We start from the raw sequence: 144,179 nt of genomic DNA, 5'->3' as shown, positions 1-144,179 counted from the left end.
TTAATCACGAAATAAGTCAGACTGCGGTATAACAGTATTTTCATGGGTCAAAACTCGTAGGAAAAAAAAAGACCAGTTTCATCAGGGATTTCATTGTCCACTCACATTAATTTAAAAACACAGCGGCAGCCAGAGTACTTCCAAAATTTTAGTTTAGGTGTGATATTTTTGTTTTCAAATGTGATTTCTGCTCTATAGAGAAGTTATGCTATTCTATTTTAAAATATTAAGATATAAAATTTCATCCTACTCCAGTTTAATAAATAACTGGGCAAAAAGTAGCTCAGTGTTAAGGGTCTGACAAGGAATGCGTTCGGGAAGACGGCCACCTAACCATCCAGAGACTTGTTTTCCATGGTATCCCGAAATGATTCATAACAAACGCTGGGATGGTTTCATTGAACAAGACATTGTTGATTTGCTTCTTCAGCCTGAGCTACTATGGCTGTCGTAGTAATGTTTTCTCAACGTGCGACTGAGCAGCATATAGACAGAGAATCAGGGGGTCGCATCGCTGCTTAACTGCGTTACAATTTTTTGCCTTCTAATTTCCACGTTTCCCCACATGTAAACAGATTTTTGATGATAGCGTTTTCAGTACAATCAATAGACTGCAGCATCTGTAGATTAATATTTTACAAACTTTACTCTATCTCATTTTGTGGATGAAATAAATGAAAAACCTAACTGACAGACGTTTACTGAAGTGCGACTCCTCTTTTTGGCAGAAAAAGACTGTGTGCTGCAACTGAAATATTGTGCAATCGACTGCATTGAAGTCCATTAAACCAATGGAAGAGTATCCTGATAGATATCGTTAGTACCAAGGTGAAGTTTTAAATATCGTTCCTCCCTCTGTTTGCGAGCAAATATCGAGCTTCCTTTGCTGAAATAAGGCAACTATCTTAATGAAACTTGTTTGAAGCTGAGAGACTCTTCATTAATATTAAGTGGAGAGAATTTCAGCGCACTTCTCTGCTGTCCCCTGTGTACACAATGAACGGAGAATTATAACATGCAGTCAGCAGTGCCAGCAAACACGATACAGATGTGCTTGATAAAGCTTGGTTCTTTTGACGTAACGTTTACATGAATAGTAAAAGAAATCTCCAAAATAATAAATGTTTACGAACAGAAAGTAGCGCTCTGCAGTATTTCATTCAAGGAGTTCTGAGAATACAGAAACCATTGAGACATCAAAAAAGAAAATCATACACTAAATTTTAAATCAATAAACTTTACCTTGGGAAGCACCTTTTCCGAAAAAAGGAAGAATAGCCTGTCTCCCTTCCCTCGGAACAGTTTGTGCATCTCCGCGAAGCAGACCTTACCTGTAAAACAATACAAGACCAATATTGAATGTTAAGGATGTAAAATTTCTTGATTCAAAATAATCAATCTCATTTCACCAGTGACACAATTAAATTTAGGTAATAAAATTAACGTCTATTGTTCTAAGTAACTCCTGATAAATGATTACGGAATGAAAATTGATAATAGTCCTGCTCATTCTGTTGTAATGTAAAAGGTTAATAATGCAGAGTTTCAAGCAAGTCAGAGCAGTTAGAACAAGCTGTTGTTGTCAGTCACGGAGTAGGAAAATCCACGAACTGAGCATAGTGTGCTGCGCATGTTGCCAACATAAAACCGGGACATTCCTATACCTGCGTCTACATAACTGTTCTGCAATTCACGAGTAAGTGGCAGAGAGTGTTTCATCGAATCACCTTCAAACTATTTTTCTACCGTCTCGAACAACGTGCAGGAAACTGAACACTTAAAGCTATCCATGCGACCTCTGATTTGTCTTATTTTATTACGATGATTATTTGTCCCTATGTAGGTGGGGTGGTATTCAACAAAATACTTTGCATTGGAAGAAGAAGTGGGAGATTGAAATTTGGTGAAAAGATCCAGCCACAACGGAAAACCCCCTTTATTTTAATCATCGGCATCCCACCTAGGCTATCGCATCCCTGACACTCTTACCCCTATTACCGTTAATTCAGAACGAGCTACTCTGTTTTGAGCTTTTCTGGATGACATCCGTCAGTCTTACGTGATAGGGATTCCATGCTGCACAGCAGTACCCTACCAGAGGATGGACCAGAGTAGCGTAGGCAGTCTCTTTAGTCGACCTGTTGCATCTTCTAAATGTGCTGCCAATAAAACACCGTCATTGGTTCGCTTTCCCCACAACATGACCTTTGCTATCTTTGAACTTAAGTTATACGTAATTGTAATCCCTAAATACGTAATTGAATTCACAGTGTTTAAATTTGTGTAATTTATCGTACAAACGAAATTTAGCGGCTTCGTTTGGTTCTCATGTGGGTGATTTCACACTTTTCATTATTTAGAGTCAATTGCCTTTTGTCCTTTCATCCGTGCCTCCGGGTTGTGTGACGTCTCGTGAAACACGCTCATGGCTGCTGACAGAAGTCACTCATTCTTATCTATGTTTGCCACTCGAGACAAATTGCACGACAGAATGCTCCAGGGATCTGAAATATTTATTAGCGGGTCTATATGGATCCTACGCATGCCACACAACAAAACCACTTTAAAAAAAAATGTTCGACAGCATCACTTTAAACAGCGAAACAGGGTGAAGCTTCTCACTCACTTCCTAGCAATCCAACGACTTCCAGAATGATTCCGAAATATTACGACTGTTAACAGTTCGTCAACTGCCTCTTATCGTATTCATGATACAAGCGCTAGGCAATTTCGACAGTGTTGTAGTGTGCTAAGACGCACACGTATTTTAGAAAGTATTTATCTGCTGATAGTATTTATACATTCATTTATACAGATCTAAAGTATTCAGAATATGCATTCTCTACGACAAGGAACTAGAAGTACACATGGTTCAAATGGCTCTGAGCACTATGGGACTCAACTACTGTGGTCATAAGCCCCCTAGAACTTAGAACTACTTAAACCTAACTAACCTAAGGACAGCACACAACACCCAGCCATCACGAGGCAGAGAAAATCCCTGACCCCGCCGGGAATCAAACCCGGGAACCCGAGCGTGGGAAGCGAGAACGCTACCGCACGACCACGAGATGCGGGCGAAGTACACATGTAGCAACTTATCGTAGAGAATTAATGTTTCAATTTCCGTACGAATGAACGAATAATGAAAATATGGTACCACAATTAAGAAAAAAACTCCCCAGAAATATTTCAGAGTGGAATAAATCGATAACTTTCTGCATGTAATTGCTACTAATTCGTTACTTTTCGGCCAACTTCCACACACTCCTGCCAGGAAGCCTTTAAAAGGAGATGTCACAAAATGATCAAAGACAGTACAACTCCTAAAAATGATGGTAACTTTCCTTTCGTTTCCTTATGAAAAAGAAAATGCAATGCATGGCCTGTAACTCCCGACGCAAAGAAGCGAAATGCCTCAGCATTTGTCTGTTCAAATCATTAAACATAGTTTATTTCACATATCGAATGAAAATTATTAAGGTTCCCATGGAATACGTGTACAGTACCTACGGTACTGTTGAATGTGGTTTACCTGTAGTGGTAACTTACTGATATTCATGGTCGTCGGAGCACTAATGGACAAATCTTACGCCACACCACAGTCAGTGATTTTTTTATCAATGTATTTTGGAGACAAAAATTCCTCTTGGCACATGCGAATGCTCACCGCATACAGTTTTTTACTCTATACTGACAAAATAGGCCTAACATTAAATGCTGAGCCTAGGTAGTCTCAGGACGCATGAAATGCTTAAGAAAAATACACAGTTAAGCTAATGACTTTATGATTTGGCAATAACTTTCTTCTCTAAGAAGTTCGATGCCAATGAGTTGATAAATTTCCAGAATCGGAATAAACTTACCTGAACTGCCTTATTCACTAACTGTGTACGCATGTTGCGATCGGTATTACAGGAGAGAAGGGGAAAATGGAAATCTCATATACATTACTTCAGGTAACTGTCTGAAATTTATTCTCAAGATCGTTAAGATACCAGCCTCAACAAAGTTATTTTAATATTGTGAGTCCCACATTTGATGTATGGGGCTCAGTCACGTAAAGGACGCATGAGTACTTTAGTTAATTGGCAATTTTCAATTACGACACTGAACAACTCACGCACCCACATTTGTACGTGGCATATTATGCTCCGTCAGAGTTAAGTGTATATTTGGAAGAAATTATTCCTCACACATGTGAGACACACAAGCAGCCACAGCTGTCGGCCTAGTCTGTTGACTTCTGAATAAAATAATACGACCAACTTTTGAAGTGGTATAATCGTTCTCAGAACTTGTATCAATTTGTTTCGATCTAGTAATTCCCAAAAAAACTAGCCATTCACTAAACCAATAGGAATATGCTGGCATAGTTAGACCTCAGAATTGGACCCGTGAATTACAGGTATTGTCTTATTGGAATAAAATTTTTAATGGAACTGTTCCGCAAGTTCGGCCGAGGTCTGCCAGCATTAGATGTCTCCCTCGTTCTGCCAACGGCCTTGTCAAAACGGCCAAGTAGTGGAGAGACATTCTGGGCACTTTCTCCTTTGCAGTGGGAAAGTGACCCTTAAAGGCGAAAGGCATGAGAATGCGGAAGGCAATGGAAACCAGCACATTGACGAGACATATTGTGTATCCATAAGATATGTGGCTGCCAACTGCGAAAGCATCATATTCTCTCCGTTGGCAAAAGATTTCGGATTAGTCCCCCATTCGGATCTCCGGAAGGGGACTCCCATAGGGGAGATAACAGTGAAAAAGAGATGGTATAAGCAATGAATGGCTAACTTCCTCCTAGTGGTAAAAGTATTAAAATGGTAGGGACGTTAGAAAATCTGAAAAGGGGAGTGTGAAGGGTCATTCTAGATGTATTGGGGATCAGTGAGGTAAAATGGAAAGAAGATAAGGTTTTCCAGTAAGACGAATATCGGGTAACATCAACAGCAGCAGGAGGTGATAGTATGGGAGTAGGAGTCATGATGAATAGGATGGCAGCGCAGAGTGTGTGCTACTGTGACCAGTTTTGTAACAGGGTTATTGTCATCACCTTCGACAGCAAACTACCGCCGACAACAATAGTTGCAGTACAAATTCCGACGGACAAGCAGAATATGAAGAGATAGCGAAAGTATACGAGGATGTTTTAAAGATAACTTAGAATGTAAAGCGAGATGAAAAACTAACAATCATGCGGGAATGGAATGCGGTTTTAGGGGAAGGACCACAAAGGGCTACAGAAGACTACGAAATTGGTGGTACGACCTAGAGAGGAGAAAAACTGAGTTATGCAATAAATTTCACCTAGTAACAGTGTATTTCTGTTAACCAATCACCTGTGGAAGAGGTATACTTTTGGAAACGCCCGGAGACACGAGAAAATCTCAGCTTTATTACACTGATCACACAGAGATTGCGAAATCAGATACTGAGTAGTGAGGAATACCCAGGAGCAGATTCACTCTCAAATCCCATTGCAATAATGACAAATAGCAGACTGAAGTTTAAGAGAATAGTCAGGGAGCATCTGTGTGAAAGGAAGTGAGATACTTTACGAATAAATTTCAGGGGGATGCGATGGGGAGTTTCACTTGTAAGTATTAAGAGATCAGAATTGTGAAGAAATAAACTTGGAACGATCACACAGATAATTTTGCGGGGAAAACAAACCAAAAACTGTGATTCATTGGCAGGATACTTATAAATTGCAAGAGGTAAGCTGAAGAGACTGCCTACGCTTCACTCGTCAGTGCTCTTCTGCATTATTGCTGTGCAGTGTGGAATCCGCATCACGTAGGATTGATGGAGGACATCGGCAAAGTTCAAATTAGGTCATCTCGTTTTGTATTATCGTAAAATAGGGGAGAGTGTGGCAAGGTTATGATACGCCAATTGGTGTGGCAATAGTTAAGGAAAAGGCGTTTTACGTTGTGGCAGGACCTTCTCATGAAATTTCAATCAACAAATTTCTTCTCTGAATGCGAAAATATTTCGTTGGCGCCCACCTGCATTCAAAGAAATTAACATCATATAAAATAAGAGAAATAAGAGCTCATACGGGAAGATTTAAGTGTTAATTTTTCCCGCCCGCAGTTCGAGAGTGGAACGGTAGAGAGATAGCTTGAAAGTGGTTCGACAAACTCTCTGCCAGGCACTTAATTGTGAACTGCAGGGTAAACATGTAAATGTAGGTGCAAAACTGCGAAGAAACCTTGAGTAGCGGACGAAACATTTGAAGTGTGCCATGAAAAAAGGAAGCACAAATTTAATAACTTAAGAATGAAGGCAGAAAGGAATTAATGACATTAGCTACCACTGGGAAATGATTTAAATAAATGGAGAAAGTTGAAAATTTGTACCAGACCGGGATTCGAGCCTGTGTCTCCTGATTACTAGTGGTCAGAGCATCTGCCTAGTTAGCAGAAGATGCAGGCTCGAATTGTGGTCGGCAAAAGTTTTCAAATTTCCCCATTGATTTATATTTTCACTGGCAGCTAATGTCATTATTTCCTTTTTGTCTTCATTCATAGTGGCTGCAGGATGAAAATGGTGTCTGTTCTTTCGGACATGTCCGAAAGCACCACATATGTAATTCTGAATGAAGTAAATATGAAGCGCAGGGCAGCGTTGAAAGACTCAGCATCAAATAAGACACATGGATTAGATAACATTTCATCGGAATTTCTGAAATAACAGGAGGAAGTGGCAACCAAACCTCTGTTTAACTTCGTGTGTAAAATGTATGAGACTGTCGACGTACCATCAAACCTGGATAAATATTATCCACTCAATTCTATAGACAGCAAGTGCAGGAATGTGTGAACACTATCACACGCTCATAGATCCAGCTTTCCTGACAAGAGTAATATACAGAAGAATGGAAAAGAAAACTGTGGGTCTGTTAGATAACGATCAGTTTGGCATTAGGAAACTTAAAAGCAACAGAAAGGCAGCCCTGACGTTGCACGTGCCAAGGATAGCAAAGAAAAATGCAGACATGTTAGTAGCATTTTATGACCTAGAAAAAGCGATCAACAACGTAAAATGTTGCAATTTATTCGACATTCTGAAAAAATAGGCGTAAGCTGGAGGGAAAAATGAGTAATAGACAAAATATGCAACAACGAAAATGGAACAATAAGATCAGGAGTCCCAGATCGAAGAGCTGGGATTAAAAATGGAGTCACAAGTGGATGTTGTCTTTCACATCTTCTGTTCAATCTATACATCGAAGAAACAATGACGGAATTGGAAGACGGGTTCAAGAATAGGATTAATATTCAGAGTTAAAGGATATCAATGGAAATATAAGTTGTTGGTGTTCCTATGCTAACTGAAGATGAAGAAGAAAAATTATACGGTGAATTTTTCGCGGTCTGCAGCAGAGTGTGTGCTGATATGAAACTTCATGGCATATTATAACTGTGTGCAAGATTTGGAGTCGATGCGGAACTATGCATTTTTCGGGCAGTTGCTCACTAACTGAGGTACCCAAGCACAATTATCGACCCACCCTCATAGCTTTACTTTCGCCAGTATCTCATCTCCTCCGTCGTGCTTGGATGGCTCAATTGATGAGTATGTGCCTGCGAAAGACAGCGATCGTAGGTTCGAATCTTGGTACGGCCCACAGTTTTAATCCATCGGCAAGTTTCAAGAATTACCGAATCTGTTGAATGGAATGAACAATCTAATCAGTACAAATTATAAACTGAGAGTAAACTCAAAAAGAGAAAAGTAATGGGAAGTAGCAGAAAAAAGAAGTAGGAGAAAATCTGACACGAAAATTAGTGGTTACCAGGGTTAGGATTTTTAGGTGGAAATTTCGGATGAAAGAAGGAAGGTGAAAGGTGCTCAAATAAAGTAAACAAGGGAAAAGCGGTTCTGATTTATTTAGATAATTCAACTATTTCTCTTTCCTCTATTCTAATTTATTTAATTACGAACAAGTACATCAAATTATCATTCATCAAAAGAAGGAAAAAATATGAAGCTCTTGTAATTCAAGACATTAAGCGTCTCTACATTTTTAAAAGGAAACTTGTTTTATTAGAAGATAGAATGTCTTTGTGGACACTAAAGCTTCCTCCAACATCCACAGAAACCAGTGGGAGAACCTTGTGTTCACTCACAATAGGAGCTCTACAGATCTGGCGAATTCCTCAATGTCTGTATTCTTCTGAAGACTAGACTCAAGTTTGTCTTTAGCAAAGCAATCCAGCTGCCCCATCACGGAAGTAAAAATATCCCATTCTTTTCATTTTCCAGACGTTTTTCTTCTAATCATTTAAGAGTTGCACTCAGTTGCTTGTAACTAAGGACACAATATAGTTCCGTCTGAAAATTATGTATTTTCTCCGGTAACAGAAGGTGCTATGCGCTGGAAACTGCACCTGCGGAGGGTGGATTCAAAGAATGCACAAACACTCTCATTTTCTCAAAATTTTAACACAACATAGCAGCACACTCAATCCAAGATCCCAACGAGTGATGACAAGAAAATATCGAAGAGTCAGGCCAGTGGTTCCTTGTAGGCAACAACATGACTCGGGGCTTTCAGTAGAATCTTCCTCATGGCAGGGATGAATTGATTTGCGATGTTATTTGCTTTACTTATGGATTCACAAACCCTGCGAAGGGCATGAACCAAGCCTGTCACATGCTTAAACTTAGAAAATATAGGTATTAATTGGTTAACAGCTGAAACCATGTATGGAGCCTGGTCCGTAAGCACAGGAAGAAATCTTTCAAACTCGGTATCAGTAGACCAGAAGTCCATAATTGATTGCATTACTGAAGTGGTACTCACTTTCTACAACTCACAGATTTTTAACAACTAAGGCAAAAACCAAAATGTTCAAAAATATAGTTCTACTGAGTCTATTATTTCATCCACAATGATTCCCACATCGCAGTCAGACACTTTCTGCTCGATTCCTTGAATGGTTTCCTAATGAACAGACTCCATGTAGTTTTTTCTTAAAGTACTCTCATCGGGCATTGACATCTTTGTGTATTTTTCAAGAAATCCCTTGAAGGTTGGGTGGTTCACTTTACTGAGTGGAATTCCTGCTTCTGAAAGAGCTGCACACAGATTCCTTCAAAGTTTGGATTTTTGAAGAACTTTGTTGAAACGCATTTCCTAATAGCAGTTGCCATGATTTGTTTGCTTGAAGAGCCTTATTCACTTGATGCTTATACCTGGAAATGTGTTGTCTGATGCGACGTTGATTTTGTTTTTCATCTAACAAAATCCCTGAATCGCAAATAGTACATCGCATAACAGTTCCAATAGTGTCTGTGAAATCTTGTTTGAATTCTGAGCCAGAACAATAAATAGGGCCACTGGGCACCTTCATCGTGGTAAAATTTAGTAGAACACTCGTTTAGTAATGCAACAATGAGCTAACGCCAATTCACTGCTACCTCAATACGACTGTCACACAACACACTTCCGCCCACTCGTTCACTTCCTGCCCACACTCTCTTTTATACACCGCGACAGTTCTCTTTCATGCTGGAACTGCAGTCTAAGCGATTTCTAGCAGCTTTGAGCAAAACCAAATCTCAATTCTAAGAACTGAGTGGGTGCAGTTACTGCCGTCTATGCGTGACCAGCCTCTGCCTCCACGCGAACAGAAGACGTCATTCACAATAATAAACACACAGTCACGAACAGCAGGCTACTTAATCTAGTATGATAGAATCATTGATTGTCAACTGTATTATTGCGGACTAATTAATAGCGGTAAGGTGAGAGAAAGAGGTCTTATCGATCACACAATTAAAAGAAAATTGGGGAAAAGAGGGGATTATGGGCATGGTTGCCAGGAAAAGGGACAAAGATCCAAAAAAGGGAGAAAGTTACGTGAAAAAATGCGTCTTTTAGCAACTACGAACAAAATTTCACGCTGTGTTGTCCTTACGAACAGCTCTATTTTAGCATAAGAAAAAAGGTGCGCACCTAAAAATACTGACCCTGATGATAACGGTATTATTTTGTCTTGGAAGCAAAATTACCCATGGCGGACGAAACAATGTGGACGTAAATGGTAGACCGCCACAGTCAAGCAGGGCATACCTGGCCAAAAGAAGTCTGCTAGTATTATAGGCCTTAGTCTGTGGGAGAAATTTCTGAGAACTTTACCCTGAAACACAGCAATGCTTGGTAGTGAATCATGGAATGTGGGAAAACCGGACGAAATATAATCGAAACATTTGTGATGTGGTGCTACAGAAGAATGTTGAAAATTAGGTGGGCTGGAAAGGTAAGGAATGTGTAGGTTCTCTGCAGAATTGGCGAAGGAAGGGTCATATGGAAAAAACAATGGCAAGATGAAGGGACGGAATGATAAAATGAGAGAATAACCACCATTTTCTGGGAGGGTGCTATAGAGGATAAAAGGTGTAAGGGAAGACTGAGATTGGAATGCATCCGACAAATCATAGAGGACGTAGGAGTGAAGTGGTTGGCGCAAATGGGGGGAATTTGTAGATGGCCGTATCAAACTAATCGATAGAGAGAGAGAGAGAGAGAGAGAGAGAGAGAGAGAGAGAGAGACCGACCTCGCTAGAGTCCACCTCTGTCGACAGGGCTCAGCACGGACTCGAAACATTTAATCGATCGTCACCGCACGCGTATATACCGTTTTCTTATTCGCATGTTTTTTATTTGGATCCACGGATATTAAAAACGTTGTAAACTACATTAACCTCCTCGATACGCCGGAGCTCTGAGGCTAGGTTTGCACTTTTCCAGGATTTTTAATTGATGGTGCGTCAATTACGGCTATCAGAATTGCGGTTAGTATTCGACAGAGGAACTGGGCAAATAGTTTTGAGATAAAGGTAGGAAAAATGTTTAACATACTAATTTTAGGTTTTAAAGTTAAGCAGAGTAAACTGCGGCAGGAATTTACCAGCACTATATGCCTAATGAATGTCGCTGTAATGCAGCGCTATCGCTTGCCTACGATCGGCAGCGTGAATGAGCTTGTTCGGCTCATTTAAGCTGTACAGATGCGATCAACGCGTTGTTTCAGTATCTGCTGGTGAATATTTAGAATTCGTCCTTGCCTCTGGCCTCGATCGAATGTTGTGCCGGTTATTGTATGCCGCTGCCAGCAAGCCTACTGTCCACATTCAGACAAACGTTATGTGTGGTAACTTCAGGACTGGTCTTTTGGCGCTCTGTGCGTACGTTTCAACTTCAATATTTAGAAAGGAATTTGTAGCAAGTTATTTGGGAAAGGGTATAAAAAGCGTTGTGTTTGATATTCCTGCATTCAGCCCCTGCCGACATAAATTAACGATATAGTAAGAGAGGCATCAACCTGCAGACGGATTCGGTTCAGCGTACTACGTGAGCTTGAGATTGCGATATTCTTTTTTGGCCTCTCTTTTAGTAAACAGTTTCGTAGTGTGAGACAAGCGTCTTCTGTAGGGAGTATCCATATTTAACACATGTATTGAGAGGACTCCAGCCCACGCAAAACACACAACTCTTTTCTCCCTATAGTACGACAGATACTCTATTTATTCACTTAGTTTCATAGGAAACATAGTTATTCTCCTATGTTCAACGGTCATGATGGGACAAAATAGGAGTTTAACGTCATAATCATCCACTCTCTATTCAGTAACTGAATACTGAAACATTACGCCTGCTGTACGCTTATTTTCGTTGCATATAAAGTCATCTTATTGACAGCTCATCCTTCTGCCTTACACATTCTACGGAATTTTATCAAAAATTTTCCGATATTGTCAGAGCATTGTCGGATAGATGCAGATAATGGAGTGAATAAATTACCACAGGTGAGGCCCGGTTAAAACAGCATTTCAGTAATTTACGTTCTTCTGGAAAGAATTTTCAGCATAATTATGTTTTCCGTAGCATGCCGCCTGATTCTAGAGGTAGCATAGCATTGTGATTCAAGCCATTCCTACTGGCATTTCAGTAATTTACGTTCTTCTGGGAAGGATTTTCAGCATAATTATGTACTTCCGTAGCGTGCCGCCTGATTCTGGGGCTAGCATAGCATTGTGATTCAGGCCATTCCGACTGGTTCCACTGACCTTGTACCCGTCTGCATAACATATTTCACTAAACACATACAGCTGTTTAAGAATTTCGATTGCGAGAATGATACTTCAATGTTTCATTAAATTAGAGGGGACAGTCTTTAATCTGAGTTTTGTTTTTAAAAATATTAAAGCTTTTATACACTCTTAATCCATACGTGTATGAGTTTACTTTAGTTTTGTTTCGTTTGTTATTTTCTTGTTTGGCGATCAGAGATGCATGGAAGTAAGTTTCTCCTAGTTCGTGACGTATAAAGATGGTGATCTGTGCTGGAGTCTACAAATTTCTATACAGTATACCGACTCTCATTTCTTGAATATTACATAATTGGTAGTTAACATTGTAGACGGACATAAATGACTGCTAGTTCGCTGTAAAATAGCAGTTCCAACAAATAATATGTATGTACAACAGTTCATTATGTGATGTACAGACTACGCCTTCACAGGGTAATTACACTTTTCCTTCTACAACACTGTTTATGTTACATTCTGCCTCTGTTTAAGAATACTGCTAGATAAACAGCGTCTGCTGCAGTTTCCTTTAAGCTTTGCAACACAAACTCCAGCAGTTTGCGCTCTCTTTGTATTACTTTCTACAGAGAATCGAACCGCTAATCAGTCCAGCTTTCCTTCAGACGCAAATGCTCTCTAACTATTTCAGTCTGCTTCACTTCAAATTGTCAGTTTCTCTTGGTGTAGTACAGGAAGTACGAATCATATATACAGGGTGTCCAACAAAAGATGTTTCACTTTAATAACTCGAACAATGATAACAAAAAGCGTCAATTTTTAAAGCACATAAACGGTAACGACATTTCTGGTGATATTTTACTGTTGAAGATATTAAGAATATCCTCCGCCGGCCGGAGTGGCCGTGGGGTTCTAGGCGCTACAGTCTGGAACCGCCAGACCGCTACGGTCGCAGATTCGAATCCTGCCTCGGGCATGGATGTGTGTGATGTCCTTAGGTTAGTTAGGTTTAAGTAGTTCTATGTTCTAGGGGACTGATGTTGAGCCTCATAGTGCTCAGAGCCATTTGAACCAATATCCTCCATCGGCAGGAGTACAGAGCACACAACGCTACGGAATAGAGTGACAGAGATGTATTATTGATGCCATCGGAATGGATTCATAGGCTATCACAATCACTTCTCTCATTTCATCCAGCATGTGTGGTTTTGTGGCGTAGACTATGTCCTTCAGAGTTTCCCACATAAACAAGTCTACCGGCGTTAGATCGGGAGGTCTCGGTAGAAACTCAACACTTCCCTGGCAGCCCACCCACCTCAACAAATGTTTCATACAGGATTTCGTTCCGACAAAATTGTACGGTACTTTACACATGTCACTGTTCCTTAAAAAGGAAACGGCTCTACAATTCCTCCGACATAAATATCACACCGCACAAATAAGGAAACGTAATAGCTTGTTCATCCGTAACATAGGGATTATTTCCTGCCCGGTACCTACAGATATGGCGATTGATGTTTCCGTTGAATATAAACGTCACCTCATTAGACCAAGCAGTGAATCAGCCAGCTGTTCACCGTCTTAAACTCATTCACAAAATCAGAGGTGTCCATTAGGAGTACCCTCATTCATCGCGTGAAGCAATGTGGGAATGTTGAGTCTCAACTTTCCTTGCTTTAAAATGCGAACACTTGATTTGGTGACACGTGACTCACGCGCAGCTTGCCGTATGGACTTCTTTGGGAATCTTGTGAAAGCTTATACCACTGCGTTTACCCTCCCTCCACTCTCCCCCCCCACCCCCACCTTCTTTCGTCCGCTGCGGACACACCATTCCTCCTTCAGATCACGCACACTTCTTTCCCTCTCACATTTGTCGCGTACATTCGTTGCTGTTACACGTGACGGTGCTGCACTATTAAACTCTGCCTGTCAGCACTTCTTTCTTGTTTCCACCTACATATACATCTACATGGAAAGTCTACAAATCACATTTAAGTGTATGGCAGAGGGTTCATCGAACCACCTTCACAGTTGTCTATTATTCCAATCTCGTACAGCGCGCGGAATGAACGGACTACTATATCTTTCCGTACGAGCTCTGATTTCCCTTATGTTATCGTGGTGATCGTTTCTCCCTGTGTAGGTCGGCGTCAGCAAAATATTTTCACATTCGGAGAAGAAAGTTGGTGATTGGAATTTCGTGAGAAGATTTCTCCGCAACGAAAAACGCCTTTGTTTTAATTATGTCCATCCCAAACCCTGTATCCAGTGACACTCTCTGCCCTATTTCGCGATAATACAAAACGTGTTGCCCATCTTTAAGTTTTTCGATTTAATCTGTCAATCCACATTTACAGTAACATTTTCAAATCCACTTCTTCGCTCCAACCATAAGTTTCCACCCGTTTTGTTACTTACTTGTGTAGTTACTGGAAACCGAAAATAAAGTAAAGAAGAACAAATTAGTGCCTTTACACACTAACCATGAGAGTGCCATTTAATCGTGATTGAATCAGATTCTCATTAACCCTAGGTTGTGAAACTCTCTTAAGATTTACGACTGCAGTTGGTAGCAATTCACTGTTATCGTCAATCTATTGTTGTCAGTATAGGGAGTAAAACGGAACATTCTGTACTTATTTTGTGTATACCTTAAAAACTTTAAAAAAACTAGTGAATAAACTGTTATGACTTTCTTTTAATAAAATGTTGTGAAGTAAAATTTACATTGGTATAGGAACAATGAAATCTCTTCAGTTCGGTGTACGAGGTGTGGCTATAAAATAAGGGGACTGATGCTGTCACAAATTACGCATGCGCCAAAGATGAACGACCAATAGCTATGAAGCCTGAAGCCTATTATCAGTCGAATCCGGCATTTCTGGTATCTGTAGATAAATCAGTGCGGCCGTGGCCTTCGTTTGTGTAGGAGCTGCTGTTTTTTTGCCGAAACAGTGGTATGTGGAATAAAAAGTAACGTGAAGTTCACATGAAATACGGGAAAATGGCTACTGAAAGCCATTTTTTACCAAAAGAAGTGTATGACGAAGACTCGTTATGACTTGCATAAGTTTTTCTGTGGTTCAAGCACTTCCTAAATGGCCGAGAAGAAGTTCAAGGTGACTCGAATCTGCGACGCCCTACAACATCAAAATCGGATGAAAATATTGAAAAAGTAGGTGATATGATTCGATCTAACTATTGGGTATTCTACCGATTCCTGAAAAATGCGTAAGGCATAAAATATTTATAATGGGTCTTTGAATACCACCGAATATGATCCTGAAAGACTAATAAAATGTGACGAATCTGGATTTTTCAATTACGATGCAGAAAAAAGTGCTAATCTATTCAAACGAAGGACCCATCTTCACCGAGAGCGAAAAAAACCTGATTGAGGAAATCAAGATGCAAATCGATGATGATTGTTTTTATCCATATTAAGGAAACTGTGTATCTTCACTGGCTTTTTATAAGTTAAACTATTAATCAGCAATACAACCTTGAAGACTTGCTCAACTCCGCGAGAAAGCAAGAAATAAACGACCCGAACTGTGGAAGAATAAGTCGGCTTCTGTATGAAGACAACGCACCGGCTCACACTGCGTTGTCTGTTAAGAGATTTCTAGCGAATTACAGCATCCCAGTGTTATACCACCCACGTTATTCGCCTGACCTAGCACCATGTGACTTATTTGTTCCCCAAGGTCAAATTTGCTTAAAAACGAACAAGATGTAACTACTTTGGCTTCCGCGGACGGTGTCGTGAAGATTAAAATTCTTCTGGTTGTTGTACCGTGTCATTGTATAAAATACTTTAATTAAGAGCTCTAAAACCACGATTCGACCGTATTACGACGACCTTCCTCAGGGCAAGACTTGGTTCGGTGGAGGAAAGGTTCATCTACTTATTGCAGACGATAGGTGTCCATATGTTATATCTGTAAAATTTAGTTGGTCCTAGAATATAATAGGCTCGTCATGATGAAAGGAGAGAGGGTAGGAATGAAGCTATTCCTGGGCTTCCCGTCTTGTCAGTGATTGGAGACAGTCTCATCCAGCGCCTGGCTTCTGGCGAGCAGCTCCGTACTCACAAAGTAGTTTATATAGTCCTGTAGTGTTTAGTTTGTTGATTGCGTCCTTGGTGGAACCTATCATGTTGTAGATCCTGGCTGCTGCGGAAAATCAGCTTGAAACCTCGTCGGCGAAGGGCGTTGCCTGGCCGTTCATTGACGCCTTTCACATATGGAGAGCGCAGGAGAGAAAACTTCTCTTCCTTGCTCTACTCTCGTTTTTTATTTCGGTTGGCCTTGGTCGCCACTGTTATAATTTTATTGTAATAACCATCACCTGTAACGTGTGGTGTAACTCTCTCAATTCTTCTTTGTTGTGGGTGTAGCGCCACCGTGAATGTGGGCAGCCTATCATGTTCTAGGAAGCCCGTGTGCTGGCGAAAGAGTCGTGGACGCGCCGACGTAAAATTCGGCAGGCGATTGAAATCATTAAGCATCGCCGCGCGGGGTAGCCGCGTGGCCTCGGGCGCCTTGCCACGGTTCACGCGGCTTCTCCCGTCGGAGGTTCGAATCCGCCCTCGGGCATGGGTGTGTGTGTTTGTTGTCCTTAGCTTAAGTTACTTTAAGTTAGATTAAGCAGTGTGTAAGGGACCGATGACCTCAGCAGTTTGTCCAATAGGAACTTACCACAAATAAAAAATAAGAAAATATTAAGCATCCGGAAAATATCAAATAAAGAGGAAGGTTTCAAAAAATCCACTGTCCTGGCTGCCGGCTATCCTTATCCAAAGGACCGCGAGCGGTCGCGGGGACGAAGCCTCACGTCACCGACGCGACGACCTAAAGAAACAGCTACAGGGGAACTGTCAGCTCTTTTCCATGCACACCAGTAAGAAAATGCGCCCAGAAGAAGCCAGGCGCTGATTTGCAGACTGTCGCCAATCACTGACAAGCTGTTTAGCCCACGAATAGCTACTTTCCCAACCTCTTCCCTTTCGTCATAACTAGCCTATTTTATTCCAGGGTCAATTAAATTTCACAAATATGTTGCATTGACGCCTACCGCCTGCAATAAATAGAGCAACGTTTCCTTCACCAAACCCAGGTTGGCCATTGTAATACTGTCGAAACCTTGGTTTTAGAGTTTTTGATCAAAGTATCTTATGCAATGATGCGGTACAACACTCAGAAGAATTTTAACCACTAGAGACCAGATTTTCAGTTCGTCGAAGCAGTGAAAGAGAAAGTGGTACGTGTTCTCAAGGGGCTCACAGAGGATGACTTGCAGCACTGTTTCAACGGAAAATTCGCACACATTTTTGTAGGGATAGAGGGCGGCACTGGACGAGGAGGGAGATGGCGATAAGGATATATGTATCTTTGAAATGTAATCTTTTACAGCCAAATCTTGTACACTTCTTTGTAGGATACGCTATATGTATAACATGTACAGATTGGCATAAAATTTACATATTGCAGATAATGTGAGTAATGAGAAGAGAAAGAAGAAAAATAAAATATAAACAGAAAGAAAAATTCCGCCTCAGCATCTGCATAAAAACAAGAAATTAATTATGTTTATGGTTTGGAAGTGTTAATTACAGCTTGATGACCAATTTTATACAGCTAATCAACCAACGAAGTACCGTAGAAATAGCCCGGTTATTACGGAGCTAGCAACATTTACATAATACGCAACCATCAATAAATGGAGGCGTGCTGTTGACATATGAATAACGCTTCGGTCTGCAGTATGAGGTTCGCCTAGATCATTTTCATTGGCGGGGAAAGCGCGGCTTGTTAAGGAAGGCACTAGCACGCTACGGCAGAAGGGAAACCTGTGTATCGCCCGCTCTGTTATGAGCCGCCCAACCGCTCGCTCGTCTTTGAGCGCAGCCTGTTACAAGCTGCGAGAGGACTCTATCCTGTTGCCGGGATTAAATGCGGAGAGGAGACAACGGGGCGCGCGTGGATGCTGCGATGAACAGCGGCAGACAGGCAGGCCGGCAGCCGGTGGAATCGGTGAAACGCTAGGGGGGCTGGAGCGGGCGGTAGCAGAGCTCCCTCGGTTCTGCCCGCAGGGAGCCGCCTAAGCGGCAGGATGGGTGTGTCGCGCAGTGCTGTGCTGTTCCGTGACTATATTGTGCGCGATTGCAGCCGCCGAACGCTGGCGGAAGCGGCACTGCGGTCGCGGTGTTCTGCGCTCCACTGCTGGTGGATGTCATCGTAGCGCCGTCGCTTTGGGGAACAAAACCACAACGCGGTGCGTAGGTCAGCGCAGCGGACGCGTGTCGGAAGTCGCCGCTCGTTACAATCGATAACAAAGTTCCGCAGCCAGACAATGTTTTGTTCATTATTAACTGTCACTGCCGGTTGCGGCGACGGCTCTCTGTCATCAAGCAATAAATTTTGTTGGCTGTTGGCATGGGAACTGCGTTGCGTGGCATAATTAAAGTGCAGCTTCTCACAGAGGTCCAGTGTGGGCTGTAATTATCGTATGGTAGTGAAACTCGGTAGATATTCTAATGCGATAATGTGGAACTGATTTACTCTGGAGAAAAAAAAAGTTTCAGTTGTGGCTGTCAGGTGAAAATGTGGCTCTGTGAATGAGAAAAAGATGTGCAGAAATGTCCCCATATCTAGTGGATTAGGAATGGGACATGGGCTGGAAAGGTCAAACAAGCGACAAAGCACCAGTTTGCTTTTGTTCTACAATATTACTTTTATTGCTAACCGGTTTTCGGCTTACAAGGCCATCTTCAGACATGTCTGAAGATGGCGTTGTAAGCCGAAAACCGGTTAGCAATAAAAGTAATATTGTAGAACAAAAGCAAACTGGTGCTTTTCATTTATTATTATAATGTTGTTCTAACAAGAACCGACGGAAGATTCTGTTAATAAGTGACAAAGCCACTATGATGATTATATTATTAAGTGGCAGTTACACAATTTGTTCAAAATGAGCACTGGAGACATCGACCAGATGCTGTACAGTGCTAGATTTGCACCTGGTGGCCAAAATTCGAACTATTTCTTAGCAGCTAAATCAATTCCACATTAACACATTAGCATATCTACCAAGTTTAGCTGTCGTAAGATAACTGCAGCCCATACTGGACCTCCATGGCAGTTGCAACTTAATTACAACTACCCGCTACTTCACTCATTCCCGCGCGAAGCAGCGCACGTTTTGAGACGCCATGTCAGGGATTGCACGGCCCCTCCTGCTGGGGGTTCGAGTCCTCCCACGGGCATAGGTGTGTCTGTTGCTCTTAGTGTAAGTTAGTTTAAGTAGTGTGTAAGTCTAGGGACCGATGACCTCAGCAGTTTGGTCCCTTAGGAATTCACACACATTTGACATATGACTTCACTCATTCATTTATTGACTTATTTCAGCATAGTGAGAAAGCCACTGCTGATTTTGTTATTAACTGTCGCCGGCACAATTTGTTCAATATGAGCACTAGAGACGTCTACCAGATGCTGTACAGCACCAGATTTGCACCAGGTGACCAAAATTCGAACTATTTTCTGCCAGGCTACATCAATTCCTTATTAACGCATTGGCATATCTACCAAGTTTCGCTGCTGTAAGATAATTACAGCCCGTACTGGATCTCCATGAGTAGTTGCATCTTAATTATAACTACCCGCTACTTCATTCATTCATGTATTCACTTATTTCACCTACTTCGTCTACTAAATTATTCCACTTGGAATCACAGCCTCTTACTTTAGTAAGTCACCATCACAATATGTGCAGAACATGAACAGTGTGTAATAATAATTACACATTTTATTATTGTTTGCCCTACTGAAGACCACGTGGAAAATCTTACGTCTTCTTCCCTTTTATCTTTCATTCGTTCCAGTAGATGATTATTCTTTTCCCCCTTTCTTCAGTCCATATCGTTTCTGTCTTTTTCCTTCTTTTCTCCTGGAACAATTTTTAGTGCTGCTAAGAACTTTGCTACAGCTCCTATTTCTTCCCTCATTATTTCCAATTTTATCAGGTCTGCTTTCATTTCTTTGATCCATGTAATTGATGTTCTTCTGTCAAAAATGTAAACACACTTTTTATCCTCTGTTCATCTGGCCGTTTTGGTTTTCCACAGACTACAACTCCTCTCTTCCTAATATCGCCAGTTATTGTATGAATTTCTTCAAAAATTTCGTTATTACTTATTACTTTCCATTCCCCCCTCACATATTTTCTTTCCTTATTTCCTATTTCACTTAATCGTTTAGTTGTATGTAATTCTGAAGTAGAAACACATTCTGATTTAATAACAGTTTTGTTGTGCCAGAGTCGGCCGGAGTGGCCGTGCGGTTCTAGACGTTACAGTCTGGAACCGAGCGACCGCTACGGTCGCAGGTTCGAATCCTGCCTCGGGCAGGGATGTGTGTGATGTCCTTAGGTTAGTTAGGTTTAATTAGTTTTAAGTTCTAGGCGACTGATGACCTCAGAAGTTAAGTCGCATAGTGCTCAGAGCCATTTGAACCATTTTCTGTAGTGCCAGAGATTTGCATTTATGGAGATAGATACTTCGTTATACAGGGTTCTTGTTAGGTGAAAAACCACTTCCATTTTCCATGTCCTTGGAATGTTAGCTTTTTGTCCAAAGAATTTTGTTAGATTATTTCATCTAGGTACTTATTTTGTAGTCTTTCTTGTTCTTCCATTATCAGTTTCTATGCATTTCTGTGCCTCCTTTGCATCTGTCATATATTCTGCCTTTTTTTTATCGAGAAAATATACATAGACCTGCTTTTCAAGGTTTCTCTTGTAGGATATTTATCTGCATTGTTGCATGATCTACAGATTCAGCTAGTATGGCAAGATCGTCTGCAAAAGCTAACCAGTCAGATTATCACGTTTCTCCCATTGGTGACTTTTTTCCTTCTTCGTCTCTGCTTTTCCTCTATTTCCTGTTTACATTTTCTAGTATACTTTGGTGTACAACTGAGGAGCAGTGGGGACAATTCATACTGTCTTATTAATAAAATAATAATAATAATAATAATAATAATAACATAAAATCGCAAAAATTATAGGACTACAAGACGTCTGGAGGAAACCAATCATAGCTGTCCTGTCAAAAACAGACGTTAACATGTACATCGGGATCTCATTCGTAGACGCTACAAACAAAATATTATCTAATGTCATACTAAATAGAACAGAATTCCAACTAGAACAAAAATTCAGAAAAGGAAGATCCCGTCCAGAACAAATCCTAAACTTCAAAAATATCAAAGGCTACCAATAACGAAGAGCAAAATCATATGGTATCTCTTTATCTGACATTCAAAAAGCATAAGATCCTATATGCAGCCTAAATGCTGTGCTTCACCAACCATCCAACCATGTCCCAACTGTAAGGCTGGAGATAAGATAAAGGAAAATAATAACAGAAACCATAGGCCCCAAATTCCTGAAGAGCAACCTAACCCACATCAGATGCGAAACTCTTGACTAAAGAACTCATAGACATTGTGAGGGCACAGCCTCTCAGAATAAACCTAACAAAGAAAATATTTTGATTACTTCCACAACAAACAGATGAAAAATTAAAAGAACTCCAAACTATAGAAAATATACAGTCTGATATAACTACAAAAATATAATCAAAGAAAAGAAAGAGATGTTTGAAGCCAAAACCAAAACCATCGACGGAGTCAAATCTCAAGAGAAGTAAGAAAAGAACAAAATGAAACAATACTGGGCTAAAAGAAAGGCGCAGGACATCAAGAAATAATGTAACTAACGTATCTCAAAGTCGAATGAAAACAAAATAAAAATAATAATAATAATAATATGTTGTTTCGTCGTGGTATCGGTATTGTACACCTAGCTTCTGCAGACATCTCATTCGTACTAGGAAATGGCGAGACCATTGCAATCAAACAGACGTAAGATTTCCTGTAAACGAGCCATGCGGTGTAGCCGCACGATCTGAGACGTCTTGTCGCGGTCCGCGCGGCCTCCCCCGTCTGAGGTTCGAGTCCTCCCTCGGGCATGGGTGTGTGTTGTCCTTAGTTTGATTAAGTAGTATGTAAGCTTAGGGACCGATGACCTCAGCAGTTTGGTCCCATAATACCTTACCACAAATTTCCAATTTCGTGTAAACGACACTCCAGAGGTTCTGCACTTTTAATACACGTTGTGAAGAAACCAACAACAGCTGTGATAAGATGTATTTATTTACGGTCAAAGAGTTTCGGCGGTGTGCAAAACCGTTATGTTACGTATACCATTACGTCAGGCTACAGGAAGTTGATCTGATGTGATGGTATCCACACGATGACGATGGTCGCATGACCGAAATTCTTTGTCCGTTAATAAACACACATTACAGGAGCCTTTGGTGGTTTCATAATGCCGTTCTTTAAAACAGAGACTTATAGGAATCTTTTTCCAGCGCAGGCTATTCATTTATCTGTATACATAAGAGGCAATGCCCCGACTGACTGGGTCATCACTCCCCAGCCAAAACCACTAAGGATAGAAATCTGAAATTTGGCGAGGGTGTGCATCTTATACTGTAGGAATCGTTTAAGAAGTGATGTTTCGAAATTTCACTGCTAAGGGGGTGAAACACGGGATGAGAAGCTTTTTGAAAATACGTAGCTATAAAGGGAATTTTAAAGCTAGAACTACGGAAAGTGGTATTTGTTTTCATCAGTACAAACACATACAACAATATACGTATATCAGGATTTACGGAGGTTCAGTCACCAAGGGGTAAAATAGTGTGTGAAATTTTTTTGAAAATAAATCATAGTTAAAGAACCTCTAAAGCGTTTTTAAAGCTACATCTATGATGATTGGTATCTGGCTTCTCGGGTGGAGATAAAAAATAACACTTTTCAGAGCTTTTTGGAAATTGAGCCCCTTAAGGGAGGGAAATAGGGGAGGAAAGTCTTAGGAAATTATTTTGTTATGTAAGCATTTTCGAAATTAATGCCATGAAAATTTGTGTTTAGCTTCTATGTTACACATGAACACAATACGTGTTTCACTGTTTCTGAAATAAAACAGAGGATAAAATTTTTTTACAAAATATTACGTTACATTAATAAAAATTTTAAAACTAAGTCTATGAAAACTGGTAGTTTACGTCTCGGTTAGATATAAAGGGATATGTGTGAAGGGATGAATGATTCTATGGAGATATCACGACAAAAACGGAAAAAAGCATGATCGATAAAAAACTTGGAATGCAGCTATTTCTTGGACAGAAGTACATTCGGAAAAGACCACGCTTTTACGTTCTCAGCCACAGTGAAAAGCTTAGAATATGTTTCAATTTGTGAACAACATAAAAAGACGATTATAAGAAAAAAGTCTTTGCAAATCATACAGTCTATGTGAGAGAATAAACCCTTTACTTCAATATTTTACTATTAACTTGTTTGGCCCCTTGGGCACTATCAAGGTACATCACAATGTGGTCGTGGTGAATGAAACTTTTCCATTTCTACTGGTTGGTAAGGGGAAGATTTACTAACAGCTTTCACATCAGGTCATGGAAGATTTAATAATAAATACTGTTAAGCTTACTGTATGTTATACACATCGCGTCCCTGTGGGGATAAGACTTTCACACAGCTAAGGTTATCTCCATTGATGCTTAGAATGTAACATATTGTAAACATAACAAGTTTTATGATACAGTTTGGTAACGCTCAAGAGGATGATTGTAGGCAAATGCTAAATTGAAACGTCACTTAAATTCTTTTCATACCATCTAACTTGAATTTCGTGCTGTCACCCGCAGTTATTAGTAAGATAGTTTTGTACTTCGTGTTTGTCCCCATTCAGTGGTACCCAATTACATTAAACTATAAATTTTTCCAGTAAGCACCTACATTTTGTGCTCTCAAATTTGCTCTGTTAGTTCATTTTCAAGTTCGGCGATCATTTCTTATATTTTATAGACCTTAGTAAGGAGTATATTTTCTATATTTAGTAAGTTTTTCCCGTCCTTGCTTTGTGTAACTAGAACATGTGATGCAGGAAATTCGTTACTCGAGCACAGATTTAAAATTCAACTGTCTGACTTTTCTTTTCATTGGAGTGTATGTGTGAGCCTTTCTCGTGTGTGTGTGTGTGTGTGTGTGTGTGTGTGTGTGTGTGTGTGTGTTCTACTTTTCATTTCGTTTCAGTTTTAAGAGCGTGTAGCTCTGTTCATTCCACGTGGGGTAATTTCACCGTGTGTGATTTCAATACCATCTTGAATAAATTTTATTCTTATTCCGCGTGATGTTTTATTGCTATTTGTATCTATTCGATTTACATTTGTGTTGATAATGTTTTGCCAAGACTTCATAATTTTGCTTTGTTCATGAATATTCACGGCATTTGCGAGTGTTTCACGCCAGCGTAGCTTATTTTGATGTGCAAGGTAATGCAGCTAAATTTTTTTGGCGGTGAGAGTTCCTTAGTATTCTTATTCACAATAATTCAGTCATAGATACCAACCTCTGAACCTCTGACTTACTATGATGGGAAAAATTCTTTTTATCCCTATTCTCGTGTGTGAGTTGTGTAAGTTTGTGTCAACATTTCCCACGCGCCCTAAATATTACCTTCTGATTTATCACCGCAAAGTACCACAGCACAACATAAGCGAGCTAATCAAGTACGTAAAAGGCAACGACAGATCATAGTTTAGAATTTTTGTGAATTTTTATTATGATGTTTTATTTTAATAAACTATGTTAAACTGTGATGAATATTTCTCAGACAAACCCGTCCCCTTTTGCATGATTACTTTTAATGCATCCCACTGGCGTTTCTGAAGTGTAAAAGGCAGGCCGCATTTTGGAATATGATTATCTTATTCTTTTTGTTGAGGCTTAGGCTTCTACCTGCTCTGAATTATTTGATTTAGTGGATGTACTTAAATTGTTTCCATATGCTCGTTCCACATATTCACTTGGATCTTTTTATTAATATTAAGACGTTATGTATACTTACCAATTCCATGATTAATTCAGTTCTTATAATAAATCTGCCCAATTTTAATTAAATTGGATGGTGGCCTAGAAAAATTTTGTGATACACGAAACTTACTGTAGGAAGTTCCACACTGGTTAACTTCTCCTATTTGCCTCTGAAAATCACTCTCCAGATAACCATTAACCCATTAATAAGCATTTAAAGTAACGAAATAACGCGTTTATTTCAAAGTTAGAAAATACAGCCCAGGCATGAAAATGAATTCCTGTAAACTTTTTAGAGCGTTAGAAAAGGCTATCTAAAACAGACTGATATTATCAAAGAACACACAGACAAATTTATGTTACAAATTGCCCTCGAAAAACTGCAATACACATGTTAAAATCTCACTGTCGAAAAACTGTCCGCAAAATGCGGTCAAAGCGATAGAGTCCCTTACGTCCAAGTAACTAGGCTAGTCTGATGATCCTACAGGGGAATACAAATAACACTGGCTTTTTGGCCTTTGGCCCACAGAAAATCAAATATCCTACAGAAAACTCACAATAACTACGACAAAAAATTTCTCTCCACACACACACTAAGGTCAGGCACTACAACTCAGTTAACGAAATAGAACTCCTGTATGCCATCGAAAGAATCACGCTTCACACAAAATGCAACATGGGAAACGTCGTGAAAGAGAAACGCGAAACTGAACCTAAACGGATAGGAAAAGGGCTATAGCTAAAACCATGTAGTACACGCTCAAAAAAAAAAAAAAAAAAAAAAAAAAAAAAAAAAAAAAATTTGTCAATGTGTTCACAGAATAACAACTACAAGACTTATCCACAAAAATTTAATTACAGAGACTTCTAAAAGTTTTAGCCTGGATGCAACAAATCGAAAAGAACTAGAAAGTGACCAGATAAATTCATCTGAAGTCTTAGACAAAAACTCATGCGCACTGAAAAATGAAAGTGCTGTCGGAGAACGAATCTGAGACCAAAAGAAAATGGACTGAAGAAAGATAAAAATATGAGGCACATAGCTTTGCGTGATCAATTTGCACATGATAATAATTATTTTTTTCATTTATACAGAATGAGTGAACATATATTGATTGAATAGATCCTGAAATACTTTTGAAAAAAATAAGTCATCTTGATGCTTGACTCAAGAGTACAAGAACGATTTATAAAGGAACAAGAAAACAAGACATGACAGGCAGGCATAATTTCAGAATACAAGTGTAGCTGAATGTTTATGTTACACAGCAGCAAGCGAATACCGTTATCGCTTTCGAATGTATACATTCTTCTACATCGTTTCATCAAAATACGTGGACGATGATCGAAAGACAAGTTGCTTAAAGGTAAACAAAAATTAGAAGTTTCAGATGTGCATCAATTAAGATAGCGCTACAAGCGCTTGTTAGAGCGTAATTAATTTCAAACAACTACCACGGACATGTGTGCTTATCTTTTTTACCCCAACAAATAAGGCTTACGTTGTTATTACATTTACGTTCACTTCGATTTCATTGCTAATCATATTCCCCGGGAAACAAAACAGAAAGATCTGAACACAGATTCATATAACATGAAAACAGAGTACTCCACATGAACGTTGAAGATGTTGCAATGTAATGACACAACAAAAAGCTATGGAATTCGAGGGAAAGGGAGGCGGTTTATTACTGTGAAGTTAATTTTAGATGGGTCAATTTATATTAAGCCTAGGACATTGGAATTAAAAAAGTCACATCAAGGCATTTACTGATCTCTTAATAATAATAATAATAATAATAATAATAATAATAATAATAATAATAATAACACACATAAGTGCAAATAGAACCCGAAGTAACACACATGTTAGATATAGAAGAAAAATTTCAGCTGACATATATAGAATACAAAGATACAAATACAGACATTAGACCATTCTTGCATAGACCGCCAAATAACCCACAAGTCGAAACAACAATAAAAACTATCAACACAATCGTTGTTGTTGTTGTGGTCTTCAGTCCTGAGACTGGTTTGATGCAGCTCTCCCATTTCATCTTCATCTACATCCTCTTCCATTTCCATAATATTGTCCTCAAGTACATCGCCCTTGTATAGACCCTCTATATACTCCTTCCACCTTTCTGCTTTCCCTTCTTTGCTTAGAACTGGGTTGCCATCTGAGCTCTTGATATTCATACAAGTCGTTCTCTTATCTCCAAAGGTCTCTTTAATTTTCCTGTAGGCGGTATCTATCTTCCCCTAGTGAGATAGGCCTCTACATCCTTACATTTGTCCTCTAGCCATCCCTGCTTAGCCATTTTGCACATCAAGACAATCATACACAACAAAATAAATGAAAACACAACTATTGAAGAGTTACAACTACTGGTTTATATAGGAGCACTCACTACACTAAATATACACAATAGGCAGAGATCAGAACCAACCAACACACAGAAGAAACCCACAAAACCAGCATGGCAACACAGGGTACAGATCAGAATAGAAAAACTGAGAAAAGACCTCGGACAACTAACACAATTTATAAGAAATGAAATGTCAGAAATAAAACGAAAAATGTTAGGTAAAATCTCACAACAAGAAGCGATAGAGCAATTAGATGAGAAGAAGCAGAAATTGCAAGCATTGGTCAAACGACTTAGAAGATACAAAAAAAGTGAAAATACAAGGAAACATAACTAAACATTCAACACAAACCAAAAGAAATATTACCACACAATCGATAACACACACATTAAAATAGACAATCCACCAAACATAACAGGCATGGAACACTTCTGGAGCAACATATGGTCAAACCCAGTACAACATAACAGGCATGCACGGTGGATGCAAGCAGAGACAGATACATACAAGATGATACCACTAATGCCTGAAGTGATAATTATGCAACATGGAGTCACCCAAGCAATTAATTCTACTCACAATTGGAAAGCCCCTGGAAAAGATAAAATAGCAAATTTCTGGCTAAAGAAGTTCTCCTCAACGCATTCACATCTAACTAAATTATTTAACAGTTACATTGTAGACCCATACACATTGCCTGATACACTTACACATGGAATAACTTATCTGAAACCTAAAGATCAAGCAGACACAGAAAACTCAGCTAAATATCGCCCCATAACATGCCTACCAACAATACGCAAAATATTAACTTCAGTCATTAGACAGAAATTAATGACACATACAACACAGAACAAAATTATAAATGAAGAACAAAAAGGCTGTTGCAAAGGAGCATGAGGATGTAAAGAGCAACTGATAATAGATGCAGAGGTGACATATCAAGCTAAAACTAAACAAAGGTCGCTACACTATGCATACATTGATTACCAAAAAGCTTTTGATAGTGTACCCCACTCATGGTTACTACAAACATTGGAAATATACCAATTTGATCCTAAATTGATACAGTTCCTAAACATAGTAATCAAAAATTGGAAAACCACACTTAATATCCAAACAAATTCAAATAATATCACATCACAGCCAATACAGATTAAGCGTGGAATATACCAATGAGACTCATTAAGTCCTTTCTGATTCTGCCTTGCTCTGAACCCACTATCCAACATGCTAAATAATACAAATTATGGATACAATATTACTGGAACATACCCACACAAAATCACACATTTGTTATACATGGATGATCTAAAACTACTGGCAGCAACAAATCAACAACTCAACCAATTACTAAAGATATCAGAAGTATTCAGCAATGATATAAATATGGCTTTTGGAACAGACAAATGTAAAAAAATAGCATACTCAAGGGAAACCACACTAAACAGGAAGATTACATATTGGATAACCACAGCGACTGCATAGAAGCGATGGAAAAAACAGATGCCTATAAATATCTAGGATACAGACAAAATATAGGAATAGATAATGCAAATATTAAAGAAGAACTAATAGAAAAATATAGACAAAGACCAACAAAAATACTGAAAACAGAATTCACAGCAAGAAACAAGACAAAAGCTATAAATACTTATGCTATACCAATATTGACCTACTCATTTGGAGTAGTGAAATGGAGCAACACAGACCTAGAAGCACTCAATACACTTACACGATCACAATGCAACAAATATAGAATACATCACATACATTCAGCAACTGAAAGATTCACATTAAGCAGAAAGGAAGGAGGAATGGGATTTATCGACATAAAAAACCTACATTATGGACAGGTAGACAATTTAAGAAAATTCTTTTTAGAACGAGCAGAAACTAGCAAAATACACAAAGCAATCACTCATATAAATACATCGGCTACACCATTGCAATTTCATAACCACTTCTACAACCCTTTAGATCACATAACATCAACAGATACGAAGAAAGTAAATTGGAAAAAGAAAACACTACATGGCAAGCACCCCTATCATCTAACACAGCCACATCGATCAAGACGCATCCAACACATGGCTAAGAAAAGGCAATATATATAGTGAGACAGAAGGATTCATGATTGCAATACAGGATCAAACGATAAACACCAGATATTACAGCAAGCATATTATTAAAGATCCCAATACCACAACAGATAAATGCCGACTTTGCAAACAACAAATAGAAACAGTAGAACACATCACAAGCGGATGTACAATACTAGCAAATACGGAATACCCCAGAAGACATGACAATGTAGCAACAATAATACATCAAACGCTTGCCTTACAACATAAACTATTAAAACAACACGTTCCCACATACAAGTATGCACCACAAAATGTACTGGAGAACGATGAATACAAATTATATTGGAACAGATCCATTATAACAGATAAAACAACACCACATAACAAACCTGACATCATACTCGCCAATAAAAAGAAGAAATTAACACAACTAATCGAAATATCCATACCCAATACAACAAATATACAGAACAAAACAGGAGAAAAAATTGAACAATACATCCAACTGTCTGAGGAAGACAAGGACATGGGCATCAGGATAAAGTTGACATTTTACCAATTATACTATCAACTGTAGGAGTCGTACCACACAATATCCACCAGTACATCAACGCAATACAGCCACATCGAAACATATATATACAACAACAGAAATCTAAAATTATTGATACATGTTCAATTACCCGAAAGTTCCTAAATGCGATGTAACATATACCGTACAGTTAAAAGGAAGTCACGCTTGATCAAGGTCCGCGTCACTTTCCATTTTGAAGCAGACAAAACGTCTGAGAAAGGAAAGAAATAATAATGATAATGATAATAATAATAATAATAATAATTCAATTATGGCAGCTTATGTCGACTTTTAAACAAAACATTCTTACGAGAACTTAATATCGTTATCTAAGCATACAGACACACTACTGAATTGGGGGCATATCTCAACGGTAGGCAGTAAAATACAGCAATACGTCAACACAGTGGAATATGCCATCAGAATACCAGTTATCTGTGACGCATGTGCAGTGGAGCTATTCGTATGATTGGTGCACCGTTAAAACACGGCGCGGCGTTAGCAGACGGCGTCGTAAAATTCTGGCCCAACTTCATCTCGCTGAAACGCTTGTGTAAGTGCACGTAGCCGATATCGGCAACACTCCGGTCCACATGTGCAGAACCAGCGAGGGCAGAAAATATATTAAAATGGCGTAAGTGACTAATGGCGTGTTATAAAGCAAATAACAAATGCCGCCGTAACCGACCCCATACTTTAAAGCGGGGAAACTTCCCCGACTACAGTTAAGATATAAAGGAAAACTTGTACTCTAATGAACCAGGAGATAAAAATTTTGTCAGCAAGGGTTGTACAGGAAATATTTTACAAGAGTATTACTTAATAAAATACTGCATATCAGATGACTGAAAAAAGTCACGAAGATAGTTATCCCATTCGAAGAGGTGCTTTGTATGACACTAAAACGAAGCTAGATGCGGTTCGCGGTGAGAGCATAGACAAAGTACCTGAGACAGGTGTTAAATCAAATGGGGAACACGTTGTGAGGTTGCCGGTTCTCAGCATGGGATGAGAATCGTTCCAAAGAGCTAGTGTCGTAACATGTTGGAGATTATACAAGAATTATGGTCTCCGGTCAGCAATGTATACTGTAGACAAAGGTCATCAAAATCGGAGGAAAAAACCTAACCCCTTACGCAAGCCGTCTGAGAGGAAAACAACAAGTGTTAGACGGAACTATGTCACGTCGACCCCTCAGAGCCTTAGGCGATCAAGGGCTAATGATTTGAATGTGGTGACTATAAGGTCAAGTATCTACCACGGCTGTCCAGACACAAATGCGCTGCACAGTCTTCAACAGCCCATCACCAACTCGTACCGATTTTTGTCAAAGTGGCACAGAGTTTTCATTTATCCTCAGGCAACTTATCTTTCGTCCATCATCGACGTCTTTTGATAAAAACATGTAACCTCTCTGAAGATGAATGTATAAATTCGAAAACGATAACGGTGTTCGCTTGCTGCTGTGTACTGTCATCATTCTGCTACACTTTTATTCTGAAACTATGCCTGTCTGTCGTGTCTTGTTTTCTTGTTCACAGACAGAGTGAGAGAGCGAGAGAGAAAAATAATTTGTAATATATGCCATTAGGTTCCTTGAATTATTTTCTTTAGGTCGATATTTACATTCTAATTCTTAGTACAGTACACGAAGAACTTGCTTGCTGTTAGTAGTTTTACAAATGCAAGCACAGTCAACGGATAACAGAAGCGAAACTCTCTAGAGCAAGAAATGCAAACTTTTTTCAGTTCAATCGATGCTAGCGCTCTACCATGTAGTAACAGAACAATCACATTCATTATATAAATTGAACACTTGCTATTTTTAATGCTGTTACTTCCGTATTTCCAAGTCACTAAACGTGGCGGTGGTTTTTCTAATACGAATGGGAAAATGTAATTAGAGTAATACCACGTCTCTTCTTAATGACAACATACACATATGTTATAAAAGTTTGTGTGTGTGTGTGTGTGTGTGTGTGTGTGTGTGTGTTCCAAATCTCCTACACATCGTACTTTACTGTCAGGTAATAGTTTTTGTTGGGGTAAGAAACACATACCATCAAAGGGGTCGGGTGGAGGTGAAAAGAAAGCGTAGCCCACAACGCCTAAAATACTGGTTATATTCACTCAGTATTTGACAATGAGTGCGCTTAGCGACATTCAATAAACTTTACATAAAGTTTCAAAGCCTTACGAAATCTTTTCTCGCTGACAACCGTTACAAAGTATTGAAAGGAAGCTTGGTTATCGCATACTACTTTCCACTGTTCATGCAGTAAAAGTACCGCATGAGGCATGACGTTATAATTTATTACTTCTGTTTTACTAACTGCACTCGCGACACATGCGTATATAGCACTGAATATAACTGCAGAGCTATATCATTGTACCAAATGTGGTTCAGGAGATATGACATCATGAACAGCGAGATACGTCAAAAGCTGATACATAGTGCATGAACTTTAAATTTGTTATTTCGTTGTTACCAATTACAGCCCCAACATATATTGTGGATAGTATTCACACATGCCACTGAATGTAATTATAAAATTTTAACATTGTAAGACATAGTTCCGGAGATATGACGTCTTAAATATTAAAGACAAGGCCAAACGAACAAGCACAGACGCTACGTCATACAGGGACGGACGCACAACTGTAAACCCCAGGGTAACGCTGAGATTCACTGCTGGAATAATAATAGAAAACGAACTTCTCAGACAGTTTTTGACCACCCTATTGTATACACACGCATACACACACACACACACACACACACACGCACACACACACACACACACACACACACACACACACACACGTGAAAATTCTCTTTGCGAGCTGTCGTCTAGCTCGTTCACTTGTAATTTATGTGCATATCTTCAACTACAGCTAAAACCTGTCCCCATTTATGGTTAGCCCGCATCTCGTGGTCGTGCGGTAGCGTTCTCGCTTCCCACGCCCGGGTTCCCGGGTTCGATTGCCGGCGGGGTCAGGGACTTTCTCTGCCTCGTGATGGCTGGGTGTTGTGTGATGTCCCTAGGTTAGTTAGGTTTAAGTAGTTCTAAGTTCTAGGGGACTGATGGCCATAGATGTTAAGTCCCATAGTGCTCAGAGCCATTTGAACCATTTATGGTTAATTTTGGCTAGCACTGCTGTATCATAAGTAAACCATTTTGTACTAATTTTCTCTCCTTGATAAATAATAACAGACCTTCACGCATGCTAATTCCGAATGAAGCTGCTACAATTTATAGCGCCTCCATAAACTACTAAATACGACCTCATTTGTATTTTGAACGTGGTTCTCCATTCCATATAATGTGTCTTTTGGTAACTTGTATATATATGCCAACCTCTTGACGGCACTTGAGTTGGGAAGTAGCAGAAAATTTGTGTGAGTTTCGTGACTGGTACAAGATCAATTTTTCTCGGTACACTTAATGAACAACATAAGCTCGACAATAGAATAATCTCAGAATAAGAACAAACTGGTCAGTAATCAACTGATTAAAGCGTATTTAACAGGTGGATGAGCTAAGGTATACATGTTGTGATGTGGAAACGATCTGTATGGCTGGAACTGAGGAATACACTTCGTACGCCGCGATCGTATTGTAGACACTTTTGTTGTTCGAGGACGGTAGGTTACAACAATTTTATGCTGCCATGATCTGATCTGATGGAACATGTTATAAAATTCTCATGTTACGTTACATGAAGTCAATGCATAAAAGGCATTTTACTTGATTTTACGTAACATGGCAGTTTCATAACAAGTTCAATAAGATCAGATGATGGAGAATTAAAACAGTTGAAACAGGTCACCTTGGGACAATGAAAGTCTGTACTGTGATCGCGGGGACAAAGTGTGTTCTTCGTTTCCATTGGATTAAGTCAGAAGTTTCTAGTCATGAAATGTGAACGAAAAATATTCTGGAGTCTTCCAAAGCAGCAAACAGGCACAGAAGCATAGGTAATTGAAGCTGTTATTCTATGCGACCGCGCTTGAGTACCACTAACTTTAACTGATTAAAGACAAGTTCTAAATCTAACCTACAGCTTAAACCCCCTTTATACCAACTCCATTGAAAACATCACATCTGTTTACCTTCCACAACGCAATAGCCGAGTGACTATGTTCCACTAGTCGAAAAACCTTTTTTCTCTCGACGATAGAAAGCTGACCAGTCAGTGAGGACTGTCATTCCACAGGGTCTTGCTTTACATTCACTGTAAAACAATTCGGAATCGTAATGTCATCCGCCGTAATCTAATCCCACATTCATGTTATTAACACCGTTACACTGTGCGCGATTTATTACCCTCATGCGGTTCATGTACCGCCATTATATTTAAACAAGGCGTTCCATCCATATTTAATCCCTGTTTATTCGGAACTGTATTCACAGTAGGAATGTATGGTTTCTTCCACTTATGAAGTCGTCAACTTGGATGCAACTCGTAAATATCAAATAAAACGTCGTATGTCAAACACACAGAGAATTATAGGAAAAAACAATGGCACTTTCATTTGAGTATAGGTTTTTTTCATTCTCGGGTTAGTTCGCGTTTTTACAGAAAGAGGCAAATACTGGCCATAACAGTACGGAAGTTGCTCAGTATCAGGACCACCACTTTTTAAGGTGGTTATTATCGGCTTCCCCATTCCTCATGGACCTTAACCAACACATGGGCCGGAATACGAGCACATGCATCAACAACCCGCTCCCAAAAGTGTGCAAGATTTGCAGTCTGCAGCGCATATACAACATGTCCCTCTGACGGGATTCTAGCGGATTTCCGTCCGGCGAACGTAGCGGCGACACCTTCAGACACTTACGACCCATCCACATCCATGCAACAAGGATATCCTGGTATGGCCGGACAGAAATTGTCTATCAACCGCAGACAGTGGAGTGCTGTTACTGAAGAAGAGTCCACGATACGAGAACGCTGTTTTCCAAACCAAGCTACCATTTTCGATGTCCCAACTACCTTACATGGATACATCTAGTGATGACTGATTCTACTTACTTGCCTCTCCCTTCACACAGAAATTAACTTAAACAGTGCGTCATAGAGAAGTAAACGGGTTTCGACCAGCTAGCGCGTCAGGCATTTGTATTGTTATTGGCGAGATATTGAAACACTTGCATTTTGTAAGGGTGCCATTGATCCTCATTTGAGATATACTGCTGTCCTCAGTTTCCTGCGAAATAAGCCGAGTACTGCATTCTAGATTGAGCGATGGCAAACAGAAACTGATGTCAGTCCATCCGAAGTCACTTTCGATCGCTCAGCTTTCGGTTAGTCGGTGACAGAGAGAATTTTATCGCATGTCGCAAGAGGTTTCACCACTGTCGAGTGGGCAGTGGATGGCCTATCTAGCTAGCATTAGTTGAAATCCACTGCGCTAACACGTGAGCTGCTCTCTTCTGATATCAAGACGATGTAAATGCGTTCGACTTTCGTTAACAGGTTTGACTTATAAGGAATAAGCAACAGTCATGGCTCGAGAATGAAAAAGGTATACGCAAATGAGAGGTATCGTTTGTCTGTCGTTTAATTTTCCATCAGTCTGTTACGTCATATGAGCCTCTTTACGTCTGAAAATTGCAAGTTGCAACCAAAATGGTGGACTCCAAAATGGCATCCATATTGTATAGACTCGTCTCATACCACTTTAATAAAGTACTGCTTATCGATCAGAACCGTTCTGTATACAGAAAACCAACTGAAACGGACTGGCATCTGCACGCTTTCAGCCATCGCCGCCTGGCGCAAAAGTGTACTTTCCTAAGCTCCTTGGTTCATCGAGCGAAACCGTGACAGTGAAACCTTGCCACAAGAACTAATCCACCTACGAAAAGTCTTCCAGCACAATAGTTACAATTACAAACAATTTCAATAAATAATTCACAAGCGAGGAACAGAGCAAATAGCCTGCGCCTTAACGGTTGTGTTGTTCAGGAACAGGGCAGGTTAGCAGGCTCATGAAGAGACGTAGTGTCGAGCTAATTTTCACGCCTCCAGCTAAAATACTACAACTTGGGCGTGTGAAAGGCAATGTAGGCGTCATAATTCGCAGCGTTTACGAAACACAGTGTGAGTACGAAGAGTATTACGTCGCGCAGAACGCGAGCTAACCTGAACAATATCAGATTGAACGTGAAAAGTGTCCATGTTTACAAATCCTGGAGAACTTGGCGGTAGTTAACATGCATCGAGAAACGAACTTAAAAATCATTCATCCGCACTCCTGAATTCTCGGAAGCTACCGGTTTCTGGGAAGCTATACAGATCAAAATATCTGACTGCACCATTAATAAAGACAAGGGTTAGCAGTTAAGCACAGCGTGGAACTTACGAGGTTAGAGGTTAGAGCAGACGTACGACGGAAACACTGCATTCTGCAGCAGTGGACTGAGCACCAGGGATGTCACAATAAATGGTTCACATGGCTCTGAGGACTATGGGACTTAACTTCTGAGGTCATCACTCCCCTAGAACTTAGAAGTACTTAAAACTAACTAACCTAAGGACATCACACACATCCATGCTCGTGGCAGGATTGGAACCTGCGACCGTAGCGGTCACGCGGTTCCAGACTGTGGCGCCTAGAACCGCTCCGCCACCACGGCCGGCAGTGATGTCACAGCCAGAATCACAGTTACAGAACGACGAGGGCTGCAACCTCACGCGAGTAGCAAATGAGCGAGATAAGCCGCAGAGCTCTATTCAGAGCTAAAACTTGTGGTCAACATTGCCACCGGCGATCGGCTTCATCTATAAAAGCCTCATACGACTGGTACTGGAAAACGTAAGATCAGAGTTTAACCTCCCGTCGACAGCGCGCTCATAGGCGTAGCACAAGCTCGGATTACGAAAGGATGTGGAAGGAAATCGATCGTGCCATTTTCAATGGAATCATCCCGGCGTTTGCTTGGAGCAATTGAAGCAATCCGCGGAAAACCTGAATCTGGAAGGATGAGCAGGGATCTGAATCGTAGTCCCCCCCCCCCCCCCCCCGAATGCTACTAGAGTACGCCGCAGATGTATTGGGAAACGCCGTTGATACCCATATCATTATTAATGTTCCCTGATATTACCCAACACAACAACTTTACATTTTTGCTATTGCACAGACACTTCGAGAAACTTTGAAGGACACAGCAAGCTCGTTCTCTGCCAAGAACGAGGGAGTCATCAATGATAACATCCTCGCCCTAGGTCGTCAACTCGACTGGCGGCGTGTAATCCGCTTATCAAGACAATACCCACTGAGACAGCCTGTGGACATACCGGTCATCTATGATACTTGACCCAAGTCATGAAGAAGACAAAGACAACCAATGAGTTAAGGCAAAAACCGCTCTTACATTTCGATTGCAGGCGAGACGCACAGTTTCGACGCTTCACCAGAACAAGGAAAACAGTGCGCTCTACAAGAAAAGAGGGAGTGACTGCTTCATGATGTGAGCTACTACAGTAGTGTCTGAGGAGCATCCGGCCTGAAAACTCCTATATTTATAAACTAGTAGAGCAACAGGAAGCCCGGAAAGAATTCGTTCAACTCCATTCCTATTTTAAAAGAATTAGCATATTCTTTATAAACGACTCTTACAGAAGATTGTCTGCAGCCGGTAATCTCGCTATAACATAATACACCACCGGAAAAAAATTAGTACACTTGGAAAGAAAAGGTTAATTTTGATCCGATGAAGGAATATGCCACCTGGGAATAGTAAATGTACTAATAATGGTTCAAAATCGCCTGCCAACAGACAGCGTAGTGCCATACCTCCGAGACCACCGACTGTGTCTACCCTTCAATAGGTAGTTCTCACAACCAGAAGGCTCAGTGAGATGCAAACGTGCGAAGCAAGTAGGAAACCATGTCACGGTGTTGCACTCGTGCTTCCAACAACCAAATGACTGAGTTCGAAAGGGGTCGAATTGTGGCCTTCCGGGTGGCGGAATGGTCCTTTCGGTAAGCTGGCATACAATTTGGACGTGCTGCGTTGGTTGTGCAACGATGCTGGTCTCGGTGGTCACGTCAACATTCTCACATCTGTAGAGAAGTTGTGGACGTCCGCGTAGCAGGATCGTCGCACTGTACGGGCCGCAATGGGAGATTGTACAGCAGTACAGCACAGACAAGAGGATTTGTGAACCCAGACATCTCGCCTTGAACTGTTGTGAACCGGTTATCAGCAGTGAGACACGTAGGTCTCTAGCCCGTTATCCACTCACGCCACATCAGCGTGCACGGCTCAACTGGTGCCGAGGATGACTTGGAATATGGAATGTCGCGCCGTGGTCTTCAGCGATGAAAGAAGATACTGCCTGCACGAAAGTGTTGTTCGTTTGCTTATATAGAGTTGATGTGGTGAGGACTGTCTCGTAGAGTGGATTCGTCTAAGACACACTGATCCGACCACAGACTTTATGTTCTGGGATGCGATAAGCTACAACTCTCGTTCACCTTTAGTGCCTCTGGTGGGGACATTAACTGGCCCTCAGTACGTCCAGAATGTTGTTAGAACTGTTCTTTTGCCGTTCGTTCAAACAGGAAGGTGACGTGTTATTTCAATAGGAAAATGCTCGTCCTCACATTACTCGTTAAATTCAACGTGCCCTGCAAAACGAACAGCAATTTCCCCAGCCATCCGGGCTTCTCTCCAATCGAGCCCGTGTGGAATATGATGGGCCAAGAAGTAGCTCGTCCGTCTCGTCAACCAACAACTCTTACAGAACTACGTCAACAGGTGGAGCTGGCGTGGCGTAACATGTCCCACGACAGTGTTCGCCACCTGTGCGACAGACTGGATGCCTGAATCAGGGACTGCATTGATTGCCGCCCGTGGGGGTTTCAGCATGGGTCGATACCTGGTACCCCAGAACCGCTTGTGCTATTGATCTGAAAATGTAATCATTTCGTATATTCCATATGCACTGTTGCATCAATAAATCTTGAGTGAACTGGAAACCTCTAAAATAATGTGCGAACTTTCTTACAGCAGTGTATGTAAGTGCCATGCTGCTCACCTCTTGCGGAAATTCTTGTGAGTCAAATTGTCTCACTATCACTACTACTTGTTGGCAGAATCCTGTGAAAATTTTTACGGTATGGCGCGAAAGCTACAGCTGATCCGACCCAATTTTGTTTTGAAAGTTGCGTTAAACTGCGGCAGTTCCTCTTTCCTCCATTCCAGTTCTTTGACAGACAAATCAAAATAAGAGCTGACAATGATCTTCTCGAAACGAGGTGGCAAAATCGCAGTTGGAAGAGCGCTCATTTATGACTGACCCATTGACGTGTTCATTTCGCAGTGTGGGTGGCTCTACCACTCATACTCTCCTCACCCAAGGAACTGTCTGCTAAGCAACGTCCATGTAGCTGAAAAAAAAAATCGCTCGGGTCCACGTTAAAGGCCGTCATCCAAAGGAGACTCCGCTGTGTCAGCTACCGAGCTCGGTTTCGAGGACGCCTGGCCACGTGACGCTCTCTAGCTAAACAGAATTACTCCTCTCCTCCGTCATTCGTTTTCTCCCGGCACAGCCCAAATTGCATTCCGTGGTAAGTTATCAGCGCTCGCACGACGGTTCATGATGTAAATTAAACGATAGCACAAAGCGCAGTGTTGATGCCGTCTACAGTGCCTAATACACGATTACCAGACATTATTGGTTACATGATATCTTAATTTGCTACCTATCTAACTGTTACAGCTATGTCACTTCAGTTTATTCATTTCGTGTCTCAGACTCAACGCTATGTTCGTACCACAATACATCTTCCTTGAGATACAATATTTTTCAAATATGAAGTTGACTGCATAAAGAGCAGTTGATGAATAGAGTGATGTCACTGTGTTTAATATTTGTCTCGGAACCGTTGGTGACTCTAAATGGAATACCGACTCCCGTATTTACCATCCATGTGCAGACCAGTTTCGCCCACATGTAAGATTGTCAGACATGTGTAGAGTATTCTCGAAATTTTTACTGCGACACATATACGACGTCTCTTTGAATTCGACTTCCTCCAGTTGTTCGCTGGTGAGATCAATTGACTAGAAGTGTTCGTGTATTCGGTATATTAACGTCACTCATCTATGAGAAGGACCCCAAAAAGTGTAAATTTACCACCTTCCTGATAGGTCGCTTTCTTGTCCGCCTATTGTTCAGTAAAATTTGCTTGTTGATTTTAAACTAACTTCCCGCTGAACTAAAGTTTTGAAAGTTTCAACATAGATCAGAACTGAGTGACAATGCAACATTAAGTCGCTGTCTTATCTAGCGTGTGGCGGAGGGTACTTTGGGTACGATTCTCATTTTTGCTTTTTCCTGTTCCAGTTGCGAATAGTTCGCAGCAAGAACAACTGCTGGCAAGCCTCCATGTGAGTTCGAATTTCTCTAATTTTTACCTTTACGGCCCTTTCGCAAGTTAGAGAAGGAATACTTTGTTTCGATCACATGTAGGAACTGAAATAAATCTGAAATTTACAGCATGTCTGTTGTAATCTAGTCAAAATATTCGAAACTGATTGAAAAAATTCACACACGCAAGACTAGGAAGCAGAATGTAATTATTAAAATAAAATAATGTTTTCGTGTACTAAGTTTTTATAAAAACTACGAAGTATAGAGTAATTTCTCCTAGCCCCATAAAGATTCGTAAGTTCATTCAGATAGTCCTGAAAATTTGTCGTTGTGATAGATGCTACAATACTCGTGAGATTTAAAACGAAAAACGTGGGGCGCCTACAGTATATAACTGATACGTGAATAATTCAACTCGTTACTATTACACTACTTACTAATTGAAGCACGAATACTTCCCATATTACTATCATCTACTACAACCACGCCACCTTTTTCGTTTTAAATATAACAAGTATTTTCTTAGCTATTGAAAACTCGGGATCAAAAATTTTGAGTGCCATCTATACGAGTTTAGGAGTATGTATGGTGCTAGGAGTAACTATTTAATATCTTTTAAGTTCGACTTCAAAACGTGGTTCGTTAAAAATCTATTTTTAATTCAAATGGTTGAAATGGCTCTGAGCACTATGGGACTTAACATCTGAGGTCATCAGTCCCCTAGAACTTAGAACTAATTAAACCTAACTAACCTAAGGACATCACACACATTCATGCCCGAGGCAGGTTTCGGACCAGCGACCGTAGCGGTCGCGCGGTTCCAAACTGAAGCGCCTCAAACCGCTTGGCCACACCGGCCGGCTTTAATGAAGTAATTGCTGATCGTTCTGGTAAATAGGAAGAGGGTCAGAAGCACTAGTCCTATATATATTCATCACCTAATAGTTATTAGATAAATTTCATTCCAATTGGAACTTACGTCCGTCATCAACATCAGTATGAGATGTGCGCCCCAGATCCCCCCTGCTCGCCACTGCTAACTCTTGCACTCCCACCACGCACAGCTGCACTCTCGTATTCGTTGTGGTTTGGAAGCAACAACCTCCAAATGTCAGCTTGAAGACACTCCTGCCAAGCCTAAAACACATCCTGTGTCAAACTATGTAGTGTGATGTTTGGAGATCTTGATATTTGGAGACTGGTGCGAAACTGTTTATATTTGATGAAGGACTTCAGTTTCGAATATAGAAATTTAGTAATGGAGCTGAACTGAGCTGTAATAGGTACAGATGTACTACCTAAACGACATACAAAAATTTGTGTCAGGCAGGCACTTGAAACCAGATTTCCCGCTTATCGCGAGCTGTCGCCTATTATAGCTAAGTTGAATTTCAGGAATAAATTTGGTATGAAAGTATTCACCGTCCTGTCGCATCCCAGACATGATGTATTAGTGACAACTCAGGCACTGGGCAGAGTGGTCATGGAACTTTAGGTTCCTCAAGCTTAAATTCTTCATTTTTGTGGCCATATTGTCTGTAGTTGCCTAACAGTTCTGGGGGATTACTACTAAAAAATGTGTGTTCTTCTCACCAGACGGGTTTGCTCTATTGAGGTAAAGCATCGTGAGTGGGCTGTAATTAATGATATTGAGAATTTTGTTTCTCAGGTCAAAACATCCTTCGTTAAGGTTTTTTATTGTCGATAATTTCTGCTTGGTTTATCACCAGAATCAGAAAATGCCGTCTGCTAGCAAGTCTTTGGTTTCTGTCGTCATTATACACTGTTTCTTGTAGACTGTTTTTTGCTGGATTGCAGAACTATGATTTATGTACGTTTTATACAGCGCACTTTGTCATACACCAGTATTTACTGTTTATTTGTATACTTCTAAGTGTATCTTGTTTTGTAATTTGCCAATAATGCCACTAGTTTCACATCGACCAACACTTTCTTTCTTAGGTAATTATACACCTGTTATTATATTCAGTTGCACTGTTGTGTATTAATACATTGAATAAGAGTAATTAAGGAATAGTGATGGAGTGCTCTTTTGTAATGAATAGATGGGAGAGACAGAAGCAAAGATGATTGGATATAAGTGCATAGTAGTATGATGGAGAGTGAGATGGAGGGTACGGTGAATTGCGAAAGGTGTGGCGGAGTGGGGGGTGGGGGGGAGGGCAGGGTGTTGGTGGGAAAACGTGATGGATGGGAAGGACGCTTCTCTTTTCCATTTGACTTTTTTCAATCATTTTATACAGCGTCTGGTTCCATTACTTGTTTAGTTTTCAAGCAACTGTTTATTTTGTGTTAATGGTTTGTTGATGTGGAAAGATTTTTTGGGAAGGGAGGATGTTGTGACTTGGCAAGACAGCCGAGCCACTATGAGATAGCCGAAAGGCACGCGTTTAAGCTCACGCAGGCTGGCGTGAGGTCTGGAACAGGTAAAGTAATTGAGACTAGCAAATAAAGTACGAAGCTGCTGGAATACTTAACTTTAATCCATAAGTGGTGAACATAGCTCTTGACTGTACATGCATCACAAGATAAATAGCAAATGATAATGGCACCTTGCTAGGTCGTAGCAAGTGACGTAGCTGAAGGCTATGCTAACTATCGTCTCGGCAAATGAGAGCGCAAATTGTCAGTGAACCATCGCTAGCAAAGTCGGCTGTACCACTGGGGCGAATGCTAGGAAGTGTCTCTAAACCTGCCGTGTGGCGGCGCTCGATCTGCAATCACTGACAGTGGCGACACGCGGGTCCGACGTATACTAACGGACCGCGGCCGATTTAAAGGCTACCACCTAGCAAGTGTGGTGTCTGGCGGTGACACCACAGAGGACGTTTTTACCGATTCTTGTGACGTTGATATGTTTTACAATACTACTCGGTCTGTGGTATAATTAAAAACAAAGGAAAAGGTATAAGTTGAAGACAAACTACGGCAATGCTAGCAACCCTACAAAGCACAATACAAACTTACAAGGATAGAAATAGTAAGCAGTGGTGTTCGAGAAAGTAAAGGGAAAAAAATTTATAGTTCTGCAAAGCAGTGAAAAATTATACTACAAGTATCAGTGTTTAATGAACAAAGAAACGAAAGACGTGGTATCAGAGGCCGTTTCCTGATGTAGGCAACAAACCAAGCAAACACTACCATAAGTAAAAACTAACAAATTTGTACGAACTGTGTTTCCATCTTAAGACCAAAAAAATGGTAAATATCTTTAATTACTTACCACTGATGATGCTTTACCTCAATAAAGAGAAACGCGCATAGTGAGAAAAACACGCTATTTCTTGTAGTTTTAAAGACGGAACAAAAATACCCTAGAATATTCATCAAGCTGTTTAGGATTTGAACTTCAGTGTGCCATTATCCTATTGGAACATACATACTGATACCTCAGTCATGAATGCTATAACAACAGGGCCTACCATTCTTGCCACATACTAGGGAGAATATGTCCGTCATTCAACAGTTTCCAAATAAGTGTATGTGTCATATACAGTAGCTCCCTCCACCATGGTCCCATGAGTTGAGCGTGGGGCTTGATAATCGTTGAAATCCTTCATCATGTCGTCGAATGTTGCTGTGACTGCCACATACAGACGCTGAACACCACAGAATGCCACTTAGTATCACATTTGACTCTGTTACTACACTGTGCACGTCTCTACTGCCTGTAGGATGGTGGTAGTAGTAAACGATGCAGTGCATTTGGAGATCTCAATACAGTTTGTAGTAACCTGTTCCCAACAGCATGTGGTGGCACACAGCCTGTAATCTCTTCCTGAATTCATGTTCGCCAGCACCAGTCGGATAATGTTACCGCCGTCTTGTGGTGCAGTTCTTCTGAAAGGAACAGAGACTGCCCTTCTTGAGACGCTATTATTCCACTCGTCACGACACGTTGAGCATTGCTGCTGTCACAGCACTATAGTCAATTGTCCGTGCAATCCGTCGGTAAGATACTCCCACGTTCCACTTGCAAAGAATGAGTCTAGAATTCTCCAAATGATGGCTATGCTGCATGTGCCCGTCCACTGGGTATCCTATATTGCGATTCCCAAGCTCAAGTAAAGCTAGATACACAGCTGTAATGTACCATTCTTCATTTGTACGATTGGCTTTTTATTGTGCTTAAAATAAGCTTCTGTAAGGATGGAATACAAAGGTCGGAAATCCAGAAGTAAGAGTTGGTTCAAATGGCTCTGAGCACTATGGGACTCAACTGCTGTGGTCATCAGTCCCCTAGAACTTAGAACTACTTAAACCTAACTAACCTAAGGACATCAAACACATCCATGCCCGAGGCAGGATTCGAACCTGCGACCGTAGCAGTCGCACGGTTCCGGACTGCGCGCCTAGAACCGCGAGACCACCGCGGCCGGCAAGTAAGAGTTCGCTAGCCTTCGGTCAAGGTGTTCGTGGCGTAACAGATATTGCCTGGCAGTGTAACTAAGTTTATCGGGTGGTACACTACTTGTGGTCGGCGTATAAGATGTGTGGAAGTCACTTAAGGATGACAAAGTTTTGACGACAAGGTCGGCAATGCAGTGACAGTGTAACTGAAAATTATGAACAAGGCAGGCATTGATGAAATAAGGTTACCCTGTTTAAAATCGGAACAAGCATCACTTTGAATAAAATCTTCTCGGTTTTCAAGCCACGTCATTTCGAATGAAACACTCGAGCTTTCTGTTCCTATCTTCTCCATCGCTGTGGGGAGTAAAACCCACTGACGGCCGGGGTTGCTAGAGTTTTCCGCTTAAACAGCTACGATTTCAACATATGTGACGAATCTGAGATGGCCACGTGAGCAATCAGAGAGGGCCGAAACGAAGCGCGCGCGGCAGGCGAGTTGGGCAGCTCATAGCAGCTTATGGTTGCCATGGGATTGGAGCCCATGATGAAATACGGGCCTCGCAACGAAAGTGTGACGTCATTCTAGTCGGCTGGTAGGCCACACATCCTGAGCGCTCCGTTCCATGCGAAATCAATATGTAAATGAAAACTTACCCACTAAAGGTCTTAACTTTGTGCTGGGCTATCGAGAGTTTGCATTCATTTAAACATGCAGTCAGAAATCGTCGATCATGTCTGAAAAAGTTCTCTCTCTCCGCCGACGACAGCTGCTGCCACTCGTAAGACCTTTAGTGTCACGTGCTGTGACGTACGTCTTGTCTTTGTTGTGGGCCTCCACGCGAGTGGCCGGTGCGACGTTTGCAGCTGCAACAGTCACCTCCCTACAAGCGTCAAGCATTCGTATTCGCTTTCTTTCTATATCGAAAGCCTGCACTCACGCCCTGTTAAGCGTGCAACACCGGTCTCTGTCAAAATTGTTACTGTTTATTCTAATCTCTGGGACCTCCTTTATAAGGGAATGTCAACGTGTTAACGCAGGAGCAGAGACTCTTTCATTTTCAAATAGTATTTTGTGTCCGTTGTCCATGCAGTGCTCAATCATGGACGACTTGTCAAGCTCCCTTTGTTTAATGCGTCGCTTGTGTTCTGTAAAACGCTCCGCAACTGTGCGAATTTTTTGAGTGCATTTTCAAGAGACACCATACACACCGCGAACAAGAAAATCTATGTCGTCTTTAAACGGACGCAGCATATCTCGTATCTTCGAGGCGCGCCGGGATACTAGTCTCAGTACATGTCTCCGCAGCACATGTCCTAACTTGCTGCTCGTTGCGCCACAGTATGACAGGAAAGAAGCCAATCTGGCCTCTTCCGCCGATTAAAAAGGCGTCCTTCGTCGGTAGAGCGTGGAAGATTTCTCAGTGTTTCCCTCGCTATAACCATCCTCTCTGAAAACATATCTCAAATGATGTAATTCAGACTGTAGGTGGTCTTTGTCAGCAATAATCTTCGTTCTGTGTACTAACGTGTTCAGGGCCACTGCATATCGGAAGAAAGCAAAGTAGGGTTGATGGTGGTAGGAAGGCAGAAACGACCTCTCGTGAAACTTGATGGCACTCATTTACGCAAAGAGCCGGATCTGCTGTAATATGCCCGACTCACCTCCCGCGCACACGTCCCCTCTGATTGGCGTCATATGCTGCAGTATCGCCTGTGTAAGCGGATAATAGTGCCAGCTTCTAGTGTCAGTGGTTTTTTACTCCCGATGGCGATGGAGACAGCCGTCGCTGTCTTGAGTGTTTATTTGAAGAAACGGTGCTTGAAAAATGAGAATATCATATTCAGACAAACCGGCGCGAAAGACTCAGGGGAAACAAACGCATCTTTTCTAACTGAAATAATATTCTATAACGAAATGATTGTGATATACATTAGTTTCTTTATTTGTTCAGTAAGAGGGTTGGACCATTTATTAACATTTCGCATTTAGTTACGCCTTCTGGAAGCATTGTAATGATTTTGGGAATAAAAGGTGCGTCAGTAAAATTAAATGGTTTGTTAAATTGGAATATATGAGAACGCAACCCATAAGTACTGTTTGTAAAACAATGAACTGAGGATTAATCATAATAATTCTATGTTAAAACTCTGTAAATTACAACAATTAATATTACATTTGCCACTCATTAGTTTCCGTGTTCTTCGCTTTGGCTTCACCGTTGCGAGGCACATGTCTGTCAAGTATTAGCTCTTAGGTACAACTCGCTGTGAGAAGCTCCAAGATAGCAAAGAACTGAAGATATGATGAATGCCTTCACAAACAAGATGCTGTAATGATAATGTTCTAGCGATGGACAGCAAAGTGAAGAACGTCTTAAATAAAAGATGCATACAACTAAAACTCTGATTTTCTCTACTATAATAAGAATACGATACCTTGGTGTTTTTTAAGTCCCACGAACATTTTTGCGGGACCGATAGAAGAAGAAGAAGAAGAAGAAGAAGAAGAAGAAGAGATTTAAAAGTAGAATTTAATATTGCAGCTAAATCAGATGGACACACCAATTTAAAACAACTGAGTCTGCGAACATTTCAATATTAATAACTCATTTTTTTGAAAAAAAGGAAAATAAATAGATTCAGATAAGTGTTTTGTGAAATTATATATCTGAAAGTAAAAAATTAAATATGTTAGGGAAATGTTTGATGTGCTTCTGGATGGTGCTGGAAGTCACGTACAGCAGATAGGCTGTGTCAAATGTCTCTATCTAATTTTACTTCTCCCTCTTAGACAAATTCTTTCACGAAAACTTTAGCCATTTCTTTCACTTCTTTTAATTTAAAAGTTCTGTTCAGTAAACTCGAAATATCATCTATGTAAATGTCGATCAGCATTCTGTTATCAATAAGACATAGAGGAGAAGCTTCAGCTTATGGTGAAATTTGAAAATTAATTTATTGTTTCAAAAAGAAAAAAATGCCATAATTTTAATACTAATGCACTTTGTTATGTGCATATCTAGTAGCAGTTATTCGTGCAGTATTTCAGTTTTCTAACAAATTACTAGATAAATTTTATTTACATGCCCTGCATACTTTCAAGTAATTAAACCATGATTTCTATCACAAGACCTCACGCTGGTGAATTTTCTCACTCTTCATTTTGCTACAAAAATGCTGCCAAAATCCATTGTGTGATTTATAAGTAGTTTTGTTTCGCTGCACTCAAAACATTTGACCAAAAATGATACTCACCATGCACCACGCATTAGATTAATACAGGCGTGATTGTAGCTGGAAAGTATTGGCAAACTGTAGTTTGTACGTAAAATTTCTTATGCACCTGTAACTACAAAATTTATTATGCAGCTATAACTACGTATGTTCAGATAACACTCAACATAATAGTGTATGCCTTTTAGGATTCCGTGTCTGAGTCATACTTGCAATTATTCCCTTTCCCTTTCAAGCATGTTTTAGAACTGTTATAGCGTAAAATTTCTTTCTTGCGTAGCCGAGGGCTTTTGAATTATTTTCCTATGGTTCTCTTATTAAATCGCATATTTTTTCATCTAGCAGATTCCCTCCCATTAAATAACTTCGTGTTTTTTTCTAATACGATAAACACCGTACAGAGTGATCAGTGACACATATGCCTGGGACGAAGGGAAGCACTGGGCTTTGTAGGAGATAGATGAATTGTTATGTGACTGAGGGTGGTTGAAAATTTTTAGTACTTGTGGTAAATGGAAAATTGATATACAGGGTGAGTCACCTAATATTACCGCTGGATATATTTCGTAAACCACATCAAATACTCACGAATCGATTCCACAGACCGAACGTGAGGTGAGGGGCTAGTGTAATTGGTTAATACGAACCATAAAAAAATGCACGGAAGTATGTTTTTTAACACAAACCTACGTTTTTTTTAATGGAACCCCGTTAGTTTTGTTAGCACATCTGAACATATAAACAAATACCTAATCAGTACCGTTCGTTGCATTGTAAAATGTTAATTACTTCCGGAGATATTGAAACCTAAAGTTGACGCTTGAGTACCTCTCCTCCGCTGTTCGATCGTGTGTATCGGAGAGCACCGAATTACGTAGGGATCCAAAGGGAACGGTGATGAACCTTAAGTACAGAAGAGACTGGAACAGTACATTACGTCCACAAGCTAATACCTTTTTATGAACCTTAGGTACAGAAGAGACTGGAACAGTACATTACGTCCACAAGGTAACACCTTTTTATTGGTCTTTTTCAATGACGCACGTGTACATTACCATGAGGGGTGAGGTACACGTTCGACGGGCGTTTCATAGGACGTGGAGGACGCATAAATTGGCCAGCCCGTTCTCCTGATCTTACACCTCTGGACTTCTTTATGTGGGGTAGGTTAAAGGAGAATGTGTACCGTGATGTGCCTACAACCCCAGAGGATATGAAACAACGTATTGTGGCAGCCTGCGGCGACATTACACCAGATGTACTGCGGCGTGTACGACATTCATTACGCCAGAGATTGCAATTGTGTGCAGCAAATGATGGCCACCACATTGAAGATCTATTGGCCTGAAATGTCAGGACACACTCTATTCCACTCCGTAATTGAAAACGGAAACCACGTGTGTACGTGTACCTCACCCCTCATGGTAATGTACATGGGCGTCAGTGAAAAGGACCAATAAAAATGTGTTAGCATGTGGACGCAATGTGCTGTTCCAGTCTCTTCTGTACCTAAGGTCCATCACCGTTCCCTTTGGATCCCTACGTAATTCGGTGCTCTCCGATACACACGATCGAACAGCGGAGGAGTGGTACTCAAGCGTCAACTTTAGGTTACAATATCTCCGGATGTAATTAACATTTTACAATGCAACGAACGGCACTGATTAGGTATTTGTTTGTATGTTCAGATGTGCTAACAAAACTAACGGGGTTCCATTAAAAAAAAGTAGGTTTGTGTTAAAAAACATACTTCCGTGCATTTTTTTATGGTTCGTATTAACCAATTACACTAGCCCCTCACCTCACGTTCGGTCTGTGGAATCGATTCGTGAGTATTTGATGTGGTTTACGAAATATATCCAGCGGTAACGTTAGGTGACTCACCCTATATAACAATAAGCAAGAACGCTATTACCACACTGCACCACAATTAAATTACTAATCCACGCTTGTAATTCCAGCCACCCACTTTGTTTGGTGTGGATGTTAAATGATCTTCTCGCCTTACAAGAGTAAATTTAACATATCAACAGTCGTAACAGACATCAAACGACTACACTGCCACCACAGCGCAGAGTTTGCTCTATACGACCAGTATTGTCCTACTGAAAGCGCTCTATTACCCCTTACGTTAAAAAAAAAGCCTTACATTATAAGTGTCACTAAGACTACGTGAAACAAGGCAATATGCCACTTGAACTATTTACATATTGTTCGCTTTCTATAGAGTTCGGACCATACGTACTTTACACTGACGAAGACAAGAAAAAGCCTCTCTAGACAAATTGTCTGAATGTATGGCTTTGTTGTCCAATCATGTGCTGAACTGTTCGAACAGTATTTCCAGATCATTGTTCCTACCATACAAATAAATGATTGTATGGATAGCCAGTGGATACTCAATGCAGGTAGACGACATGTGCGGACTTACTTAAAGTTACCCGGAAGCATCGTATGCTAAACTTGGTATAGAAGAGTTCAGTCATCTAGATTTCCTCACTAAACAAACTGTAAGTACAAGGAATTGAGTGGATACATTCCGACAGGTGTTTGGAACCAATTTGATAAGCAAACCAAAACACTAAAATAAACTTATACGTGAAGACATGAGTTAGGTAATAATACTGGCGATACTTTCTCGTTTGCTGACAGCTCCATATTTTTCCCCTCATTGTTAGTACATCATTCGCCTAGCAGCCTTCGTTAATATAATGTCTGACAACTGTCCACATTCCCTTCACGAAAATTGAACATGTTACGTAAATTTTCTGAGCAGTGTTCTCCAATACTCCGTTAGTGTAGAATCACCTGACAAAATCACGTAACAATAATGTCTCCTCTTCTGCTCTGCATCTTTTTCAGAATGTCACAAAAAAGGGGGAAAGGACGCAAAACGCTTTTCATTGTCTTACTGCTGTTAAAGAGAGCGCTGATTTAACAGAAGGAAGCTTCATCTGAATACTAATGCTTTCACTGCAGTCATTTTCTCAACAGATTAAGTTAACCTCCGCTCATTGTGTACACGAAGTCGAAAGAACAAAGCGGACAACTGGTCAATTTGAATATGAATGAGAGTATTTATACACGTAAACTTTCTCTTCTGCCACCAACATTGTTCGCAAACATGGAATACAGGAATTGAGAAACAAAGTTTCTTCCTGGTTTTGCTGTTTGCGATTAGTGGGAAATACTTACCGTTTTAAAATAGTAAACAACCATTTGACTGTGTATTACTGTATGTGTCTCCTGTACTATCTAGAGTTCGGCTTTTATGGCAATATCACGTACAATGCTAAAAGTAGTTAGACCACTATTGGTGATCTAACAATTTTCAGCACTGTACGTGATACTGGCATAAACGCCGAAATGTACAGAAGATAAATATAGTAATACACCGTCAAATAGCGATATAGTCTTTTAAAATACTATTCCATGGTTGCGGCTCAATACCATCGAAAACTTTTTAACGTATAACTGTGACAAGGTGCCCATTTTATGGTCGTGACTGGAATAAACACAGATAATGGCACCATGCCGTGATGAGTATGTGGATACTGCGATAAGGAATATCAGAATAGGCTGTTCAGTTGAAGGGAGTGGACTTGTGGACTAGTTACTCTGAGAGGAAGAGATTAGCGCAATATTAGCGAATGGCTAGGATTCATCACGCTCATGTCGCGTAACAACGTCTGTAGTCGTGATAACGACGTCGCTTCGGTGAGGCAGACCGTAAAAAAGTATATTCAGGAGTACCATACCCAGCTGAAGTCACTCATTCGTGATTATGTCCCTCAGAGCTGGGACTCCTGGGGATTAAGACTGGTCCGTTTCACCCGCTGTTACAAATACACCGATTTATATGGGATATAAGTGGGATTTAAATCGGAAAATTTAGTGGGCCAGTTCACGAGAATTGGAGTGTTCATCAGGCCAGGAACGCTATATCTGCGCCTACATACTCCGCTGGTCACCCTACGGTGCGTGACGCTGGGTAACTTGAATCAATACTGGTCACTTCCTTTGCTATTTCACTCTCAAATAAGTGAGGAAAAAAATGGCATTATCAGGGTGATCAGAACGTTTCCGTTTGAGGGCGTTACTGCAGCACCTGTACGCAACATACCGCGACTCCCATGAGGGTATACAAGCACCGATATGAAGGCAAGGACTTAGTGTGTCACTGGCGTCTTTCCGACGTGTGTCACGTAAATGCGGAACCGTCGCTATGGTGACATTATAACTAAATGCGTCCAAAAAGGACCAACGTGCTGTTAATCTTCACTTGGCTGCCAAGGGATAAACACAAGTAGACACACTATAGTTCTGATCAGGGTCCTCTGGTTTGGAGCGGAGTGGAAGGTCTCAATCAAAGGCTTCGTCGTCTCTGTGACGGTCTTAAATGCAGATTTCTCGACCTGCGTTATCGGGTGGGGATTTGAAGGACATCCCTTGATAGGTCAGGGGTGCACTACAAGAGGAAAGCAGCTACTCGGTTATCATTGTGGAGTGCACATGAGGATTTTTTATGCTAGGTGGTAGTTTGAGGTATTCTCATGAAGACTCACCTGTCGATATGCATATAGGGGAATCAGATGGTATTCAGATTGAAGACAGTTCGACTGTAAAAATTTAATCAGTAAATTGTCGAAGTATTCGTAACAAACTTCCGAATTTACTGCCTTATAGGAAAGCTCTAAGCCTAAAATTATTCTTGGGACCAAGTAATGGCTGAAACCCGAAGCAAAAAGCTCTGAGCCCGTCTTGGAATATTTATCGGAAAGACAGATTAGATGCCGTATCAGAGGGAGTATTGTCTCTATTCAGGTTGAAATTGAGTGTGATAGTGAAGTTACACTCCTGGAAATTGAAATAAGAACACCGTGAATTCATTGTCCCAGGAAGGGGAAACTTTATTGACACATTCCTGGGGTCAGATACATCACATGATCACACTGACAGAACCACAGGCACATAGACACAGGCAACAGAGCATGCACAATGTCGGCACTAGTACAGTGTATATCCACCTTTCGCAGCAATGCAGGCTGCTATTCTCCCATGGAGACGATCGTAGAGATGCTGGATGTAGTCCTGTGGAACGGCTTGCCATGCCATTTCCACCTGGCGCCTCAGTTGGACCAGCGTTCGTGCTGGACGTGCAGACCGCGTGAGACGACGCTTCATCCAGTCCCAAACATGCTCAATGGGGGACAGATCCGGAGATCTTGCTGGCCAGGGTAGTTGACTTACACCTTCTAGAGCACGTTGGGTGGCACGGGATACATGCGGACGTGCATTGTCCTGTTGGAACAGCAAGTTCCCTTGCCGGTCTAGGAATGGTAGAACGATGGGTTCGATGACGGTTTGGATGTACCGTGCACTATTCAGTGTCCCCTCGACGATCACCAGTGGTGTATGGCCAGTGTAGGAGATCGCTCCCCACACCATGATGCCAGGTGTTGGCCCTGTGTGCCTCGATCGTATCCAGTCCTGATTGTGGCGCTCACCTGCACGGCGCCAAACACGCATACGACCATCATTGGCACCAAGGCAGAAGCGACTCTCATCGCTGAAGACGACACGTCTCCATTCGTCCCTCCATTCACGCCTGTCGCAACACCACTGGAGGCGGGCTGCACGATGTTGGGGCGTGAGCGGAAGACGGCCTAACGGTGTGCGGGACCGTAGCCCAGCTTCATGGAGACGGTTGCGAATGGTCCTCGCCGATACCCCAGGAGCAACAGTGTCCCTAATTTGCTGGGAAGTGGCGGTGCGGTCCCCTACGGCACTGCGTAGGATCCTACGGTCTTGGCGTGCATCCGTGCGTCGCTGCGGTCCGGTCCCAGGTCGACGGGCACGTGCACCTTCCGCCGACCACTAGCGACAACATCGATGTACTGTGGAGACCTCACGCCCCACGTGTTGAGCAATTTGGCGGTACGTCCACCCGGCCTCCCGCATGCCCACTATACGCCCTCGCTCAAAGTCCGTCAACTGCACATACGGTTCACGTCCACGCTGTCGCGGCATGCTACCAGTGTTAAAGACTGCGATGGAGCTCCGTATGCCACGGCAAACTGGCTGACACTGACGGCGGCGGTGCACAAATGCTGCGCAGCTAGCGCCATTCGACGGCCAACACCGCGGTTCCTGGTGTGTCCGCTGTGCCGTGCGTGTGATCATTGCTTGTACAGCCCTCTCGCAGTGTCCGGAGCAAGTGTGGTGGGTCTGACACACCGGTGTCAATGTGTTCTTCTTTCCATTTCCAGGAGTGTATATGGTTACGCATAACAGTTCAAGGCGAAACTGTTAACTACTGAAATTTTTACAGACCATCTGAATGTGCTGTGACAGTCCCAGTGTCATTCAAAGAAAGTCTATGGTCAGTTGTGCATAAATACCCACATCATGCAATACTAATTGGTGGTCACGTTAACCTACCGAGTATAGACTAGGACGTGTATTGATTCACTGCAGGGAGATACAGACAGACAGTCTTGTTAAGTTTTTTTTGAATACGTTTTCCGAAAACTTTCTTGTGCAGCTACTTCGACAGCCCACGCGCAATGATAGTATCTCTGACCATGAGGGAGCAAATAGGGCGGACCTCATCGATGGAGTCACTATAGAGACGAGAATTAGAGATCATGACGTTATTATAGCGACTATGGTTGCGAAAGTTAATAAATCAATCAAGAGGGCTTGGATTGTGTTTCTGCTAGAAAGCCGCAGATAAGCACTTGTTAGCGTCTCATTTAGACAATGAAGTGCAATCACGGAGTAACAGACTGAGGGCCATAGAGGAATTATGGGTTATATTTATACAGATAATAAATCGTGCTCTGGACACGCAATAAAAACGTCTGTCGGGCGCGAAGCCAGCTGTGAGTGACAAAGCGTGACGCGCATATCCGATTTCCTGTTTGTCTAGACCACAATTATTACTCCGAGTTACAAGATTTGCGAGAGTTTTATTATTCTGTGCAGACACGTCGGTAAGTCCGCTCTGTTCGTCAAAACATGAGGCAGTTTCTTCACAGTGTGGTGATGAGCCCGTCCAAAACGCGACAGCTTCTTCCTGTCGTTACCTCACGTCTCCAAGTCGAGTCAGCCCTTACTGCACTGATTCTGACAACCGACTGGCACAAACTAGACTCGCGTCATCGTTGGAGGGTCAGATCACCGTCATCGTAGGATAATGTCTCACACAAATTTTGGTGACCTAAATAACTAATGCAGACAAATCCAGTGGCACACTGAACGTAATTATACCTTGGAATATATCTGTTGCTGACGAGAGAAACCAGCGAATTGTGTATTGAACATTGGTATTGGCATTGTAAATGATTTCCAATCAAATATTACTGATACTAATTGATCTGTTCATCTGCACATCGGATTCAGTGTTCAACATGACGCCTACGACGAGGCGTAAAGCGGTACATAATAATGAACGCTGCACATGACATTATTATTCGAAGTATCAACATACCACTACTCAAAATTGTTGCACAGAATCCCTGCATCTAGGTGCACTAGTAAATTTTTAAAGCTATTGCGCGACACAGACGGTAAAAGAACCAAGCCCAACACAGACCCTCTGTAATAACCGTAATACAGAGCACGCAAACAGTGCCAGTATTACAAAAGTAGGGCAACGCCCGTACCCCATTCCGGCACAGCAAGCAAAGCTATAGCAAGGAGCGCATATGATGCAATAAGACGGCGCTCAGAATGTCGTTCTGTAAGATCTACAACGAGAGTAATAGAATGCAACATCCGACATCCACCGCTCCAAGGCGTCCTTGTACTGATGACAAATGCAGAGGCAACGAAAATGGCGCGTAATCGAGACACCATGGTGCGGACAAGGCCGCTGTCATCTCTATTTAAACGAGAACAAACAGCGGTCCAAAACGCTACAATGACGTGGTATCTGGCTTTAAATCCCCCTGGCTCGGACAGCTCGTACTCAAGTGCTTCCACTCATTCCATCTACATCAGAGTTTCCGACGAAACGACAGTTGTAGTTGCAGGTTAACTCTGTTGGCCAACGGTGATGTGCTGCTTGCCACCTGTCTGAAGGCTTCAACTACGAGACTGCAGCCTGCCGGCTGTTGGTGGACTTCGTCGCTCCACGTCCTAGCTTCTGTTAGGTCGCCGCCTTGACTGTCAGAATATGAACACCTACGGTATCTTCATCTGGTGGATAGCCTAGCAAAGTGACTGTAAATTGCACTCTTCTACCTGCTTGGTGGCGTGGTGGACGCCTCACTGCCGCCTCCCAGGCTATACGTATACTGTCTTCCCGGCGGTACGTTGTGCGTGCTGAATGAGCCCTGGGCTTCCGCCTGCAAGAAAATCCAATCCGGAGGATGATGTGCGTATAGGCATAAGCACGCGTCCCTCTTTCTGACCTATGATGCCTTGGAGTTCGTTCACTGTGGCTCGTCCGGGGGCCGCTACCGGGTGACCCACTGCCGCCGTCGCGCTGCCTGGCAGTGTGCCTGACCCGCCGCAGACTACGCAAGCTGTTTGAGAGCTGTGGCCAGCATTCCTCACCGACGCCTGGGCGAGCAGCCCAGCCAGTATTCTGAGCACCAGGCAAGACATGATTCATTGTAGGAAACACACCGATAAAATGTTATTCCAGAAGTCGCTGTTTCTCTAATGTGAGACTGAAACACATACCGGCCCTGCCTATTCTGTCCAACCTCAACACCCGTTGACCGAGCGAGGTGGCGCAGTGATTAGACACTGGACTCGCATTCGGGAGGACGACGGTCCAATCCCGCGTCCGGGCATCCTGATTTAGGTTTTCCGTGATTTCCCTAAATCACTCCAGGCAAATGCCGGGATGGTTCCTTTGAAAGGGCACGGCCGACTTCCTTCCCCTTCTTTGCCTAATCCAATGAGACCGATGACCTCGCTGTCTGGTCTCCTTCCCCAAACAACCCAACCCCAACCCTTCAACACACGTTGTCCTCCTGTTTCGAGGCGTGACCATTACAAAGTTGTAAATAAAGTAACATAAGTATAAATAAGAACAAAACTATGTACATCACCTTGAAAATCCTAGGACGTCATCAGACTGCTCACATTTGTAATAAAACTGCTGTTATCCACACTTTCACGCCAAAAATCAGTAAAAGATAACTTCTAACTGTATGTCAACTGTCCACACTGACTCTCAGAGAAGTACGCTTGTTTTTCTACACGTAGTATCACATCATCATTTAGTAAATAAAGCCAACAAGTTGATGTAAATTGTTCGATTTTCATATTATGTCGCTTCTTGTTAAATTTCAAGAGCGTCAAAACCATGTAAGTTTTTATATGCGAGAAATATGTGCATAATGGGAATACTCTCGTCGACAGCTGTTACGATTCAAGCGCTTCAGGCACTCTAACGGATGTACAGGACAATTGTATCATTACGAAAATGATAGTTTACAATTATAATCAACGAAGCTTATCTCCGGCTCGTTTAATCTCCTGTTAGCACTTTGTTTGCTCGAGTAATATGTTGTGCCAAAAGCGGCAGCTAATTTTCATAGACACCCTTAACACTGACGGGGTAGCTCTTTAGAACTTATATGTTCGTCCCACGTGGCTGAATTTTTCAGTGTAGTAGATTATAGATGCAGACAAGTAACGAAGTTGGTTGCCAATCTCCCATCGGATAAATCCAGAGATGGTGGATCGGGAAAAGCCTCCCAAATATGGGTGGTGGTGGTGGTGGTGGTGGTGGTGGTGAGAAAATGAAATACCCGAGGAGGTGGACCAAAGCTAGCGACATAGGCGGCGTATCTACTCCAGAGGAGCGCCAGTGAAAGGCAACTGCGCTTTGCGTTACGGACGGCCTTGAACATCAGATTGCCAATCCGTTCTGAAGAAAGAGTGGCGACTATAATTCTCACCTATGAGTCATGAAGTGTGAAATTAAAGTGAAATGATCCGGACTAAATTAGGCCCACATTCAGGAGGGGGATGCTTTCATGTCACATACTCGTAAGTCTACGAAACGAGAGAAGCAAAGTCTTCAAACTTTTTTGAATCATCAGTCTTCTGACTGAGAGTATCACTTGCAGCCCACATCCTCCAGTACGTGCTGAAAGTATTCCAATCTGGGTCTTCCTCTAGAGTCTACCCCTCTACAGCACCCTCTAGTACCATGGAAGTCATTACCTGAGGTCTTAACAGAAGGCAAGTCGTCCTGTCCCTTTCCCTTATCAGTGTTTCCCACGTACTCCTGTCCTCTCCGATTCTCCGCAGAACCTCCTCATTTCTTACACTATAAGTCCACCTAATTTTCTACTTTCGTCTCAGCACCACATGTCTAATGCTTCGATTCTGTTCTGTTGCGGTTACAATACAATGGTGTACTCCAAACGTACATTCTCAGGAAATTTTTCCTCAAATTAAGGCCTGTATTTGATACTAGTAGTGTTGTCTTGGCCAGGAATTCCGTTTTTGCCAGTTCTCGTTTGCTTTTGATGTCTTTCTTGCTCCGTCCGTCACTAGTTATTTTGCTGCTTAGTTAGCATTTCTGCTGCTTCCCACTACTTTCGTCTTTCTTCGATTTACTCTCTTTTTAGCATCCCTGCACTTCCCATTTATTTCATTCCTCAGCGACTTGTGTTTCTATTTTCCTGAATTTCCCTTAACATTTTTGTACTTCATTCTTTCATCAATCACCTGAAGTTTATCGTCTTTTACTCAAAGTTTCTTTGCAGCTATCTGCTTTGTACCTAAGTTTTTCTTTCCAACTTCTGTGATTGCCCTTCTTAGAGGTGTCCTTTCCTCTTCAGCTGTACCGCCAAATGACCTGTTCATTATCGTTGTATCTGTAGCCTTAGAGAACTTCAATGGTATCTTGTTATTCCTTAGTTCTTCCGTATCCCACTTCTTTACATACTGATTCTTCCTGATTAATCACTTTAGCCTACTCTTCATCACTACTATATTGTGACCTATATCCGCTCCTGGGTACGCCTTAAAATTCAGTACCTGATTTCGGAATCTCTGATCATGACGTAATCTAACTGAAATCTTATCGTATCACCCTTCCTTTACCAAGCATACTTCCCCTATTGTGTTTTTTCAACAGAGTATCCGCTATTACTAGCTGAAATTTATTACAGAATTCAATTATTTTCCTCATTCCTTGTCCCAAGCCGATATTCTCCTGGACCCTTTTCTTCTACTGCATTCCAGTCCCCCATGACTATTAGATTTTCATCTTCTTTTATGTACTGTATTATCCCTTAGTATCCTCATATAATTTCTGTATCTCTTCATCTTCAGCTTGCGACGTTGGTATGTGTACCTGAGCTATCGTTGTCGGTGTTGGTTTGCTGTCGACTCTGATAACAACAACCCTATCTCTGAATTGTTGACAGTAATACACTCTCTCTCCTACCTTCCTATTCATGACAAATCCTGCTTCCGTTACACCTGTTCCTATTGCTGTTGATATTACTTCTGTACTCATCTAAATCAGAAATCATTGTTTCTTTCCTTACCATTACGCTGACACCTCGCATATCTAGATTGAGGTTTTGGATTTCCCATTTCCGATTTTCTAGCTTCTCTATCACGTTCAAGCTTCTGAGACGCCATGTCCCGAGTCGTAGAACGTTATCCTTTCGCTGGTTATTCAATCTTTTTCTCATGTTAACCTTCCTCTTGGCAGTCCCCTCCCAGAGAACTCTCATCGGCACTCCCCTTCCGGAGTTTAGAAAGCGGGACTATTCCAGAATCTTTTGGCATTGGAGATATCATCATGGCACTTTTTCGATTACAGGCCACATGTCCTGTGGATACACGTTATTTATCTTTAATGCAGTGGTTTCCATTGAGTTCTGCATACTCATGTCTTTGACGATTCCTGATTCTTCCGCCCTAATGGCAGTTTCCCACTCCAAGGACAAGAGAGTAACCTGAACCTCCTTCCGCTCCTCCGCCCTCTTTAACAATGCCGTTGGAAGAAAGAGGGTGATTCTTCTACCTCCATTGCTGAAAATTAATCAAAACTTAAGCGGTGGTGGTTTTCTAAACCGGGACCGACAACATTTTGATTACGAATCAAACAAGCTACCCATTCTTTCTATTTATTTTTTATTTTGTAACGGAAACAGGGTAAGTAAACAAAAATCTTTATTTGTACAAACGTAAATACAACAGAAAGGCCATCCTTTCGGCGGAATCAACACGACACATTATACTCGAACAAGGCGAGCAAACGTGTTTATTAACAAGGCGTGGGAAAAAAATAATAATACTGAAGTAAGCTAAGATGTGTGAGACAAAAGGGAAGAAGGTACGGGATATGATAAAACTTGCAGGCACCTGCTCCGCAGATGGAACGTTGAGGCAGAGTTGGCAGGGGTCAACATGCGAGGCCTGGCCATGGTGTCCCCGGCACCACTACCGAGAATAAGCGCCCGATAGAAGGGCAGAAGCCAAGGAGGAGAAGACGGCAGAGTTGGGGGAAAGACCAGCGTGCTCTGGTATAGTGCAGAAAAGAAAGAAGGGGCGTGTTCATGCACCTAACCCGCTGTGGGGTACGATATAGTAATGTAGTGCACTGAGTCACAGATGTCAGAAAGGGGGGAGAGTGTGGGAGGCTCGTGTCTTCCGCGAGTGGCAACATCCAGCTGAGAGGGGGTGACGTAAAGACCGCGTGTAGGTAATTGGCGAAGAATGCGCAGTAACGCGGGTGGTGCTCGACCTCACTGTGGGCGGTTTGTAAGTACTGTCAGAAGTCAAGACGTGATTTGCCGCCATCATTGCATATGTAGGTGATCGTTTACCCCTGGACCCCTACGACAGCATAATTTTTGGAGGTGGGAAATAAGTACCCTCAGGTCGGATTAAATTCAAGGAGTCAATCGAATCCGGCGGAACGCGGAGGTAACAGGCAACGAACTGATGATCAGATTTCCAGACGTCACTGATGGCAGTTGGTGAGAATCGTCATCCATGATGTGGTAAATTGAACAAAACGGAGCCTCCGTTAGTCCGATGGCGTGAAGACGTTAGTTTGTGGGGAATTTCCACACGCGATGTGGTACCATGTTGCCCTGACGTTGGGGGGAAGGAAACGCTGGTGGATATGACGCCAAAACGTGGGCCAAGGCATCGATTGATGTTTGAGTTCGATATTGTTGCTGGATATGTGACGAAGCAGTGAGGAGGAAGACACGTGCTCGGTAAGTGACAGTGAGCATAACTGAAGTCGACGATGAAATCAGATGGTGCTTCACGTGTCCAACTGGTACTGGTGGCGTTATGGTCGCGGGCTTGTGCTTGGTGGACATTGTAGGGAAGCAGCCTACTCACGCTGTAGTAAATTCACATCAGTTTCCATTGTGTGCCAGCCAGTCTGCTGTAACTAGCTCTGACGTCCAAAATGTTGCGCAATACCTTAAAAATCAAGCAAATGACCTAAAACTTTTCTAGCATGTCAGAAGTAATACTAAATTAATATGTGTTAAATATCAGTTCGATAACTTCAGCCATTTTCGAAATTTGGACGTTTCTCTGAAAAAATCATTGGCGCAACAGAAAACAGCTAGAGACTTCAAAATTTATATTTAGATTCATCTTTCATAATGATTTAATAAAAACAGTACTTTGGATTTCACAAATTAAAATTTTAGTGGAATTTCATGATTTTCTGGTTTTCGTCTCAAAACTGAAGGAAGCAAGATAGATTAAGTAGGTTAATAAATAAGGCTAGGATGTTTAGATTTAAATAGGTTGGAGGTTCGCTATGACTATGAAGATGTGAAAAGTTTCTTTTGAATACCTATAAAATTATAGCGATAGCGGATCTCAAAAGGGTCAGTTCAGAGCTCATCTACTGTGTACAGTGTAATTAAATTAATTCTCTCGCCCAAAATATTTAACTTAGCCACGTCAAAATTTTATTATCAATACTTACCTGCATGCTGAATGCACGTTTAAATTAAGAGCTTCATCGGCCATCAGCAAAAGAAGCTATAAATTATTATGTAACTTGAAGTGGTGCGTTACTAGCCCAGCGTCTAGTCGGGAGAGCCGATTTGATCAGACGTTCCCTTAGCCGTCCGCACCGCGGCTATATATATAAGAACGCTGCGCAAGGAAGGAAGGCCCCAGTTCTCTCCAGACGCTGAATGACACGCCATCTGTGTCGAGAGTCGCGTCGCATCGGTATCACTGCGACAAACAGCCTCGGGTGCCGTATTTAGTTACTAGAGATACCCGGAACCATGAAATCATTTCAAGTGAAGTGTTAATTCTGGGATGATTTTCATTATCTAGCTTCAGTTTGCGTATTGTCGTATTTTCACGTGCCGTCGCGGGACAGACATTCTACCAATTATTTAGCGTGGCGTTTGATGAAATAATCTCATCAAATTATGGCGAGCATTCTTTTCAACATATAATTCGGGCACTTATAGTTGCATCAGCGCATTAGACTCTGAACTGCTCTGTTAGTTAGGTTATATGGATACTTGTGTTTTTCATCAGTGACTTTCAGAATATACTCAACTATTTTGGAATATCGTTTTTGATAATAAATCCCAGACAATCTCCTAATTCCTCAGAGCTATAAGCTGCAGCTATAATTGTATTCTCAGATGAAGTGGGCACTAGGAACTCTAATTAGAGGCTTCACGTTTTGTTAAATCACTTTCTGGGTGCTAAAAAGTAAATAGAGAGCCAGTGTTGAGAACGGCGAAAGACAGCATTAACAACATTCTAAAAGCCAGAAACTGATTCAACATGCAAGCATTTATACAGCAAATTATATTTTTACGAATTAACCGCCGCCCCACAACATGTACAAAGAGGTCGCTCGGAGTCGCACGTTGACAAGGTAAAGGCTTCCAGCTCGCGTTGGGTGAGCATTACCTTATGGAACGTCGGATCGTCACTGGTATCGCCACACGGCCGCTGAACAACTTAATCAGTGATTCGGCGCTGCCGTACAGACGCCGGATGACATCGATAAAGGCGGGTGGAAGACCAATGTGGCTCATTACAGAGAACAGGAAACGATGCCGCATCTTGTCGAATGCGCTGTCAAAATCAATGGCAACCACCGCGGCTTGGAGTCTGTGCGCCGCTGCCAGTACGGTTAAATCATGACATTCTCCTGTGGCCTTTTTGTATATTAACTAAGCTACCCGGAATTGTTTGTTCTGGGGATAGAATGCTGGCAGGATCTTGCGGCATCGCGTCGCCAGGAGTCGTGCAAAAATTTTGTAGTTTGCGTTAAGCAGAATTAGGGGACGGTAATGTGCTGTCGTCACTCCGGGTGTCGGTTTGTGGATGTGTATAATAATTCCCTTGACAAACGACGGAGGTAGAACGTTTCACATTGAGCCGTGGTAAAAATTGGTGTTTTGAAGAGAGCGCCGCAGCGCGTAGTGAGAAGCAGTCGCCCTCAGTTTCTGGCGGTGGCGCCGCTGTGGCAATCGCGTCTTTGGTGTCTCCCTCTGGTCGGAAAGGGGGATAGGTTGCCTGTTCACGTGCATTTAAGGGGTGCAATGAGCTCGCCAGTCGGTCAGTCTGAAGTCAGTCGGGGTCAGTCTGGGTCAGTCTCTCGTCCCCCGCTTGCTAGTCCGTCTCTCGTCCGCATTTGTTAGGCAGTTAGTGTCTGTCTGTCGTTCGGAGTACTAGTATGTCTGTCGTTTGGATCAACCTTTAAATACCGGCAAAATGACAGTCTTTCCACTCCGCCAGTAAGAGAACTCAGCGAGTGGTTGCCCGGTCGGGGCTTAGTTCCTGCATCTGCACGTTAGGCCGCCAGTCTGCTCGAGTTTCCTCAGGCAATGGGCACTGGCGGTTGGATCGATCGGTTGGTTGGTCGCTCACTGAGACACGAGATGACTTGTCAGTCTTGAGCGTCGACGCATGTGAGGTCAGCACGTGAGTCCAGTGGGCCGCGCCGTATAGCGAGGCGTAGTGGCTTCGCGGTCGACACGAGAGCAACAGGAGGCAACCCACGACGGCGGTGTGGCCGGTGCCAGCTGCGACGCCATGGTGTAACTGGTTCTCCGAGCGCTTCTGCACCCCTTCAGTTACCACCTTGTGGAGCTTGGTTCGGTCCTTTCCTGGCGCAGGGCTGTCGTTTTACCAGTGGGCGTGTTTCCTCTGGATGGTTGGGTCCAAGCCAGTATTTCCGCCGTCGTGTGGCTGGAAGTGCAGTCGCGACGGAGCAGCGGTCGCGGACGGAGCAGCGGGCAGTTGGTCGGTTGGTGCGGACCCGGAAAAACGGGAGATCGGCGCGTCTTCCCGCGTCCGTTGAAGCGGCTGGCAGTGGACGGTTCGGGAGAGCGATTTGCGGGTGCTGCGCCAGGTCTTCTCGAGAAATCGCGGTTTATTATAAGTGATTAGTGATATGTTGTGTGATTTACTCTTGTTAAATGCTACTTGGTTCCTTGGTCAGTCTCTCGTCCCCAGCTTGCTCGTCTGTCTCTCGTCCGCATTTGTTAGGCAGTTAGTGTCTTCTGTCGCTCGGAGCTGCCTCTGTCATGTTTGTCGGATTCGGTGTGTTAACGAATTTTTGCTTGGAGTGTAACGGCCTAATTCCTGAAATATGCTTTGGTCCTGCCTATCATCTTGAGAGGCGGTATCTGTGTCTTGTAGAGCATGTTAACTTGTTTGGCCAACCTTGTATAATTTTATATAAGATTGCATTTCATGGGCTTCTATTTAAATGGTCATTTTAGTATATAAAGTTGCCACACTTCCACCGTAAGAGCTTCTTAGAAGTTAAAATCAAGTTGCACCTTCGGTGGCCAAGTTAATATTTTAATTTTAGTGTTTGTACCATTTCCATCCCTCCTACGGGGTGCATAGTTTGTGTACTGGTGTGAATTGTTAAAACTTTTAATTTAAAGTAATCTGGTGTGTTTCAGATTTGCACCAGTGTAGTCTTTCAGAAGTTGTTGTGAGCGGTCGTAACTACGGCCGTGTCAAAAGGGAGCGGCAAGGGTCACAGCCCAAAAGCTCATACAGTCAAAAATTTGTTTCTTTATGCCTCTGAATAAATTGTAGCTTGATATTTAGAGGGTTCTTTCTGATTATAATTTTTAAATCTGTTTCTTTTAAAAAATGCTTTAGGTACCATTAAAGTGAATAAATTACCATTTGTTAAAAGGGAATTTGCTTATGATTTCATCAGTTACTCCCTGGAAACTACTTCCACGCTGACATAGAGTGATTAAATGTGTTAATGTTCTTGATGAATCGTGAGTAAATAAAATAATTTCTTACGAATATTCTTTGAAAATAAATCCACGGTTCACCCATCGTCAACAGTTCATGAACCATTGTCGTCCACCGTCACTGCATTAGCGCAAGGGCCGGCCGCGGTGGCCGAGCGGTTCTAAGTGCTTCAGTCAGGAACCGCGCGACTGCTACGGTGGCAGGTTCGAATCCTGCCGCGGGCATGGATGTGTGTCATGTCCTTAGGTTAGTTAGGTTAAAGTAGTTCTAAGTTCTAGGGGACTCGTGACCTCGAATGTTGGGCTCCCATAGTGCTCTGAGCCATATGAACCATTAGCGCAAGGAAAGCGCCATAAAATTCTATCGGCAATCCATCGACGCCACGTGACTTATTCAGAGTACTTTTGTTGAGTGCATCGTGACCTTCGTCACACGTGACCGGCTCCATCAGCTGGTCCGCCTCATCGCCGGCGAGGGTGCGAGTTACACGGACTCCTCATCGCGGTTATTGATAGCTTCCTCCTGGTACGTTGTGCTGTAGTGGTCTAAAAGGCTTTGACGACTTCGGCCTGGCAAGTGACTTGCTGGGAGGGACAGGTTTAGATCTCAATGATGAGCCGTTGGTGTCGGTGTTTCCTATCGGAGGTGATACGATGCATGGTGGGACGTTCTTGTTCCGACGAATCTTAGCGTCGGATCCACACCATCACCCCCTGCAGCCTACGGTATGTCACCGTTACGATTTGTGCCTTAATCCTGCTTCGTTCCCTCTGTGTTTCGGGGGGTGGGCGGCTGGGCGTCCAGGCCGCGTAGAGTGGTGTAGAAATAGTTTGTAGCGTGTCGGCGCTACGCAGCTACTTCCTTGCCGTACTAAATCAAGAGTACGTCGAATGGAAAGTCTGACTGATTCCATCCACCAAGTCCAGGTTGTTCAGTACATATCTAAGCCATAGAAGGCATTCGGGATCATGAAGATCGTAGGTGTTTAGCTTCCACGGTGCTCGACTACGCCACACCACTTGTTGTGGGAGGAGAATGTTGCAGATGTAGGCACAGTGGTCCGAAAAGGCCAAGGGCCAAAGTTCAGCACCTTGGACTGCAGGTGTGAGTTCCCGAGAGACGTAAATCCTATCAAGGCGGATCGTGGAGTAACTCGTATGTCCTGGTGCGTTGCCGTGCCGAACATCCCAAGTTCCACGGAGCAACAGTTCACGGACGACAAGGCGCAGTTCTTGACAGGTGTTGTAGTGGGGCATTTGATCCTTAGTGTGCAGTGTGTTAAAATCACCCCCAATCAAGTAACGGTCACAGCGTCCAAGAAACAAAGGGGCGATTTCTCCTGAACAGAAGTGTGCCCTGTCGCGTCTGCGGGTGGAGCCCGACGGAGCGTAAATGTTGACAATAAACGTCCACATGACGGTGACAGCCATGCCTCTGGTGGATGAAAGGTATGTCCTATCAGCCACCAGTGTGCCCTTTCGGGCGTAGATGGCTACGCCATGTCCAAAGTGGTCACCAGTAGAAGGATATGTATTATATTTGGCGGCGCCTTGAAGGGTGGCTAAGTATGCTTCCTGTAGTAGTGTGATGTCAGCGTCTGATGCCGATATCATCCCTCGCAGCAGTTGAATTTTCACGCTAGAGCTAAAGGTGTTCGTGTTGATCGTCGTTACTCGGTACGTATGGAGTTGTAGCCCGCCATGGAGGGGAACTCCATCAGCGGAGTCCGAAGGTGATGATGATGATGATGATGATGTTTGGTTTGTGCGGCGCTCAACAGTGCGGTTATCAGCAGCCGTACAAATTCCCAACCTTTGCTCAGTCCAGTCTCGCCACTTTCATGAATGATGATGAAATGATGAGGACAACACAAACACCCAGTCATCTCAAGGCAGGTGAAAATCCCTGACTCAGTCGGGAATCAAACCCGGAGCCCCGTGCTCGGGAAGCGAGAACGTGACCGCGAGACCACTAGCTGCGGACGGAGAGAGAAGAGAGGCGAGGCAACAGCGAGTCGTACCCAACGCCACCTGATGGCGTTACTGGCGGCGTAACTAGGTCTCCGTCTGGGGTAGCTCCGCGTCCAGTGTGTGGTTCAAGTCATCGTCGACGTCGACACTCCTTGCCTTCGAGGGCTCTGTCGTTTAGGTGTTCTTATGTTCCACATCGTCCGTAGTAGTGGACGACGTTTCGGCGGTAGCCGCAGTGGCGGATTTCATTGGTTCAGGTGCACCTGGGAGAGCCAGCAGAGTAGGTACCGGTACAGCCAGAGCCGGCGTCATGTTATCGTCATTCGTGTCGTCGTGCAGGTCCTCCGAGGCCTTGTCGCGCCGACACGGCCTCTGGAGCATCAGGGGAAAGTGATCTGTCTCGTTCCGACACCATATGGCGCCTCCTCCTGCGCCTTTTAGGTGAATATTGTTTGCATGTTTGTGCCTCTGTATCGGAAGACGGGAGAGAGTCGCGGCGGTCTTGAAGGAAGATCGTCGAGGGGACGATAAGGGAAAGAGCGTCCTTATCGTCGACCGAGAGGGTATCGGAAGCCGTCCTTGTTGGTAGTGGCGCCAGGGTTTGAGCGTGACGCCTCGATCCCGGCAGTATCCGTAGCAGCAGGAAGGGTCACCGGTACAGGGTACGACTGGCGGCGGCTGGCGGGAAGAGAAGAGAGCGCCGATGCGTAGGTGATCGGTAAAACTGTCGTCGGAGTCGCGGGTGCCACAGTAGCGGATGGCAATTGGGTGATTCGTCACTGAAGACACTCATACCTGAGGCGGCTTTCTCTGCCGCACCCGGAGCAGGCCTTGGGTTGGCTGTCGTATAAGAAGACCGCGCGGCACCCACTGATTTGCAGGTAAGATGGCACGTGGCGATGGAGATCGATTGAGATCTGTCGTGCACCAAGAACGTGGTACATTTGGAACTGCGCCCACAGTTCGACAGTGTGACCATGTACATTGCCGTAGGGGCAGAAAGCCTCGATAATGTCTTCCGCCGGGAGCTCCAACGGGAGTTAGAAAATTCGTATGGTGCGCATTCCCAAGCCTTCGTGGTTGACGGTGACCGCACCGGCGTTTCTGTGGGCGTGGAAAAAAGCATGACGAATACCGTACTGCTTGTTATGGACACATGGATGCCGAACATGTCGGAAACTGGGATCTTAGCAACGTCGCGAACGAAGCGTTCCACTTCCAAGGCCTTTGGTCGGGTGCAGTCGTTGCAGAACCTGAATTGTGGTGTTCATTTTCTAAAACGGTTGTCCATGGTTCTACTACACTTAAGCGACACGTAGGTGACGCCCACTGAAAGTAAACAACAGCGAGAGCGCTCACTCTGAGGCGGAAACAACAGCACGTCCGCACCGCACGGCTGTGAAAGCTGGACGTCCCTGGACTGCGTGTGCGAGAATGCTTTCAAATATGCAAATACAATTGTCGTTCGGTATTGGGAGACGATACAGACAGAAATAGAAGAGCTATTAGAAAAAATTAATTGGAGCATTGTTGGCTTGAGTGAAGTACTCCGTGAAAGAGAAAACTGCCTTCTACTGAATTCGTAAAATCTCTTTGGTGAACCAAATGGAAAACTAAATGGAGACCAGTTTTTAGTAAACAAACTCGCATTAGACAAGATAGCAGTATTGCAAGGAACTTCAAACAGAACTCTTTGTTTGGTCCTCAAAATACTAGAAAAGTATAAAATCCAATAGATCAAACATATGCATCTACTTGTAGTTACTCGGAAGAGGAGATAGCATCATTTTATGAGTGTCTGAAAGAAACCTGTGAAAAAGGGAGAGACTGATGTTATAAATATATAATTCGTGACTTTAATTCTAAAGTTGGAACACACGAAGAAGGTGATTCAGTTACTGGCAAACATGGAACACACACAGAAAGAAAAAAAAATTCTGACAGAGGTGAAATACTGGTTCAACTTGAAGACTGTATGAAAACACATATTATGAAGCATCCTAGTCGCAAAAGGGCTTGGAGGCGTCCTAACTTTAATGTGTAAAATAAAAGAAACTTAATTCTTACAAGTAAGCCTCAAAACGTTAAAGGCGTCTCTATGCTCAACAAGTTCAATACAAACACTGATCGTCGCTTAATAAGATCAAGATTTAGACTGAATACAGAAGGTGAAAGACTGAAATTTATTTAAAGAAATGAAATTTTAAATTATTAAAACATCGATGAGCGCAAAGAGGAACTTCAAGAAGTAATTAAAAGGAAACTAAAAGAATGTTAAGCAGTGCAGTAACAAAGGTGCTAATTACAACAGATGAAGAAGTGTGTGATCTGTGTAAATCTCTACACAAACCAAAGAAGCTGACAAATAAAACGGTAAGTCTGATGGACAAGAGAAGGAAAATGAAAGTAGAAATAGACAAAGATAACATAGAACATAGTGTATATAAATGTGCAAGGCTCTGGGAAAGTGCATGAAAGATGGCATAAAAAAGTATATATCCAGAATGCGTTTAGAAGGTTTATACCTCAATCATCAGGTGAATTTAGACGTGTTAGTATATCTGTTGCGTTATTATTTTAGGCAGCTTGTGGCACTCTCTAGTGGAGATATAAAAATGCTATTTCAGAACTTATTTTTTTAACTTTTTTTTTAACTAAAATATCTAAGCTGAAAATAAACAAGTAAAATAGAGTGTCTGCAGTGGTCACAGGCTCCTCTCTCTTTCTTGACCCATCACATGTGGACTGCCATATTTTGTAACCAAAGATTCTGTCTGTAAATTACTAGATGCAAAGAACATATAGCAAACAGAAACATTATCTCGACGTACAAGAAACATATATATCGTAACAACATTGTTCGGAATCGCGGAAACCTTCGTTTGAGTTACTGAATATTCTAAGCCGTATAAAAATCTCTTTGTGTCACGTTTGTATAGTTCTAATTACATATTCATTTATACAATCAGGTTACTTGTTGCAAACCTTAAGTACAATAATCATGTTGCCAAAATTGGTAAAATTGTACGTAAATAACAGTTTTTGGCTGCGATCCAGGGATAGGGATGAAAGGATGGAGACAGAGAGAGACATAGACAGAGAGAGAGAGAGAGAGAGAGAGAGAGAGAGAAATGGTGAAGAAGTAATTAGAGGAGAGAAATTTTCCTGAAGCAGGGTGTTTTTAAGATTACATCTGTTACATGAAATGACTACGTAAAGATTCGAAAAATACATTGATTAATACTTTTAACAAGCAGATAGATATACATTTATGCTGATGGTTGACGTATATATAGTTTCAAGCTGACAAGATGTACAATCTGTTGGTGTGACTGTATATTTGTGAATTAGGCCGTTCAAGAATGTCTACATCTACATCTACATCTACATTTATGCTCCGCAAGCCACCCAACGGTGTGTGGCGGAGGGCACTTTACGTGCCACTGTCATTACCTCCCTTTCCTGTTCCAGTCGCGTATGGTTCGCGGGAAGAACGACTGTCTGAAATTGTTCAGATAAATATGAAAGAGTGTGTGTGTGTGTGTGTGTGTGTGTGTGTGTGCTGAGTATTCGAAGTCTGCGACAAACTTCTAAAGGTGAAAGATAATGACATGGCTAACAAATTTTGGCTGACCTTATTCAATTCGCTGGCACCGGGAGGACGAGATTTCACGCAACCGGAAGTATCTAGTAACCAGGCTGTGACGGCCATATGTCAGCCGTTTACATGATTAATCAGATGCCTTCCTACCAATTTAATGTTTTGCAGGAATGCATTGTAAAATTGTATGGATATACAGGGGATGGACAAGAACATGGAACTGAAAAAAAAAAAACAACACAACACATTACCAGATGTGATATGATGAAAACTGTTCGCGTTCAAAACATATTCAGTGATCACTGAAAGGATAAATACCAGGTCCTGTATGGTTTTAAAGGAAATCTTGTAACATTTTTCCTGCAATAAGTGGCAGGTACAGGTAACAATGCTGGAGATGGATAGCGATCACGCACCAATCTTTGCAGATAAAACCCCAGTGGTCAATAATATTGAGATTTGGTGGCTGTAGTGGCCATGGAGAGATATGACAAATTCGTCCCTGTGCTCACGTAAACAGTCCTGGATGCGCGAGCTGTGTGAACAGGTGCCCTGTCGCCTTGGAATATGTCATTACCATTAGGGAACAGAAATTGCATTATGCTATGGAACCGATCAGCGAAAATGGTTACATAATCCTTGACAGTAATGTCGCCTTGCTGAGTACTCATGCGGTACTTGGAACATCGGGATATGGCGGCCTAAATCATCACCGAAAATCCACCATATTTCGCTCTTTGGACATAAAGCCGGCCAGAAATTGGAAACAGAAAGAAGACTCATCCGACCAAAACTCTCTTCCATTCTTCCACAGTGCAGGTTTTATGGCTTCGACATCATGTTTCCTGTTACAGGCGTTTGTATCGCTGATAAATGGTGTTGGAGAGATGGAGCTTGCTTACGGAGATACCTTCCTGTTGATTTGTTGCTGGTAGGGATCGTGACCGTGACATTCGGTTCTGCACTGGCTTTTGCATGGGGCCATCCTTTCTTTTTTCGGCACGGTCTTGTAATATGACCATGTGTCATACCACTCAACACACACTTTCGTGCGCGTTGTAATACAGCGGAAGATTATATTTTCCGCTTTCCCTGTATGTTGCATAAATTTTCAGGTAGGTGCCTCCTGAATCACTAAAGACTTGGGCTACTTTGATAATTGCATCACTAAAATTAGCACATTCAGTAAAAAAAAGAATAATAACTTTAAGTGAAATACAGTTTATAGTTAACATTTCCTTATATTAAAGTGCACATAAATAACTGTATTGAGGATATGATCAAAAGCTGGCAAAAATTTTAATTATTGAAGGTTTTTGAACTCATGACAGATGGAGTAGTTCAAACTTGCTATGTTACAACGTGTCGAGGCCTCATAGCCACAAGTCAGAACTGGAAGGTTACACTGATCAAAAACTGTCTCCAGTTTTACTGCCATGGTAGATTTGAAGATAGTTGAGTATCATCCAAATGCTTGCTAGCCTGCAGTGATGCGGTGAAAGACTTATGATGTTATGTCTCCCGTCATATTTAAAAGCTGGTAAAGGTACGCTTCTTCTCTGACAATGTCCAGTGTTTTTGCATTGTAAATTTCCTACCGTGCTCCGTTTATTAGACACACTGAAAAGGCTTACTTTCAGTCTGACATTCCAAGGCGAGATTCAGTACCAACGTACGTAGTTTTTAGAGATCATTTGCCAATGGTGCATTGTCACCTGCAAATCTCAGGTTGATAAGTCTCTTTGTTAATTCTAATTCCTTTCGTTCCACGGTTCAATTTTGACAATGAAATTTCCAGGCAGAGGACACTACTTTGTAAACAGTGAACTGCTGAGTTCGTTTCCTGACAGTGACAAAAGCTATAGGAGCTTCGAATGTATGGTAGAGAATGTTAATGTAAGCCACCTCTACACCTTGTCAACTAAGGCTTGTAAGACAGCACTATGACTGCCTCAGAGGCCTTCTCAAAATTTGTTCAAGCTGTACATAGAGGCATCCGGTATTCGTTTTATCTGATTATCACTTCCCGGAGGGCAAAAGTATGGTCTAACGTGTTGAAGCTGGTGCGGAATTTATAGTGGATATGACTATTTTTTTGTAACCTAGGATCTCTATCGATTGACTCACTCCTATGACTTTTGTTTGTTTGATTTTAGCTTTGGAGTTGATTTCAATATATTATTACTATTTAGTTAATTAAAAATATTCACTATTTATTTATTATTACGGATAAGTATTCTTTGTGTGTACGGTTTTAGTTGTATTAGTTTAGTACTTTATTTCCTTTTATCTTTACTCTCCTGAAAACTTGGGAAATGTAAATATTTCGTTATAAATACCACAGGAGAGCAAGAGATGTATTCCGCAACTGCGATCTCGCGGAAATTCCTCGTCGATCTGTGCTCCACATGAAATCTCTAAAACCTTTACTCGCTACGCAGATCATTCGGCGCAACTGTGTTTGATTAATCTGGAGTTAACTTATTCGGAGATAATCTCTCAACGAATTCCAACTGTGGAAAATGCAGGTTCGCACTATCGATGCAAACTTCAGATCCGAGCTATCTACGTTTCATATTATCTGTACCGTGATAATTAACTAATTTCGGCTTGGAGCAAACACCTTGAAGCTTGTGTTAGTTATTGGATTTTATTTTGTGCAAAAAGCTACTTGAAAATTTACTATATACTGTAGTGGCTCTCACAACAATACCATCTCTCTCCTCCTCTCACTCGTCCAAACTCTCCATTTGCTTCAAAAGGAGTCCATAAAACTAAATCTTAGGTCAGGTAAGACTCACAGATGCGCTCGTAGCATGGGACGTCCGATTCTCGCAGTCGGCATATACCATTCATTACAATATCAATTCGTTCCACCCACTCATTGGTACGTCGTTGGAGATCTACCGATTCCTTCCTCTGGAAAGAGAGATTGTTGTTGTTGTTGTGGTCTTCAGTCCTGAGACTGGTTTGATGCAGCTCTCCATGCTACTCTATCCTGTGCAAGCTTTTTCATCTCCCAGTACCTACTGCAACCTACATCCTTCTGAATCTGCTTAGTGTATTCATCTCTTGGTCTCCCTCCACGATTTTTGCCCTCCACGCTGCCCTCCAATACTAAATTGGTGATCCCTTGATGCCTCAGAACATGTCCTACCAACCGATCCCTTCTTCTGGTCAAGTTGTACCACAAACTTCTCTTCTCCCCAATCCTATTCAATACTTCCTCATTAGTTATGTGATCTACCCATCTAATCTTCAGCATTCTTCTGTAGCACCAAATTTCGAAAGCTTCTATTCTCTTCTTGTCCAAACTATTTATCGTCCATGTTTCACTTCCATACATGGCTACACTCCATACGAATACTTTCAGAAATGACTTCCTAACACTTAAATCAATACTGGATGTTAACAAATTTCTCTTCTTCAGAAATGCTTTCCTTGCCATTGCCAGCCTACATTTTATATCCTCTCTACTTCGACCATCATCAGTTATTTTGCTCCACAAATAGCAAAACTCCTTTACTACTTTAAGTGTGTCATTTCCTAATCTAATTCCCTCAGCGTCACCCGACTTAATTAGACTACATTCCATTATCCTTGTTTCGCTTTTGTTGATGTTCATCTTATATCCTCCTTTCAAGACACTGTCCATTCCATTCAACTGCTCTTCCAAGTCCTTTGCTGTCTCTGACAGAATTACAATGTCATCGGCGAACCTCAAAGTTTTTATTTCTTCTCCATGAATTTTAATACCTACTCCGAATTTTTCTTTTGTTTCCTTTACTGCTTGCTCAATATACAGATTGAACAACATCGGGGAGAGGCTACAACCCTGTCTTACTCCCTTCCCAACAACTGCTTCCCTTTCATGTCCCTCGACTCTTGTAACTGCCATCTGGTTTCTGTACAAATTGTAAATAGCCTTTCGCTCCCTGTATTTTACCCCTGCCACCTTTAGAATTTGAAAGAGAGTATTCCAGTCAACATTGTCAAAAGCTTTCTCTAAGTCTACAAATGCTAGAAACGTAGGTTTGCCTTTCCTTAATCTTTTTTCTAAGATAAGTCGTAAGGTCAGTATTGCCTCACGTGTTCCAGTGTTTCTACGGAATCCAAACTGATCTTCCCCGAGGTTGGCTTCTACTAGTTTTTCCATTCGTCTGTAAAGAATTCGTGTTAGTATTTGGCAGCTGTGACTTATTAAGCTGATAGTTCGGTAATTTTCACATCTGTCAACACCTGCTTTCTTTGGGATTGGAATTATTATATTCTTCTTGAAGTCTGAGGGTATTTCGCCTGTTTCATACATCTTGCTCACCAGATGGTAGAGTTTTGTCAGGACTGGCTCTCCCACGGCCGTCAGTAGTTCCAATGGAATATTGTCTACTCCGGGGGCCTTGTTTCGACTCAGGTCTTTCAGTGCTCTGTCAAACTCTTCACGCAGTATCGTATCTCCCATTTCATCTTCATCTACATCCTCTTCCATTTCCATAATATTGTCCTCAAGTACATCGCCCTTGTATAGACCCTCTATATACTCCTTCCACCTTTCTGCTTTCCCTTCTTTTCTTAGAACTGGGTTTCCATCTGAGCTCTTGATATTCATACAAGTGTTTCTCCTTTCTCCAAAGGTCTCTTTAATTTTCCTGTAGGCGGTATCTATCTTACCCCTAGTGAGATAGGCCTCTACATCCTTACATTTGTCCTCTAGCCATTTTGCACTTCCTGTCGATCTCATTTTTGAGACGTTTGTATTCCTTTTTGCCTGTTTCACTTACTGCATTTTTATACTTTCTCCTTGCATCAATTAAATTCAATATTTCTTCTGTTACCCAAGGATTTCTACTAGCCCTCGTCTTCTTACCTACTTGATCCTCTGCTGCCTTCACTACTTCATCCCTCAAAGCTACCCATTCTTCTTCTACTGTATTTATTTCCCCCATTCCTGTCAATTGCTCCCTTATGCTCTCCCTGAATCTCTGTACAACCTCTGGTTCTTTTAGTTTATCCAGGTCCCATCTCCTTAAATTCCCACCTTTTTGCAGTTTCTTCAGTTTTAATCTACAGGTCATAACCAATAGATTGTGGTCAGAGTCCACATCTGCCCCTGGAAATGTCTTACAATTTAAAACCTGGTTCCTAAATCTCTGTCTTACCATTATATAATCTATCTGATACCTTTTAGTATCTCCATGGTTCTTCCATGTACACAACCTTCTTTCATGATTCTTAAACCAAGTGTTAGCTATGATTATGTTGTGCACTGTGCAAAATTCTACCAGGTGGCTTCCTCTTTCATTTCCGTCCCCCAATCCATATTCACCTACTATGTTTCCTTCTCTCCCTTTTCCTACACTCGAATTCCAGTCACCCATGACTATTAAATTTTCGTCTCCCTTCACAATCTGAATAATTTCTTTTATTTCATCATACATTTCTTCAATTTCTTCGTCATCTGCAGAGCTAGTTGGTATATAAACTTGTACTGCTGTAGTAGGTGTGGGCTTCGTATCTATCTTGGCCACAATAATGCGTTCACTATGCTGTTTGTAGTAGCTTACCCGCATTCCTATTTTCCTATTCATTATTAAACCTACTCCTGCATTACCCCTATTTGATTTTGTGTTTATAACCCTGTAGTCACCTGACCAGAAGTCTTGTTCCTCCTGCCACCGAACTTCACTAATTCCCACTATATCTAACTTCAACCTATCCATTTCCCTTTTTAAATTTTCTAACCTACCTGCCCGATTAAGGGATCTGACATTCCACGCTCCGATCCGTAGAACGCCAGTTTTCTTTCTCCTGATAACGACATCCTCTTGAGTAGTCCCCGCCCGGAGATCCGAATGGGGGACTATTTTACCTCCGGAATATTTTACCCAAGAGGACGCCATCATCATGTAATCATACAGTAAAGCTGCATGCCCTCGGGAAAAATTACGGCTGTAGTTTCCCCTTGCTTTCAGCCGTTCGCAGTACCAGCACAGCAAGGCCGTTTTGGTTATTGTTACAAGGCCAGATCAGTCAATCATCCAGACTGTTGCCCTTGCAACTACTGAAAAGGCTGCTGCCCCTCTTCAGGAACCACACGTTTGTCTGGCCTCTCAACAGATACCCCTCCGTTGTGGTTGCACCTACGGTACGGCAATCTGTATCGCTGAGGCACGCAAGCCTCCCCACCAACGGCAAGGTCCATGGTTCATGGGGGGAGATTGTAGTTGTATATTTCTTTTGGGCTCGCGCTGTGCACACGTGTTAATTCATTTAGTCAACGAAATTGTTTACAAATGCTAATGCCATTGAAAGTAGTAGAAGGGTGGAATATTACAGTTTAGCGCCCCGTAGACGACAAGGTGATTAGAGACGGTGCATAAGCTCTCATAAGAAACGGCAACCGCGTTCATTTCAAACGAACCACTCCTACATCTATCTTCAGCTACTTTGCAAAGTAAGTAAAACCCTAATTTGGGTGATCGAACAGGGCTTGAACCACCCTCTTCCCAAATCTGGGTCTAGAGTCTGAATCTCTAGGTCACCTCTGTTGATCTCTTTGTAAAAAACTGAAATATCGTTAGATAGTTCCGAACAAAAGTAGAAGGGAAACGAGATAATCCGTAAATACAACAATAGCCCCAAAAACCAATCTGTAAATGTGGTGCAGATAACCTCGAAACTGATATGGAAGTTCAACACTTTTCTTGCAGTTTCATGCCACTGTTAACGTTATTTTCACAGCGACGAGAATAATCGCGGCGTTCTTCGTGTGTGCTCTGCTGAGCGTTTGCCATAAATCATGGTGCACTTGCGTCACATCTGAATACATATAACCGTAAATCAGCCTCCTTCGGTATCCACGGGAGACGACGACTTTTGCTCGTATAAAAGCATTTTATCGCAAGATCCTGTCTCGCATTTACGAGGCGAATAAAGCAACGCCGAAAAGCTACCTAGAACAACGTATGCAACATATTGTGTCGTATTTCATACGAGACCGAGCGAGTGGTCTGGTATAGCTAATAAAAATAACACCTCGCCCGTAAAAGCATAATTCTTGTCATCCTCCCGCGCGGAAACGATTCCGTTGTCCCCTAAATTGCACTGAAACAAAAAGAAAAAACTACCTTGAAGCTATTAATATTACTAGCTCTTCGAAAGACAGTAGCTCTTCGTATATTTGCTCTATTACTCTAATGAACACATTATGCTAGATGCGGTAGCAAGTTGTTGTATTTCACTGGAATGTTTTACCTCCGTTGTCTTCTTCAATTTTCCTATACTGTACAGTCGTTGGAACGTTTCGCTATATCAAAAGATTCATTAAAATGCTGAGTGTTTTCAACGGATTCTTTTCATAAAGCTAAATTTTCGAGCAGGGGTAAAGAGTACATCGTCTTGCCACCCTTGTCATAACTACCACTGTATTCGAATAATCCTGCCACTGGACTCTTGGTTGTTTGTTAGCGCCGACCTCGTTGGAAACGCCAATAATTTCCTATAGCATAAAAAACTGGTCATAGTCCCAATGGTATGCCTTCGAGGCAAACAAAGTGTTAAAATGTATAACCTAAATTGACGGGAACAACGTAGATCAGGTTGGTGCCATCAGGCCTACAACTTCATGAATATAAGAGACGGAAAAATGATACTGCGTAGTGAGACATGGAAACGTCTATGCAGTGATATCCAAGAAAAGACAAAAAAGGGCAGAAGACATCAGATCAATTACCAACCTCAAGGACCTCTTGAGGAGAGCAGCCACTGTGAAATGGTAATGGAACGACCATGATTACAGAAGAAATGATGACCGATGGCAAAGGTGTTGCTGGAATGGAGTCGGAGAGACGGAGACAGACCAGGAGAAAGACCGCCAGACCGATGGGACAAAGACCAACGGAAAAGATCGTTGCTCAAAGAGAAAACGTTGCAGAATTACCTGAGCCTAGTACTTGGGGATGCCGCATGATTTAATGATAGAAATGGCTGATGATGAAGACGATCCACGATAAATGCGGTCCAAGAGCGGGACCTCTATCGTAATCTTTTCTTGTCCCAGACATTAGTATCTGCCTAAGCAGTTATCCTAGTAACTGGTAGCACTTGCGAATCTCTTTGTTCGTGACCGAAACGCAATATTTGATAAATGAAAAGTAGAAACTCTGCTATCTTTAATGTATTTCAAACGATATTTGAAGCAGTTTTAGTGCTTACCGCATGATACACACTAGTGGAAAACTACATAGAATCGGTATAAGCATACACTACCGGAAGACGACAGTGAAGATGATAATACAAAGGGTAATTTGATGGGAGATGCAGGAATCATGTATTTTCCTTACAAAGACTGATAATGTAACTTCATTTGACTAGCGGAGTGAGTGGCCTGTTATTTCAATCATCTTACCGGAAAGGTGATCACTATAAGACTTCAACGAGCACAAAAGTGCAATTATCGAGTCATCTGATGTCTTATTACGATTTCGAGAGATCCTGAAACTTCCGTTTGAAGCACTGCTCAGTGCGCTGAACTTGAGTTGTCAGTTGTGTATCAATGTTCAAGGAAGATATACAAGATTGTATTCTTGGATTCAGGCGGTGGCGTCATATAGATTAACGTCTGGAGCTCGGTTATTGCTAATCGGGACAACAGTGGAAATAAGTGCCGGAGTAGCATATCAGCTACGCCCATCACGAACAGTTTATTGCAAGCATACTCATGTGTAACAATGCTACTCGTTAGCTTCCTGTCACGTTGTATTAACACTCAAATCACCATCGATGACGTGCCAGTATCCCTATGTGAAGGTGTGGAAGTTGGAATGATATGTTAGGTGATCAGCACAGGCACTGCTTTCTACATCTGTACTCTGTGAGCCACTGTGAGGTGTGTGACGAAGAATACAGATGTCCCAAGCTAGGCTCAGGTTAGCTATGAAAGCCACATGAAAATTCATTTAGTAGTTTCGAAGATTAGCATGTTCAAACAGACAAACAGGCAGACACGGTGGTTTCACAATATTATTAGTACAGAAAATTTACAAGAATGTGCAAAATTATCAGGATACCCTTTCCGCCAGACACAAGCGATAAATCGCGTTGGTATGGCACACGTTTCGCTAGGTGCTCGACCTGCACCTGGTAGCAGGTACAGAGGCCGTGCCGGAATGTGGGGCGGTGCGTTCGTGATTACCCTTAGTCGGCGCCAGCGAGCTGGCGCTTTGGTGACGTCACGTGACAGGGGGGCTGTGACGCTCACGCCAGCCAATAAACCAGGCCTATACGGCAACGTCGCGGCGGCGGGTTCCGGCACTGTCGCGACAAATGAGCTGCATTAAACATTACGGCGCGCACCTGTGACGGCCACCGATCAGGGTGGGTCGCGACGGCGGCCGCGCTTCAATTAGAGCGAGGAGCGGGCAGCGTTCGCACAATGAAGTACGGGTATAGGTGTGCCGCTGGATTATAATTTGCCGTCCGCCACTGTGCGAGCAGGCACCGTCTGATGATGCTTCGCACACGGGATGAAACAGCTCTCGCAGATGGAAATCATTGCCACTCTACAGGTATCGAACAATGTATGGTTGAAGATCATTTCTTGTATCAGGGAATCGAACCAAACGCCAACAATAATTGCATATGTTTATATCATCACTCTATAAATCGTTGACGTGACTTAGGTGTGGTAGTCACACAAGGTTACTGAAAGTTTTGCGTGCTTTTACTCAGGTTAGCTTTCCAGCTCTATAAGTGCATGTTTTATGCTAAGGATAATATTTAGTGTAAGATCGCAGCTTTCTGACTTTCAACCTGTGTGATTTTTAAAAGCAGAGGTTGTACTTTTGCACCGCCGTGAAACCTTTAGACTTTGATGTAACTACAGGGTGAAAAGTATTTAAACCGACAAACTCTGGGAGGTTGTAGGTGAAATCAAAACAAATATTTTTCCCCAAAGTCATTTATTGCTATGAGGAGTATTTAAACCGGTAGAGGAGGATTTCTGTGGTGACAAATTAATTAAACCAACAAACACTTTTCCATTTTTTATGACCAAGAGACAATACTAGGTAGCAGTGGGTTATCCTCACTCCAAACACGAGAATTGTGCATGTTGAAGACTCTATCACCCTCGAACGTTGCTTCATCGGTAAACAACACAGGGGATGGAAATGTAGGATGCATTTCACACTGTTGCAGATATCACTGCGAAAACTGTGCTCTGGGTGGATAATCAACTAGCTCCAGGTTGTGGACACGCTGTAAGTGAAATGAACGCAACAGTTGCTCTCGAAGGACTGTTCTTGCATTCGTCTGATTCGTCCCCATGTTACGTGCAATTGCACGAGTGCTGATTGAAGGATCCCAGTCCACATGCTGCAAGACGACTTCCTCAACTTCCAGCGTTCTTACAGTGCGACGGCGTCCCTCTTCAGGTAATCTGCAAAATGACCTGGTCTCACGCAGACGTTGATACACAGCACCAAAGGTTGTATGATGCGGGATATGGCGATTAGGATATTGTTGTTGAAAAACCAGTTGTGCAGCTTGTCCGTTGTGGTGCACTACGTAGTACGCACCAACCATATCAGTGTACTCATTCCAGGTGTATCGCTACATTAGTAAACAGAGACAATGCAATACTATACTGGTGGACAGCAGTTGCCTACAACTGAAGAGCGTAATACGCCCTCTAACAACTGAAGATCGTAATATCGCCTCTAAAAACTGAAGAGCGTAATACGGCCTCCACCGGTTTAAACAATCCTCATAGGAAATAATGACATTAGGGAAAAATATTTGTTTTGATGTCCCCTACAACCTCCCAGAGCTTGTCGGTTTAAATACTTTTCACCCTGTATATGCTCATTTGTGTCTGTATGAAACTCTTACTTGAACTGTATATGACATGTTGTAACTATGTGCATTATTATATAAACAGTATGTCGTCCTTCCGAACAATATGCATCCGACCTACCACATGTGAAAAATCTCAGTGTTGGAAAATTTTTAAAATTGTGGTAAGATCTTATGGGACCAAACTGTTGAGGTCATCGTTCCCTAAGTCTACACACTACTTAATCTAAATTAAACTAACTTACGCTATGGACAACACACACTTATGCCCGAGGGAGGTCTCGAATCTTCGGACCGTGCGGCGGCTACAGCGCGCGACCTCAGTGTTGATTTCTAGTACAAAACACTTACATAATCACTGAAATACACTTAAAAAAATAAAAAGAAACGATCAGCGCGAAGGAATTATCCGTTTGAGGCGGAAGTCGGTATGTGCAATATACGTGTACAGATACCAGTTACAGAAAAATTTGATGATTTATTCAAGGTGAGTTGCTTCACAAATTCAACAAGTCACTATCTCGTTGGTCCAGCTCTAACCCATTTGCAGGCAGTTATTGGCCCTGGCATTGGCTGACAGATTTGTTGGTTCTCCTCCTGAAGGACATCGTGACAAATTCTATCCAAATGTTGCATTATGTTATCAAAATCCCTGCTCATAATGCTCCAGTACTTCTCTGTTTGGGACAAATCTGGCAACCTTTCTGACTAAGATAGTGTTTGGTAAGTACGATGGCAAGTAGTGGAAATTCTCGTCGTGGTCTGGCGGGGGCATTATCCTGCTGGAATGTAAGCCAAGAATGATGTGCCAAGAATGGTTTGCCATGAAGGTCAACAAGATAGGGCGTAGAATATCGTCGACATACCGTTATGCTGTAAGGGTGCCGTGGATGACAACCAAACTGGTCCTGCTACAAAATGAAGTGGCACCACAGATCGTCACTACCGGTTGTCGGGCGATATGGTGGGTGGCATTCAAGTTGGTATCACATCGCCATCCGGAACTCATCACTGGAGACAACTCTACTCCAGGAAACAGCCAAAGACCTGTCTGTAGACGTCCCAGACCACGGTCGGGTGCCCGCCATGCAACCCGATGACCGGGAAAGATGGTTTGGGGAGTCATTTCATTTCATAGCAGGAACGCTTTTGTTGTCATCTGCGGCACCTTTACAGCACAGCGGTAAATCACGATATCCTCCACCTGTTTTATTCCCCTTCAAGGCAAGTCATCTTGGGCTTCCCTTCTTCACGCTGCGAGAGTTCCTACTACTTGATCTTTGCCAATCCCTACCTTGGCCAGCGAGGTCGCCGAATCTCTCCCTAACTGTGAATGTTTGGAGCTTTATGGGCAAGTCCCTACAACCATCTCGATATTTTTGTTGTCATCTGCGGCACCTTTACAGCACAGCGGTAAATCACGATATCCTCCACCTGTTTTATTCCCCTTCAAGGCAAGTCATCTTGGGCTTCCCTTCTTCACGCTGCGAGAGTTCCTACTACTTGATCTTTGCCAATCCCTACCTTGGCCAGCGAGGTCGCCGAATCTCTCCCTAACTGTGAATGTTTGGAGCTTTATGGGCAAGTCCCTACAACCATCTCGATATTTAGACGATCTAACGCGCTAATTGGACACACTTTGGCACGACAACCCTCAGGAGGACATCCAACTGCTGAGCCGAATAAATGAATGCATGAGGGCCACAAGTGGACCCACAATTTATTGGTCAGTTTGTGAAGATCTCTATCGAATAAATTATCCATTTTTTGTAATACTGGTATAGTTTGTTTGTCAGCACATGTACATCAGATTTACCAATTACCGTCTCATGCGAGTAATTCCTCGGTGGTGCGTCGTTTCTGTTTTTTCTTCTTAGAGTGTAAATAACACCAGAAAGTAAATTTAGTCTTAATAAGCAAATAGTTAATAGCGAGATCTCGCAAAGTGCTGTGAGAATTCAAAATACTTTTCATTCAAAGCTTTTGGAAAGCAAGTTGGATATGGATGCTCAATGTCGAATAATCTGAAACTAATTTCTTTTCAGTTTTGTATTGCTTAGCAGAAGCCTAATATAAACATACTCACATTATTGGACATTGTTCAAAAAATGGCTCTGAGGACTATGGGACTTAACTTCTGAGGTCATCACTCCCCTAGAACTTAGAACTACTTAAACCTAACTAACCTAAGGACATCACACACATCCATGCCCGAGGCAGGATTCGAACCTGCGACCGTAGTGGTCGCCCGGTTCCTGACTGTAGCACCTAGAACCGCTCGGCCACTCCGGCTGGCTTGGTTCTGAGCACTATGCGACTTAACTTCTGAGGTCATCAGTCGCCTAGAACTTAGAACTAATTAAACCTAACTAACCTAAGGACATCACACACATCCATGCCCGAGGCAGGATTCGAACCTGCGACCGTAGTGGTCGCGCGGTTCCTGACTGTAGCACCTAGAACCGCTCGGCCACTCCGGCTGGCTTGGACATTGTTATTAACAAATTGTTGAAACTGCGAGGCAGACTGTAAATTATCAAAATTAGCTCTTCGACAAAAGTTATAGGAAACGTAATTACTTATACAGAATTTATATTCAACTTTTAAAAACGAAAAGAGATAAAGAATGATGTATTTCTTTCCTGAGTCCATGGTTTTGCGAGGTAATGAATCAAAAGAACCATAATAACCAAACAACAAGCTACGAAAATTTACAAAGCAAAACGGAAAATTTTCACTGAATACGACGTCCTACGTTCTAAAAAACTAACGCTTGCGCCTGGGTATTGCCTTCTTTTATTAATTCCAAATTCCGCCAACAGCATTCCGAAATTAGACACTCGCAACGGTACACACGTCTGCTTCCAACAACGCTCGACGACCAAGTCCCTGTCTCACGTGGACTGACTACTTGACAATAACAAAACTTACGAACCCAGAGAACCCCCTTCATGCATTCACTCAGGAAAAGTGCTACCTGTGGCCCGTATACACTGACGCAGTGCGCAGCAAATTGTACGTCTAACATCCGGTGGCGTAAAACAGTCTATGTGTATGGAATCAGTAAAAAGCGGCACATATAAACGTCCCCAAACAAAATTTCGGAGCTACGGGACGTTTTAGAAGAAAAATAGGATTGTCTCAGGAGAAACAGAAAGGCATGTACATCCTAGGCCAAAGTAATTTCATCAGTGACTGCAAACATGTATACAGTAGGCGGTGGGTATTTCGAACACTCAATATTATAAATGGAATATTAAGAAAGTGTTTAAGTCAACATTTTTATGTAATTTCGTTTTTGTTGCAAGGGCTGATGCAATTTTGCACTATATTGACATTAAACTCACGACGCGAATATATTACTTAACAACTTTTATGTGTCGATTTCCTGTTTTACAAATCCATTTAATTTCTGACTTGCACCACTCATTTAAGTGTCTAGCAGAAACAAGAGCAGATATGTTGCCATGTTAACCGGTAGATCATCATTGGATACCACGTCATTTGCCTTCCACTTGATGTGTCGGTCAAGAGATATGTGGCCAAGAATGGTTAGGACCATATTTTAATTAAATTTTCTCCAAAATGCCGGTTTTGGAAGTAGATTCTTAGCTCAGCCTTAGGCGATAGTTCCAAGTAACAACCTACACTTCCGTATTGGACGACAGTCGATCATGTTCAAAACAGAAGAAATAGCAAGTTATAAAAACTGTAACTTTTTCGAAACTATATCTGTTTTTGAAGAATGGCTGCCGATCATTTAGTCTCTTCTCGCGCTACGATACCACCAGAAGAAATTGCTGTATTTACATTTGAAGCTGATACCGAGATCTCAGTAATTGACATTGCTATGAAATGAGACTACACGTTATTTAGTGAGGAATTGTTCACGATTCATTTGGGTGACAAACGAAATCCACGGTCCAGTCACATTAAAGTAATCACCGTCTATATTCGACATCAACATCAGATGAGCACGCACATACGGCAGGTGGCATCAATGGCAATGGAAGATACGTAAAGCATGTTGGGGGGAGGGACATGGGAAATAGTGCAGTCGTAATGCGGAAACAGGGTGATTTATCTGACTTCCAAAATGGCATGATCATTGGCTCTCGGGCCAAGAGTGGAAGAATTTCCAAAACGGGTAAGTTTGTAAACTGTTCGCGTAAGGCCGTGGTCGATGTACAACGTGGATGGCAAAACGGCGCTGTCCAAAACCGGGGCCGGTCAAATGTGGTACAACACTGGCCATAGATGAAAGGGGTTAACTATGGCTTCGCTGATGTGCACGGGCAAATAGACGTGCAACTATTGAGCAACCTACCGCTGAGGTGAACCAAGGTGTTGCTCAACGACAGTTCACCGAAAGTTGCTGCGTTTGGGCCTCCGCGGCAGGAGCCTCCTTTATGCACAGCTGCTGACTGCTCTTAACCGGCGACGAAGGCTGGAATTTGCACCCCAGTACCACAATTGTACGTCCACTGAGTGGCACCAGATGGGCTCTTCAGATAAACCATATTTATTTCTCCATTGGACAGATGGCCACTGACGTGTACGGTGTGCAACATACGTAGGTGTCCACCCTGCTACAATCGTTGGAGCGTAATGGTCAGGGGACTGTTTTCGTTGCGTTCCCTGAGAGATTTCGTCGTTCTGCAAGGCACAATGTAACAACACAAGTATGTGTGCATCCTTGGGGAATATGTACACGCATACATGCAATTTGTTTCTCCTCGGCACGGTGACAGCTACCAGTAAGACTATACAACGTGTCACACAGCTAGCACTGTCTCGTGTGTGGTTCGAAGAGTACCAGGATTAGTTTACCTCACTCCCCTGGCCAAACTCTCCGGAATTAAACCCAATCGAGAGCCTGTGGGGCCACCTAGATCGGGCTGTTTGCGCTACGGATCCTCAACCGAGAAACCCGCGCAGCTGGCAACGGTATTGGAGTCGGCATGTCTGTCGCTATTTTCCAGAACCTTTAGATTCTCGTCCTGCAAGTCTCGCAGTAATCTGCGCTGAAAATGTGGTCAGGCTGTACGCAGATGGTCACACTGATGTGACTAGACAGTTTGTATGAGATGAACAGCTTCAACTGAATCAGTCGGTACCTTCCTTACCACCTCAGGTAACGGCAACCCCACCAGACAGCTTGAATCTTGCAGGGGGCAGTCGTCGTAAGGCATTTGCTCAACGCCGTCCGTCAAGTATAAACAGATTGACAGTTTAATTATTCTATTCGCTCTTTAATTCGCTGGGAAGACTGTGGTAGTATTTTATTTTATAGCGGAAAAGCTGTTTCCTTTCATTGATTGAAGCAGAGTACAGATAGTCTTTAACGAACTCCTTGTCAACGAAGACGTTAGAGACGAAACAAAGGAATTGCAAGCAGCAGAGGAAACGAGCAAGTTAAGAATCGCCAAGGGCGACTTCTTAAGCACCCTCTTGAAGACTGTCAGGCGTTTCCCATCAAAGAACTTGGCCGTCTACGAGACGTTAAAATCGAACATAAATCAAAGTGAGCACCCCTAACAAAGCCGGTTTATAATCGTAAAATATCCTCTTTCTTCAGGCAATTTACATTTCATTGCTTTCGGCAGCAGTGAAACACTAAATCAGATATTTTTTCTTTTTTTTTTTAGAATCATTGGTTTTGTGATTAAAACCGGACAGAATATGTTTCACTCGCAATAAAACACTTTACTTTATCTCTGTTTACACTACGCAAGGAAAACTATTTACAAGCAATGGAATATATAATCAGTGGAAGAAGAAATAAATACTCTAGATGAATCTATCCTGTTAATCTGTTATCGAGCATATTTATGAAAAAAATAACTTAGCTGAAACTTTAATTTAAACAGTATTCTGAGATGTGAAAGTCAAAAAGCGGAAAAAGAGGACGTCTCCATTTGTGAAGATTTCCGATCCAAGATTATCATTTGTAATTAGTTATAGAAAATAAATGTTGAATATCTGAATCTCAGTTTGGTGTAAAACGAGTGATGTTGCGGTACAAATGTGTGTGTGTGTGGGGGGGGGGGGTGGGGGGGGGGGCGTCTCAAAAGTGTATCGTCCAGCAGCATACTTGGTTGGTTAACCTGGTGCTTACTTCGCTGCGTACTTGTTTGGTTGTTGTTTTTCAAAATGCTTTTCACTGAAGTTCCAGGGTGCTATTTGTACACTAGATAATTGTTTCCTTTCGTCCACTGAGATATTTATTTCGTAACCGAATTCTCGATCTGCTCATTGTTTGTTAGAGTAGATGCACCAAATAGCTGGTTATAATAAGTAATCTTAGTTTACGAGGCACTGTTTTGGCTTAATCGTCATTTTCAAATACCTGCAATTACAATTTTGGTGAGAACAGGTACGGATGCCAATGTTATTCATATTAAAGTAGCTGTCTCGTACTCACGTCTAGTTTGATGCGACGCCCATATTGCGTCGTCAGTGGACTGTTTTGTAACTGTCACTCCTTTAAAATACCGTAGATGAAGTCAAGATGTTGAAATTAAATATCAATTGCTTCCTGACAACAGTCTGACAGTTCAACCCTTACGATGCTATATCTTTACGAAGATTGTGCAGATGAGCACCGGTATTATTTTACTAACTAAAATTGGTTGTTGCATATGTTGCTTCCGATTTATCCATTTCCGTGTTCTAGAAGTTCAATAAAGTTTTTCAGGTAGTACTCGTGTCTAAAATCTGTACGTTCGTTTAATTTTTTTGTCGATATTTTCCCGTATACATATAGTTTTTTTTTAATTCCTTAAGAATGTTCATTACAAAACCTTTTGGTACTCTGTGCAGAATCTGTAGTGCATTTTTGATCGTATCAGCTGTGTGATATTGGTTTTTCAAATGTAGAAAGAAGCTCGACTGATCATATTCGCTCTCTCTAGTGTGTTCTTTATATTTAAAGTTAAAATTTCTTCCTGTTTGGCTAATGTAAAAGCTATTACAGCTGCCACATGTGATTTGACATATGTCTTGGTTACCATATTTCTATGTTCTAGTGGTGGCGGAAATAAATTTTATTGAAAGGTTGTTATTGATTCGAAAGGTTAGTTGAATATTTGTGGCTGTAAAAAGTGCATTAATTCTGTTCGAGATTCTACAAAGGTACGTACTTCATTTTCGGTGTCGGTGATATTTCTCGAGTTGGGCAAATCTCGCTATGTATTGTGTTCTGCTTTGGTATTTTACATTTGTAATATAATTTTGTGATTATGTTGGGGTCAAAATTATTTGTATAGCCTATATAACGAAAAGTGTTAAGTTATTTTTGCATTATTAATCTATTAATCACTGAATGGAAAAATGCTAGTTTATGACCCATTGGGTGACAGTAATTGGCATTTATAATATTATCAGAAGTGGTATTCTTTCTATGGATATCAAATGTGTGGTGACTATTATTTTAGCCAATTGTGAGGTCACAATAGTTAATCGTATTATGTTTCTCAGTTAATTTTAGGGCGCAGGTTTTTCTGGATATTTTCGATCTTTGTCTGGCTGCCATCTACCAACATGAGGGTATAATCTACATACCTAAACCAATATAAAATTTGGTTGAGACTTGGCCAGTCGGAGTTAAAGAATTTCTCTTCCAGACAATTTAGGAAAATTTCGGCTTATGCCCCCGCTGCACTATTACCGATGGGTAATGAACATTCTTGAGGAATTAGAAATTTATATGTACACTGAAAATAGCCACAAAAAATATTAATCGAACATACAGAATTTAGACACAAGCAGTACCTTAAAAACTTTATTGAACTTTTAGAACACGAAAATGGATAAATCTGAAGTAACATATGCAACAACTGAAGAAAATCGAAGAAATTTTAGTTAGTAAAATAATATCGCTGTTCGTCTGCACCATCTTTGTAAAGATATAGCGTCGTAAGAGTGGAACTGTCAAACTGCTGTCAAGCCATAATTAACAGCTAACTTCAACAACTTGACATAATTTACGATCTTATTAAAGCAGTGACAGTTACAGAACCGTCCACTAACGGAGCAATATGTACGTCACGTAAGTCTAGACGTGAGTACAAGACAGCTGCTTTAATATGAATGACACTGGCATTCATACCTGTTCTCACCAAAATTGTAATTGCAGGTACTTGAAAATGGCGATTAAGCTGAAACAATCTTTCGTAACTAAATATTACTTATTGTAACCAGCTATTTGGTGTATCTACTCTAGCAATAATGCTGATATCAGGCATATATTACGTTGCTGACCCTAAAGAAGAACAATTGCTCATTGTTCGTTAAAGAGACAGCTGAGGGTTCACCACGGTCCACAACAGAGAAATTCTGTGTGTAATCGTTGCGAAAAAGATGTTGTAGAAAGCACGATATGCATCACTAGGCACCCTGCAACTCGCCACCGAAAGCAGAGAGTCGACAAATGGATGATAATGCGGTGGGTGTCAAAGATTCCTCGTCGAGGCCGGCTGCAGATTAAAAAGTATTAAGCTGTATTGTTTTTTTTTCTTTTCTGTTCGGTATTACCTGCTGTACTGCAAACTATTCAGCACTTAGTCAGATTCGACTGAAATTGCCTCTGATTAATTTACGTTATTGTATGATAGTTAGCGGTACCAATGGCGTTGTGTATGTATTGAGTTGAAGAGTATATGTCGTTTTGTTACGCTATAAATTGTCATTAATAAATTAAATTTACTGAAGTGACTTTATGACCATATAGCCGTCGTGAAAGTTCAATTGAACAGTCCTGGTTTATTTACGATTTACATGATTTAACGTCAGTGCGAGGAAGTGACGATTTATTTACTCAATGGCCTCGAGATTACTCTTTAACGTTAGTTCATTTTTGAGTACTGTCAGTTGCGACATTTTCCCTCGATTCATCTGAGTAATCAGATTCCAGAGAGACAAGTCACAGCTTGTTACCGATAATTACGAGGATTTCGGGAAAAAGCTCCGTTTTTTGTGGTTTCAGTGTTTGTCGGTAACGGTACTTTGAAACACTCAGGTTTCCTCAGAACAGTCGTCTGACGAAACATTTGCTGCCGACGAACAAAAAATCAGACGATAAGAGAAACGCCACAAATCTACAGACGGTCCCCTAACACGATCAGTGATTGTGGTTTTCAAGAATATTCGATTATTTGATAACCTAGACCTTCTCTAGCGTTCTGTGGGTATTCAATATACCGCTACTTTGTGTGTTCTACAAAAAACTTCCAATGACAAATGTTTCAATACCTTGTAATTATCGAATACTTACACTACCTCTTCAGATAGTTACCAGGCGATTAGTTCTGAGACACACACGTTTAAATACACTACCGGAAAAAATAATACACTCCTTTAGAGGTTTCAGTTCACTCAAAATTTATTGTTGCAACAATGCATTTCGAGTACGTGAAATTATTACATTTACAGGATAATGGTACAAGCAGTTCTGAGCTACCAGGTAACGACCCATGCTGAAACACCCGTATTAGTACGCCTTCACGAATAGCGATGCAGGAGCTGACTCTGGAATCCAGTTGACCGTACAGATAGCGAATACTGTCCTGGGACACGTTATTCCACAACTTCTCGACCCGTTCACGTTGTTCTGTAAGAATTGTTAGTTGACGAGGCTCACGATGAAAAATGTAAGGGATGGGACGCTTCTTATTAATGATCAGTCACATATAATTAGGTAAAGATGATGAGTGAACTGACGCCTTGTACGGAGTCTCTAGTGTGTCTGTATGTATTATTTATCTGCATCTTACTTAATAAATAATCACGCAAACGCAGCGGATGGTGTTATTCAGTGGTTCACATACATTCATCAGCTGCCGTCGCACTGTCTATTTGAAAATGTACGAATATTAATAAGTGAAGTAACACCAATTATCGGGAACGGATCTTTGCTGCGTAGAGTTTTATTGTCATAGATAGTCCACAAGAGCTGGGTTATAGCTGTACTCGCAGCACTTCCCTTACATTTTCCAAACAAAGTTTACATGGTAACAAATGGAAGTGATAACCATGATTTTTATTGAATTTCACTCTTACAGTCTTCTCTAACACTCAGCTTTCAAAGACAGTGAACTGCACATGGTGTTGTGGTTTTCTTCAGTCCAGAGACCGGTTTGATGTAGCTCTCCATGCTACTCTATCCTGTGCAAGCTTCTTCATCTCCGAGTAACTATTGCAACATACATCCTTCTACACCTGCTTCCCTTCAGTACTAAATTGGTGATGCCTTGTTGCCTCAGAATGAGTCCTATCAATCGATCCCTTCTTTTAGTCAGGTTGTACTGAAGCACTTGCAGCCATTTATCCAGGGAAGAATTTTTAGATCCCCTTTGTAGTATAAATTTCGCACACATAATACAGTTCCTGCCTGTGTATTTGAAAAACACATCCATGTTGTCGAAGAAGTATGTCAGGCTTAGTTGTTGTGATGAGAAGTTTAATTTTTTTGTATAGCTTTTAGTTAATCTCCAGGGATGTGCTGCCTGCACAATGTGTTTGGCAACCACAGAGTCTCCCAGCCATTCATGGCATTTTCTTCCGTTTCGTTTTCGTGCCATGATCAACTCTTTTTTCTTTCATCTTTCCTATAAGTCTCATTTCTCCGCGCTATAATGAAAGCAGGTTCCTTATCGTAGCCCCACAGACATGAGCGCTTAAGGGCTCTGTAACGCCCTGTGAAGTTAGATAATACTTGTTGTTTAAATCTCATTGTTTGTGAATCAATTGTGAGTAATGCACTGCACACTGCTGAGTCTATAGCTAACATATTTTTTCATGAGAGACCAGAATATATCGCGTTTCATCGTTGCTGCTTTAGCGGTAAGACAATTTAATTTATTTGTTACGCGCACAGGGACCAAAGTTATCAGTTTTGAACAGGGCAGATGATTCAGTACCTAAGTGGCAGAATGTGTTTTGCAGTTACTTTATTTCTCTATTGTACTGGGAGTTGCATTACCCAATGGAAGCGTTTATAGTTTTTGCTAACAGTAACACAGAGTAAGCACACCACTTGCACTTACAACACACTACACCATAATTTGAGTTACGTATCCCTTCCACAGTTCTGACGATCATTCAACGTAATAGTAAAGTTAATTTATTAAATAAAAAGAAAGTTACAATGTATACGCTTTGTTTCATTGGAGAGGAATATTTTTAATTATGTATGTCTTTTCCTCTATTGGTGGAATACTGATGTATGTACTGTTTGCTTCGATGCCAAAAGAAATTTCGAGAAGAGCTCAATGGCTTTCCACTCAGGGACCACTCTGACCAAGCAAACAAGCTCTAACTATAAATACCGCACAGTCTCACAGCCCCCCCCCCCTCTATCCTCCCCCCTGGGTGCAATTCGGAATCCTAGAAAAAGAACTACTCCAAACCTCACTGGTTTGTAAAGGTGTCTGACGATCGTGACGATATGGCTGGGGATATTCACCTCTGATCCGTATAGGAATAGTAAGCTACGAGATCCATGGAGAAATAGTAGCACTCCTGAGGAGAAGGGGGGAAAAGCTAAGCAAAAGCTCTCGGAAGAGCAGAAAGCCGTAGAAGGGCACCTCACTAGATATGAAAAAAGAGTGGCTCCCCAGATGGAGCTGAATTTTTGTGGCAACCTCTTTTTTTTTTTAAAAAAAAAAAAGCCTTTCTTTATTCCTTAGTCTGCTCCATCCGTTCTTCCTCGTCGCTGTTTAATCTGGCCCTCTTTGCACACGAAAATTTTCTCCCTCCTTTCTCTTCATTAAAAAACGGACTGTATCTCCGCCTGCGGTCGTAGCACACTGGCTAATCACCACGAGTTACGACCTCGCAGGGTCGCCGCTCTGAGGAGGCGCAGCGGGTTGCAGGCGTTGCGAGGGCCCGGCGGAGCGGCCACTGCAGCCAGCAGGAAGAGAGTCGCGTCCGTGTATTAACGTTTAACGGCTGGCAGGCCGCGGCCCAGGTATAAACACCCACGTTAGCCGCGCCTAACGGCCGATAAACGCAACGACCTCTCGTTGCCCCGCAGCGACCACAGGGGACGTTGCGGGCACACTTCGATGTGTGTGTGTGTGTGTGTGTGTGTGTGTGTACGCGTCTGTGTGTGTGTGTGTGTGTGTGTGTGTGTGTACGCGTCTGTGTGAGTGCGCGCGTCTGTGTGAGTGCGCGCGCGCCCGCGCTCTGGGCCGCTGCACGCACCTCACGGATTTAAGAGCCGGAAACGTTGCGCCATTCCAATAAATTCCCCGCTGGCGTTTCGGTTTTGTGGCTGGCGCCAGCACAAGTGTGACAACGCCTCATTTGTGTGAACCGACTCTATTGCTTAAGTTGCCCCTGAAGGTTCAACTCGACTCTATTGCTTAAGTTGCCCCTGAAGGTTCAACTCGACGAATAGCAGGAGTGCGGCGAATGGTGCACTTATGTTCGGCAGTTTACGCGACTCGCTACGACTTGGAAGAAGTCTTCACGACTAAGAGATTTGCTGTTTATTTTATGTTATCACGGGAAACTTTTTTGGTTGTTTTCGAATACATTATGGGAGTGGCAGTGATCATTGTCTTACAAGACTGTTTTTAATAGTAAATAAAAAAAAATTCTAGTTGTGTTTAATTTGCGCTACAGAAAAGACTGAACGCACTGTAAAGTTCGTAGGGGCTTTTGTGGGGGTTTTAGAGAGTTAAAGAGGCGAAATCGGCGTGTTATAGAATATCGTAGATTTTCAAATTAATTTTCAAACCTTTCGAGGCGAGAAAATTCTGTGCGAAGACTTTGCTCAAAAGTAATGCCTCCCAATTTTTTATGTGAAAGCTCTTAAAATTTTTAAAATAATACAAGCGTTGTCATCTTTATCCTTCGTGTCTACATATTTCCTTCCCAACATAGTTACTCTGATGACGAACACACTTCACGCAACGTGTGACCATTTTGTTGATACCGTCACTGTAGAATGTTTGTGATGAGACCAGAAACTCACATGTACTGACACGGCTTCATCTCTGTCAAAGATACATCCTCGATGGACAGTGAACCCAAGGCGTCGACCTACTGCAGATGTTGCAGCGCTCTTGTGCGGTCTGGAATTGTCACGCTGAAGTAGAGTGCGCCCCTTGTGTGGACGAACTCTTTGGTTTTGAAGCCCGATTAAACTACTTTATTTCTCGTGCGCCGACATAGTTACATTACGCACCGTCAGCTTCAATTCGGAGCCGTCTAGCACCAGAGAGGTGAAAATATTTAGTTGTCAAGAATAAAGATATTAAATGGTAATAAAGTTAGTTTTATTCAAAATGTATTAAGAGCTTTTCTATAAAAAATCGGAGACATTACTTTTCAGCACGCCCCCGTATTATTAATATTTCACCATACTTCTTTAGCTCCACCGTCGTGTCATAATTTCAGATATCTCAGTTTGCGGGTTTGGTATGAGTAAATGCCTCTCTCCTTCAATCTGAGTTCCCATTAATCCACTGAGACAGTCTCTCAAGGCAGACGGAAATGGTGTGTGTTCTGTGTTAACGTCAGAGGTGCAATGAGAGCTCGTGGAGGTACTGCGCGAGAAACATGGTGCAGGATGTTAGGAAGCGCCCCTAGATTAATGCATAGTTCTTGTCACTTTGCATTACCTCGGTTCCAAGAGTTCCGCAACCTGTACAGAAAATTGGAATAGAGATTAACACAAACACCATTTCCGCCATTTTTATTGCTTATGAAACCACACATTGTATTTTATACCACGAGACAGCGAGAACCCATACAGCTAAAACTACAGAGGTGGTGGTCCAGATTGCTGTAAACACTAGTACCTATAATACCCGGTAGCACATCCTCTTGCACTGATGCATGCCCGTATTCGTCGTGGCATACCATTCACAAATTCATCAAGGCGCTATTGGTCCTCAACGGTGATTCGGCTTAGATCCGTCAGAGTGGTTGGTGTGTTACGTCGTCCATAAACAGCCCTTTTCAATCTTTGCCAGGCAGGTTCAATAGGGTTCATGTCTGGAGAACATGTTGGCCACTCTAGTCGAGCGATGTCATTATCCTGAAGGAAGTCATTCACAAGATGTGCACGATAGGGGCGCGAGTTTTCGTCCATGAAGACGAATGACGAATGCCCCGCCAATATGCTGTCGATACGGTTGCACTATCCGTCGGAGGAAGGCATTCACGCATCGTACAGCCGTTCCGGCGTCTTCCATGACCACCAGCGGCGTACGTCGGTCCCATATAACGCCACCCATAAACAGCAGGGAACCTCCGCCTTGATGCACTCGCTGGACAATGTGCCTACGGCGTTCAACCCGACCGGGTTGCCTCCAGACACGTCTCCGACAATTATCTGGTTGAAGACACATGTGACACTCATCGGTGAAGAGGAACGTCATGCCAATCCTGAGCCGTCCATTCGGCATGTTGTTGGGCCCAACTGTACCGCGCTGAATGGTGTCGTGGTTGCAAAGATGGACCTAGCCTTGTACGTCATGAGTGATGTTGCGTATCATGCAGCCTATTGCGCGCAGCTTGAGTCATAACACGACGTCCTGTGACTGCACGAAAAGCATTATTCAACATGGTGGTGTTGCTATCAAGGTTCCTCCGAGCCATAATCCGTAGGTAGCGGCAATCCAGTGTAGCAGTAGCCCTTGGGCGGCCTGAGCAAGGTATGTCATCGGCAGTTTCTGTCTCTCTGTATCTCCTCCATGTCCGAACAACATCACTTTGGTTCACTCCGAGACGACTGGACACTTCCCTTGTTGAGAGCCCTTCCTGGCGCAAAGCAGCAGTGTGGACGCTGTCGAACGGCAGTACTGACCGTCTAGGCATGGTTCTACAGACAACATGAGCCGTGTACCTCCTTCCTGGTGGAATGACTGGAACTGAACGGCTGACTGAACCACTCCGTCTAACAGGCGCTGCTGATGCATGGTTGTTTACATCTTTGGGCGGCATTAGTGGAATCTCTGAAGAGTCAAAGGGACTGTGTCTGTGATCCAATATCCACAGCCAACGTCTATCTTCAGCAGTTCTGGAAACCGGGGTGATGCAAAACTTTTTTGTGGGTGGAGGTGTGGCCCAGAAGGAGGTTGGGAGCTTCCCAGGATTAATCGCTAAAATCCCAAATATTCGCGTGTATAACAGCTCCCTCTGGTACTATAGCTCCCAGATCATTTAACACAGGTCATACTGTCGTGTCCCTTCTTCTGCATACCATATAGTCAGTGTTATTCTTCCGCCATTTCTGACGACAGCCTGCTCGTATTTTATTTTATGAGTCCATTTAATTTTTATGACACCTCTCTAACACCACACATCAAACGGTCAACTTCTTTTCTTTTTCGGTTTTGGCACAGCTCACTGTTCCCTTCAATACAATGCTATACTCCAGATATTTGTAGAAACGTTTTCCTCTGAAGTTCATATATACGTATTAAATCAATGATTAGAATATGCCATTACGTTATATTGATATTTTTTGTGAAGAGAAGGAAATTTACTAGATAGTACAATCAGAAATATTTGTCAGAGCAACAATGCGGTCGTATTTACGCAGTTAGGGAGGTTCAAAAATGTTTCAAATGGCTCTGAGCACCATGGGACTTAACAACTGTGGTCATCAGTCCCCTAGAACTTAGAACTACTTAAACCTGACTAACCTAAGGACATCACACAACACCCAGTCATCACAGTTAGGGAGGAAGGAACTGAGATGGAGATATACACAAACAGTCTGCAAACTTGAAAGGATGTTTCAGGGTAGGGTGTGCTGATAAAGAATTGTTCAGAAAAAATTCTATACATTTCACTGTTTCCGATTTAATTAGCATTTAAGTTAGCTAATGAGGCTGTTGCGGGTGCAAACTCAAGCGACCCGCCAGCTATAATTAGTGTCAGTTGTTTTCATGACGTAGATGATAGTGCACGATACTGATCATCCTTTGACTCGGGTTCCATCCTTACTACCATATCCATCCTTACTACCATACCATGTCGAATTTTTGTGTCATTCTCTTTATTAGATTTAGGAATGAAGAACACATGATACTCTTACAAGCTGTTTGAGATGATTAAGAGTATACGCATCAATTTGAGGCAAGGGGCCCTGGTTCGGAAGCGATAACGGATGTGGTACCAACTTTATGAAGCACCAGCTCGGTCTGGGCACCTGATTCTGACATTACTTTAGAAGTGGAAAGGTGGAGAGGGTCCTGTTTCATGTCGAGCACATCTACCTGATCTCACCCCATTTGATTATTTTTGTATGGTCATATCAAAAGGCTTGTGTACGAGACGCCTTGTAAGAATATTTGTGTTTCATTTTAATTTTTTAATTTTTTTTGCTTTAAAATTTTCGTACATTCATACTAAATTTTCTGTATACGTAAAGTAAAATGTACTATACTGGAGACCGAAGTTCGTTACTTTGTATGTGAGCAATATAAGTAAAGTACTATGTAAATTGTTTATCATGTTAAATAATTTGCTGACGACCTTTTGTATTTAAAATTATTGGTGTGCATAAATTCTTCATGTTAATATAAATCTGACAGTTTAAGAAATGGTCACTATTCGTAACAATATAAGAAATATCCTTCCTTGGTTCACAGGCGTAGCGTCAGATATGTTGTGGAAGTTGCACAATATTTCGACGGGACAGCTGCTCTTCATCTTCAGGTGCTGACTGACGTGTTGCTGCAATGGCTCGCCAATATATACGCTGCCTCGCTAGAGAAGCGCAGGTGCCAAGGATTTAGGCTATAACGTCCCCGTAGACGAATCATAGAGCACGGCGACTTCCAGTGCCCCCTGGCGTACAAAAGGGCCAAGGACTTCTCATTCGCGACGCGGGAGAAGCGCGACCGCAATTAGCGGCAAAGCGCGCGCACGGATAGAGTGTTGGCCCCAGTTTAAACGCATGGACTTTGATTCTCCGTCTGTGTTGACTGGGATTCGGTCGACTGCGGCCGACGATGCCTTAGTAACGTCAGTGCTCATTCTCATGCCTTGCTGAGTTAAAATCCCGTGTCTCCATTGACCAGGTCGTTACTTATACGAATTTCGACCGATTCTGTGATGATGGAATCCCAGTACGTGGAAGTGGACGAAAGGATCTTTGTCTCTCCGTAGTTCATGCTGTGTCCCGTGTGAGGACAGTGTTCAGCCACAGCAAACTGGTGTGACGTCTATGTTCAGCACATCTATCCTTAACAGGTTGACACGTCTGGCCGGTGTATGATTTCCCACACTGGCAAGGGAATTTGTGTATCACTGGTCTCCTTAGGCGTAGGTCGTCTTTAACAGAACCATCATAGTTTGCACTTGCGCTGGAGGGGGGAAGACACATTTTATTTGATGTTTTTTGAAGAGCCTGCCAGTCTTAAAGGACAAGCCGCCAACATGCGGTAGAAAAACCATCCTCGTGGAGTTACCTGTTTCTTCTGGCTGTTCTGAAGCTTTAGTGCGTGCAGGTTTAAATGTTCTATGGATCTGTTTATCAGAGTACCCGTTCTGTACAAACATAGAGCGAAAATGGCTAAGCTCTGTTGATAAGCACCCTGTATCAGAGATAATTCTGGCCCTATGAACGAGAGTCCGCAACACATCACTACGTTCAGAAGGGTGATGGTCTCGTAGCTCGTAAATGTAGGTTAGTGTGAGTCGGTTTGCGATACACGCTGTGACCCAAGGAACCATCTTCTTCTCTGCGGACCAAGTCATCAAGAAACGGGATCTCTTAATTTCCATGGTGAAGCATATGCTGGGATGGAGGGAGTTAATATAAGAATGTGTTAATATAAGAATATAAGTTAACATAAGAAATATGTGTTATTTAAAAGTCAGTGTTTCTTTGTATAAAACGAAAGTGGCCCTGGGGAGTGGAAAAGGTGCAAAGGGCGAATAGGCACACTACCTAGAGCAAGTGCTGGAAGTAAGCCACACAGTCTGTAGGCAGCAGTGATTGAGGAAACACCTGTGTGGAGCTGAAAAAGCTTTGCCTCTAAGTTCGCACAAGATGCCTCGAATGGAGACTGCAACGTCGTACGACATAGCTGCGAGTTGTTGGGCTACTGTATGTAGAATTGAACGACGCAAGAAGAGAAATTAAGCCCCTACTGCAAGAGACTTGCAGGCCGTACTGTGGGTAGTGTAGCCGCCATAATTTTTAGCCACACCTAAGCCTACAGCCACCAGATAAGACTCTTTTATAGTAAATTTACTTTTGTACAGCGTAAACCATTAATTTAAACTGTGTTTTAATAATCATTCTTGAACTTTAAAGAGAGCGACCACCCTGTTATTTTATCCTAATCATAGACCTGTATAGGCTTCCTTTCTAATGTCTAATTAATCCGAGTATCCTATTTTACAGACGTATGAAGTCCCAAGATAATATAAACAGGCACCACTTAATTTTTTTGTGTTTTAACAATTAAAAATTGCTGTAGTAAATGTTTTCCGACGTGAAATTAAATCAGAGTGTAGTTAACTTACTACAATCTGGTAAATGACTGTACAGAGTTTGTTAAAAGAAGAATAACTTTTGAAAGTAAATCCTAATAAGAAAGAGGTTTTCTTGAAGTGAAAAGTTCAGTATAAAAAGTGTGGGCTTCAGTATCTAGGTATTTTACTATTTAAGTTTTTTATTATATAAAATGCTTTTTTATAGATCCCTCTGACCAAACATCTTTATCTTCCTTATCTACTGGGCTTCTTCTCTTTTAAAAACGTAATGTATTGCATGGGGGCTTAATTAAATATATAAGATTGAAAATGATTTTTAATTTTAGTAACTGTCTGTCCGATTACGTAAGTCTCGTAAACGGTTGGCCCTGACTAGAATTATTACGCTATCTGACTGCAAGGAACAATGTAAGAAAATTTTCGTAAACACAGTTAATTAATTAAGACCCCAGCAACTATAAAAATCTACGAAACCAATGAGCACAAGAGTAACTGTTCTGTATGTGGGAGTGTGACTCAACGCCCACATCTGGCACGGTTCTTTTCCAACAAGACAAGAATTTTTATATACCAACTATACTGACGTGACAAAGAAATTTAGAAAAACTACAATTACGCAAAAAAATCACAATTACACTCTAATCCAAGAACACAAGCCAGATGCTTTGTTGACTGAACCTGTAGTGACACATTATTTCAGATACACAACTAATAAAGGAACATTATAAATTTTACCTTCATATATATTGACGAAATGCACTCATTACAATAACATCTGCTATCTCTCCCATCAAATAACTGCATAAGACATGGAACAACACTCTTTACTACAACATATCCCTCCGATTTCACGACAAGCAGTGCCCACTAGCACATCTCGGTACGAACTCTTAACACACACTGTCCTCTCCGATGTCACAACAAGCACTGTCCTCTACGAGCTCTCTACTACCACTGTCCAGTCCGATCTCATAACAAGCACTGACTGCCACGAACTCTTAACACGCACTGTGGAGGCGGCTTAATAGTACTCTTTGGCGCACTCTCTGGCGCAGTGGCACAGTGTAGCCACCTTTCAGTATAAGGATCTTGTAGTCAAAAAGAAATTCCAGCGTCTGCATCACTATTGTTTAATAGAGTAATATTTAATTTGAAGCACCAAATTAAACAGTAGGAAGAAAGTAGGCAAAATTCATAATTCTGCTTTTCCAGTACTTAACTGTTGCGTTGCCTGGATAGGCTGACCGACCATTAGTATATGTTCTGAAGCACTAAATGAACTTGAAACTGAGTCGTACTAACTTCAGTATAATATTATTCATACTTCGTTTCTGTTTAACTGCTGGGTAAAATCTTAGGAAAAGAATTGAATAGTCTGATTTACTTATCCATTAGACGTAACAAACGCTCAAATCCTGTAAAAAGGGTAACTCTGTTGATTAGCCTTTCCCATTAACAGGACCGTCCGCCCTTAGTGTACTTTATTGGAAAACAGGTTTTTTGGTTATTTAGGTAAAAGCGTACTAAATTACATAATAAAGGTAGGGTTATACCCTGTCGAGACTGAAGAGGATATCCTGATAAGAATTATCGCTGCCTATGACACTGTTCAAACAACACCATCGACGATAGTAGCGGCACAGCAGCACTTTGTATGACAAAGCTATACCAGCATTGACTCTGGGGTCTCCATTTTGAATAAGTGTTGTAAATGTGGTAGCTTATTAAACCTGTGCAGGTAAATGAAATTTATTATTACTATACTGTAGATTTAGGGTTTTCACTCTCTCTGCCATCAAGCTACTTGCACCACTCCTAGTCCATGAATGGGAGGAATTATTTGAGGGTACTGGGGAGTATTCAGAGGGAATTATGCACTTCGTGATCAGGGTTCGGAGGCTGGAGCGCTGCCTGCATCTAAGGCATATCTTGCGTAGTTTTCCATTTATACTTCTCAACTTGGTCATTTCCGTATTAGGTCCCCTGCCATTAAATTGACAAATTTACCCTTCTCTATCGTCCCTGAAAGCTTGTAACATCATCACGGAATCACCTGGCATATATACACTCCTGGAAATGGAAAAAAGAACACATTGACACCGGTGTGTCAGACCCACCATACTTGCTCCGGACACTGCGAGAGGGCTGTACAAGCAATGATCACACGCACGGCACAGCGGACACACCAGGAACCGCGGTGTTGGCCGTCGAATGGCGCTAGCTGCGCAGCATTTGTGCACCGCCGCCGTCAGTGTCAGCCAGTTTGCCGTGGCATACGGAGCTCCATCGCAGTCTTTAACACTGGTAGCATGCCGCGACAGCGTGGACGTGAACCGTATGTGCAGTTGACGGACTTTGAGCGAGGGCGTATAGTGGGCATGCGGGAGGCCGGGTGGACGTACCGCCGAATTGCTCAACACGTGGGGCGTGAGGTCTCCACAGTTCATCGATGTTGTCGCCAGTGGTCGGCGGAAGGTGCACGTGCCCGTCGACCCGGGACCGGACCGCAGCGACGCACGGATGCACGCCAAGACCGTAGGATCCTACGCAGTGCCGTAGGGGACCGCACCGCCACTTCCCAGCAAATTAGGGACACTGTTGCTCCTGGGGTATCGGCGAGGACCATTCGCAACCGTCTCCATGAAGCTGGGCTACGGTCCCGCACACCGTTAGGCCGTCTTCCGCTCACGCCCCAACATCGTGCAGCCCGCCTCCAGTGGTGTCGCGACAGGCGTGAATGGAGGGACGAATGGAGACGTGTCGTCTTCAGCGATGAGAGTCGCTTCTGCCTTGGTGCCAATGATGGTCGTATGCGTGTTTGGCGCCGTGCAGGTGAGCGCCACAATCAGGACTGCATACGACCGAGGCACACAGGGCCAACACCCGGCATCATGGTGTGGGGAGCGATCTCCTACACTGGCCGTACACCACTGGTGATCGTCGAGGGGACACTGAATAGTGCACGGTACATCCAAACCGTAATCGAACCCATCGTTCTACCATTCCTAGACCGGCAAGGGAACTTGCTGTTCCAACAGGACAATGCACGTCCGCATGTATCCCGTGCCACCCAACGTGCTCTAGAAGGTGTAAGTCAACTACCCTGGCCAGCAAGATCTCCGGATCTGTCCCCCATTGAGCATGTTTGGGACTGGATGAAGCGTCGTCTCACGCGGTCTGCACGTGCAGCACGAACGCTGGTCCAACTGAGGCGCCAGGTGGAAATGGCATGGCAAGCCGTTCCACAGGACTACATCCAGCATCTCTACGATCGTCTCCATGGGAGAATAGCAGCCTGCATTGCTGCGAAAGGCGGATATACACTGTACTAGTGCCGACATTGTGCATGCTCTGTTGCCTGTGTCTATGTGCCTGTGGTTCTGTCAGTGTGATCATGTGATGTATCTGACCCCAGGAATGTGTCAATAAAGTTTCCCCTTCCTGGGACAATGAATTCACGGTGTTCTTATTTCAATTTCCAGGAGTGTATATAGCGTGATTCAGCTGTCCATACTACTGTCGCTTTATCCATCCCGCTGTGTTATACAGTATTCTCTGACCACGAGCGAGATTTTGACATTCTCTCGCTCGCTACACGCAAACGATTATTCCTACAGAAAAGATGAAAGGAACACCTTTTGTTCGAAATGTAATGTAGTTAAATTTTTTCTCTGACATGTTTCCGCTGGAGACCACGATTTTCGAGTTATTCAAGAAAAAAGCACAAAACAGATCTTCAAACCAACCTCCATCCCTCAGCAGTCAGGATCTCTAGCATTTTGTTCATGACACTCGCTCCTACCACTATACAAAAATTTCCGACTACACAAACTATTCCCGACATTCCATCCTTTTTGGTCTTTATTGACTACTTTAGTACCCAATCGGTTTAGTCGAGCACCTACAAATTGTAATACGGACGTCTGTGTATATTTAACTTAACAGTTTTGTGACTTTTAACAGGACAAAACAAACAGTTACATCGATATATTCGTCAGGCTCTCTCACTACGAAACTACTTTGCCTGTGCGTATTATACATGGGTCGAAATGTCAACGAAATTAGTTTTAGCATAACGTTTACAAAAGTCGGTTTTCTTTCGTTGTCCTCATGAGAACATTTAGATGAATAATTTTAACGAAATAGTTGACTGTGCTGGTGGCGTAATAGCCCAATCAATAAAGACCAAACTTGTCGATTATCGGGAATAGTTGGCGTAACCGGAAATTTTGAGTAGGAGGGAGCCCCACGAACAATGAATAACTCTAAAACCGTGGTCTCCAGTGAAAACTATCACAGTGCCAAATTTAACTACATTCTCATTTCCTATAGAAATATCCCGTTTATTTTTTTCTGTAGGTCTAACAGCTTGTGTGTAGCAAGGGAGAGAATATGAAAATCTCGCACGTTGTCTGATATAACATTGTGGGTTCCACAGAAGGACAGTGGTAGGAACAGCTGAATCCCCCTGTATAGACACTGAGAGAGAGAGGGTGAGGGAGGGAGGGAGGGAGGGAGAGGGAGAGGGAGAGGGAGAGGGAGAGGGAGAGGGAGAGGGAGAGGGAAAGAGAGAGAGAGAGAGATTGTAACTGTCTGTTCAATAATGCGATAATGTTATGAGAGGGAGAGGTTGTAAATGCGTACTCAAAACATTATGACTACCGAAACGCTTTCGTGTGCTAAATGTAAAGCGACATTCAAATCTTAACAGTTATTGGACAATACTTTTCGCAATGAGGTCGCAATGCTTTATGTAATACATGCAACGAGCTTTGCGAATCATAACGCCTAATTTTTCTTACAAAAAGTACCTTCAGCTTTAGTTGTTTTTCTATCATGAAAGATCACTCGCTTAACGTACTTCTTTTTTAAAAAAAATCTGTTCTCTTTGACAGAATACTGATACTGAAAATTTCTTATCTACATGATTCACAGATCACATGCAAGATATCTACCGAAACAGAATGCAACAGTTTAGTGTACAAACTATGTACACAAGTCCTTCGTGATTTTTCTTTCATGGACATTAGACCGTGTTGCGAAGCATACTTCTACGCCTAACGTTTCGCCTTCCGACCCTGGAGACATAATCAGAGCCAATAACGATTCAAAGCCGTTGCAAACCTAAAAATCAACTCACCAAGGCGACGGAACGAGCGGTTCGTAACGTCTTCAGACCTATACCTAAGATCTTGATTCTCGTTCTTGAGTCTCGTCGCCATGTGTTACTTGGCTTGTACGGGGTAAGAGCGATGTAGCTTTATTTAACATTAAGAACCACAATTTGTCTAATAAACAGGAACACACTCCGCGACCTCTCACAGAAGTCTAATGACGTCATGAACCGAACGATGCATGGACAGGCACAGACACTTGGCTCGCTGGGTCGATACAGCCTCGTATCAAGTCTCCAGCATCCGTAGACGAGACGTTACGCAGAGAGTCATGCCTTGGGCTTTGGCATAATGCTGATAGAACAAAACCCAAATACCGGCCGTGAAAGTCTGTATTGCGCATATCGGTATACGTTACTTAGTGTGTAAGGCTGTATTTGGAGAGTTACGAATTCATAAATAGCATTCTGGCCTAAATGTAATAAATACGAATGATTAAATTTTTTCACTACGCATGTTACTTGTGAAATAAAAATTTAACGACGACGTAAACAATGCTGTTTCGTTAGTCCCTGTGCAGTAGGAAAAAATAAAAACAATTTAACTAAGGTAAAGTCATTGCCTAAACACATGGTGTAACGTAAAGTTTTCACGGAACATTTCCCACACGTTGAGGAATAATATGCGTTACATGTTCGTGGATCAATAAATTCTTACTTCTATGTTACAGCTCATTTCCTACTTCCATTTATAAATATATTAATTATGGAAAACACAAATCGTTTCACTAATATTTAACAAACAGAATCCAGAAATCGTGCTGAATAATTAAAACCATCTGGGAAAATCTAGTGACAGTGTAGAGATCAGTTAGGGAGTCCCGCAACATTCAGTTTTGCGTACACTCTGGTTTCTTATTATGGGTGTTCGAGAATCTTCAGGAAATTGAGTAATCATACCATCAAGAAATAATTTCTGTCAGCGTTTGGACCGGTATTGTTGGTGACTATTAGGACCTCACGTTCTTTCATTCATGCTCGATGGCGAAATCATGCTTCTTAGAGGATATTCCACCCGTTCTGCTTATACGAGTGCGACAAAATACGTACGTCATGCACGATGGAGCTCCTTCTCATTTCAGTGTTAACATCCGTAGGCTCCTGAATAACTGATGGTATGACAGACAGATAGGTTAGAGGCGGATCAGTTCCTTAGCCTCCATGCATTTCGAACTTAAATCAACTAGACCTGCATTCGCGGGGCATCTGAAAGCCTTTGTGTGAGGAACCCCGGTGCTACATCTAAATCATACTCCGCAAGCCACCTAATGGTATGTGGCGGAGGGTACTTTCGGTACCACTGTCTGATCCCTCTAAGCCTGTTCCACTCGTGAATAGTGCGTGGGAGGAATGACCGCCTATAAGCTTCTGTATTGGTTCTAATTTCTTGAATTATCTCCTCGTGGACAATACGCGAGAAGTATGTGCATGCGTGCGTGCGTGTGTGTGTGTGTGTGTGTGTGTGTGTGTGTGTGTGTGTGTGTGTGTGTGTGTGTGTGTGTGTTTGGCGTGGGGGTGGGGGGTGGGGGGGTGGGAGGGAAGTAATATGCTGTCCGACTTGTCCCTAAAAGTGGGAAAAGTGCTGTCGCGAAATTTCAATAGTAATTTTCTCCGCGCTGCACAACGCCTTTCTTGTAACATCCGCCAGTGGAGTTTGTTTAGCATCTCCGTAAAGCTCTCTCACCAGCTAAACGATCCGGTGACGAAACGCGCCGCTCTTAATGGGATCCTCTATCAGTACTACCTGAGAGGGATCCTAGATAGATGAACAGAACCCAAGAATCGGGCGAACAAGTGCCTTATAACCCACTTCTTTCGTGGATGGGTTACGTTTCCTTATGATTCTTCCGGTGAATTTGTGTCTGGTATCTGCTTTTCCCACTATCTGTTTTACGTAGTCATTCCACTTGCGGTCGCTCTGGATAGTTACGCCTAGATATTTTAAGGCTGACGCTGTCTCCAGCTGTTTGTTTTCAACAGTGTAGATGTACAGTAGTGGATTTCTAGATGTACAGAGTGTAGATGTACAGAGTCTTGGTTCCCATATTGTGAAATACTGTGAAAAAATGAGGCTGAATCAGAACTTCAGGGATTTCATGCGAACGAGGGCTGATGCATGTATCCTTGCTAATGGACAGCATTTTGTTTCATTTACGGAAGTGTTCCTACTGTGCTGATACGTTCTTTTGCTGCGTTTCCCATGATTAATTTCTTGGATAATTATAGAGACTGCGCTCGAACAGGGAAATAAAGCATTTACAGACCAATGTATACGTAATTTATTTTACTAATTTATGTGTGAATAATATTTCCTTAAAATTTGGTCACGCCTTTTCATTACAACCTGTATAAACAAATCAGACTTACAAGATGTGACAATATTTTTCCTGCTTGAAGAATATTTTTTCTCAGAGAACCGTGTTCTTTCGACTTTTCTAAGATTCTAATACGACAGTATCCTTCTCCCATTATTTGTAACAGACAGTTACACACAGGAATGCGAAGGTGTACATATTGTACGTGAACATTTAAAACATATGCACTCATACAAATGGTATTTACACTCCGAATCTGAGAGGCTGACTTATAATAAAAGCAGGCAATATTTGTAGTGAATTATCATTAGAGTGCTACTTGTATTACAAATATAAATCTCACACCTTAATACCAAGTCGGATTTGAACACTATGAAGTAGCATAATTCTATACAAAATTGTGAAGTAAGTGATTTCTTTATGGAAAGATGAACTCATGAGTTCCACTGTGGCGGAAATCAATCGATGATATGTAGCGGAAATACATAACATTCAGACTTTTAATCACCGTTTCGTTGGAATTTTTAAGCAACCTATAAAAAATAACGTAAACTGTTTCTTCCAGCTGCATACAATGAAGAAATTTGACCTGATTATAAAGCTTCATATGCAACATGTGTGGTAGTTAAGTAACAAAAGTAGACTGTTGTTCTCGAGAGCGAACTCTGGTCTGGCTTGATAACATTTCGCCTGTCCGTCCTCCCGACTTAAATCCTACAGAAAACCAGCATTATGTAGTGGGGAGGCACACAGCAGGACGATCTCATGCACGGTCCACCATCAAGAAGTTCTCAACTACGCTGGTAAGAGTAGAGAATTCCCTATCACAAAACTCCTTACCAACATTGAGGCCTGCATGGGAACACGTTGGAGAAATGCATTTCTGTCTATAGTATTCACACATCCGACTAAGAATATTCACACATCCTACTGAGTAATGTGTCCTGCCGTTTGTAGTGTCCAGGGAACCATCATAAATCGCAATGACTTCAGTGTAGTTATCATCTTTAGTAAAAGTGTTATTTATGTTTGTGGTGTTGCATATTTCTATCAGTTACTTTCTGTACTATAATATATCAGTTGTCTAGACCTACGCTTCCGCTTCATGTTTCATCTATCTATGATACTTAGCAACGATGCATCACGCTAAAGTTACTTTGGTTCTTAAGTTTTGCATGCCCGTTTATTTAAACAACAAGGAAACGATTTCCTTAAAATACTGTAGATTATAATGATAACACTTTCGCTGAGTTGACAGAAGTCAAGGGGTACTTCCTAGTATAGTGCCTGATCTCTTTTGCCCGGCGTAGTGCAGCAACTCGGCCTTCCATGTTCTCAAAAAATGGTTCAAATGGCTCTGAGCATTATGGGGCTTAACATCTGAGGTCATCAGGCCCCTAGAACGTAGAACTACCTAAACCTAACTAACCTAAGGACATCACACACATCCATGCCCGAGGCAGGATTCGAACCGTAGCGGTCGCAGTCGCGCGCTTCCAGACTGAAGCGCCTAGAACTGCTCGGCCACATCGGCCGGCTCATGTCCTCAACAAGTTGTTCATGTAGAAATACTTAGCCATGCTGCCTCTACGGCCGTCCAAAATTGCGAAAGTGAGGCCGTGCAGGAGTTGGTACACGAACTGACATATCGATTATGTCCCATAAGTGTTCGATGGGACTCATTTCAAGCAATCCGCGTGGCCAGACCATTAGCTCTAATTGTGCAGAGCGTTTTTCAAACCAATCGTGAACAACTGTGACCCGGTGACAAGGTGCATTGTCATCCACAAAGATTACACCGTTGTTTGGGAACATGAAACAAACGAATGGTTGCAGATGTTGTCCAAGCAACTGAACGTAAACGTTACCAGTCAATGATCAGGTCGGTTGGACCAGAGGATCGAGTCCATTCCATGTAAACACACCACACACCATCATGGAGCCACCACCAGCTTGCACAGTGCGTTGTTGACAGTTTGGGTCGAAGGATTCTTGGGGATTGCACCAGACTCGCAGCCTACAATCAGCTCTTACCAACTGAAATCGGGACTATCTGACCACGTCGCGGTTTTGCAGTCGTTTAGGGCCAAACTGATATGTTCACGAGACCAGGAGAGGCGCTGCAGCGATATCGTGCTGTTAGAAAAGGTACTGGGATCGGTCGTTTGCTGCCATAGTTCATTAACGCCAAATATTACCAAACTGTTCTAATGGACACGTCCTTTGTACCTCCCACATTGATTTTCCATGTCTGTTAGCACTTCCAGCTCTACGCGAACTCCGCATTGTCCGTGATGAGAGGTAATGCCTGAAATTTAGTATTCTCGATACACTCTCGACACTATGGATCCCGCAATACTGAATGATTTCCGACTTGTTTCAAAGTCTGTGAATTCCGATCGTGTAGCCATAATCACGTCTGATACCTTTCTTCATCAATCAATTCACCAATTCACTGCCCTTTTATATCTTGTAAACCCTTTAATATCGCTATCTCAAGACTTTTCTCACCTTAAAGTATAACCGTGAAATGAGGTCGGCAGTCTCAGGTATTTTGAATGTTGACTGGTACTTATCTAAATTAGGAAGAAGAGCTAAATCATCAGAGCGCCAACATAGAGGAGCTGATATCAATTCAGTGGCATGTATGTTTTAATTTACAGACGGGACCCCTCGAAAATCATATAATTTGATGGTTCCGGGGAAACGAAACGCCAGCTCAGAAGTCGAATGTTTACCGGGAAGCGTTCTTATGCCTGCATCCGGACAGAGACATGTTGTTCGTCGAGTCCGCTGGTACCGATCAGAGGGGCGGTTTCGCCTACTAAATAGGGGAGCGGCAGTGCAGCGTGGAATGTATCGATCGGCGCTAGCAGTACGCACGCACGAACATCCAGGCCTCATCACGGAGTGTGGTCAGCGCGTTACGCGTCCAGCGGGAGCCAGCCCATCTGTTCGCACGGAGGCCGTGGCGGCGGCGGCGACGGTGGCAGCGGTGTAGGCGGAATGTGCGCCGGGGAATCCACCCGTGGAGGACCTCCTTGTCGGCCCATTGAGCCTCAAACTATGTGGAAACTAGAGCGTGAACACCGCCGATAAGGAGCACACCGAACAGGTTGCACTCTGCGTATCGCACACATAATGTCCGCCTGACCTAAGATTACGCGCAGCGTGGCGGACTGGGCATGGCTTTGTGTAATACACAATACTGTGTCTTGTTGTGCTAGTGCTTTCCGCGTAACTGCCACTGCACAAAGTGATGTTCAATGTTCCTAATAGAAACTATAACGTATCTGCCTCAAGTGATCCGTCATAACATAATGGTAGTATTCTACAGCTTCCGTTTTTCTAATGATTTAGTTTTGAATTAGGACAAAAGTCCCAATAAACTAGAGCTATACTGAGATTTAAGACTCCAGCTTATCTATTTTACTTACGCACTTTGTCTTCACTGTAGGCTGTTAGTCAGTCATTACGTAAACATTCTAAATTTTATGAATTGATACTTTGGTGTCAATTAAAATGTTTTGTATTTAGAAACAAGGAAAAAATGTAGTGATCATCTACAATTTCAAGTACACGCGAAGGCTGCATGTTTCCCTTAAGACGTGTAATTCTGTCAACATGTGCTATAATTAAACCGATCAGTCATGAATTCCCTCTGCGAAGAACATAGGCCACAGTGTTCTGAGACGAATATGGCCCAAAAATTATCTTTGAGTGTGACCGAGTCAGGTAGACTGATGTCTTGAAAGTACAAATGTCCTCCCCAACAAAGTCTTGACTTAAGCTGATGTTTCAGAATACGTTCATCAGCCCTTTTAAATTAACTGCTGAATAAGGTCCCCATTTAGAACTGTGGCTTTTAAAAATGAACGTCCATACTTCTCTTATCTGTTTTATGATGTCAAATGCTTCGATGTCTTCCTATCTCTTGGAATACAACTAAGATGTTCCTTCTTTCAGCTACCATTTACTTGGTTAGCTGTATGCTCTGCCACCCTCCATTTTATACTCACTACAGTTATACGTCTGCCACTCCGACGCATCTCAGCCTCTTCTACAAATTCTTAGTACACTTACCTCCATTGTTGGCTGAGCAACCCTTAATTTTGAATGGTTTCCACATTAAAAGACCAAATACAAATGTCATAATGCAAAAGTGGTTGTACAAACCAAGTATAAAGTTTCCTTAAACTACACAGCAGAATCTTACCTTTAGAAACCGTTTACTTTACCAAAAGCAAATAGAAATAAATACAAATGCTCTTCAACTGGTTCTGCGACATCATTCTGTAACATTTTCATTTCCCGCTGTAGTGACGAAAAACTCATTGTCAGCAGCAATGCGACGATGTTTTACATATATTCCACTTCATGTTAATGCCCAAGTTTATATATTGTGAAAACCTGCTGTACGGCTTTTGCGACTAGTTCTCGCGATATAAACGTCCAAACTTCTGTTTCCGTTTTCACTTCCTCGCTGTCGTGATGTAGTGTAATGGAAGATGAAGAAGTAACGTATACATTATTCCGTTTACTAAGTCAGGTTTAATCAATGGCGGGGCTACCAGCTAGAACTGAGTGCAGAGCTTTCCCAAAACCTATTAATACTAGGCTAAGACGTAAATAATGCACATCATTCTGAAATATAATTTCGTTCACGACTTGTAAATGGTCCATTGAGCTGTATCGAAGTTGAAGTGGTAGCCCCACTTAGAAAAAGGTTATGTTGCAACTGACACCGATTTCAACGTCAAAATATTGTGCATTCTAAATAATTCTAGAAGAAATTAACAACAGCTTTGCAATATAAATATTTTCTTCATATTTTGGACACCCCTATGCATACACCAAGAATGTTCTTATACATGCAATGACTGTCAGGCAGATCTGCGGTGTCAGTTCGCGAATTCGTAGAGACCATTTTTCAGGAGTTGGGGAAATTATAACTCTCCCATCAGTGTGCATACGGGGTGACTCTAGGGGGAACGGACAATGTTTAGTGTTATGAGAGGAACGATCGTTGAAAGTAAAAAAGCTTCGCATGGATAAATGACCTACTCGGAGTGGTTTCGGAGCTACAACGTTTTTAATGCACGTATTTATTTTCTGTATTATTCAATACTCTTTAAGTTTGACACATGTAGAACAGTTAGTAAATGTTACAAAATGCGGTGTACGATGTATGAATTAAAAAATACATATTTTTAACACATCACTTTATACGTGCAGGAAGTCGCCTTATGCTGGCAGCAGGACTACGCTGCATCACTTCAAGAATGTGTTGTTATTCCTGCACAGGTTATTGATCTACACGTTCAGAAGAAGAATGGAAACTTGAAAGAATACCTCTTCCACGGAATGTGCTGAAACCTCTGCTAAAATCTCTGGGATCAGAAATCGTGGAAAAGTGCCGCCTGCATTCTCCGGTATCAGCAGCAGCACTGCCATCGCAGAAGCGGGAGTGTTTCCGTCCTGCATTTTCTTCGTTGTTGTACGTGTGTTGCCTTTTAGCCAGTTCATGCACAAACGTAGTCAATAGATGCATCTCTCTGACATATTTTCAGTCTCTCACATTACTTAACAGACAGCAGAATGTGGGAAACTAGGCGTTCAACGTGCTATTTTAATTGCAGAAAGATGTCCTGAGCAGAAAGGTCGAGAACAACGATGCAGGTTAGGCTGGAATGAAACTTCAAAGAGGTTGCGCCACTAGCTCTAAATCACATCTGCGTTAAATGTGTTCTATCTCGAAAACCACTCGGCATAGGACGTATATACATACGAAGATTTTTGCTTCAAATGAGTGTACCTGTAGTAGTCCTAAACATCAGCCATTCCTCCTTGGAAACACTCCAGTATGAGATTTGTTGTTGACAATTGTGAGAGATTCAGAAGACAATCATCCATCATAACATTGGACATAAGAACTATTTGCGGTATCTTATGCATTATATTGAAAGGTATGCAGTATTTAGCAAGTTTTATTTTTTAATGGCTTTAAGCAGAACTGAAAAGAATGAGTGACGAATTGTTATGGCTTTCAGTCTGAAGACTGGTGCGATGCAGCTCGACACGCTAGTATATTTTATACAAGCCTTTTTTTCTCTGCGCAACTATTGCAACCTACACCTCTCAAGACCTCCTTACTGTATTCAAGCGCTAATTATCTTCTACCATTTTTACCCTCCACATTTGTTTCCATTAGCATACTGTCTGTTCCTTGATGAGTCAGAATGTGTCGCATCAACTATACTTCTGACATAAATTTCTTTTCACACAGTTAGATCCAATATTGGCACAGTTCTTCCATCTGAATCAATAGTCTGCCTCTTTCTTCTGCGGCACCGCTGTTCAAAAGCTTTTATTGTGTTCTTACTTGAACTGTCGTTCTCTTGTGTACAATGCTACGCCTCAGAGAAACGCGTTCAGAACAGACTTTCTAACAGTTAAATTTATATTCCATATTGATAAATTTCTCTTTTTTCAGAAGTGTTAGTACTGCTGTTCCCAGAGTACACTGTTTACTCTTTAAGTAAGGCATTTTTAGTTAGTTTGCTCCTGAAATAGCGAAGTTCACCTACTATTCTCAGTTCCAAATATGATCCTTTGAGTATCACCTGTTCCAATTCGACTGCATTTCGTTACCCATCAACATCTGTATGACTAGTCTGCAATTCACAGTTAAGTACCTGTCGGAGGGTTAAACGAACTACCATGAAGTTATTTCTCTACCGTTCTACTGCTTGCGGAAAAAGAAGCACTTAAATCTTCCCGTGCGAGCTCCAATTTCGCTTATTTAATAAACTAGTAATTTTTTCCTATGTAGTTGTGCGCCTACAAAATATTTTCCCATTTGGAGGAGAAAGTCGGTGAGAGAAATTTTGTGAAACGATTCTCCCACACCAAAAAAGCCTTTGTCTTAATGATTAGACCGCAACCCATGTATCATATCCGTGGAACATTCTCCCCTATTTCGCGCTAATACAGAACGAGCTGTCCTTCACTGAACTTTTTCGATGTCCTGTCTCATGCGGACTCGTAGTGTAAACAGTCTCTTTGGTTGACCTGCTACATTTTCTAAGTGCTCTGCCAATAAATCGCAGCCTTTGGTTTGCTTTTTCTGAAAAATTATCTATGTGATCGTTGCATTTAAAGTTATTCACAACCGTAATCCCAACGTACTTAGTTGAATTTACAGACTTTAGATTAGTGTGATGTTTCGAGTAATCGAAATTTAGCAGATTTGTTTTACTGCTCTTGCGCTTGACTGTACACTTTTCATTATTTAGTGTATATTGCTACTTTTCACAATGGACAGTTGGTTTTGAACATCTGATGACTTTACAAGACGGCTGCTGAGATTGTCTCCTATGTCTACGTAGATCAGGAGGTGCAGAAAGAATGGTTCAAAGAGCTCTAAGCACTACAGGACTTTACATCTAAGGTCATCAGTCCCCTAGACTTAGAACTACTGAAACCTAATTATCCTAAGGAAATCGCACACATCCATGCCCGAGGGGAGAGCCGGATATTACTTCTATTCTAGTCGATAACGTCCCTTTAGCTCACTTTGGTTGATGTTCACCTTGTAAGCCGTTTTCATACCTTGAAATTTAGCTTGAGATAATTGCTTGTAACACACACACACACACACACACACACACACACACACACACACACACACACACACACACACACACTTTTCTGTAAAAATTCCTCGAAGTACTTGAGAAATTCTCTTCGTTACATATTATTTATCTGTATACTTTTCGACCAAAATAGTTAACTTATTTCATTTTGTTTGTATTTTTTCTGGTCACCATTCTGTCAAATACGTACTGACTCTTCCATAATCGAGTACGGTTGAACAATGGTCCTACAGAACCTATTAAATAAATAAAGTAGAAAAACAAATAAGTAGTACGTCAGTTAATGATTTGCGTGTTAGCTCTAGTTATAGATCTGCGGCCTCTAGCAGGCTGCAGCCAGTGTTACTACGTTTAACTTCCGCGCCATATGCCTCGTGGACTCGTGGCGAGACCTGAATGTACGGTTCAGAATCGGGCGGAGGGCAAAGCCATCGCCGGCGCCAAATCAAACGACATTATTCAGGCGGCGCACTCTGCCGCCGGGATGACGTATTGCCGCGGTGGGGCACAGCCGGCCGACCCAGATGGCCGCGGGCGGGAAGTCGATCCGTCAGCGCGCTCAGATAACCACTCCGCGCAGGCCCCGCCCCGTACAGCGCTCTGCCTTTGTGAATGACGTTTAATTTTTCGCCATGTCCGCGAGCGGCATACTTCTGTTCCATTGAATTTTCTTTTTGGCCTGAGGTCTACAGTGGGAAGATACCAGGGAGAACTTTAGGCCTCGTTTCACAATGCACAGTGCGGAAATGTCATACTCGTAATGGTTAAGTTTAAGAAAAACGTTGTTACCTAATAACTTCATATGTTTCGAAAGGGTACTCGGCCCAATTATTCACGAGCTGACGAATAGTTCGGATTAGGTCAAGTGCACAGGTGGTTGTGAGTAACCGAATTGCGCTATTCTCCAGAAAATCTCGATAGGATTTTTCTGGTATTCTTTAAGACTCATTCCAGGGTCATCGTAAATTCAGGTGTCTTACCACTATCAAAAGTACACACTGTATCCTTGAACTTTAAAAGGGGGAAACGTTACATTGCTACTAGACCATCTTAAATTGTACAACTTCAATTATTTTTCAAGAAGTCGTAATTAGATGTCGTGAGTTAGTCATGCATTATTATATCTCCAATTACATGTTATAAATCAAATTAAGTAGAAAAATTCTGTTTTATACCCTACTGTAAACTTAAATTTTACGAGGGGTCAGTAACCTAAGGTTAAAGTGACTGCTGTGAATACTTCTGAAGTGTTATAATTTATGTTTTCTGTCCTATATAACGAAAACTGTCAATAGATACATCCATTCAGCCATGTACTGTAAATAGCTATAAACATAATGTGTTTAGTCACAGGAACGATTCTTAGTTTCCTTCTTGTCCTTATACTTCTGTTCGTCGCCGTCATCATCACCACCTTCTTCTTCTTCTTCATAATCATCTTTCTTCTGTCGTCATCATCATCATCTTCCACTACTACTACTACTACTACTACTACTACCACCACCACCGTCACCACCACCACCACCACCACCACCACCACCACCTTCTAATTTATTGTACGGTGGTCACAACGTTTCTTTCTTGATTTATTTACTGATTTTGCATTAACTATCAGCAGCAATTCTATGACCACTCTCAATCACAGCTGAACTTTTTGCCACTAGGAGGTGCCACAGTGGTAGTGCTAGATTCGTGGGAAATTCGAAAGTCCAGAACAGCGGATATTGGTAAATTCTAAAGCAGGATACCGGTTGGCCGGGTATTTAAAAATCAAAGATGACGGATGGCACAAACATTGAAAAATGAAGAATGACTGTGGTGGAAAATTTAAAAATAGGCTGAAAATTTAAAAATCCAAGATGACGGAACCAATGCAGTTTTTTTTTTTCAAATAATTATTAATAGCATCGATATACTTCGGAAAACACAGAGTTGTTTTTTGAAATTGTTTATTTACAACCAGTTTTCATCATGGACTATCTTTACAGAGGAAGGTTTTTTACAATGACAACACCAAACGACATAGATGTGCTAAGGTATGGAGCATAAAACGGTCAAGAGAAAATGTAAGAAACATTTAACTCAGGTATTCACCAGCAAAGCAATGGCTCTGTCAACAACAAGTGAAAAACCGTTGTTGTCTCATTATTAACCACATTATGAATCTGAATCTAAATCCTAGGTGACACAGACATCAAACACACAGATACGATAGCCCGCGCGCGCATGCGCACGCACACGCACACGTACACACACACACACACACACACACACACACACACACACACACACACATTCACACTCTCACACACACTCGCACTCACACTCACACGCTCACACACATACACTCACACAAAACGGAGAGAAAAGGAGGGGCATTGGTCTTTAACGTCCCCATCGACAGCGCTATCATTAGACAGAATACAGGCTCGGATTACAGAAGTATGGGGAAGCTAAATCGAGCGTCCTATTTTCAAAGCAACCATCTAAGTATATGAGAGGAGCGATTTAGGAAAACCACCCAAAAGAGGGACGGAGAGAGAGAGTTAAATTTGTCGGGGACACAACAATTGGATTTGTGCATCTACTTAAACGCTGAAACACATATTAACGACAAGCAACCGGTAGTTAACGTGACAAATCATATAGCAGAGGCGTGCTCCCTGTCTTTACGTTTCTTCGGATGTATTTCGAGATATCAGCAAGGCCATCACTCATGATTTTCGAGACTCTCCTTCCCTGTCAGCTCTCTTCCGACAACATCTGCATTCCTTCTTTTTCGTTAAAAATAACATCATCAAAGTGTAAATAGTGTAGCGTTCTACGTAGTTCTTGCGGAAATCTGGTACCAAGGGACTCATTTTGGCTTAGTAAATAGCTGCATTCAAATTATAATCGCTCCGTTCTGAGTTAAATTTCTGGTGTTCCTCACAAATCCCTTCACGAGAATGCCGTTGTAACTCTTCGAACAAGAGAGACTCACTTTTTCCCGAGTATTAGAGTCAACTAACAAAGTGGTTAGTGCACAACGATCTTGGCATAACGGGACAAACTCCAGCCTAGCCATCCTTCGTCGAAAGCTAATGTCTTATGTGTTTTAAGCGTGTGGTAACCAAATAACTTAGATTCCCGAAGAGCATATATCTTGAGCAAAAACATGGAAGTTGGGTTATTATATAGGCTCAGTTCACAAAAATTTGTAAGACATCTTATGGGACTTAACTGCTACGGTCATCAGTCCCTAAGCTTACAAACTACTTAAACTAAATTATTCTAAGGGCAAACACACACACTCATGCCCGAGGGAGGACTCGAACCTCCGCTGGGACCAGCTACACAGCGCCCTAGACCGCTCGGGTAATCCCGCGCGGCAGGCTCAGTTCGAAGTCGATTAATGCATTCATAGCTATATAGGAGGAAACGCAATATGATATCCTGATCGCCCTTTTTCATTTCGAAATGAGTCAATTGTGGTACTTAAATAAATTATAACGTGGGATGGATGTTGTGACAAGATTTGGAGCAATCAATCAGTCATCGAGATATCAAGGGACGTATACGAATACTGGTTCTCTGCTAGCGTCGGGACGGTGTGTGGAAAGTGATAGGTAATCTTGTTAACTACTTCACAGGACGTTCGTCGAGATGTGATGGACCGCAATAGTGATGCTGCCATCAAGAATCCACTATCACAACCAACGCTGCCGTTTTTCTTTGCGGCACTGAAATAAGTTATCTGAATCGATGAGAGGTGGTACACGATGCAATACTTTGATCGACGTTTATGGGCCTGCTGCTGGAGTCCTGCTAAAGGTATTTCCTGCCTGAGTTGTGTGATCCAAGTATTCAGCGCAGGCTGTGTGCTGGTATGAGCCAGCTGTTTCTGATTTAGGTTTGGAGGAACAACACGGTGTTTATGGAAATTATAATGTTAATATAAGCATATAATTCTTTTTCATTTGTGACTTAACTGCGTTTATTGTTTGGATAGGAACTAATACTATCCATCTTTTGCAAGGTGAATGCGTATTACTGTTTCCAAACAAACAAAATTAACTTATATATTTTAGGCATCATCACTGACTCTTTTCCTCTGCTCACTGGATACTGTGTGAAAACTAAATGAACACCTTATATATTTACAAATAAAGTTAAGTGATAATTAGTCATTTCTCTGGACAAAACCCTGAATTGTACAGCAAGTAAGGTTGCACCTAATGAAATGCCTAGTTATACTACACGCTTGAACGGGAACTTAATCGTGTTCATCAGAACCTCACACAAGAATGAGCCTCTCTGGGTAGCAGCTCGGTCTGGGGCGCGTTGCCACAGTTGGTGCGGCTGCCCCGTCGAAGGTTCGAAAAAAATGGTTCAAATGGCTCTGAGCACTATGGGACTCAACTGCTGTGGTCATAAGTCCCCTAGAACTTAGAACTACTTAAACCTAACTAACCTAAGGACATCACACACATCCATGCCCGAGGCAGGATTCGAACCTGCGACCGTAGCAGTCGCACGGTTCCGGACTGCGCGCCTAGAACCGCGAGACCACCGCGGCCGGCCGAAGGTTCGAGTCCTCCCTCGAGCATGAGGGTGTAGGTTGTCCTTAGCGAAAGTTAGCTCAGATTAAGTAGTGAGTAAGCTTAGGGACCGATGACCTTATGAGTTTGGTCCCATAAGCCCTTACCAAAAATTTCCAAATTTTCCACAAGAATGAATTAGCACATAAGAAGAAAAGGGGGCTTATGTACCAGTAATAGCGCCTAACACGTATGGGTCACGTATGTTTGGTTTGGAAAAAATAAATATTCAAAACTTCCTGGCAGATTAAAACTGTTTGCCGGGCCGAGACTCGAACTCGTGACCTTTGCCTTTCGCGGGCAAGTGCTATAGCACCTGAGCTACCCAAGCACGACTCACGCCCCGTCCTCACAGCTTTACTTCTGCCAGAACCTCGTCTCCTACCTACCAAACGTTACAGAAGCTCTCCTGCGAACCTTGCAGAACTAGCACTCCTGAAAGAAAGGATATTGCGGAGACATGGCTAAGCCACAACCTGGGGGATGATTCCAGAATGAGAAGTTTGGAAGGCAGGAGACGAGGTAATGGCAGAAGTAAAGCTGTGAGGACGGGGCGTGAGTCGTGCTTGGGTAGCTCAGATGGTAGAGCACTTGCCCGCGAAAGGCTAACGTCCCGAGTTCGAGTCTCGGTCTGGCACACAGTTTTAATCTGCCAGGAAGTTTCATATCAGCGCACACTCCGCTGCAGCGTGAAAATCTCATTTTGGAAACATCCCCCAGACTGTGGCTAAGCCATGTCTCCGCAAATTCCTTTCTTTCAGGAGCGCTAGTTCTGCAAGGTTCGCAGGAGAGTTTCTGTAACGTTTGGAAGGTAGGAGACGAGGTACTGGGAGAAGTAAAGCTGTGTTAACGGGGCGTGAGTCGCACTTGGGTAGCTCAGATGGTAGAGCACTTGCCCTCGAAAGGCACACAGTTTTAATCTGTCAGGAAGTTTCATATCAGCGCACACTCCGCTGCAGAGTGTAAATCTCAATCCAATAAATATTCAGTTGCAAAAGACGGATGGTACGTGTTCTTACCTACATGATCAGTATACGTTTATGGAAATGTATTGAACAACATAATGCTGCACATACAGTTCCCAGCATTTGGAACAAACCCCCTCCGTTTCAGCGCTGTAATGATACTCTCCACACCGAAATAACAATAGTATCGCAGTTAAAGTCATGTGGTTTTCCTGGACTACCTAGGCACGTACGATAACCATTAAATCGTGAAGAGCTTTTGCAGTTCAGCAGATTACCGCTTACTTGCCAAGAGATTTCACTCATTAAACCCTGTAATAAATATTGTACACAAGTGAGCACCTAGTTAATGAGTGAGGTTTGTTTTGTGGGCACCGAACACTGTTTCGATTTTCGGAGAGTTATCATCTGTATTACGCCAAAAGGTAGTTTCTGATTTTGCTCCCGAGTGGGGCTGCATATCTTGAGAGTAAAGAAACTAGAAGTAGCTGTTATTGAATTATTCTAAAGTCCGGTAGAGGGTCTGTTTTAAAAGAAGTGAATGGAAACGAACAGCTGCTGTTATCAAAACCACACGAGCGTATCAAATTACAGAAATACATTGGTTTAGAGTTACCTCCTCAAGCAGACTTGATTTTTTCTGACACACAATGTATTTTTTTACCATCAGTTACTGTTCCATCTTTAAGAAAAATTATAATTACTTTTGACATACAAGGGTTGGACAAAAACAAAGAAACAGTGCTATAAGTACATGGTTGAACATAAATGAAGATCCTAACGTAGCATTGTATCCACTACGCACCTCTGTAATGTCCTCAATACATTTCAATTTTCAGCCGCGATCAGAACAGTGTTCTGTGTAGTACTGAGTTCACTGTGTCGCAACTAAGTCAATTCGAACATGAATAATTGTTCGTGCTTCTATGGTGGGTGCTCCCGTAACTAAAACAACGAATGTGTTTCGTGTTTCGAGAGACACCGTATCAAAAATTTAATGCGCTTGTAGGAAAGACCGGAACACGTCATCTGGTAAGTCACAACGCCGGTCAAAGTATGTGTTGAGTGATCGTGACAGAAGAGTATTAAAGAGGATTGCGACGAAAAATAAAAGGACGACTGGTGCAAAATATTCTGCGGGGCTGAATGTCGTATTCGTGAACCCGAATGGCATAAAGGTCCCTTGAAAACCATACAGAACCTGTATTTATTCACTTAGAGATGCATTGTCGTGGGAAAGGATTGGCGAGACCTGCAGAAAGCGTTGCGATCTGTCTCTAAGCTGTTCATTTTTGGAACACAGCCTGAGACGCTTAGAGAAATTAATGACGACACTTTCTGTAGGCCTCATCAATAACTTTGTGGGCAATGATCGGGCGCACATGGTCCAAAGTATGACTGATTTGTTCGATCGATGGTGCTGGCAAGTGCTGCATCACCCATCAAACTTCTCAGACATTAGCCCTTGTGATTTGAACTCGACTCGTAAGATAAAGGGAACGCTTCATGGCATTCGTTTTAGAACTGTTACAGAGATTCGTCGGGAAGTAGACCTCTGCGCTCGAACTGTGAACACACTGCTAAGTATATCTTACGACTTACACATCGTTGGCAATGGGTTATACACATTGCTGGTGGCTGCTTTGAAGGGCGTATCTATTTTTTATAAACTATAAATAAATAGCTTCCACAATTAAATTTACAATCTTCGCATTTGTGTTCGCTTGTGCTTCTCTATTAAAATAGGCCATTACGCTGTGAAAAGCTCAGTGAAAATCGATTTGCAATCTACTACAGACCTATCACAGCGAGCGGCCAAATATTATGGGAAGCGACGGGATATGAAGTCGATCATAAACTGCTCAAGCCAACACAGTGCATTAATTCCATGCAGTTGTGGTGAAATGGTTTTCTGATGTGCCTAACACTAAATGTCAGCGGTCTGAACGTGCGGAGGCGACTTGACGTTCGTTCGTCAAACATTTACCTTAGCTCCTACATGTGTGTAAACATTGTATTTGCGCTATTGATCTGACAAACCCGAATGCTTGTGTCATCTCCGTTATGCTATGACCCCTGTCCTTTGCGCATATCGTCATCCCACGTCCAAAGCCGTCAACTCATGACATGCTGCCACGTTCACTACACCCTTGGCTGTTGCAGAAAGCTAAGGTGCCGTATATACACTCGAATCTTATGTCACATCCAGCTGCATCGTTCAGGTCTCACAAAGGGCACATTATTAAACGGAAAACTCCAACCCGTGACTCTCACTCGCTTAGTGTGTCTAAGTCCCTTATTTTTATTTTTATCTGTGGTTCTTAAGGTACTAAGCTATTTACGAGCAACATTTTCGCGTGGCTTTCATCACAGTATAACTTTTCAATGGAAATGTCTCGACCTGCTCGAACCATCAAACTCGATATTTGCTGTGAATGGGTTACTAATCTTGCAGGTAGTCAAAAATGCGTAAGAAGCAAAGCAATCAAAAATGGTCTCTTCCATCTCCGTTGTTAGCTCTGTTGTTCTCACCACCGACACCACAGCCGTCCTACTCCACACTTTATTCAATCCTGTTAATTTGATGTGTTTAGCCTATTCCAGTCGTTCACTAAGAAACAAGTCACCAATTTCTTTATCACAGAGATGATAAAGTCGTCATCGTCTTACATATAAAGCTTCGAAACCTATTTCTTTTGCCTTGACAACATTCATAACTATCGATTACTTGCTCGATATATGCCCTGTTTTCCTTAGGGTGCACAATTTTCTTGGGAAGTCGTTCATCGATCATTCTACTCATTTGTTGATTCGACTTACATCTGTATTCAGTTAAGGGGACGTGCTGAAAAGCAATGCCTCCGAACTTTTTATGTCAAAACTGTTTACGCATTTTAAAGAAAGAAAATGTTATTAACATTATACATCTTTGTTCTTCATCTCTACAGATTTTCTTCTCAACGTTGTCACCCTGGCGACCAATACATTTCTCCCACCCAGAGATCAGTTTGTTGATACCCCGCTGTAGAATGGTTGATTTTGTTCACAGTGCCACAACTTCACCTTCGATTGCAACGCTTCATCACTATCAAAGTTACTTCCTGGAAGGTGTTCTTTAAGTTTTTGAAACAGATGAAAATCGGATTGGGCCAAGTCGGGGCTGTATGGAGAATGATCGACGACAGTGAACACAAGATGTCCAATTATTGCAGATGTTGCAGAGCTCGTGTTTGGTCTGGCATTCTCATGTTCCATGTGTCAACGAACTCTTCGAATTCAAAACTGCTGCTTCTGACACCGACAGATTTATGTAATACAACGTCGTTTTACACGCAACAATTCGGAACCCTCTAGCGGCAGCGGGCAGCAGATGTGTAGACATGAAGAATAACGTGTAGAGTGTTAATAAGGTTAGTTTTATTTAAAAAGCTTTGAGAGTTTTCACAAAATAATTCGTAGCACATACCTTTTCAGCACGCCCCCATATTTCTTTGTTAATGGCAGATACCTGGAACACATTTCCGATGTTTTCATAACTATGAAATACTTTCTTGTCCTGCCGCTTACTCCTCTCGTGACTCTAATCTCTGCTGCTTGTATCGTTCTTTTCATTTATCTAACTCTTGCTTCCATGTACAATAATATTATCGATAGCTTCTTTTAGATTTAATTTTTGTGTATTTCCGGTGTATGTATACTACTGGCCATTAAAATTGCTACACCTCGTATCACTAGCAGTAGAGATGCCAGGCATCTTATCCGCATGGCTGTAACGGATCGTGCAGCCACATCTCGATCCCTGAGCCAACAGATGGGGACGTTTGCAAGACGACAACCATCTGCACGAACAGTTCGACAACGTTTGCAGCAGCATGGACCAACAGCTCGGAGACCATGGATGCGGTTACCCTTGACACTGCATCACAGACAGGAGCGCCTGCGATGGTGTACTGAACAACGAATCTGGGTGCACGAATGGCAAAACGTCATTTTTTCGGATGAATCCAGGTTCTGTTTACAGCATCATTATAGTCGCATCCGTGTTTTGCGACATCGCGGTGAACGCACATTGTAAGCGTGTATTCGTCATCGCCATAGTGGCGTATCACCCGGCGTGATGGTATGGGGTGCCATTGGTTACGCGTCTCGGTCACCTCTTCTTCGCATTGACGGCACTTTGAACAGTGGACGTTACATTTCAGATGTGTTAGGACCCGTGGCTCTACCCTTCATTCAATCCCTGCGAAACCCTACATTTTAGCAGGATAATGCACGACCAGATGTTGCAGGTCCTGTACGATCCTTTCTGGATCCTACTGCTGCCCTGGCCAGCACTTTCTCCGGATCTCTCACCAATTGAAAACGTCTGGTCAATAGTGGCTGAGCAACTGGCTCGTCACAATACGCCAGTCACTACTCTTGATGAACTGTGGTATCGTGTTGAAGCTGCATGTGCAGCTGTAACTGCACACGCCATCCAAGCTCTGTTAGACTCAATGCCCAGGCGTATCAAGGCCGTTATTACGGCCAGAGGTGGTTGTTCTGGGTACTGATTTCTCAGGATCTATGCACCCAAATTGCGTGAAAATGAAATCACATGTCAGTTCTAGTATAATATATTTGTCCAATGAATACTCATTTATCTTCCGCATTTCCTCTTGTTACAGCAATTTTAATGGCCAGTAGTGTGCCGACCGGAGAGGCCGAGCGGTTCTAGACGCTACAGTCTGGAACCGCGCGACCGCTACGGTCGCAGGATCGAATCCTCCCTCTGGCATGAATGTGTGTGATGTCCTTAGGTTAGTTAGGTTTAAGTAGTTCTAAGTTCTCGGGACTGATGACCTCAGAAGTTAAGTTCCGTAGTGCTCAGAACCAGTAGTGTAGTTAAGCACCCTGTTTACTATTCCACATATTGCTTAAAATATGTTCAATTTTTCCTCTATATCATAATTTCATTTCGTGTTGCGGCTATGTAGTGCTGTTCTAAACGTGAGAGGAACCGTTTACATACAGTATTCACAAAGTAAAGGTACATTGAATGGAAACTTACGTACATTGATGGGCGAGAACACTAAGGCCACCGGATTAATAGCATGTTTGTCTATCTTTGGAATGCTAGACGGCAGCGATTCTCTTTAGTATGAATTACACAAATCCTTGGTTGGTTCCCAGGGAGATATGGAGCCAGATGTCTGCGTACATGTAACGAAATTCCCGTAAAATACCAACTGGTAGTTGATGGAATGTGAGTTGGTGGCCGATAATGTCCAGATGTGTTCCATACGGCTCAGGGCAACCAGCTTTGGTGGCCAAGATACTAGCGTAAAGTCACTGTCATACGTCTCAAACCATGTATCACTGTTCTGCACTTGTGTGACTGACAGTTATATTACTGAGAAATGATTTCTGCGTTGGGAAAGGCATCATCCATGAAGGGATGCAGGTTTCTCATTTTGATGTTCATGTAGACTCCAACTGTAATTATAGCAGAGTCCCGCTAATCAGAACCCCGGTAATCCGAATGTTAGGTCAATTCTAACATGAAAAATGTTAGTCTAAGTATGGAAAAGTGAGCGGTAAACTGATGTACATACACACTATTTTAATTTACACATCACAGTACAGTACGTACAGTAAACAATGTATAACAATGAAAGAAAAGCTGTCAAACTTACTATAATACAGCGGACATTTTATCCTCACTTTTTAGATGACAAAAACTCAGTCGTTGTTTTTTGGCGTAATGAAGACAGTCTGTTATATGACGCGTAGTTGCGCCATCGTCTCATAAACATAAAATCAGCAGGTGCAGCAGTGGACTGTTGCACCAAATAACGTACCGCGAGGTCAAGGGGCTTCTGCTGCGTCACTGTGTGGCACCAGCTCTCGCTTGTCGCTTTCAGGCTCATTGTCAGTTTCGTCACATCAGTCCACTTCTTCCTGGTCTTGAGTCACAGCAACAACTAAATGAGCGTCTGTAAGATTCCCCACACATGCCCCATCCGCTGCCTTCCATTCATCTACTAGCTCCTTCACATCCAGGAATTGTCTGTATCATTTGTAGCAGATTTTCCTCTTCATTTTCAACTATGTTGTCCTGAAATTCAAGAGATGTCCACAGTTTTCTCCACGATTTTCTCAGAGTATTTTCTGAAATATTCTGCCATGCCTCAGCGCCCCAATTAAAAAACATCCTTCACATTGGTCTTTTTTATTTTGTCCACTAAAGAAATGCTGTCATCTTGGATCAGCATTCTTAAAAATTGTTTTCTGTAAATCAGTTTCAATGTTTGCAGTACGCCCTGGTCCTTCTGATGTAGAAGTGGTATAACATTCAGTGGCAAAAGCTTCGCCACAATTTCTATCAATAATTCATCAGTGCTGGGGTGAGATAGCGCGTTACCAATCAAAAGAATTGCACGGGGAGACACTCAATCTTCCTCAGAAAACCATCAAACAGAGGGAACGATCTGGCCGTGAAACCATCCTTTGAACAGCTTACCACCCAGCCAGGCTTTTTACTGGTTGCGATAATATACGGATAGGGGCTTCACGTTACAGTTTTTAAAAGCTCTGGGGCCTAGCAGATTTGCCGATCAGCGTTAAAGGCAGCTTGTGATTACCAGCAGCGTTGCTGCACGCTAATAAAGTCACACGATCTTTGCACATTTTAAAACCAGGAGCATGGTCTTGTGCTTTTGATGCCAGGCTTTTTGTTGGCAATGCCCTAAAATTAAGGCCAGTCTCGTCAGCGTTATAAATTTGTTGGGAAGAATACTCTCCCTCTCTTATCATTTTTTCAAACCCACCCGAGTATTCCTTCGCTGTATCACGGTCAGAAGAAAGCTTCTCTCCAGTAATTGGTAGCTGATAGGTTCCATGACATTTCTGAATCTGTCCAACCAACCCGTACTCGCAGTAAGAGACTCATCACCATTTATTAACTTGTTCAGGTAAGCATCCTTCTCCTGAACCAGTGCTCCACTCTGAGGAGTTCCCCTTTCTCTTGTCTGCGTCAACCAAAAGAAAAGAGGGCCATCCACTTTATCGTACTGGGATTGTTTCAAAATCTGCCACATTTCGATTATATTTCCCGAAGACGTTGCACAGGACTGTTCAAGCTTCACTCGGTTCATCTACCAATCACAAATGGTTGCTTTACCAACACCCAGTTCCGTTGCTAGTTAAGATACGCTCTCACCATTGTCTATCCGTTTCGTAGTATTCAGTTTTTATTGGAGAGTTAACGTTGTATGTTTCTGTTTACTCATGACGAAAATACGTACACCACTACATCAATGTTCCCACATTTGTTCCCATTTATTACCATGGTTTACCAACTTATCTGCTTGGTACACGTCATTCTAGAAACTCTCACCGTAATTTCGGCTAATCCGAACACATCGGTTATCCGAACCAGGTCCGGTCCTAATTAGTTCGGATTAACGAGACTCTACAGTATGCCTTAGATTACTATCACAGAAACGGGAAAGCCCAGGCTTATGTCTCTTTTAGCATAAGACAGCCCCTGCGTCCGTGACATTGGGCATGTTACGAGCTGCCTCCAACTTCTATATACTGTGATGAGGTGTGCATGTGGAACACCTTATCGTCTACGCGTCGTTTCACTTCCAGCCATTACCCACAGATGTTTATAACAGTGGGACGCCAATACAGACAACATTCACTGCGTCCAAGATTTTCATTCTGAGACGGCGACCCATACCTATCCACCGTTTGTCAAAAATGTCTTGGTATTCCCTATCTGCGTCTCTTATGTTCGTTGTAATGATTCCCAATTCGTCAGCAGAAAGAGTATCTCCGCAAGTTTATATTTCTAATACGCACCATGACCTACTTTCTTTAGGGTGCAGGCGTGTAAGAATAAACTGCGGGAAGAAAACCAAACATCCTCGATGACTGTGTTCAGTAGTATCTGTGTATAATATGTGCGTAATGAGGGGATAGTGATTCGTTTGTCACAGTCATCGGCGGTCACAAGGCGCTCAGAAGACCTTTTGTGCAGTGTTTAAGCTCTGCTGGCAGTAACTGTGCCAATTTTATACACAATGAATGATTGCAACATTCATTCTAGGGAACAACCATGTCCCACTGACGAGTAAGCTGTCTTGTTGTACATCTTTAGCCATTTGAATGCGGTCTCATTATGGTCGTCTGGGAAGCTGGATCGACATACCGAATGGAATGCTGCTCGTGTTAGGCACAACGTATCGGGGTGTGTCACTGCTTTGAACATTCCTACACGTGTAGACCATTATCAGGACGCCCGCCTAGCACAGAATCACGTGAAGTTCGATGCACCGTGCGAGCAGCGGTGGCCAGTCGAACATCATCGATGGAGCAAATTCCCAAATTCGGACATACGCTGCACCTTTCGTGACATCAGGAGCCGTTGGGAAACTGCCTGCTTGCATCAGCATTAAGATCACCTAAGCCTCAGGCCAAGTTACCAGTGACACAATGAGGCATGGCTACACAGGTGTCGTGAAAGGGTTGACTGGTAAGAATGCGGTGTCGAATGAAAGCTAGCCCACGTGTGCTAGTAACAAGGATCCCACAGTAAATGCGCCAAGGAAATCAAATACTCCTTTGGCGCTGGTAGGGCCCGAGGACTGCGACAATCTGCCGCCGAAACTAGTCGCCCGATAGAATAAAGACATTCTCAAGATTTTCTGACATATATCGTCAGCTGAAATTCCTCGTCTATAGAATAAGATGGACATCCATAAGTTCACTGCAGATTGGAATGGCGTTCTACTGTCTTCGGTGGTGAGAGTAGGTTCTATCCGTATGCGAAGCAAGGGGGCATATTTATATGGCATAGACCTGGTGAGCGACCTGTTCTGCAATGCATTCGCCTCTGACATGCAGATCCCGTTCCAGACTTCATGGTTTGACGACCATCGACTACAACTCGCCCTCGTATTTGGTGTTTCCGTAACGTAAAGTAACGAATGCCCTCTACAGTGCGCAAGCTGTCTTCCCTGAACTACTGCCATTTCTTCGACAAGAAGGTGGTGTTTTTCAACAGATGCTGCAACTCAAGGTGTTCCTCGTGGTGTACAACAACGGCTCTAACCAGCAAAATCATCAGCTCTTTCGCCACTTGAAAACATATAGGATACGATAAAGTGGGAACTTACTAGTTTTCGATGACCTGCAAGAATCAATGTCGAATTGCAACAGAGGACGCTAGGCTTAGAAAAATGTTCCCCAGGATGGCAATCGGCATTTTCATGGTCGATTAACTGCTCATGGTAGGGGTTCACAGTCATATAGAATTTCTTACAGGACATCCTTTAAAAAAAAGAAATATTTATGATCGTTTCTTTGGGCACATCTGTTTACATACGCTGCACACATACTACGCTGTGCAAATCCATTTTAGATAGCGTGCAAGATATTGTGTACGTATATTTATCATGTAACAAGCATCTGTGAGCAGTATGTTTATAGACAATGCCTTTTGGACCAAATGCTGTGTGATTTTAAATATTTTAGCGATGACAAACGCTTATATTGCGCTGCGTTTTATCCACTTGACATCTTGTACACGAGGTCAGCCTAAAAGCGTAAAATGAACATGGTTTACACAAAGAAATATTTAAGACCTGAATATGAAAGCTAAGACGGTCTTGAATAAAGAAATATTTGTCCGCAGCTCGTGGTCGTGCGGTAGCGTTCTCGCTTCCCACGCCCGGGTTCCAGGGTTCGATTCCCGGCAGGGTCAGGGATTTTTCTCTGCCTCGTGATGACTGGGTATTGTGTGATGTCCTTAGGTTAGTTAGGTTTAACTAGTTCTAAGTTCTAGGGGACTGATAACCATAGATGTTAAGTCCCATAGTGCTCAGAGATATTTGAACCAAAGAAATATTTTCTGCGATCTCAATTAAAACAGGTCGCCTTCAATATTCTCATGCAGACAAAATTCATTTTATCATAAACTATTACAATGGTAAACTGCTTGCCATATCAGTTGTGCTTGAGGGTGTTGCATTTTTTCTGGTGGTGTACATGCAATAGTGTAATCAGGGTTTCTGGAATAGTACACCGCACAATGAAATATTGCAAATTCGGGCTGAGCAAGTGTCGTGAAAGATATTAATATTAACAAGTACGATACGTGGAAGACTTGAATGTGCTACAGTTATACGATGTTTAGAGGAAGCTGTTAAAGTTTCATTACTTCTTAACTTAGTTTGTAGATTGTCTATAAGAATTAGCCTTGTCCTTGAGGGTGCTGCATTTTTTTCTGGCAGTTTATGTAGACAAATCATACGAACTCTAATATCCCATAGAATTAGGTCGATGAATCGCATGCCAGGGACTTAATTGTGAATTTCAGAGTAATCACGTAGATGTAGATACAGAAACGGATCCCAAAAAGGGATTTCCAAAGCAGACAGACGCTTTTGCGCGCGCACACACGTCGCAATCGGTCCCTATATTGAGCACTTGCGATCTGATATAAAAACTTACAGGTGTAGTCTATCCACTGACAATTGTCTGCTTTCTTTATGTCTTGTAGATATTATACAGACATCTTATGAAAATCCGGAGGCACTTACGAATAACACTGTAAACGTACCTCACCACAGCACGTGTCCATGACGCGACTAGGCTGAATTTAGTCTCGAGGTGGGCAGTCGTCGATATGTTTTCGCTCATAGGCTTATTTATGACTTAAAGAATGTTCAGAAATCATTTACAATTTGAAACTTCCTGGCAGATTAAAACAGTGTGCCGGACCGAGACACGAACTCGGGACCTTTGCCTTTCGCAGGCAAGTGCTCTACCAACTGAGCTATCCAAGCACGACTCACGCCCCGTCCTCACACCTTTACTTCTGCCAGTACCTCGTCTCCTACCTTCCAAACTTTACACAAACTCTCCTGCAGACCTTTCAGAACTAGAACTCCTGAAAGAAAGGATATTGCGGAGACATGGCTTAGCCACAACCTGGGGGATGTTTCCAGAATGAGATTTTCACTCTGCAGAGGAGTGTGCGCCGATTTTAAACTTCCTGGCAGATTAAAACTGTGCCGGACCGAGACGCGGCGTGAGTCGTGCTTGGGTAGCTCAGTTGGTGGAGCACTTGCCAGCGAAAAGCAAAGGTTCCGAGTTCGGGTCTCGGTCCGGCACACAGTTTTAATCTGCCAGGAAGTTTCAAATCGGCACACACTCCGCTGCAGAGTGAAAATCTGGTTCTTTTACAATTTATTTCTTTGTAAGTAGGCACAGATGCGAAATTTTTCTGGTGTTAGTCGCGTGTGAGTATCGTTTGTGTTGCGTTCACTTCACGGACGATCCCCCGCTCGTGTTTGCTTCAGCGTGACACGCACAGAGGCCGCGGGGCTCATTCGCTATCGCGGCCGCTCGCAGCCGGCTTTGAAGTCGGCCGCAGAGCGCGCGGCGGATGAGCCACGTCGCTCGCGGGCCGGGTTTCAGCTTACCGGCGATGCCAGGCCTGCCACGCTGATGCCTCTGACAGCCGGCGTTCTCCTACACCGCACTGACGCGCCGTTATCAACAGGGCGAGCTCTCACTATTGGCAGGTCTGTCACGTTTTACAAAGGCCTAGAGCCGGCACGGAAAGACGTGGTCGTACGCCCAACAGCGTTTCCATAACGAGCCGTTGGCTCACTTTTGTTGCGAGGTTGCATTCTTCGATTGCTGAGCATCTACTAATGAACTTATTATCCCCTAGAATCAGTTGCAACGAAAGGTAGTAATAAAATTTCAGTATTCAAAGCATAATACTAAAGTTACACTATTAATTACTGTTTGTTGGCAGGCACACCGAAATCTCCGCTCCGCATTTCTACAGTACGTCGCAAGACAACGTAAAACACACATAAAATTGGAGACAGGCTGCGTCTCTTTTTTTTTTTTTTTTTTTTTTTTTTTTTTTTTTTTTTTTTTTTTTTTGCAGTTCTAGCGACGTGCTACGCTACTGTGTTTCATTATGTACCAGCACTACAGGCAGATTTATGTAAACAACACTTCCTTTGAGATGACATTTAACAAAAATGGTTCAAATGGCTCTCAGCACTATGGGACTTAACATCTCAGGTCATCAGTCCCCTAAAACTTAGAATTACTTAAACCTGACTAACCTAAGGATATCACACACATCCATGCCCGAGACAGGATTCGAAACTGTGAACGTAGCAGTAGCGCGTTTCCGGACTGAAGCGCCTACAACCGCTCGGCCACCGCGGCTGGCGACATTGGTAACTGTAGGATGAGGTACGAGTAGGTATTGAGAAGATTAAGATAAGAATGTCACAAGAAAAAGAAGATACTGAGCCGTGGCGTTTTGCTGGCGCTCCAGCATATTTGCACCTACCTCGCCTTCGCGCTCTTATTTCGCTTGAGGCGCGTATTGAGTCTTGGGTGCCTTGTCTTTGCCGGAGGAGTTAACTGGAGGCTCTCGCCAAGGACGAAATAGTTAGCGTTCGATGTCACCTGGGGTCGGAGTGCGCTTGTAGTGGAGCGGGAACCGACCACGGGTATGGGGCAACTTGGTGGAGAGCCTTTCCTGTCGCCTGTGAGGAGGCTTGTTGCTGCCTTGCGTCGCGTGCTGCTGTACCCGACGCAAGCCATATCGGACGTCCAACGAAAAGTTAGGTGAGATTGTGCTTAGGGCATTTGTGTGAAGGCGTTGAGGGCTGCTACTTCTGGTAACTGTAAGCGCATCGGTGTTACCATGGAAGTAAAGGTGTGCCTATGCAGAGTTTATGGTTTTTAAGACAGGTGTTAAATATTAATGTAATCCACTAGCGTGCCTCTTCCAGCTTGTGGGAAATTGTTGTTTGATGTAATACGTAATCAGCTGCAAGGCCGTAATATGTTTATCAAATATACTGCATTCGAGTGTTTGGTAGCCTTAGTGCAATGTGCCCCAATAAAGCTTATAATGAAATTTTCAGAATTGTGCTCGTTATGGTTTTCATTGAACAGTGGGGGATACAAAAAATTGGTGTTCTATCTTACGGCAGGTCCTGCCATGGGAGAAGCCTAGTCAGAGAGGTCCACCGCAAGATCGTCTAGGGAAGTGATTCCAGTGGTGGTTTCCCATTGCCTTCCACTTGCTTTCTTCCTTTCTTTCGCTTACGCCATAGTCCCACAGCGATCGCAGGGTCGGCGTGGTTACAACGGATTTGGCAGTGTTAGTGTTAGGGATGGCTGGATGCCCTTCCTGCCGCCACCCCGTACCCCCCAGGACGGAACAGTGTACCCCAACTGTCTGCGTCGAGTGTAAATCATGAAAGAGTGCGGACGTGTTGCAAATGTCTGCGATAGGTGTAACTGACGTGGAACGTGGGGACCAGCCCGGTATTCACCTACCGGGATGTGAAAACCACCTAAAAACCACATCCAGGCTGGCCGGCACTCCGGCCTTCGTCGTTAATCCGCCAGGCGGATTCGATCCGAGGCCGGCGCGCCTACCCGCGTCCAGGAAGCAGCGCGTTAGCGCGTTCGGCTACCCTGACGGGTTCCCGTTGCCTTCCACTGATGATGATGAAATGGTAAAGAAGACAACACAGCACCCAGTCCCTGAGCGGAGAAAATCTCCGACCCAGGCGGGAATCGAACCCGGGCCCCTTGGCGTGACAGACCGCCGCGCTGACCACTCAGCTATCTTGGTGGACATTGGGGCATATGAGTTCACGTAATTTAATTGTGACCAAAATTGGAGTGCCTGCTGGCCTTGCTAGTATTTGTAAGTTCTTTTTATATCTTAATAGCAGGCAATTCTCCTTAAGGTTATTGATAAGATTTGCGCTGTTGGTCGTACCTTGCCTGTGCAGTGGGGCAAAGGCAGCGTGCCGTTTTATTAGTGAATAATTTAAGCTGCTATTTAATATCTTTTGATGGTTGTTTACATTGTCCCTGCGGACCTGTTCTGTGCACTTGTTAAATGTTACAGCTGGCTGGCTGCTGTTTGAAGTGAGCGCTACCTGTCCACCTATGGGTACCGGGGCTGTGAAATCCTGGGTAGCGGGAGGTGACTCCGGGTCGAAGCTCGAGAAGTAGGTCTTGTACGAACGGCCGCCTTTCACCTTTTGCCTTGGTTTCTCCAAGTTAAGTTTTCATTCTGCCTTGGAGCGACCTGGCGTCACTCCTCGCTAATTAATTCAGTCGGTAATTATATTTACTTGAGTATTTATCATATTTATTACCCTTGTCTCAAGAGCAACATATAATTGGGAAAGGTTGTTGCTGTGGTATTCTTAGTAAGACTTTGTGCTAAGTAATTGTGTTACTGGACCTTGGAGCCGAAGTTTGAAACCTTAGTAAGCCTTAGCGATACTGATTGCCTCTTGAGTGTGAAACAAGTGCCTTTGTATTAACTTCATCTTGCTTTATTGGGTGCTGCATCTCTGGCAGGCTGTTATTCAGATAATGTTTTTGAGAACATCAGTTCTCAGTGTTCGAAGACTAGTCAGAACAATTGTGTCTTAATTTAAGCCGTCAGGGGTATAATTGTCAGTGGTTTTAAAGTTTTCTTATATATGAGATAGACTTTGTTTCATAAAAAGACATTGGTAGCAGATTCACTAAATTTTGTGACTTACTATTCTTATTACCTAAAGTAATAAGGATTAAGATACTGTTGTTTTAAAGGAATTTGTTGATATGATTGTTAAACAAAACGACTGATAACCAAAGAGGTCCAGTCCTTCCTATTGTTTCCCTATTCCCTAGTAGAAGAAAGTTTCAGATACCATCCAACACACACAGTATAAGGGATGAAGGCGATAACTCCCTATAACTATAGCCCAAAGCACAAGACAGAGAGAAGGAAATATACCAATAAAGAAGTAAAAATAGAGAATATAAAAATTAATTTTAGTAGTTAAAAAAACAGAGAGAAGGTAGCCAGGTAGCATTGGACCAGCTTTACGGCAGAACTACTACCGCGGTCTCCCCAGCAATTAAGATTTTTATTGGGCGTGGAAGTGGAGCAAGTGAAGTGGGGACGCTATCGCTGTAGGAGGCGGTACTCGGGAGCTGGTGTGGATGAGTGTTATACGCTGTTTGGCGTTTATAGGATCATGTTTACCACCGATGGTTATACAGTACCAATTATTTCTCCGGTTCAATGGTATACGTGTTGACTCGCACACTAGAGTGCTATAAAGAAGGCAGACATAGCAGCCTCGTGGCTGGATCGGTTGTGCAAGCAGCACGATCCAGCAGCGTGTTGTGCGGGTGGCCAGGACAGAATACTATAGGCGCTATCTTACTGATGCATATCAGCAGCTAGTGCTAGGGATGGAAAAGACCAACCGGTTATACCCGATGCCTTTATTTCAGTTCCGAATAATCGATATTTTTCAGTATTTGTTTGGTCGAGGTTATAACCGTTTTCTTTATTTTTTGTTAATAACGAGTTAAAAGCCGGCACTGTTTACGTATTCGCCATGGCAGGAGTGCTATTTTTTTTTTTAAACAGAAATTTTTTGGCAAGAATATAATGTGTATTCGAGAACTGGCATTACTTTGAAATATTGGGTTGTGACAGAAAACGGGTAAAGCAATCAGTGTTATTTCAAAAGCAAACCTAACAGTTAGAAACGACCAACTCACACATAACATAAGAATTACTGAATCAAGAATATACGTGTTATTGTGTAACGTGGCCTAGTAGGCAGTGTGAGTGCGCGTGGATTTCGTAAGACCCATCACCTGGTCACGAGGTAAATAATTGTACGCTACTACAAAACGGGGTTTTCTTTGAAATACTTACAGAAGAAACGCCTCATAGCTCATATTTACCTACCACTTCTATGAAATAACAAGAGAGAAAGGAAATTATGGCAACACCAAAAATATTGAAACCTGAAAATTAATTCAGAGTTTATTACAAAAAGAAAAAGCAACTGGTCTGCTACCTGCGTTTAAATAATATTTATTTATCTGCTTGCAGCCCTTGGAAACGGACAACTTATCACAAGAAATGAGAGTTCTCCAAACTAAATTCTTACCTTTCCATAATGCTCAAATATTGGTATGATCTTCGACTGCATTATTTTTGACCAGAGTTCCTAAAACATTATAAGAAAAGCAGGAGAATGGTCGTGATTTTATTTATTTATTTTTTTGGCTTTAAATCCCTCTTTAATCTTCGAGAAAGCAGCGTCCTGAAACGCGTAATGCTGAAGTCTGAAAGAGTCTCGTAATTTTTCAGTCTATGTTCGATGTTTATGTTTGTTATTGGAAATAACATAAATAAAAAATGGAAAACAGTCATTTCGGAAATCGGTTATTTTGTGTGGTTTTAACAGCCAGATTAAACTGCTTTTGTTGTTGTGGTTCCTATAGACAGAGCGATAGTGACTGACCCGCGGATCTTCTGCCCTTTCACCCCGTAAGCATCCGAATTATTCTCCTACTAGCTCAGGTATTGCTTGTTCCAACGTTAGCTTAAATACTAGAAAATGGACAGGCGAAAAGTAAGTCAGAGAAAGACCTTAATCTGAAAATACGTTGGAGCCAAAAGATAATGAAAATTGAGGCAGCCCCGTTACAAAGTTGCTATAATCCAGTAAGAAAAACTGACATAAATGACGAGCTTCCATCCTGCACTAAGCCAGAAGTTCAACCGAGCAAGGATATCTAGAACTAGTCCTTAGAGAGAGTGAGAGTGGTTACGAGAATTCTAGCTCGAACATGGTAACGGGAAACCACAGGAGCTGAGGCGGGAAAGAAGGAACAGCTACTCTTTACAGCATTAGAAAACACTTCATACTGTGGGCAGTCACAGCTGTGGAAATACATCATGACAAATGAAGAATCGCAAAAGCTGTTAAATGATCCTTTATTGACACGACCGGTTTACAACTGCATCCTTAGGTTTAAGTAATCAGTTCATACAAAATCGAAAACGGCGTTAAATGGACGATCCGATATTCTTAGCCAAATCGAGGTCAGTTTTATTTTGATTTGACTGAGAATGTTGTGTCGTCCGTTTAGTTTAGGTCTGTATTTTATATTAATCGCTTACGGAAACCTAAGGATGCTGCTATAAGCTCCAAATTGTTTATTTCACTAAACGATCATTTAACAGCTGTTGTGGTTATTCATTTATCAAGATGTGTCACATCATTGCTGACGACCCTGCTTTACCGGTCGGGAGAGTGGCATTTCCTGCAACGACACGTGAGCAACCACTATAGTTGGTGCAAGTTCCCGATCGGTGGTAAACATGGTACTCCATAAAAATAAGACGTTACAAGCATGGAAAGTCAGCCTAGAACTACAATGGTCGCAACTTCTCACGAAGTGGCATCTTCAAGTAATTGATTGGTGACTCCATGTTGTCTTGTGCACTACGACCAGATAACAGGTATACTTGAAAAAAAGAGACAGCATTGGTCGTATATTTTTTACTATTGCAAAATCGATTTTCTGTCACTGAGTGACCATCTTCAGTGCTAGAAGTTAAATTTTTTTTTTTCACATTACGATCAGAGAGTACAACATAGTAAATCACAATTACATCTGCATGTGAACATAACACTTGTTAGAAACAAACCTATATTGTATAACTTAAATTGGGATGCACTGTTGTCACTAAGCTTACGGCAATCACATAGACTGAGGTCGCAGTTTACCTGCACTTGTTCAGCAGACCTCGGTATGACGGGGCTTGACACGCCCTCTATGTGACATGTGTCACGTGAAGACATAGTATTATTGGTTTTGCGAATTATTAACACTAAATAACTCTTGTACTTTTGTGAATGGTGTAGTAATTCAAATTTAAAATGTACGTACAACACATAGCAGACGCAGGAGAATATCTAAAATACATTGGCATTTTGTTTTTTATAAACTATAAAACATAAAATAGAACGATGATAAGTTGTTAGAGTGCAGAACATATAAAAAGCAAAAGATAATGCCAAAGAATAATAAATGAACAACATAAAAAGAGGCGCAACACAGGTCTTTCTTAAAAAACGTAACACCCACCATCTGGCGTGGGAAGTCAAAAGTACAACGTTCGTAATTTATGTAACAAACGTTAATACCTAGGAGTCAAATATATAAAAACCATCATGAGGAAGGAAAAGTAATAGTGTCACTTATACTAAAATGTACATCGTACTTTAGAGAAATTAAACATAGACTATGCACGATATCCAGCACTTATAGTGCAGTAACACTCTGTTAAGTCTAATTGATTAACTATTCTCAAAATTCCAGTTTTACATCTTCATAAGTCAAAATTAGCTTCGGTCCGGCCATGCAGCGTGTTAAGCAATAAAATTTGTTACTTATGTATTTGTGGCAAGCACTTCAAGATCCACAGTACAGATAATATGACTGACTCTACAATACATTAACAACACAAATAACAACAGTTACAAACTGTAATAACGAAAGCATAAAAAATACCCCGTTCAAATCCAGTTCTTATGTAAAACAGGAAGTGACATGGGCTAAGCCGGGAACAACAAACATCAATTATTGTCAAGAATGAAACAAAACTACCAAAACGCAGTGTCGTTACAATCGTAAATAAAAGTTTTAAGTAATGAAAGGTATATGTAGCCCATTTGAAACGTTTTCGGTATGGAAATTGTTAATGATTTGCAATGTAACAGTGGACCTGTAGCGAGCTCAAAGAGAGAGCAATGAGCCATCGTGACAAATACTGACACAAATTAATGTCTGCCTATGAAACATACATCAGTGAAACCGAGGCAGTGTTAACTGAGTGTTTGACAACGATTTCCGTGCCGGAAGATCCGTTTCCCATTTGCGCGGCACAAGTTTACAAATTATCCACTACTAAAATTCTGCTAGAAATTTCATTGACGCATGTGCTGAAGATCTATTTTTATGTAAACTGTGTCGATAGGTACACGAAATGTATTCGCAGTTTTAAATATGGACTACCATCGGCTGTATAATGGAATGGTCACAGGAAAATGTGTGCTAGACCTGGACTAAAACCCGACGTTCTCGCTTACCTTGAGTGGTCGCCTTACCATTTGAGGTCGTGAGACATGCTCCTATGGCCAAATGATAAGGCGATCACTCACGGTCGAGACATCTGGAAGTTTGGGTCTGGTCTTGAGCCATGCTCGGATAGCCAAGTACGAAGGGTGTCCAGAAAGTAAGTTCCGATCGGTCGCGAAATGGAAACGACAACGAAAATCCAATAAAGCTTTGCGCAGATGTGTTGCGCAGTATCTCTAGTATGACCATAGATAGCATCACGTCACTATTTTCATTTTTGAGCTCACAGTGAGTTCGTAAAGATGTCTAGAAAATAGTGTTTTCCGCCAAGTACGAGGACCTGGCGAGAAATTTCGCCTGAAGCTATGCAGTCAACATTACATAACTGTCGTGCTGATTCTTCTTCAAGACATTTCTCAGCCGGATTTTGCAGGGGCAATGAAGATGCTACTGCATCATTTTCAATTGGAAATGTTTGATTACCCCCAGTACAGCCCGTAATTGTCTCCCTCTGAGTTTCATCTCTGCTCGCATGTTCAAAATGTTCAAATGTGTGTGAAATCTTATGGGACTTAACTGCTAAGGTCATCAGTCCCTAAGCTTACACACTACTTAACCTAAATTATCCTAAGGACAAACACACACACCCATGCCCGAGGGAGGACTCGAACCTCCGCCGGGACCAGCCGCACAGTCCATGACTGCAGCGCCCTAGACCGCTCGGCTAATCCCACGCGGCTGCTCACATGGACCACTGGCTATGAAGACAACATTTTGGCACAGACAACGAGCAACAGGTCAGCGTAGGGAATTGGCGGAAAGCACTGGCGGCTACCTTCTATGTAGAGGGTATTGGAAAGTTGGTTCAACGCTACGACAAATGTCTAAGTCAGAACGGCGACTACGTAGAGAAGTGGCTGGAAGGTGTAGCTAACTATTACAAATAAAACATTTCTGATTTTCAATATGGTTTCCATTTCGCGATCAATCGGAACTTACTTTCTGGACAGCCCTCGTAATAAGGCTTGATGGTTGACGACATATGAAAGTTTTACTCTCGCAGTGAGTCGTGCTCGGATAACCAAACGGTATGGTGACCCCTCGCAATAAAATGTCCCTGTGCGGCACAAATTTTCACTGTCGACATTCCATTCCTGATGGTAGGCGATACTTGCAACTGCGAATTCATGTCATGTATTTTATGACGTCTGTAGTCGCCACTACACTGGTTATCTAGCCACGCGCAGCGGCACACGGTTAGAGGCGCCATGCCACGGACTGCGCGGCCCCTCCCGCCGGAGGTTCCAGTTCTCCCTCGGGCATGGGTGTGTGTATTGTTCTTAGTTTATGTTAGCTTAAGTAGTGTGTAAGTCTAGGGACCGATGAACTCAGAAGTTTGGTCCCTTAGGAATTGACACACATTTGCACCTGTTACAATATTCATAGCTAGTTAACACCTGATCTCAATAATACGGTCAACGTGAACAAATATTTAGATCACATTTTAATGATGTCCAGGTACAGGTGACATGAATACTTCAATGTAAGTTGCCACAACTTTTATTAATATTCCGAAAATCTTATTATGGTCATTTCTTTTATTGCAAACAAATAAGGATGTTGTTGTTGTTCTGTGGTCTTCAGTTCTGAGACTTGCTTGATGCAGCTCTCCATGCTACTCTATCCTGTGCAAGCTTCTTCAACTCCCAGTACTTACTGCAACCTACATCCTTCTGAATCTGCTTAGTGTATTCATCTCTTCGTCTCCCTCCACGGTTTTTACCCTCCACGCTGCCCTCCAACGCTAAATTAGTGATCCCTTGATGCCTCAGAACATGTCCTACCAACCGGTCCCTTCTTGTCAAGTTGTGCCACAAGCTCCTCTTCTCCCCAATTCTATTCAATACCTCCTCAGTAGTTATGTGATCAACCCATCTAATCTTCAACATTATTCTGTTGCACCACATTTCGAAAGCTTCTATTCTCTTCTTGTCCAAACTATTTATCGTCCATGTTTCACTTCCATACATGACCACACTAGATACAAATACTTTCAGGAACGACTTCCTGACTCCTAAATCTATACTCGATGTTAACAAATTTCTCTTCTTCAGAAACGCTTTCCTTGCCATTGCCAGTCTACATATTATGTCCTGTCTACTTACACCATCATCAGTTATTTTGCTCTCCAAATAGCAAAACTCCCTTACTACTGTAAGTGTCTCATTTCCTAATCTAATTCCGTCAGCATCACCCGACTTTATTCGACTACATTCCATTAAGCTCGTTTTGCTTTCTTTGATGTTCATCTCATATCCTCCTTTCAAGACACTATCCATTCCGTTCAACTGCTCTTCCAAGTCCTTTGCTGCCTCTGACAGAATTACAATGTCATCGGCGACCCTCAAATTTTTTATTTCTTCTCCATGGAATTTAATACCTACTCCGAATTTTTCTTTTGTTTCCTTTACTACTTGCTCAATATACAGATTGAATAACATCGGGGAGAGACTACAACCCTGTCTCACTCCCTTCCCAACCACTGCTTCCCTTTCATGTCCCTCGACTCTTATAACTGCTATCTGGTTTCTATACAAATTGTAAATAGCCTTTCGCTCCCTGTATTTTACCGCTGCCACGTTTAGAAGGATATTGTAAACGTGTATTTTAGTTTCTGAGTTCCACGACACTGTTCACCGAAATTTGTGTACTCAGGTATCGAAACTCATGGGATAGCAATATGCACATATACAGATGGCAATAGTATAACGTACATAGGTTATAAAAGGACAGTACATTGTCCTAGCTGTCATTTGTACTCTGGTAATTCATATGAAAAGGTTTCCAACGTGATTATGATCTCCCGACCTGAATTAATAGCCACTGAAAGCGGAATGGCATTTGGAGCTCGATATATGGGATATTCCATTTCGGAAATCGTTAGTGAATTCAATATTCAGAGGTCCACAGTCTAAAGAGTGTGCCGAGAATGCCAGCTTTTAGAAATTACATCTCACCGCAGGCAACGCAATGGCCGACGGCCTTCAATTAATTATAGTTTACTATGGTTGTTAGTGCTACAAGATAAGCAACAATGCGTGAAATAACCACAAAAATCAACGTGGGAGATGCGACGTTATGGCAATGCTGTGAAATTTGGCTTAATGGGCTATGGCAGAACACGACCGCCGTGAGTGCCGTTGGTAACAGCACGACATCGCCTGCAACGCCTTTCCTGCGCTCGTGACCATATCTATTGCACCCTAGACGGCTGAAAAACCGTGGCACCGGTCAGATGAGTCCCGATTTCAATTGGCAAGAGTTGATGGTAGGGTTCGTGTATGGCGACAACCCCACGAAGCAATGGACCCAAGTTGTCAAAAGGCATTGTGCTGGTGCTGGCTCTATAATAGTGTGGGCTATGTTTAGATGGAGAGGCCTGACTATCATGTTCAAGATGAATATTTCATTGACTGGAAATGGTTATGGTTATGTTCGGCTACTTGGAGACCATTTGCAGCGATTCATAGAGTTCATGACAGTGTGGCGTGTCACCGGGCCACAATCGTTCGCGATTGGTTCGAAGAACGTCCTGCACAATTCGAGCGTTTTATTTGGCCATATATAGCGCATCACATGAATCCCATCGAACGTTTATGGGATAGTTAGTGCACAAAGTCCTGCACCGGCATCACATTCGCCATTATGGATAGCTATGGAGACAGAATAGCTCAATATCTCTGCAGAGGATTTTCTACGGATTTTTGAGTCTATGTGAAATCGAGTTGTTGCACTACACCAGGAAGCAGGAGGCTCAACACTATATTAGGAGGAATGCCATTACTCCAGCCACTTCAGTGTATATTCAGCGTGTACTATCCCTGCAGTATAAAAGGTTTCGAAACTGGATTAATAGAAGCCGGCCAGGGTGGCCGAGCGGTTCTGGGCGCTACAGTCTGGAACCGCGCGACTGCTACGGTCGCAGGTTCGAATCCTGCCTCGGGCATGGATGTGTGAGATGTCCTCGGATTAGTTGGGTTTAAGTGGTTCTAAGTTCTAGGGGACTGATGACCTCAGAAGATAAGTCCCATAGTGCTCAGAGTCATTTGAACCGTTTGGGTTAATAGAAGATACTGAAAAGGCAAGAAGGGGGTTTAGTGGTTCAAGTGATCTACATAGGTTGCTCCCAATTGAATACAGAACACTGGGCTTTCATACAACCATGTCAGACTATCAGGCATGTAATTATTGGGAGGTTGTTTAACTCGCACATGACAGTGACTTGAATACTGGTTGTCTCCTCAAGGCGCTGATTCT

This window comes from Schistocerca piceifrons, chromosome 3 (genome assembly GCF_021461385.2).
Source record: "Schistocerca piceifrons isolate TAMUIC-IGC-003096 chromosome 3, iqSchPice1.1, whole genome shotgun sequence".
In the NCBI taxonomy this organism is placed as follows: Eukaryota; Metazoa; Arthropoda; class Insecta; order Orthoptera; family Acrididae; genus Schistocerca; species Schistocerca piceifrons.
This window is presented reverse-complemented; position numbering follows the sequence as displayed.